The 125230-nt window shown below is 39.6% G+C and overlaps 5 protein-coding genes across 13 annotated transcripts in view; 2 read left to right on the top strand and 3 right to left on the bottom strand.

Moving 5' to 3' along the window:
- EIF2B2 (eukaryotic translation initiation factor 2B subunit beta) overlaps positions 1–1514 on the top strand; it is a 6574-nt gene extending 5060 nt beyond the window's left edge. For both annotated transcript variants that reach the window (XM_036736441.1, XM_036736443.1), the window contains one exon: positions 955–1514. In XM_036736441.1, coding sequence (XP_036592336.1) covers positions 955–1112 — 158 coding nt within the window. In that variant the 3' untranslated portion in view covers positions 1113–1514. The remainder of the gene's footprint in view (positions 1–954) is intronic.
- Positions 1515–17215: 15701 nt separating this feature from the next.
- On the bottom strand, positions 17216–53110 carry MLH3 (mutL homolog 3). The gene is made up of 11 exons (XM_036735972.1): positions 49757–53110; positions 35585–35670; positions 34098–34202; positions 28577–28649; positions 25128–25199; positions 23790–23901; positions 22790–22949; positions 20296–20319; positions 20105–20183; positions 18733–18884; positions 17216–17855 (listed from the first exon to the last, which is right to left on the bottom strand). The coding sequence occupies exons 1-11, from the start codon at positions 53052–53054 to the stop codon at positions 17757–17759; spliced, it is 4260 nt and encodes a 1419-aa protein (XP_036591867.1). The 5' UTR covers positions 53055–53110; the 3' UTR covers positions 17216–17756.
- A 2739-nt stretch (positions 53111–55849) lies between these two features.
- Positions 55850–64743, bottom strand: ACYP1 (acylphosphatase 1). Of its 8 annotated transcripts, none has more exons than XM_036737293.1 (4): positions 64392–64715; positions 59912–60003; positions 59584–59696; positions 56162–56322 (listed from the first exon to the last, which is right to left on the bottom strand). In XM_036737293.1, exons 1-4 carry the CDS (start codon positions 64660–64662, stop codon positions 56295–56297), a joined length of 504 nt encoding a protein of 167 aa, XP_036593188.1. In that variant the 5' UTR covers positions 64663–64715; the 3' UTR covers positions 56162–56294. The 8 variants fall into 8 exon arrangements, with proteins under 8 accessions (XP_036593189.1, XP_036593186.1, XP_036593185.1 ...); XM_036737292.1 differs by having other exon boundaries at positions 59912–60006; XM_036737294.1 differs by lacking the exons at positions 59584–59696; positions 64392–64715 and adding an exon at positions 61653–61820 and having other exon boundaries at positions 55850–56322; positions 59912–60006.
- A 69-nt stretch (positions 64744–64812) lies between these two features.
- ZC2HC1C (zinc finger C2HC-type containing 1C) lies at positions 64813–70312 on the top strand. Its single transcript, XM_036734216.1, has 3 exons — positions 64813–64920; positions 66397–67762; positions 69702–70312. The coding sequence occupies exons 2-3, from the start codon at positions 66416–66418 to the stop codon at positions 69963–69965; spliced, it is 1611 nt and encodes a 536-aa protein (XP_036590111.1). The 5' UTR covers positions 64813–64920; positions 66397–66415; the 3' UTR covers positions 69966–70312.
- Positions 70313–74337: 4025 nt separating this feature from the next.
- NEK9 (NIMA related kinase 9) lies at positions 74338–116225 on the bottom strand. The gene is made up of 22 exons (XM_036735047.1): positions 115812–116225; positions 112178–112355; positions 108536–108591; positions 107909–107979; positions 106604–106709; positions 104209–104340; positions 101650–101760; positions 100921–100985; positions 99028–99078; positions 98423–98615; positions 94125–94269; positions 93070–93270; positions 92680–92726; positions 90399–90554; positions 89361–89469; positions 88521–88682; positions 83027–83197; positions 82031–82090; positions 79341–79537; positions 78554–78718; positions 77511–77720; positions 74338–76926 (listed from the first exon to the last, which is right to left on the bottom strand). Exons 1-22 carry the CDS (start codon positions 116025–116027, stop codon positions 76804–76806), a joined length of 2925 nt encoding a protein of 974 aa, XP_036590942.1. The 5' UTR covers positions 116028–116225; the 3' UTR covers positions 74338–76803.
- Positions 116226–125230: the final 9005 nt, after the last annotated feature.

The raw sequence follows: 125230 nt of genomic DNA on the forward strand, positions 1-125230 counted from the left end.
TGCCCCGTCACTGCCTTCAGTGATAACCAGGAGAAAGGAAACAGAAGAATTCTTTATTCTGGTGGCTGTGACTCTTACCCCATTTATGGCATTTGGGTACTATATTATGGCTTTAAAATAATTCAATTTATTTGAGGCTAATTGAGCTTTTAGCTGACATAATGGAAGGTAAAGATGGCTAGATCTGAGCTTGCAAGTGGACCATGAAACTTTAGTGTTAACAGACCTATGGAAAAGATAACCATGTTAAAAGTTACAGGAAGTGCAGTAAAGAGCTTTATGTCTCTTTAAAGCTCAGTTCTAGTCCTTGTGGGGGTTATTTTGATGATATTATTGACACGGGGAGTAGCTTTGAATCATTCTCCTTATGAAACTCTCTACCTAGTGCTTGTGGGCCCCCTTTCTGTTTTTCTCAGAGCTGAGCCCCTTAATTCATTGAGTAAGGACTTACCAACCTCCCCAGAAACAATTAGTGCTGATTTGAACAGCTCTTGGTGCAGAACACAGGAGTTGGTACTATAGCCCCATCATTTAGGCTTAAACACTGCACGCTCTTCTTTTTGTTGTGTTTAAAAACAATAACTCTTCCTAACTGCTGTTGCTTGAGGCCTAGACAATATTTCTTATTTTTAATAAATTTTGAGTTCCAAATTCTCTCCCTTCCTCCTGCTCCTCCCCCACCCACAGAGAAGGCAAGCAATATGATTAACTGTACATGTGAAATCATTGCAAATAGATTTCCATATTAGCCGTATCGTACCCCCCCAAAAGGAAAGAAAAATAAGGAAAGTGAGAAAACTATACTTCAATTTGCCCTCCAAGTTCATCGGTTCTGTCTCTGGAGGTGGATAGGATTTTTCATCATGAGGCCTTTGACATTTTCTTGGATCATTGTATTGATCAGAGTAGCTAAGCTAGACAATATTTCTTACATTTATTCTTGTTGTCTTTCAGGGGACATTTTGGAGAAGGTCAGTGTTCATTGCCCTGTGTTTGACTATGTCCCACCAGAGCTTATCACCCTCTTTATCTCCAACATTGGTGGGAATGCGCCCTCCTATATTTACCGCCTCATGAGTGAGCTCTACCATCCTGATGATCATATACTCTAAAGTCGGGAGATGATGGCATACAGGTAGATGTTTGTATAACACTGAATGGAGATGTGCCTAAAAAACTAATGAGAGACACCCTACTTCTGACTTGGGAACGGGTGGATTCAAGTTCCCTCCAAAGAAGACTTGAACTCTGGATAGGAACTCCTGTCTCTGCAGCCATACATATACGTGGGCAAAATTCCAGGATCTCTTCTTTGGATCTTAATGGAACAACAGTGCTTGACTTGTTGATTTGGAAGCCTCCTGCTGATCTGGCCGCATCTCTGTGGGTTATGAAAAGTTCTGATTCAGTGATGTGTTATGGGTCACATGGAATTCTTTGCTGAGGTAGACACCTTTGCTCAGAGATTTCTACACCTTCTCCCGGGATATGCTAATAAAAGCTACTTTATGACTGATGTCTACAATTCTGCTGTGATTAAACCGCTTGAACAGCAGCAGCATGGCCCACTTAATATGTTTGCAAAGCAGTGTGCCTGTAGGAGGGTTGTAATTAGAGGTAAACTCTGAACCCTAGCATTACAAAAGAAAGTGTTTAATTTCCTTTAGAGTTCAGCAGAAAATTTTATCAGAAATGTTTTAGTGGCTTAAGGAAACTTAAGAGACAAAAGCAGCCTCCTGGTGCTAATAGCTTTTTTGTGAAAATAGATTATTTCTGCCTTTTACTGATTTGGGGAAAGAAACAACATTGAGGAAGATTCTAAAAGGCTGACCTAGAAATTGTGTGACTCAGAGGTGACTGACTTATCCAGGCCCCAGCTTGTCAGTTTATGAAGTAAAGAAGTCCCAAAATAAAATCTTCACCAGCTTTTTAGATGAAGTGTCTTATAGCTACCAATCTCTGGTAATTTTCTCCCTTCCAAAGGCACCAATTTTAACCACTCCTAGCCTAACATATAACTAATGTGGTTTGGGAATAAAACTTGAGTGAGTCAAGAGACTCAAGGTCTAATTTTAGCTCCATAGTTTTATTGAAGGATATCCCATCTACCTTAGTTTCCTAGAAGAGAAAGACATTCTTAGGGATACTTTTTGTTTTTGTCATATAAAACTTAACAAATCCGAGAAGGGACCCTTAGTTGTGATAGAGATCCCTTGCTTGGAGTATCTGTCCTGAACTCCCCTTTTTTGGTTGGGTAGGTCCATGTTACCTGCTCCAGCAGACTCTATTGAAAACATAAGTTCTATAAAATTGAACTATATTATGTAAAGGGGGATTGAAGGGTTGATGTGCTTGGTTGCCTTCTCCAAGTGGAGGAAAGTTGGAGATTGCATGGAGATGCAGTGATCTGAAGAGCAGAAAACCAGGAGCTCTATACAATATTTATCTGCTTAGGTTACCATTCTTTGGACCATTTTCCCCACTCCCACAACCCTGCCTCCATTTAGTTTTATCCCCATGCCCAGGGGGAATATTTGTAAATAATACTGTAAAAGTACATATTCCCTTTTCCAAGACTTAGTTCTCACCACCTCCTAAGTTTTTTCTTAATTAAATATTATTTTCCAACAAAGATTAGTCTTTTCTCCCACTTCCTTCTGCCTTTTCCCCATTGAGAAAACAAGAAAAACAAAACCTTTCTTTCAAACTTGCATAGTCATGCAAAACATTTTCGCCTTGGCTATGTCCAAAAAAATGTTTCAATCTGTATTCTGAGTTCATCACCTCACTATTTAGAGGTGGGCAGTATTTTTGATCATGACTTCTCAGAATTTGTAGTTGGTCACTGGTTAATCAGACTCCCCAGGTTTTCTTTTTATACATCTACACACACACAAACATATATGACTACATATGCATACGTGTATATATGTATTGCATGTATACACATACCTATGTACTTCTTTTTTGTTTTAATCTTCTCTCCCACTCTAATTCTTTTTCCCTGCCATTAAAAACAAGAAAAACAAAACTAATTGCAAACATGTATGGTCAATCAAGACAAATTTACACACTGATCATCTCCTAAAAAATATGCCATTGTTCTGAGTCCTTCGTTTTTATCAGGAGTGGGTAACATCTTTACACACAGTCCTCTGAAATCCTGATTGGTCATTATATTGATAAGAGTTCAGCACAATAGCATTCCATCACATTTATATACAATAAGTTGTTCATTCCCTAATTTATGAGTACTACCTCAAATTCCCAGTTTTTGCCACCATGAAAAAAGCTATAAGTGTTGTCCACCCTTTTGAGTTTATTTTGCTTAGGACTCCTTTATGGCCTCCCTCTAACTCCTCTCTTCCCTTTCTCCCTTTTTCTTTCTGTTTCCCCATCCCTGTGTGTGTGCATTCTTCCATTTGACCAGTTAAGAGATGAGATTGGGTTTCAAGTTTCAGCCACTTCCCCCCACCCCCTCGTTTGTATTGATGTGTGCTGGTGCGCCCTGATTATATGAGATAGTTTTCTCTAACCTTCCTTCCTCACTTCCCCCCTTCTCAGGCCTTGTCTAACTGTGCTCCCTCTATGAACTCTGATGGTGACAAGATTCAGAGGGACACATCATCTCATACTTGAATGTCCATCCTTTCATATTTTTTTAGTCAATTATTGTAAATTCACATTTATCTTTTTATGTTTCTCTTTTCTCTTATGTTTAAACATCAGAGTTTCTCCACAGCTCTGGTATTTTCACATTCTATTTCTTAAAGGTCCATTTTATTTTCCCCTGTGGTGTTATACTCAGTTTTGCTGGGTAGGTTATTCTTGGCTATAAGTCCATTATTTTTTGCCTTCAGGAATATTTTTCCACCTTCACTCTTTTGTAGGGATGGCTGCGAAATCATGTGTGATCCTGACTGTGACTCCTTAGTAGTCGAATTCTTTCTGGCTGCTTTGTAGTAATTCTGTAACAGGGAAACTGAATTTTGGTTGAGTTTGTGCCTGAGCTGTATTTTTCACTGTGGCATGGCTTGTAGATGCTTTGGAGTCAATCTTTTCTTTGTTTCTTGAGCATCCCTGCCACCATTTTAGCTCATTAAAGTGTTCTTTTTTGCCTGCCTGTTCTTTGTTGGCTCAGCCTCCTTCCTGACTTCAGGCTTGTTGTTAGGACAGGGCTCTATGATGCTTCTGGAGGGAGGTCTGGTCTGGGTCTTTTGCTGCTTTCTCGGGGTACTGAGTATTGTGTTATTCCAGGATCTTGAGGACAGGCTGGGGGCCTGCCAAGCTTTTAGTACTCCCAAAGTGGTCTGATCCAGGGAAAAGTCTGATTGCTACCTCCTTCTCTTCCCCCACCCCCCACAGGTCCACCCTGAATTGGGTCCATGCAGGAGCAGACAGCTATTGGACTCTGCCTCTGTCAGCAGGGCTCAGATCAGCAGAATTGTAGGTTTCCCATGGGTTCTGGGCCACACTGATGCTGCTGTGGCTGCTACAGAACTTCCTCATTTTCCCGTACACAGCGTAGGGCATCTAGGTGTCATAGTGGATAGAGTCACCAAGCCTGGAATTAGGTAGACCTGAGTTCAAATTCAGCCTTGGACATGTAGTAGCTGTGTGACCCTGGACAAGTCACTTAACCTATATTGGTCTCAGTTTCCTCATCTGCAAAATGGGGATAATAATAACTCCTACCTCCTAGGGTTGTTGTGAGGGTCAAATAATCATATTTGTGAAGTACAGTATCCGGCACATAGTAGGTGCTATATAAACGTTAGCTATCATTACACCGCCATCATCATCACCACCTAGGAACGCCACTGCTCTGCCCAGGCTCCCTTCTCAATCTGCCCTGCATCCATAACCTGGAGCTAGTGGGTGACACAGCTCCAGTTTGAACGTGTCCCTGCGCATTGCCCCAGCAGAGGTCTGGGCCTGGGACCTCCTCCAGCCTTGGTGTACAGCTTCTCTCTCAGGGCTGACATGCTCTGTGTGGCTGTGCTCGTGGCCCGCCTGTCCTCAGTGACTGCATCATTATGCAGACCGGGGCTAGAAAAAGGATTCGCTGTGAGTTTTCCTGGCCTTCCCCATCAGGATTTTGGCCTGGTGAGTTTGTGAAAAGGAATTCACCGCATTGCTTCCTATCAAGCCACCATCTGGTTCTACCCCTTCCCCCACTAACTTTGGCAAATGAGGTTTACTGGACTCAATAAAAACAGTAGAGATCTTGATTTAGCTTGATTTGAGCATGATTTAACAGCAAATGGTAACAGCAATCTAAATGTCTATATAGTGGTTTGTATATACCAAGAGCTTGTTAACCATAGCAGACCAACTGGAAGTCTTGTAACTTAATTTTTGCTAAACTTTATAGGCATTCATCTTCCTGTAGTTTGATTCTATAAATTCAGGTGGGGAGAAGATTACTCGTGTAAAATCTACACGGAATAGAAATTCCTAGATATGGAACAGGAAGGAAATCTTTGAAAGATATTCACCAAGCAAAGTTTTAATCAGTACAAAATGATAAAGCAAGGAAAAAGAAGCTAATACCTTGTAACCAGAATGGCCTTTGTTTTCTTTGAGTGACTCAATTTATCTCAGTGAGCTTTACTAGGTCCTAAGCCCCAGGCCCAAACCCCATTAGGTGTTAATGTAATCCATGTGGATGTGAACATCCCAGGGTCCTGAGGGGAGGGGCCAACTCAAGAACCAATCACCAGAGCCTGAGCTCTGGTGATTCAGATGATGTTTGATGTCTGAAGCCCTATAAGAAGGGAGGACAGAGCCATTGGTGTGGGGTTCTGGAGATGGTGTTGATGAGGAGACTCCAGCTGTAGTTAAGGAGCCCTCCAGCTTGTAAACCCGGATGCTGAAACTTTGTTGAACTCTGGTAACTATCTGTTGGGGTTGAATCAGACAAAGTCTGTTGATGTTTGTAATGTGTTTGCATTTTGTTTTGAAGTTCAGGGTTCTGGTTTTTTCCCCCTGAGCTAACTGAATGATATTTGAATTAAAAGTAAGCTTATTGACCCCTTCACCTTGCTTTCCTTAATTAGGCAGATCAAAAGAACCTGTGCTGTTGGCAGCTTTCTGGGTGCTGGCTGTGGGTGAATCTTATACTCCCACAGAAGCTGCCAGCCGGGTTGTTGACACATACCTCTACTTCTTAAGTGTCGGACATAGGCAGTTTAAACATTTCTCAAATGATTTAGCTCATTTATTTACTGCTAAAATCATGTAGTTATTTATATTAATGAATGACTATAGAACTGCCTATGTGTGATACTTTCAAATGCTCAGAGGGATCTGTGACCTGAATTCAGCAGCTCCCCCTAATGATACGTACTGAAATTCATCCATGCCTGCCTATCCCATGTGACCATCTTGTCCATGGTCTCCCAAAAGTTTGCCACAAAGGGTCCACCCAATATGCTAGAAGGCCTTCCTTGCTTTCTTCTCAATGTCACCAGAATATCCGTGAGGTCTTCTGGCTTTCTACCCTTGTTCTTACTATATGACCAGCCTACCATCCTGTCATACAACTCCTTGACCCCCTTACTCCTATTCTTTGGAGTTCTTCATCAGCTACATCTTATAACCCACTGCACACCTCTTCACTTCCCTCTGTGTGACAGTCTTTCAGAAACAGTGGCATTCCATGTCTTTCTGCTATATGGCAACTCCAGCAAAACATTAGGATTGAAAAAATGGGCCCTTGCTTTCATGGGAAGCTTAGGAGTCAGTAAAAGAGCTTTGCAATTTTTTGGAAACAATCCAGTCCGCTTTCCTTTTCAACTCTGGGCCTGGTTCATTGTCCATCTATACTGTCTGTCTCCAATATACATACTAATAGAAAAGCTCTACAGGGTACCCAACCAAATACATGTTGATATCTGGCCAATGGACATCCTTCATCTGACTGGTATTTTTGGTGTGGCTGGACAGGCCAAACTTGTTTGAGGCATTTCATGTTGCTTCCAGGAGGCTCTGTAATGTTTAAGTGCTTAATGTAGTCAGCACAATCTCATCCACAAACAAGCCTTTGGAGGATCCTACTATTCCCAGAGAATCCCTCCTCAACCTGCATTCTGGGCTGGATCTCTTCTATCACACTGTTGAATACCTCTGCTGAATATACATCTCCCCATTTTATGCCTCACCTAATATTGTCCTCTGAGGGTCATTGAACAGGATTGTTTCTGTTATTACATCTTCCGAGGAATCCTAAATGATCTTGCTATGTGGGTGGGGAGAGAATTTGCTGTAAAAGAGCCTGAAAGTGACATTTTGTTCTACTGAGTCAAATCTTTTTTTTTTAATCAACCAACAGTAAGCACAGTGGGATCTTATGTTTTCTATATCTTTTAGTTAATTGTGAGATGGTAAAGATGTGGTCTATTGTTGAATACTGCTTGTGAAAACCTACTTGTTCCGTACTAATGCTTTCAGAATGCCCTCAATTCTTATATAAACGACCCCTATAAAGATTTTGTATAGATGGGAGAGTAGGGATGTAGGTCCATAGTTAATGATGTTCTCTGGATTACCTTTTCTCATTATTAGAACACAAGATTTTGGGGCAGCTAGGTGGCACAGTGATTATAGCACCGGCCCTGGATTCAAGAGGATCTGAGTTCAAATTTGGCCTCGGACACTTGACACACTTACTAGCTGTGTGACTTTGGGCAAGTCCCTTAATGCCAATTGCCCTGCCTGGCCCCCTCCAAAAAAAAAAACCCAAAAACCACAAGATTTTTTTTCTTGCCTATAGTATTTCCCTCTCCTTCAGCCACCTTGTCTATCAGTTCCTCAGTGCCCTCACAATCGTATCACCTCTACCGCTAATCTCCTTTGATCTAATCCTGCTGCTCTCCCCATCTTTGTTCTCTTTAATGCCATTTCTAAGTCCTCTATAAGTCATTCAGGAACTGTGATGTTAGGGACTCCATGTGGTGACCCCGCTGTCACTGATGGAGAAAACTGTTCAAATGTTTTTGTTTTTGCACATCTTCTCCATGTATTTTTTGGTTTGTAGTCCTTCCATTTTCATCTTTGAAATCCCTTGGGACAACTTGAGGTGGAGCAGAGGCAGTGGAAGGTAAAAGCTTAAGAAAACTTGGCAAGACATCCAACCAAGCAAAGTCATTCCAATGGCACCTACGGTCCATTTCTTGAGAAATGCTTAGTAATAAAGACATCGCTAGATTAGGATTTGTTATAGAGGTCTTGTGCTTCCCACCTGTCATCCCCACACATGTTCATGAGTGGTTACAAAGGAACTATTCTGAAATGTTGTCTGGAAGTGCTTTGGCTTTGGCATATATTGTTTTGAATTATCCTTTCATTCACCAAACAGCTGGACCAGGACACTGTGCAACAGATAATTAGTTATTAAATAATAAAGAAGCAGTATCCTAATCTTTAATGTGTCATTTTTCTAGACACTATCTATTAGACTGGTGGATCAGAGGAATTATGTACATAGTATATCTGGACTTCTACAAAGCACTTGGGATATTCCTGTAAATAATATGGAAATATGTACCTGGGTGATAACACTTAGGTATTATTCATACCCAAGCAATTCTGATTAATGGATATAGTCCTGGGAGTGTGTATTTAATGGTATGCCACAGTTCTCTGTCTTCAATCTAGTCAACATTTTTAGCAATGAATGACTTGAAACAGATTCCAGGGACAGCTAAATATTGGATAACACAACTAGTATCAGAAAAGATCTGCAGAGTTTAGAATTATGAGCTGAAAAAAAGAAATATTCAGTTTAATGATAAAAAATTTTCATATGCTTTAAGTTTTAAAAAAATCAACACAAAAGTGCAAGATTAAGGAGAAATCTAACTAAGGAGAGCAAGAAAAAAGGCTTCAGGGTTTTGGCCTCTGCAAAGTCATTATAAACCAGTTATACCTATGTCATCTTCCCTCCTGGACCACTGAAGTCATATGGAAACCTATCAAAGGCATGGATTCTTTCATTTTTTGTATTTGTGCCACCAACACTTAGTATAGTACTTTGTACATAGTAGGTGCTCAATAAATGTTTGAAGACTTTTTCACGAAGTCTCTCTGCTCAAAACCTGTGGTGGTTTCCCACTGCCTACTGCATTGAAGTGTTAACTGATTAAGTGTCATCCAATCAATGCCAGCTCTCATTCAAAGCTGTCCACATTCTGGGTACATGTTGGTTATCTAGGCCTGGTCTCCTCTCTATGCCTTTGTTCATGTTATCTCTTGCGTCTAAAGTGGATTACCTTTCCACTCCAATGTATATAAACTGAAATCTCTCCCTTCAAAACCCACCTCAGGTGCCATCTCTTCCATAAAGCCTTTCCTGAACCCTGCCCCACCCCCCTCAGTTGAAAGTGAGGCCTCAAGTTTATCATAGCAGTTTGGACCTCTTTTTTGAATTCAGCACATTCTCCTTTGTATGATAGTGTCGGGGATACAGTTACAAAAATGAAACAATCCCTGCCTTTTCTAGGTTTCTGTGACATTGTTATATCCTGGTCCTCCTTCTTATCTGACCACTTCTTAATTTCCTTTGATAAATCTTCATCCGGGCGATGCCCAATAACAGTAGCTGACCCCCTCTGTCCTGAGCTCCCTTCTTCCTCTATACTATTTCACTTGGTGATCTCATCAGCTCCCATGTTTTCAATTATCATCTCTATACTGATTCTCAGATATGAGATGGTGGTAAAGTACTTGGCACAGTGCCTGACACAGTACCTGGCTCTTAAATGTTTATTCCCTCCCCACCCCTTGTCCAGTCCTAGCCTCTCTCCTAACTTCCAGACTTGCATCTCCAGCTGTTTATTAGATATTTCAAAACAGATGTCCCATGGACATCTTAAACTCAACATATCCAAAATTGAATTCATTATCTTTCCCCCCAAAAAACTTCCCCTTCTTCCAAACTTCCCTCTTGTTATGGTGGGCACCATCATCCTCATGGTCATCTTACCACCTTCGACTCTTCCCTCTCTCTCGATCAACCTCCCCATATCAAATGTTGCCAGATGTTGGACATCCTTGTGTCTGCCCTCTTTTCTCTCCTTACACCGCCCCCCCCCCCACTCCGCCCCATGCATGGCCTCATCACCTCTTGCTTAGATTACTAGAACAGCCTGCTGGTCCGTAAACCTCAAGTCTGTCTCTATGCTAGGAACTCCACACAGCTGCCAAATCAATCTTCCTAAAGTACAAGTCTGACACCGTCACACCCCTACTCAATGAATTCCAGTGGCTTCCTATCGCCTTTAGGATCAAATATAAAATTTGTCTGGCATTCAAAGTCTTTTGTAATAAGCTGGTCTGCTCCTGCCTTTCCAGTCTTATACCTTCCCCACTCTGTAATCCAGTGACACTGGCCTCTTTGCTTTTTATCCAGTAAGATGCCATCTCCAGATTCTGGGCATTTTCGTTAGCACTTTATATCTTATGTCTATTTATATCATTGTTTGCATGTTAGCTCCCCAAAGCTTAGTACAGTGCTTGGCACACAGTACATGCTTAATATGTGCTTACTGACTGATTCAGGGGAAAGGTTCAGATTGGCTATGTCCTGGGCCCTCTTCTCTTAATGATCAACTTGCATAGATAGAAAACTTCCACTCTACCCATTTTTAGCCTTATTTCGCCTTGAATTCTAGTCTTGCATCACAACTGCCTGTCCAAGATCTCCACTTCGATTACCAGAGGCATATAAAAAATTCTTGTTGTTCAGTTGTGTCTGACTCTCTGCAAGCCCATTTGGGGTTTTCTTGACAAAGAGACTGCAGTGGTTTGCCATTTCCTTTTCCAGGTCATTTTACATATGAGGAAACCGAGGCAAACAGGGTTAAGTGACTTACCCAGTGTCACGCAGATAGTGTCTGAGCCTAGATTTGAACTCAGGAAGAGGAATCTTCCCAACTACAGGCCCAGCACTCGGTCCATTGAGTCACTTAGCTGCCCCCAAGTATGCCATCTAAAGATACTTGTAACTTTAGACACTTGTCACTGTTTAATCCAATGCCTTTTTCCTCAGTTTGACTTGCCCTCTCTTCAGTTCTTGATACCATAGCTCACCTCCTCACTCCATTCCTGCCCCATACTTTTCCCTCCCTTGCCTCTACAGTACTTCCTCTTGGTTCTCCTCTTTCTTGTCTGACGGAACCTTTCCAGGCTGATTTGCAGCCATCATCCGTGCCCTAATCCCTGACCTTGGGTGTCCCCTCCAAACCTTGATCCTGGCCTTCTTCACTCAGTTTCTTTATTAGCTCCCATGGGTCTCATTCTCATTGTTCACACAGGTGACTCCAACCCACATATTTGAGTTGAACAAATTTTTGAAGGTGGACAGAGCGCTTGCAATGCATAAGGCACCATGTTAGGTGCTGGAATACAAGGACAAAAAGGGTTAATAGTCCTTTCTCTCAAGGACCTTCTATGTACACACATGGTGGTGGCAGGGAGAGCATTCATATTTGTGGGGCATTCAGAAAAGGCCTCAGGTTGTAGGCCACACAAACTGGATCTTGAATAGAGCCAAGCATTCCAAGAGGCAAAGGTGAGAAAGATCATCCCATGCACAGGAAATGGCTTCCAGGGGTGAGGAACCTACGGCCTTGAGGTCACAGGTGGCCCTTTAGGTCCTCAAGTGCAGCTCTTTTACTGAATCCAAATTGGATTCAAAGGGCTGCACCTGAGGACCTAGAGGGCCACCTGTGGTCTTGAGGCAGTAGGTTCCCCACCTTTGGCTTAAACAGACAGGAGGAGACATGTAAGGGAAACAGAAAATAGGGGAATAGGGAATATCTGAAAGGAATGAATAGGAAATCATTTGGGAAAGTTGGTGGGAGCCACATTGTGTAGAGCTCTAAAGGGCAAATTGGGAAGTTTGCATTTTGTCCTATTAGAGAACCAGTGAAGTCTTCTGAGTAGGGGGGTGTTCAGGCCTAGCTCTTAGGAATATCAACTAGGCAGCTGTGTAGAAGATGGAGCGGGAAGAGACTGGAAGCAAGACGAATCAGGAAGTGACTGCAATAGTCCAGGTGAGAGATGTTGAGGGTCTGAACTAGAGGAGCGGCCATGTGAATGGAGAAATGAGAAGGACTGTGAGATGTTGTGCAATTGAAATCCGTAAGACCTGGCAATGTTTTGGATATATGTGGTGTGAGGGAGGATGGAGTCAAGCTTGACTCTGAGGTTGTGAACCTGAGTGACCAGAAGGATGGTGGTGTCTTTGAAAGAAACGAAGAAGGTTTTGGGGGGAAACTAATGAGTTCAGTTTTGCACACATGCATTTTGATAGGCTTGAGCAGCTAGGTGATGCAGTGGATAGAGCATCGGGCCTGGGGTCAGGAAAACTCATCTTCCTGATTTCACATCCAGCCCCAGACACTTACTAACTGTGACCCTGGGCAAGTCACTTAACCCTGCTTGCCTCGTCGGTAAAATGATCTCGAGAAGACAATGGCAAAGCACTCCAGGATCTTTGCCAAGAAAACCCCAAGTGGGGTCACGAAGAGTCAGACATGATTGAAAAATGACTCAGCAACAGCTGTGGGGTCTATAACAGAGGCTAATCAAGGAAGAATAAAAGGATCGTCAAGCAGCAGTGACAGGAGATTCAGCGGCACATGAGAACCGGCATTTATTAACAACTGAGGCAGTCTTCAAACTCAGGTCTTGCTAGCTCCACGTCCAGCTCTCTGCCCACTGCACCACCTGACTGCCCACAGGAATAGAGGTAAAAGGAAGGGCAAGGCATGAATAGCAACAGGAAGACGATGTATAATTTAACGGGTCAAACTATGAGAAGAGGGAATTGAGGTCGTATGACCTGGGAGGACTGTGAGGAAGGGAGGTGTGGGATATCACCATGAGGAAGAAAAATAGGTGTAGGAGGAGCTGGGCAGAAAGACAGAGAAAAGGGAAGGGAAGGGAATAAGCATTTATATGGCACCTACTGTATGCCAGGCATCGTGCTAAGCCCTTCACAATCATTGTCTTATTTGGTTCTCACAACAACCCTGTGAAGTAGGTGCTATTATTATCATTCCCATTTTATAGCTGAAGAAACTGAGGCAAAGGTCCAATTACTTGCCCGTGGCCTTGTTGTTCTGGTGATTTAGCAGTATCTGCCTCTCTGTGACCCCATTCGGGGTTTTCTTGGCAGATACTGGAGTAGGTTGTCATTTCTTCCTCCAGCTCATTTTACAGATGAGGAAACTGAGGCAAAAAGGGTTAAGTCACTTGCCTAGGGTCACACAGCTGGTGTCTGAAGTTAGTTTGGAACTCAGGTTCTCTTGACTCCAGGACCCTATCCGCTGCACCACCTAGCTGCCTTTAAATTGTTACTGTTGTTGAGTCTTGTCTGACTCTTCCTGACCCTATTTGGGATTTTCTTGGCAAAGATACTGGAGTGGTTTCCATTTCCTTCTCCAGCTCATTTCACAGATGAAGAAGCAGGCAAACAGGGTTAAGTGACTTGCCCAGGGTCACAGAGCTGGCAAGTGTCTAAGGCCAGATTTGAACTCAGGAACAAAAGTCTTCCTGGTTTCAGACTGAGAGTCACACCGCTAGGAAATATCTGTGGCCTGATTTAAACCCAGGATCTATCCACTGTAGCACCTAGCCTTTAAGGCTAGGCTAGGTTATAATTAGGAGGTTATAATCAGAAAGAAGAATTTCAGAATTCTAGATGATAGAGGTAGCACAGTTATGGGTGATGGGAACAGGAGATGGAGTGTAGAAACTACAAACTGGCTAGTTTGGCTGGAGCATAGCATAACACTGAAAAGGTAAGAAGAGACCCTATTGTGATGAGATTTAAATGCCAAATAGGGGAATATACATATGATCTGAGAAATTATTATTAACAACCAATGATTCAGGGAGACCCAGAGTTCCCCTTTTTCTAAAGTCCAGATTTTAAAAGTTCAATCTCTTGCAGAACATGCTGATAATGAGATTGGACTTTCTTGTTCAGGACCCCAGCCCGGTGGAAGCCAATCAGCTCAGCCTTGGGTGGGGTGTACATTCTTTGAACAGATAACCAAAAGGTGGGGGGCGGGTCTGAGTATATAGTTTCTTTGTCCAATGGTCTAATATACACCTCCAGTTGCGGTTAACCAATAAGAGTTGATTGCCATTCCTCTTCCAAAAGAACATATAAGCTCTGAGTCTGCCACTATGATTGTCTTTGGTCTAAAAGAGAGGCCAAATGACTGTCCATTTATTAATAAAATGCTGGACTTATTAATAAAAATGACTAAATTACCCAGAAACTATGTCTCCCAAACCTTTTTGTCACAGATCCTAGTGGAATTTCTTGTGTGTCCAGACCTCAGTCTTACTTTGACCCTCATGCTACTTAGATGGGCTTCCATGCCAAATGTTTGTCTTCCCTGGCTTTGACCCTGGCCTCCTCCTGTATCTGTCCTCTCTCTTGTGCTCCTAAGCCTTGCCCCCTAGTCCTGGCTCTTGTCTCCCAGTAATCCAAAATACGTTGCCATTTATAATCCTGGAGCTGACCATGGAATTTTTTTTAATTCTCCATCATTTTCTATTAGCTGCTTTGCCATGTGCTCTAAAGCTGGAGGAACCTGCAAGACTGAAGAAACAATAAAAAATATAACCTTTCTTCCTATGGTCAAGCCTGATAAAGCTGCACTGCTGATAAAAATGTGGCTTTTTATTATTTTTCATAACTAAGAGGTTACACATTTCATAAAATTGTCCTCACTTTACCCTCTGGAAAAACCCATTTCTTTCCAGGAGTGGTGAGACGCAGACTTTTATCACGTTGAATATCAGGGACAATTCCTTGGCTGTCAGGGAAGTCCTTGCTGCCACAGGTAATGGGTAGGGTGTAGAATACTGTCACTTCTGCCATAGGAGAGGCAGGTCAGTGAGGTTGACTAAATCACTTATGAAGCTATTTCCAATCCTGGGAGTCTATGAAAATGTTTGTTCAGTACAAAAGCAATGCTTCTCAAATATCTTCACTTGATGGCCCTCATAGGAGATGCTGTGTTATCTCTCTTCCAAATTTAAAGTAAAAATTCTCAAAGCAGCATTTTACTCATATCATCCATACTTATAGCTTGTTCACAGTGAATAATACTGCTTTTTTAATATTTAATTTTTTTACTTTTAGTTTACAACACTCAGTTCCACAGATTTGAGTTCCAAATTTTCTTCCCCTCCCTCCCCTTCCCCAAGGCAGCATAGAATCAGATATATGTTCTATATATACCTTTGCATTAAACATATTTACACAATAGTCAAGTCATAAAGAAGAACCATAATCAATTGAGTGAATCATGAGAAAAAAGAAACAAAACCAAAAAAAAATATAGAAAAAAAAAGAGAGAGGGCAGATAGTTTCCTTCAATCCACATTCATATTCCATAGTTCTTTATCTCAATGTAGATAGCTCTTTCCATCATAAGTCCTTTGGAGTTGTCTTTGAACCTTGTATTGCTGACAAGAGCCAAGTCTATCAAAGTGAGCCATCACAGAATTAATATGTCTGCGGTTGGAATATTACTGCTCCTTCCACAGGTCTAATCCACTAAGCATTATTATTAACCAGAGACACAGAAAATGTTTTTCTGAACGATTCATCTATCGAGGAAGTAGAAATATGTAAAGGAGACTGCTTGGAAGCATTTTGCAAGGAAAAATCTTATGTTCAGATGGAATTATGCCATGATTAGGACTGTAGATTGTAATTAAGCATGGATAATAGTAGCTGCTAACATTTATATGGCGTTTACTATGGGCCTGGCACTGTGCCAAGCACTTCATAATTATTATCTCATTTGGTCTTCACAACGACTTTGGGAGCTAGGTGCTATTATTATCCCCACTTTACAGGTGAGGAAATTGAGGCAAACAGAAGTTGAGTGACTGGCCCAGGATCACACAGCTAGTAAGTGACGGAGGCTGAATTTGAACTCAGGTCTTCCTGATACAAGGCCCATTGCCTCTATCCACTGTGACACCTAGGTGCCTAGATAGAAATTGTGCTGGACCCAAAAGAACCCCTATGCCTTGAGGAAAATACAAGGGAAATCATGAGTGATCGCACCTGCTTAAGCAAAGTCAGGCATTTTACTGAAAGAATAAATATTACATTGAGTTATTAAGCTTTTAAAAATAAACATATACCAAAAATTAATGAGCTGCCATGGCCAAAAAAAATCCATCGCTGAGTAGCCAGCTTCCTGGTGATTAATTTTTCCACACTTAGCTGGCTCAGTCCTCAGAACACAGCCTTGGTCTGTGGCCAGGGCTATACCTGAAGCATTTCCAACATGGTGGAACCTGCAAGAGCTTACACTCCACTGGCATGGCCTTTGAGAACCCAGGGTCATCTTCACATCAGAATCAGATACTGGAGGAGGACTTTGGGGAAGGGAAATTGAGGAAGGCCTGTAGCACTTTGGGTGTATTCCCTAGGGTGGATCCTTATGAGAGGAAATGGCTGAGACTCATACAGGATTGGCAGATGTGGATGGGTCATGATCTGCACTGTTGGAAGAAACTTTGAAATCGGAGAGGTCACGGATCCATTATGAGTATTCCCCTTTCCATTAAAAAAATCCCAACCCCAGCCATCTTTAAAGACCAACTTTCGATATTTCTGCGGTTGTAGACATATACAATATCATTAGCTAGACAGTAGTTTTAAAGACAGCAGAAAAATGAAAATTTGGAATTTTCTCCATCCATTTCTTGACCAACATGACTTAAATTGGTCAGTTCCCTAAAATTATCTGGTTAAAAATGAGGGAAGGGTAAGGACCCTATCTTCAACCAAATGGAAAAAGAATTTGCTGGGGTTGTTTGTAGAGGAGATTCTTGGTCAGGTATGGGTTGGCCTTAATGAGACGTCTCTCAGGCCCTTTTCATCATTCAAATAACCCAGTTATTGTGGCATCAGACTGGGTGGAATAAGACTCTTCAGGTTTGGGCTTTTAAATGTTAAATTCTTTGAACAGATAACCAAAAGGTGGGGGGCGGGTCTGAGTACATAGTTTCTTTGTCCAAGGGTTTAATATACACCTCCAGTTGTGTTATGTTGACTGTGTTATGTTGACAATAAGAGTTGACTGCCACTCCTCTTCCAAAAGAACATATAAGCTCTGAGTCTGCCACTATGATTGTCTTTGGTCTAAGAGGGAGACCAAATGACTGTCCATTTATTAATAAAATGCTGGACTTATTAATAAAAATGACTAAATTACCCAGAAACTATGTCTCCCAAACCTTTTTGTCACAGATCCTAGTGGAAAGGGACAGAGCTCAGGGAAACTATAGGACAGGGAGGTGAATACGGGACTAGCATTGAACATGGATGCGAGGATGTATTGCATATTAAATGAAAACTAAACAGATGACTTTTTAAAAAAATCAATTATCAAATTTTACTCCAAAATAAATTATAAATAGACATGGAAAGATATTTTCAAACTCCTGAGTCATATAAATGCATACATCTATACATTTCCCCTTACGCAGCTTTCAGATTTAAATTATCATATGGCAGGTGCCTACAGAGATGCCCAAGAAAGGGCTACGCTTTTGAAGCCAGTTCTGTGCATTGGGCTTGCTAAGGAAAGTGTCCCAACCACAGTGATTCATCCTGCAGGCAGCTGTATTCAGCTAATGTCCCTTCATCTTCTCACAGGTGTGGGGCTTGTCTGGAGAGTCCTGCCTTCATGGAAGTTCACAAGGTGGTTTCAGCCTTTGTTTTGCTTTTCATCATGAGTTTCTATTTTCTTAAACAAATGCCAGGCCTGGGCCATTTTGCGAAGTTTAGTGAGGTTTGGTTTAGGATACTAGAGAAAAAATGGAAGTATTATAGTTGTTAACACACTAAAGCAAATGTGGATACTCAAATCCCAATTAAATTGTTAATTTTCCAAAGTATAACGAAATCAGGCTTCAGGGAAGACTAAATGAGCAGCATGATAGGTTTCTCCAGGACAAAAAGCTCCTCTAATAGTCGTGGAACCTAGATTCTTTGTGGTTCAGAATGGGGCAAAGAGTCTCCAGCACCAGGGAGTTCAGTTGGGCTGGGTACAAAATTCTAATATCCATGACTCACTGCAAGAGAAGAATTTGCAACTCTTTAGCAGGAAAGGTAAGCACAATTGCTGGCTCTGGCAATGCAATAACATGGACATTCTTAATATGGTCTCATGTTCTGTTTCAGTTAAGATTATAACTGAGAACAGAAAACGTTCTTAATTAAAACCACTCCTTGTAGTATTATCCACACCAAACTTTCTGGGGTGGATCGTGACCACAGCCTTATATTCCCCCCAAGATGCAGAGACTCCATAAACTAGCATTGCCATTTACAATGAGTTACTATCATGGTGAGTGACCAGGTAGCATGACCACGCTTAGACAAAAGCCAATCTGCTGTATTCCTACCAAGTCTCTGCACTCCTAGGAAAAAGAATTGCTGCAGCCTATCCAGAAAGACAAGAACAAGATATCAGGGATCTATAAATCTGTACATATACCGTATGTGTATGTGTATGTGTGTGTGTGTGGTGCGTGGTGTGGGTGTGTGTGTGTGTTAGCATTTCAAAATAGGTGAGGGAAGAAGATCTGGTAGTTTATTCAAAGCAGGACTACTCCCTTCCCTTTAAAAGAAAGAGAGCAACTCAGTTTCCTCTTCTTCTTCACTCTTAATCACTAAGGTACCTGTTTCTCCTGTTCCAAATGGTCTATGTCTGCCAAGGGCAGCATTGAAGGTCTCCCATGAGCACACTGGAAGGGCAGCTGGCACCGAGATAGAGCCTCAATAAGTCGACAACTCTCCTCTAGGCTCAGGCTGTCATTAAACTTAATAGCTCCTAAAAACAAAAAAGGAGTGTGAGAGACGTGTCACATGTACAGTGGGAAGCCAAGCCTGACCATGACCTAAATGTCATCTAAATAAAGGAAAATACATCTTGGTAACTTTTCTGTTGGTCTTAGAATTGCTTGAATCATCACCTAAGACCATGGATGGAACTTAAGGCTTCCTGCTTTACCATGCTCTTCAGCCATTCCTCAGGGAAACTCTCATCTTCATAAGACTGGAGCCATATGATGTATTTTCAGAGTTCCTCCGAGAGTGACAAAAGCAGCCTTACATTCCTCAGAGTAACTAAGCCTTGTATAACTAGGGTTATTTTTCAATATTTTCTTTCCTTTGGCTCCAGGTTCAACCCACCAAGTCATGTTAATCTTTCTTCAAAATGTCCCCTTTGATTTGCCATTTTCTATCTACTTCTGCAGACCCCACCCTAATGTAAACCTTCACTTGCTCATGCTTATGTTATTGTAATAGCCTAAATCTGATCCATCATCACACAAAAGTTGCAGCCAGAACATTTTCCTCAAATGCCGTTTTGTTTTGTTTTGTTTTTTCCTGCTCCAGATCCCATATCAAATGCCCAGACAATGTAGTACGAAGGGAGGAGCACTAGGTGTGCAGTTGGAGCCCTAACGATTCACATCTTGGTTTTGCTACTTTATAAATACATCCGTGGGCCTTCAGAGAAGTTTCCTTCTCTGAAAATGAGGTGGTTGCAATTCCAATCCAAGCTCCGTTCTAGCTCCAAACTCTATGTGCCAAACGAAATGTTCCATTTTGGACTTCAAGGCTTCCATCCCTCCTCCTCGATCTAACTTCTTCATACTTCACTATATGGATCCTTTATTCAAACTAAGCTAATCTACTTGGTGTTCCATACGTGTGGATTTGTTTGTCAGGCCAATGCTCATACCATTCCTTTCATCCACTATGTCTTCTTTTTTTCTCCTCTCTACTAATACATGTTGAGTTTCATTCAAAACTCCCTTCTTCTAGGAAAGCTGATTCTGTTTGCTTTTCCACTTGGCTCTCCTTCTGAACTCCTATATCCAATATTTGTATTAAACTCAAATGATCCCGCTGATATTTTCCTTTGGTTGTTTCATGTGTGTTGTTTTTTTTTTAATACCGACTATATGCTTCTATCTTCTTCCTCTACCCATCAAGAGTGCTTAGCATAGAGCAGATCTTTAATATCTACATTGAGGATCTTACCATGGCAGGCCTGGGATGCTAACACCTTCTGGATGGTAAGTGGCAAAGTCCCTTGAGCTCCTCCTGTAGTCTGAAGCAGCTAAAAACAGTAGTACACAATTAAACACTTCATTCATAGTAGGAATAGAGGGTGATAGATGCCCTCTGTCTGAAACCTCTGCCCATCCTCCCCAAACAAAAAAATTGCTTACCTCTACTTGTTCTCGAATAAACTCCTGGAAAGCAAAACATAAGTGCAAGTAAGCTACCGTTATTCTGTCTTTTCTCTACTAATAAAAAAATAAATATTTGAATTGACCCCTTTAAGGACCAGCAGCCTCAAGGAAAGGAAGCTTGGAACATGAGGCTTTATAAAACATGAAGTGCTTTGAGTTAAGACGTTCTATGAAGACTTAAACACATTTGTGCAAGGGAGACTCAATCCAGACACAGCTCCCAACAGCTTATGAGGACATGTAATTGGTAAGAGTGGCCTTGATCATTTATTAAGGGATAGTCTGTTTCTGTTTAAAACTCTAGCCAGAACAAGTGTAATGTTGGACACATATTATGAATAAAGGCAAATAAATAAGAAAAAAATTAATATAACTGTCCACTCAATGTAACCCACGCTTTATGATTACAAACACCAGGAATTTTCCACTGAAGTTTCCACAGTGGTTCTTGGGAACTCCCTCTTTAGATTAAAAAAAAAATTCTATAGTACTTAAAAAATTGCCTGGCATATTTTTGCCCCTGTTACATCCCTTTCAACAGCCTTATCAAAGCAGATGTTAATTTTTCTTTTTGGCAAGGCAATCTGGGTCAAGTGACTTGCCCAAGGTCACACAGCTAGTAAGTGTCAAGGTGAATTCAGGTCCTCCTGTCTCCAAGGCTGGCGCTCTATCCACTGTGCCACCCAGCTGCTCCCAGCAGATGCTAATATTACAAATGAACTTTAAAGACATTTCTACCAGACCCCCTTTCATGCTAACAATTTGTAAAAGCTCTGAAAGTTAAGCTAGTCCAGTTACAAGGAAAAGCACTGCTTGAAGATGCAGCACCACCAGCTTTTTCTTTACAAGAAATAACAGGATTTCTTTATTAGGGATAGAGTACTTAGCACAGTGCCTGACACACAGTAAGCATTTAATTCTTTTTTTTTTTTTTTTGAGGAAGGCAGGGAAATTGGGGTTAAGTGACTTGCCCAAGGTCACACAGCTAGTGTGTCTGTGGCCGAATCTGAACTCAGGTCCTCCCAACTAAAGGGCCGGTGCTCTACTCACTGCGCCACCTAGCGGCCCCTATAGTAAGCATTTAATAAAGGTTTCCTTGGTTTCCTGTATGTTTCCTCCCTTCCTTCTTTCCTTCCTTCCTACCTCTCTCCCTCCTTCCCTTCTTTCCTTCCTTCCTCCTCCCTCCCTTCCTTCCTTCTTTCCTTCCTCCCTCCCTCTCTCCCTCCTTCCCTTCCTTCCTTCCTACCTCTCTCCCTCCTTCCCTTCCTTCCTTCCTTCCTCCTCCCTCCCTTCTTTCCTTCCTTCCTTCTTTCCTTCCTCCTCCCTCCCTTCCTTCCTTCCTTTTTTCCTTCCTCCCTCCCTCTCTCCCTCCTTCCCTTCCTTCCTTCCTACCTCTCTCCCTCCCTCCCTTCTTTCTTTCCTTCCTTTTCTTCCTTCCTTCCTTTTTTCTTCAGCTTCTCTAGGCTCCTATCACTCTTAATTTTAGATCAGACTTAGAAAATACTGCCTCCTCTTCTTCTCCCACAGCCATGTTCTCACTCCCAAAGTTACTCAAAGCCACGTGGTAGACGTTGCACTGCTTCAAAATCACGGTCATATTTCTCCCAAGAGGAGAAAAAACAAACAAACAGGAAGAAACCAAGCGACCCAGTTATCAAAGGTATTACAACAGAGACAAATACCAGCCCCTCTCACATCCTCTACCATTGGTGTTTCCAGAAAGTAACACACTGAGATTACAAAGCCCAGTGAGCAAGGTCGGATACAATTCCCTCATCAGTTCCTTGCCCATCATCACACTGAAAAGTGGAATGCATGTGTATGGGGGCAGGGGGAGCGGGGGGGGGGGGGGAATATTGTGAGAAAAGAGCTTTGGAAATTATAACGCATCACATAAATATGAGCTATCATTATTACTATTATTAGTAACACCAGGGCTACTATTGCAAGTGTTTGGTTCAACTAATGTTAAATGATTTGTTCTTTTAACTGGGAGCATGTTAGTGATTTGTTCCATTTGCCAGAAGTCGAGGGGCTACTCCCCCTCTGAGATAGAGCAAAGCCATTCCAGTTCCCTTCAGAATTAACAAAAAATTATGTCGATCAGTCTGGCTGAACATGAGTAAGATTTTCTGGCCATCATCAGCTTGATTTCAAACTGAAATAAACTCCTTAACAACAGTCTTTGATGTGTGTGCTGCAAAAGTTTTTGTTTTAGATTTCTAGTTTAATAGAGACTGAATAGCAAAGTCCATTAATGATTAAAAGAAAAAAGGCAGGAGCAGGGAGGGTCAGGGTAGAAGCCCCAAAATAGAAAATGCTGAGAGAATGAGTATAGCAAAGGACCTGTTATCAAATCTATGTAGATGTAGCTAGGTCAACCTCATGGCCTCTACTTTGAAAAGCCCTTGGCCTCTCCAGGCAGAATTCACTGGGACCATCCCAAAGCAACCTTCCCAGCACCTCTCACCTCCAGGATACTTTTGGTCACAGTAGGTCTTCCCCTCCGGACCTCATTGGCTTCTCTTTCTACAAAGCAGAGCGGCACCTCTCCCACAAGGATATGGGAGCTGGGGGCATCTGGAAACATTAATTTCAGGCCCAGATCTTCCAGGCCCTTGTAGTAACACCTAAAGAGATGAATAGTCTCCAATGTACTAACTAGAGTATATCAAAGAGTACTTTTGAAGAAGAGCCTTTCGTTCCCCTTTCAGTTACAAATGCTCCCTAATTTTAAAGAAATTGCCCTAGTTTTTAAAAGCTTCTCTCATAATGTTCTTTTACGATTTTACTATTATTATATCTCCCCTTTTGAGATCACAGTAACCTCCACTTATTCCTCATTTCACTCAGGGAAACAAGGGTCCTCAGAGATTTAAAATACCAGGATTTACTTTTCTCCTTCACTGGAGAGTTACTCATTTCTGATAGTTGATTTTCAACTGGCTCTTAAAGAAGCCTGGCACCAAAACAAAGGGCTCAGAATGTTTTAAATCAGCATGAAAGCAGGGAAGTAATTAATGGCCCCTGGATCTGAGGAGTTCCTGATTAGCTAGATGTAAATAACTGGATCTGCAGCTAATCTAAATTATGCCCCAGGAGAAAAGAAGTATTGGCAGTAGCCCTATTTCCAAATCCTTCCCATTTCCATAAACATCTGTTAGCCCAGGAGTTGAGAGAGGTCTTATCTAGTGAATCACGATATGATTTATCTCTGCCATGCTCCTCTGTGCTAGACATTCCCTTCAACATGATCATGGGACGATATCTAAAGAACAGGAATACATCGATACAAAGCAGAATGGAAGCGATTATAGCAATACCGTGGCTTTCAGAGAAACCGGGAGAATAAACACTCCGTGCTCCAAGAAAGGATCAAAATGGTCCAAGTTCTAGCTGCTGGACCAGATTACTAGGCACGCTCTATCCTATGCTCAGTACCACATCCATCATTCAAGCACGGTACTAACTGTAAGAGCCTCCTCTGTTCCTCTGTCACCATGACCTCCATTGGCGGGTAGATGGTAGAAGACAGCAGTTTCTTGCGGTGAAAGCTTTTTGGCTGTTCCTTCTCATAGGAATCTATTGGCAGAAAGTTTGAGAGGTGGGAACAAGGAGAAATACAGTCTACTAGTCTCAGACCAAGCATGAAACATGATAGAGCATAATAATGTTAATTATTCTACTGCCTAGTTTTAGACGAAGAGTTTTTAACTTCAGAGGTTTGGGTTTCAGTCTTTTGGCAGACTGTCCACACATTTTCATAGTAACTTGGCAATCTAAGAAATCTTCATCTTCTATACAAAAGATGCAATGTCATGTACATGTAGACAAGTAATGACTACTCTTTCACTGAAACAACTGAATGATGTGGGTACTTGGGAAACAGATTTTATCAGTTATTGTCAAGAATTCAGTATAATAGTCTAGACACCACTGCAGTGAAGTTTCTCTCACTGTGATACTGCGATATGTTGTCTCTTTTTTAGGCCTTCCTCTTCTAAAGAAAAGTGGAAAATGGCCTGGAAAATGTTACATTTCTATTCAATAGAATTTGCCGTCTCTACCCTTTCATAATTCAGTCACTAGTGTTTTTCATTAGTTAACCACAGAAGTAGAGTTTTTCCTGTAATTTCATCTGTTGAGGAGCGCACAGTCTGATGATGAGAAAAATGGTCCATGGTGTTTTTAAAATGCATACCAGTCCTTTTGGGATTCTAGAAACCCCTGCCCAATGAACACTGAAGTGGAAGTGCCAGGCTTGGTCATCTAAACTTAATTCAAGTCTTTGCTCTGGACACCGTGGATAAGAGTGGGAAAGCTTAGGTACCAGTGGGCACATTTCATAAGTCTCTGACCATAACCACAATCCTCCTGTCTGGATGAGGGGTCTGTTATGTTCTTAATTTAGAGTAGAGATCACAAAAGGGCCTAGGTACTTCTTGGTGGGCCCCTGCTGCCCTGAGGACTTCCTCACAGAAGTCTGCTGAGAAGTTGGTCATCTCCATTATTGCATGCCTTTTGTTGTTGTTCAGTTGATTCAGTAATGACCAACTCCTCATGACCCCATTTTGAAGTTTTCTTGACAAAGATACTGGAGCGGTGTGCCAATTTCTTCTCCAGTTCATTTTACAGATGAGGAAACTGAGGCAAACAGGGTTAAGTGACTTGCCCAGGGTCACACAGCTAATAAATGTCTGAAGCTGAATTTGAACTCAGGAAGATGAATCTTCCTGACTCCAGGCCCAGGCACTCTCTCTACTGCGCCTCCTAGCTGCCCTATTATTGTTACCACAATTAAGTCTTACCACAAATGAGCTGCTCTAAGCGGATCCTCTCATGGGCAGCATGCTGATCTACCAACACAAGCAGGTTTCCACCTAGGAATATCAGAAGAGATTAGGACCACTTGCTTCCCAAACTCAGTAGAATGAGAATAAAGGAGCCATTTTACATAGAGCAACAAAGGCTAACTGAAATTACTTCACAATCCAAGTGCAAGATGACACAAGGTTAGAAAGCAATAGTAAACTGAAATACTGAAATTGCGATAAAGATGCTCACAAAACATAGCTTCAGAATCAGTATTTCTATGAGTGTGGCGATTCCCTTCAGCTATGCAGATATGCCTTTCTGTGCTCAGGACGGTTTCCCTGAATGTCTTGGGCTAAAAGGCTTCTTCACACAGGAGCCAACATTCTAGTGAAGAGGCTCTCTGAATTTTACTAGGCTGGTCCTCAGACAACTTTGCTGGAGCCATATTGGAAGCCTTTCCAGCTTGGCGAAGGATGTCAAAGGCTGTATTTTATCAGTATCAAGAAGCAATAGTCACATCTATGCCGTGATGCAGTTTAGGAATATTTTAAGGCTTTTTTAAAAAGGCACTGAATTTATTTCTGTTGAGAGAGTTGTCATCAGTACTCACTAAAGATTAAACCCTACACTTACATGCTTTATTAATTTTAATTTGATAAAATGGAGTTTCATTAAATACCACATTAAAATAATCTAAATTGACTGCATACTACTTTGGGATCCATGAAGATCGTGATTTTTATCTCACTTGAAGAGCATCCAAATATCTTGGCAGAGGGCCATAGGATATCATATCTCAGGTTATATTCTTTTTCTGTTATGATAGCAGAATTAGTCTTCCTAAATACCATAGGAACACCTGCAATCATATTCTTCAAGATGTCATCATGGTTTTTTTTCATGAGGCCTTGTCACGAACATCTTGCGGTAAGGAGTAACTTTGGCTGATGTTTAGAACTTTATTGCTCTGGCCAAGGGCCATCGCAAGAGTTTATTAGAAGTGCTTTAAAAGTGAAATTCTGTTCTTGAAATTGGTTGAAGTAGATTATGCCAAATGGCTATTTGCTCTTCCTCCTACTTAAGAGATGAAAGATGCTGCCTCTAGGATACCCTCGAGCACAGGGTATGAGAGGTTAAGTCTAGAAAAAGAAGCAATTCTTTTGTACTGCAGCCCAAAGACAGGGTTGGCCCCCAGTGCTGTAATTTAAACTCCTTTGAGGACAAGAATTGCAGCTGGTTGTGATGAATACTGTACATCCTGTGCTGGGCAAAAGAACTGAATAAATAATAAACTATGAGGCAATAACATCAAATATGAAACTGATGCCAATATTTGTTACTAAGAGTAAGGGATACTATGAAATCGGGACCACACCCACCCTGGGCCTATCTAGAAGGATGTTTATTCTTTGTTCTGTTTATAGTATTTCAATTTTTCATTTCTTAGATATAAAGGGAGATAGGAAAGTGACCCTCTTTATATCAGAAACTATATATATTTTTATAAGCCTTGTCTCCTGGGGCTTCATAACTAGACAATTGTACTTCGCTGTAACTGAAACAAAGAACATAAAATGTCAGGCTAGAGGTACTCTGTTATCTGTAATTTAGAACAATAATTTGTTTGGCCATATAACAAAATACAAATGCAAATGCCAAAAGTAAAGGAAGTAAATTATGAGTTTTGCATGTATTTCTGTATTCATAGAACTAAAAAAAATTAGTAAAAAAAAAATCCTGGACAGTGGAAAAACTTTTGGTATTTTGACTTTAAAAAAAATACCAAAGTTATCTTAGCATATCTTAGAGGCTTCGAATTTAATCCAGTATGTGTCACTAAGATTAAAGAAAAGTTTAACATTGTCCTTTTCTCAATAGGTCTGAAACAAAACTCATTCATTATCTTCCCACCAAATTTTGTCTTCTCCTCCACTTTACCAGCACTGTCAAGGGCACACCATCCTCCCAGCTACTCAGGTTCCCAATTTTGGTGTCATCCTCGACTCCTGATGCACACTCACCGCCATATATCCAATTTGTTTTCAAGTCTTCTCATCTCTACCCTTACAGCATGTCTTACACATCTGCTCTTTTCTCTGCTCACACAGCTGCCGTTCTGTTTCCAGTCCTCATCATGTTATACCTGCAATAGCTTTCTGGTTGGTCCTTTTGCCTTAACTCTCTCCCCACTGCAATCTATCCTTCACTAAGCTTCCAAACTGATTTCTCTAGAGTGTAGGTCTGACCATATAATCCCCCTACTCAACAGACTTCACTAGCTCCCTATGACACCCCCCCCCCGATCAAACAGAAAATGCTCTGTTCACAACCTGAAACTTTACCATCTCAAACCTTTACACTTTATTTCCCTCAATGTACTCTATGATTCAGCTACATTTGCTTACTTACTGTTCCTCATACATGATATTCCATCCCCCAAGATATCACAAGGATTTTATTTTTCTTCCCGCCCCCTGCCCGCGCAATGGTGGTAGTGAGGAGAGAAAACAAATGCTTGTGGAATTGAAAAAAAAAATGAAATGAAAAAAGGAGTTGTGGCCTCTAGTTTAAAAAAAAAAAAGAATCGATAACAATCATAACTTCCCAAATTAATTCATTTTCTTTTTTTTGGTTGTTTTTTGGTTTTTTTTGGCAGGACAATTGGGGTTAAGTGACTTGTCCAAGGTCACACAGCTAGTACCTGTGTCAAGTGTCTGAGGCCAGATTTGAACTCAGGTCCTCCTGACTCCGGGGCCGGTGCTCTACTCATTGCACCACCTAGCTGCCCAATTAATTCATTTTCATTGGCAGTCCACTGACTCCATTTGCCTATATTTTACAGGGAATGGAATTACTTTTCCTTCACTCTATTGATGAACACTGGGATTATTAAGTAAATTAATGCTGTAGACAAGATTGGAGGGTATATGTTTAAGATCCTAAAGAGAATAAAACTTCCAAATCAAAGGCTCTTAACCTGGTGTCTGTGAACTTGCTTTTCATATGTTTTGATAAGTGTATATGAATGTGACTGATTTCCTTTGTAATCTTTTGTTTTATGCATTTAAAAACATCATTCTGATACATAGTCCATAGGCTTCACCAGAATATTTAGGGGGTTTGTAATTCCAAATGGTTAAGAACTCCTGGTTTAAAAGTATCCATTTTACAGACTGGTGTTTGATATATTATTTGTCATTCCTATTTGTTCATTAGAACAGATCCAAAGGAATTATATACTATATATATACTTGCAACAATTATATTTATTTTAAAATATTCTACATTTTAAAAATTTCATAATTTTGATAATTCTTCTCCCTCCCAGTTGGTTTAAATCAGCGATATTTAATTGTATATCCAAAATTTCCTTAAAGTAAGGCCATGCACCTCTTAACTGAAGGTCAGTAGAGTATTAATCGAGGACAAGCTCTATTCTTACCTGCCTCACCATTCTCTTCCTGCTTTGTACTCATTAAACAGGCAATAAACTTATTATCCACTTGTTGGAGAACCTGTCAAATATTCAAATTAATAGCACAACAATGAATATAGGCTTACAAAGGAGTTAGAAACCATAACAGATTTAAAATCAATACATCTTTCTATTTAAAAAAAATCAAGTTAGTGTTATGATACTGGTTGGAATCTAGACCACTCCTCTAAAATGAGATTGATTTCAAAGGAAAATAAAGTGTGTCACACACACACACACACACACACATACACACACCCCACCCCAATCTGGGATGGAAAGATGGCCTATATTTAGAGGACTATTACATCTCACAGATGCTCAATGATGCTAAAGCTCCAGCTTCCTTTCCTAACCTTATCTCTCACTATTCCACTCCATTTACAACGATGCACCAACCAAACTGAACTAGCTCCTGAATACCTTCACCCCTGCACCAAAGCTCATTCTTTTCTCTTTTCTTAGGATGTTTTCTCCCCCAGCTCTACCTGTTGAATCCTACCAACCTTTCAAGATCTAGTTCCATCTAGTTCCTCCATTAAAACTTCCTTCCTTGACTGAAAGGGATTTCTCCTTCTTCTGAAGGCCTCGATTCACTTAGTTTATATCTCTTTTTATGGTATATACAACATATTCTTCCTTGTACTATAGCTAATTTTTTTAAACCTGTAAACTCCTGGAGGCTAAGAGTTGTATCGAAATCATCTTTCTAACATTTGCAGCATGTTAATAGCACCTTGAGCTAGTGCTCAAAAAAATTTACTTGAAATGAATTCCTAGAATTTAGGAAGAGGGAAAACAGTTTTTTAAAAATGTACAGATTTAATCATGATAGTAAGTTTTAAAAAGTTTTAAAATCCAAGTTGACGGGTAAAAATGAAGTGTGGTAAGATACAGAATTAGGGCTGACATGTTGGGGCAGTCATTGGGAAAACAAAAATGTTGGAGTCACAAGCAGTGATAGGTATGTAAAGAGAGAAAATAAGAAGGAGGATATAGAAAAACAGGGTAAAAAGAGGGGCAGTGTATCAGTGAATAGAGTGCTGGACTTGGAATCAAACAAAGACTTGTAATTCAAATTCCTCCCCAGCCCCTATTTATGGGCAAATCATTCAACCTCTTAAACCCACTTAACCTCTTAGTTTCCTCATCAGTGAAATGGGAATAATAATATCTATAGTAACTATCTCATGGGGTTATGGTGTGGCTCAAATGAGATGTCTATAAAGATTAAATAGATTATATGAAAATGAAACGCTTCTGCACAAACAAAATTAATGCATCCATGATAAGAAGGGAAGTAGTTGAATGGGAAAAAAAGTCTTTGTATCAAATTTCTCAGTTAAGAGTTTGGTAAGGGAGTGAGGTGGAATTTGAATTCAGGACTTCCTGATTCCAGACCCAGCACTCTATGTATTTACTGTGCCACCAAGCTACCTCAAATAATAAGAGAAATAATAAGGTAAAGAATACAGGCAGAAATTTAGGTAATGGAAAAACAAAAGATATTAATACAATTTTATTTATTAAAAAATTTTCATCCCTTAACCCATAGCTGTGGTAGGCACGTGATCTGTTTCTCTTTTAACTTTCCTACTATGTGATGTTTAATATTCAGGTCACATATCCACTTTGAATCTGTTGTATAATGGTATAAGATGTGAGTATGAGCCTAATTTCTTCCAGAATGCTTTCTGGTTTCCCCAGCAGTTATTATAATAGAGACTCTCACTTTTTTTTAGCGGTTTCTGCAGCCAGCTTGGGCCCGTAAAATCTGTTCCCTTCTAACTCTAGGGTCCTAGCTTGACTTGCATGTGCAAAATCATGATGTACAACTTTCCCAGCTGTGATGCAGTGTGCTCTGGGCAGCACTCCCTGCTTGTTGGTACCATGTGTGGGATCAGTGACAGTCCAGTCCAGTGCCCTGCTACAACACTCCAAGAAAAGGGCACCCGCAGGGGCCCTAAGTCTTTTGGCTTTGCTGCTTGCTTCTTGGCTTCGGACCATTTCTCGCCATCTTCTCCATGGGCAGTTTAGGGAGTCCAATTCACATATGCTGCTGGCATACTGCCTGGTGGGAATCCCAGGCTCACAGTTTGACTGCCATTGGCTTTTCGTCTAGTTCCCTGCGTATCACAAATCAGATTCAGTGTCATATGACCTTCAAGATAAGGTACCTGCATCTTTCCCTGGATGGTAGTGGATACTGAATTTATATATAGCATGTCGCTGGCAAGAAAAATCTAACTTGACACTGTTTGGAATGTAAACTGGAGGACTGTTGTCAGTCCACACCTGCAACTTTGCTCTATATATATAATCTTTGAATGATTTATTCTGTATGCATTTTGTTGTACATCGGCGTTAGTGTGTTCTCTCCCCTATTAGATGGTGAGCTCTTGGAGGGCAGAGGCTGTTTTTGCCTGTCTTTACATTCCCAGATGCCTGGCCCTTAGGAGGTGTTTAACACAGGCCTGTTGACTTGATTTCTTTGGGACAGCCCACTTCCAGTCTTGCCAGGGTAACAACCTTCTTGTTGCTTAGCCTCTGCAGGCAAATGCAACCTATTTCTGGCATAGGACTGCTCTCAAGTCCTCCAGGCTAGTATCTATTTGTATGCTGGACAAAAAGCTTATTTGTGTTTGCATGGGCAAACACTGGTACGTGTGAAACAGCAGACTTTGTAAACCTAGTACAAGTAAACTTGCAAACTCTTGTTCACATTTGTCTGTCCACAGATCTCCAAAAGGTAACTGCCTCCTTCATCATAGATGGACCCTCAGAGTTCTTTTGATTTGTATTTTTCTAATTATTAGTGATTCAGATACTTTTTTCATAGGCTATTGATAGCTTGGATTTCTTCCCAGAAAACTACCTGTTTGTATCCTTTGACCACTTATCAACTGGGGAATGGCTCTTATTCTTATAAATTTCAATCAATTTCCCAAATATCTTAGAAACAAGGTTTTTATCTAAGAAACTTACTGCAAAGATTTTTTTCTCCATTTACTTGTTTCTCTAATTTTAATTGCATGTTTCTTGTTTGTGCAACAACTTTTTAATTTTATGCAATCAAAATTTTCCAGTTTTCTCTGTTTCTCTGTCTCTTATTAGGTCATGAACTCTTCCCTTATCCATAGATCTGACAGATAATTTCTTCCTTGTTCCTCTAAATTATGATGTCACAATACCATTTTTGGCAAATATTAAGTTCTTGACCTAATAGCTAGGATCTTTGGGTTTGTCAAATACTAGACAACTGGGCCTGTTTGCATCTGTATACGGTATCACTAATCTGTCCTACTGATCAACCTCTCCATTTCATCACCAGTACCAGACTGTTTTGATGATTACTACTCTTCAGTATAGTTTGGGATATGGTACTGATAGCATTACATGTTACATCCTCAGTCTTCACTATCACTTCTATGTAAAATTCACCCATAAGTAATTAATTATAAAGGAATGCTCACTGTTTGGGGGGCCCAGGGCAAACTTTTATTGTTGGCCCCATCTTCCTTTTACTAACGCTGGTGCTACATATAAACACCAAAGCGGCATTTTCTTCACAAGTTGTAATGGAAAGTAGATGTGTCCCTCTGGTTGTTTCCCAATGATGTTTGTTGATCTTGCCTTCAGAGCCTTTATCCCTTAGCGTCATAGTCTCCAGGTAGCATGGTTTTGTCCATGGTTTTACGTTTTGACAGAGTTCTGTGGTTTTCAGGGCATTAAAATGAATTCACAATATGGCTTCCTTGTCTTACTTTCTTGGCCCACACATGAGAAGGATGAGGTGTGGCCTTCCTGGTGACAATTCCTCTTCATAGCTGAATGCTTATGTGCTGTGTTCACCCACTGGTAGGAATATGGTTGACTCCACTGTGCGTCAAACACGGCTGGTGCCATGTGCTCATCCAGGCTGTGTGCCATACCTCTCCCTGCCTCCTGCAGCATCCTCAGGTGCCTCTGTGCCTCTGCATCTCAGTCTCTACAGCCTGACGTCTATTCAAGTCACAGACTCTGTTGTTTTTTGACTAGATGTGACATACGCGTCTTGCGGAGTCCTATAATCGTCTAACTGAATTGACTCTCTGGGTTTTATATGTATTCCTGTCACGTGACGTCAGGCTGTCTGGCTCCTGCCCCTCTACCGATCCCTCTGCTTCTCCATGAAGTTCTTCACCAACATTTCCCTCTTCTCTAAGTCAGAGGCCTGACACTTCTGCGTTGAGTTGATCGTAGGATTGATCTCAGCTTTCCAGCTTGAGAGATCCCTCCACAAGAAGACATCAGACACAATCTCTCGTCTGGGAGGTATTTTCCTGTCCAATTTTGGGAATCTAGATTCAGGCCAGTCTAGAGGTAGGTCTCCCTTTTCTGCTATTGGGGACCTAGCTCTGGCTCTGTTCATAGGCAAGTTCTCCTTTCTGACTTGATTCCCACCCTTAATACCTTTGCCACCAAGCCCTCTTTGCTCATTTAGGGCCTCTACTCCCCTGACCAACTACTCAGTCAGAGTTACAGCAGCAGTATTGGCTCCCAAGTACTACTTTTTACTGTCGGCGTATCTGGCACTTTTGAAATATCTAACAGTTCTGGGTAATTAATTGAGCACTGACTGAATTGTCTCTTCAACTCTAACCTTGAAATTTTTTCCTAATACTCTGACTTTTTAAAACATCTTAATAATGTTCTTATTTTTCATTTATATGTTCACTCTTAAAATCAGGTAACCCCTATGACTTTCTAATTTAAAGGTGCCATTATAACCTCCATTTTACAGTTGAGGAAACTGAGGCAAGCAGCAGTTAAGTGATTTGCCTAGGGTCACACACCTAGTAAGTATCTGAGGCAGGATTTGAACTCAGGTCTTCCTGACTCCAGGCCCAGTGCTCTATCTGCTGCACCCCTTGGCTGCCTCAAACAATTTCCCACTGTTATTGGAACTGTCAATTCCTAAATATCTCACAACAAGCAAGTGCATGATCCTATGCAAAAATCTCTTAGCCCTTGAAAACAAGGGTCAGACCACTTCTTTGTAGAGGTATGGAACATTTCGTGGGAAGACAGAATTTTTTGATATATTGGTTAGTTTGGCTGAACTTTTTTCCTCCTCTTTTTTATTCATTATTAAAAGGGATGGCTCTGTGGAAGAGGTTTGAGGGAGATATGCATTAGGAAATGTAGGTGATGGAAAAATACTAGATATTAAAATACATCTTTTTAAAAAGAGAAAATGTGTGTCAGAACATGTGACTCATCCCTCTGGGATCTTCCACATGCCTAAACAAATTATTTTTTTCACAACATAAACAATTTCTCTTTGATTTCTTTGCCTTCTCCTCTTCTGTGGTAAAAATTATAGGAAGACAATGACAATTTAATAACCTAAGTACTCTGTATCCTTAATAAATGTAATTTGCTTAAAATATGGCAGCTAATTTGGGCACTGTATGTACTTTTTATTAAGCTTCAATCTGTCTTTTACCTGCATCGAATGAACCATCTCTTTGGTAAAACGATACGGATACAAGATGTTGTGAATTTTCACTGTTAGACTCTCAGCCTGTTCACTGCTCACGTCAAGAGCAACCTATAAAGAAAACCACAAACAACACTCCTTAAATCTAAATTTTTTAATGTCTATATTGCCTTTTCCTGAAGGACTGCAACATGCTTTTGAAAGCATTTATTTCCATAGAACCTCTAGGTAATAAGAATGAATATAGAGAATTAACAGAAATGTAAAGAAATCTATAAATTAGAATTTTGTTTAAAAATAAACACCAAACTTCTTGTTTTAAGTAAAATCTTTTTTTAAAAAATTTCTGCTGAAAATGATACTGTTACCAACTTTACCGAAGAAGTACTGAACAGCCAGCAATCAATTACTGGGCTTCTACTTATCATCATCATCATCATCGATGAGAATTTATTAAGTGCTTATTATGTGCCAGGCGCTGTGCTAAGTACTGAGAACACAAAGGAAGGCAATAACAGTTCCTGCTCAGAACAAACTCACAACCTAATGGGGAAGACAACATGCGAACACCTCCCTAAATATATACAAGCTAAGTGCCATGTCAGTGGGAGCTAATCTCAGAGAGAAGATACTAGCAATGAGGAGTGAAAGCTGTCCAGACCCAGTGAATGGCCAGTAGGGAACATGGTGTGAAGAGACAGAGCATCATGTATACGGATAACAAGAAGGCCGGTATCAATGGATTATGGCCTATGTAGTGGAATAAATCATAAAATGACTGGAAAGGTAAGAAGGGATGTGGTTGTGGAGGGCTTTAAAAGCCAAGGAGAAGATTTTACATTTGATCTTAGAAGACTACGGACCCACTGGAGAGCCCTGAAGAGGGGTGGGTGGGTGCCACAGCCAGATTCACCCTTTAGGAAGATCACTTTGGCAGCTCACATAGTATATTCTGCTAATATATACTGCAGAGAAAACATAGTGCTCAGCTGGAATAACAAGCTATTCCATTATTAGAAGATGTACTCATTTTTCTAACGATACCAATTTTTACTACTACTATCCTATAGTGGAAAAAGCACCAAGCCCAGAGTCAGATGACTTCGTCTCTGAAATGGGCCACCTCTACGCCTTCAGTGAGTTGCTTGGCCTCTGTGACCCTCTTTCCTCATCCATAAAATGACAGCTTTCGATGAGATGCTTCTGAGGTCTCTTTCAGCCCATTTATGATCCCATGGAGTTCTGACAACAGTTTTGGTCCACGCACTGGTTACATAAGAGATTTGCCCATAATGTCAAAGTTGCCAAAATGTTATTAATGTAATGCCTTTTCCTTTCACAGATGACATTTCACTTTTCGAATATATCAGGAATGTTGCCAATTTCCATTACCGAGTCATCTGAAAATTAGTTTAGTCATTCATGTCTTGACTCCAAGCCTAAATAAAGTTCAGATTCTAAAATCAGCAAAAGAATAAGTGTCGTAGACTCACCTCTGGATATCGGGCAAACACTGGATTTTCCCACTCTGAGAACAAAGTTTGCAGAGAATCAATACCAACGGTTTCATCTACAGTATCTTAGATAAGAGAAAAAAATGTAAAGTTAGTTTTGAAGGCAAGGAAAATGACAATCTTCTATTTTTGTGGCTCTGAAATGAAAGTCACATATTTAGTTGCCATATTCCCAATTTTTCAGCATAAATGGTACCCCTAAATGATCCCAACATGTTCATATTTAAAAGAGTTTATGAAAGTATCTTATGACTTTATAGTTAGTACTCTAGACCAAACACAAAATGAAAAATGAAAAAACACGGAAAGTATCAGTTTTATTCCCTTAATGTAAAACACTTTTGAAAATGGGGTGGAGGAGGGAAAGATAGGAAATGAAAACTAAAGCAAAAATAAAAACGAAGTCTATAGCTTCTTTCTAATATAAGAATTTTGCTTAAATTAAAACATGTGCTGCATTTCCAATCTCTGACATCAAAAGAGGAATAATTTTCCAAATCATAAGGTACCTCAAACCATGTAACTGACCCTGGAGTCTGAAAAAGTAATTTCTGATCTAAAATGCATAAGCTGAATCACTTAGTTCTGTGGTTAAATGGCACCTTAGGGAATTTCTGGTTCAAGTCAGTCACAGCTGGCTCTGCTTAGGAACATTAACACATTTTTGCTCTTTTGTGAGTTAGGTGTGTGTTCCAACAATCTGACTCTACCTCTGTATTCCTGTCTCATCATGGTCCTTTCTCCTCTAGTTCTACGAAGGAAGGGCAGGACAAGCTTGCTTCTAAATGGATGACACCTGCACTGAACTCCTAAATATTGAAAAAAAAAACCACCACACCAAAAATCAAAATAAATAAAACAAAAAACCCATTGTAGAAATTTCATACAGGGGATTATGATAATTTAAATTATATAAAACTAACAGAAATATCTATCTATATAGAATAAATGATCCAAAACAAAATGTAGTCCAATGGGCATCAAGATGCCCCAGTGAGGAAGAAGTTTGGTGACTCAGCCTAATCCATTTTAGGGCTAAAATCTAATGCCTCACTTTCAACATCTGGACAAGGAAGATACAACACAGAGCTAGGCACTGAACAGGAGTTCATCAAGTACTTTCTGGCACAACTTTTTTTTTTTAAATTTAGGGATGAGATTCTTAACCTGTCAATTCACATATAAAAGAGGCTCAAATCTTTTGTGACCATCAAGGAATAAAGTACACCTTTACCACAGGAAAAATGTCTTGGCTAAATTCAAATTTAGGTTTGAGTATTTTTATATATTCATTAACTAATATGTACATTAAATGTACATGGTTGTTTGCATGTTATTTCTTCCTCTCCCCCTCCCTCCCCTTCAACTCAGCATTAGACTGAGTTCTTTGAGGGCAAGCCTTTCTTTGTAGCCCCAGCACTGATCATAGTGCCTGGCACATGGTAGACACTTAATAAATGCTTATTGACTAATTAGTAAATATTCATAGTCACAGGATTCCAGAGTTGAAAAGGATGTGAGTGACCAGTTCTCCAGGTGATACAAAGAATTAAGACAGGGTTCTGGACTTGAAAGGACTTACAATCTAGTTGAAATATAATATATTTGAATATTTTTATATATTAATTGAATAATATATACATAATTGTACATAGTTCTTTGCATGTTGTCTCCCCTCTCCCCCCTTGACTATAAGCTCTTTGAGGGCATTATATGTAATATATACATATACATACATACATATATGTATATATGGAGAGAGAGAGAGAGAGAGAGAGAGATTGATTTAACTAAAAACGCAAGGTTCTAGATGAGTGATAAAATAAATGCTAAAAGAGTTCAGAGAACACAGAAATTACCATAAGCTTGAGATCAAATTTATCCTACGGGTAATGTAGAGCTGTTGATAGTTTTTCAGGAAGGGAGTGAAGTGGTGAAAGAAATGCCTGAGGAAGATTAATCTAGCAGAGGTTTGAAGAATGGATAGGAGATTGAAGGTAAAGAGACCAATTAGGAGAATACTGCAATAGTTCAGGTGTACTGACTTAACCTAGGGGCATACAACTGGTAAGAAGGAAGACATTTTGAAGTAAGAACTGACAGAATTGGGTGACTTTGTATTCTTCCCTAATATTACTGCCACAATTTCACATGCCTACAGTAAATTTTTCGCCTTTTCACCTCATTTTACTTTCTCTCTTTTATCTTTGGTACAGCAGGGTCTTTCAGTAGTTAAAAAACATACATATTTCTAAAGGGTAATTTTCCCTGTCAGGTGAAATTGTTCAGAATAATTTCTTCCTGAAAATGTGTTTCAGTACTCAACAAACTTTATTTTTCATCAGGAATCCATGAGTTGACACGACCTTTAAAGTTCATTACAAGGTTGACTGGTCTAGAAAGTTATGTTAAGTTGAGGTGCTTTGAACATCAAGATTAATTTCACAGGAGCAGATGTTTACCCTGGTTATAACAGCCAAGATCTTCCCTCTTTATTAACAACTGCTGCATGGGTTTTTTGTTCCAGTTATTTTTTTGGCACCAGACCAGAAGCAAATCCATTTCAATAATATAGGCTGACATAATTTAAGAAGTGCTTTGAGTTTGATCACACAATAAGCATGCTACACAAACAGGACATGTAACTATAAGTACTGAAAAGGTCACAGGTCCCAATAAGCAAACCTATATTCTCAGGAGCATTATTAGTAGAAAAGATTTTCCCCATAAAAGTGATTCCTTGTTTGTAGCAAAATACATATGTATTAGAAAGTAATGATTTTATCCAACATTAAGCATCTTACAATCTCCTGCTGGCAGTACCCATCCTAAAATAAACAATTAAAAATTCATTTGTATTTAGTAGAAGCCTTTTAATATGTATGTTGTTTTAATATTTATCATTCCAGTGCAAATTCGGTGTAACTGCCAGATGGAAATCTGCTTTACCATTTCCTAACATCTGGGTCTCGACATACTGCCAAAATACTGTCACTTTTAATCTTAACTGAAAATTGAGAACTCAGAGTTAGTGTCCTCTATGAGGCACCTTAAAGCCTTTCAGAATAACATCAACCAAATAGTAAAGAAGTTTATGTATAGTTATTATTATAAAATGTTTCTAAGATTGTTACAGAAATACATACTATATTGAAGTTCAAATAGCAAGTTTTTTCAACTTCTAAAACTCAAGTTTTATTTACTAGTATATAGTGAGAGAACTATAGGATATGACTAAAATTTGCATGATATAGTATAGAGCATGATAAAGCACTGACCTTGAAATCAGGACATGAGTTTGAAACCTGCTTCAGACACTTACTAAAAATATTTTTATCTTAGGCAAGTCCCTTAACTACTCCATTCTTTCTCCTCATTTATAAAATAGAAATCATAATACCATCTACCTCACAGAGTGCTTTGCCAACCTTAAAGAACCATATAAATATGAGCTATTTTTATTATAATTTTAATTTACAGTAGTCAATTTTTCTTTGGGGGGTGTGGAGAGAGGGAAGGATTTAAGCTTAATTTTGTATTGATGATTGAGGTATCCTTAGAAAGACCAGTGATAATATTATCCATCACAGAGTCCTTCTGGTTCTTGACTAGAAGCCACAACAGGGTCTATTGTTCATGAAAAATAATGCCACTGGACTTCTGGAGGTGGAGCCAAGATGGTGGAATAGAGAAAGCACTCAGTTGAGCTCTCTCAACATTCCCCTCCAAACTCCTTTAAAATAATGCCTCAAATAGAATTCTGTAGTGGCAAAGCCAACAAAAGGTCAGAGTGAGACATTCTTCCAGCCCAAGACAACATAAGAGGTCGGAAAGAGAGATCTGTGACAAGGGGGTAAAGGCTGGCCTGAAACCCATGTGGATAAAATAACAGTGTTAGGACTAGGTAGTAGTAACAGAAGGAGGAACAGCTTTGGGAGCTCTCAAGCCAGAGACGGTAAGGGGACCTTCCAATTCGTCAGAAAGAGATTACACGGTACCCCTGTGCTAGCACTGGACACAGAAGTAGAAGCTGTTTAGCAATACCACTGCCTATACCTACTTCTGGGTCATAGTTCAAGGGCAGAGAAGAACACTTTTGGTCAAGAGGAAATGGAAGCCCTTAGGGGCAAGAAAAGTATCATTTCTGGTCCTGAGGAAGGAGGGGCCTCTGAGGAGAAGCATCGATTGCCATCCCAAGGGATCAGGGGTCTTTTCTGGTTAAGGACTAAAGTGCAGAGAAAGAGAACAGTGACCACACCTCATCCCAGATCACACCACCTTGTAAGTACTGAACCAGCTATGAAAACAGCAATGCAAAAAAGTCTGAAGCTTAGGACAAACCCCCCTATCCTTCCTTCCCATGCAATGAACAGAGTCGAACATTAACATAAAGTTCTAAATCAAGAAATAGGGTGAAAAAAATAAGCAAACAAACACACAAAAAAAGAACCTGACCACAAGAAGCTACGATGGTGACAGAGAAGACCAAGACACAAACTCAGAAGGCAATGAAGTCAAAACAGCTACAAACAAAGCCTCAACCAAAAAAAATATGAATTGGATACAAGCCCAACAAGAATTCTTGAAAGAGCAAGAGATCAGGAACAGAAAGAAACCACAGTTTAAGGTTTTCCTTCCTGCTTGATTGTGGTTGCCCAGAGAGGTTGGTGGGGAAGGTCCAGCCTACAGTCAATAGCTTGCTAAAAGAGGCAAAAAAAAAAAAAAAGATTCTGAAGAAAATAACACCTTAAAAAACAGAGCTGACCAAATGGAAAAAGAGGCACCAAAATTCATTGAAGAAAAGAACTCTTTAAAAAGCAGAATTGGCCAAATGGAAAAAAGAGGTACCAAAAAATATAATTCCTTAAAAATTAGAATTGGGGATTATTCTTTCACAACATGACTAATGTGGAAATATGTTTAATATGACTGTACATGCATAGCCCATGTCAGATTACATGCTACCTTGGAGAGGAGAGAAGGGAGGGAGGGAGAAAATTTAGAATTCAAAATCTTACAAAATTGAATGCTGCAAACTAAAAATAAATAAATAAATAAATGAATAAAATTTAAAGAAAAATTAGAATCGGGCAAGTGGAAGCTAGTGACTCCATGAGACATCAAGAAACAATGAAAGTCAAAAGAATGAAAAAATAAGACAAAAATATGAAATATCTGATAGGAAAAACAACTGACCTGGAAAAGAGATCGAGGAGAGATCATATAAGGATTATTGGACTACCTGAAAGCCATGATCAAACAAAGAACCTAGACATCATATTTCAAAAAATTATCAAGGAAAAGTGCCTCAATATCCTAGAAGCAGAAGGTAAAACAGAAATGGATATGGATCAATGGATATTGATCACCATCTGAAGGAGATCCCAAAATGAAAACTCCCAGGAATATTATAGCCAAATTCCAGAGCTCCAGGGTCAAAGAAAAAATACTTCAAGCAGCCAGAAAGAAACCATTCAGATATCATACAGCCACAGTCAGGATCACACCAAATTTAGCAGCTACCCCATTAAAGAAATGGAGAGCTCGGAGAAGGCAAAAAAGTTAGGATTGTATCCAAGAACAACCAGCAAAACTGAGTATAATTGTTCAAGGGAGAAAATATCTATTTAATGAAATAGAGGACTTTTAAGGATTCCTGATGAAAAAAATCAGAGCTGAAAAGGAAATGTGACTTTCAAATACAAGACTCAAGAAAAGCATAAAAAGGAAACATGAAAGAGAAATCATAAGGGACTCAATAAGGTTAGACTGTTAACCTCTCTATATGGGAAGGTGATATATATCTTCTAAGAACATTATCATTATTAGGGCAGTAGGAAGGATGCTATACAGAAAGAGGGTTTAGGAGTGAGTTTACTGTATTGGGATGATGTAAAAAAAATGAATAGAAGAGAAAGAGGGATGCCCTAGGAGAAGGGGGAGGAGAGAAGAAGAATGGGAAAAGCTATCTCAATAAAAGTGGCCTAGAAGGAAGTGGAGGGGGAAATAGCAGTGTTGGTGGGGAGGTGGGCAATGCTTGAACATTTGAAGCTTAAATTGGTTCAAAGAAGGGAAAAAATATACACACACATACACACACACTCAAGTCATAATAGAAATGTATCTCAACCAACAAAAAAGCATGAGGGCAAAGGGATGGGTGTGGGTGTGATAAAAGGGAGGGCAGACAAAGCAGTAATCAGAAGCAAAACAGACTTTAGAGGAAGAACAGGATGAAAAAAGAGAGAAGGATAAACAGAACAAAATAGGATGGAGGGAAATGCAGTTAGCAATCGTAACTGTGACTGTGAATGGGATGAATTCACCCATAATGTATAACAGAATGGATTAAAAATCAGAATCCAACAAAACGTTATTTACAAGAAAGACAGCTGAAACAGGAAAACACACATAGAGTTAAAATGAGGGGTTGGAGCAGAATATAATGCTTCAGCTGAAGTAAAAAATGTAGGGGTAGCAATCATGATCTAAGACAAAGCAAAAGCAAAAATAGTCTTAATTAAAAGGGATAAGCAGGGAAACTACATCTTGCTAAAAGGAACCATAGACAATGAAATAATATTAATACTAAACATATATGCACCAAATGGCATGGCATCCAAATTCTTAAAGAAAAAGTTAAATAAATTACAGGAGGAAAAAGACAGTAAAACTATTCTAGTATGGTACCTCAACTTTCCCCTCAGAGCTAGATAAATCTAATCACAAAATAAATAAGAAAGAAGGCACAGAGATGAATAGAATCTTAGAAAATTTAGCTACGATAGACCTCTAAAAAAACTGAATGAGGCTAGAAAGGAGTACATACCTTTTTCTTAGCTGTACATGTTCCTTCACAAATTGACATGTATTAAAGGCATAAAAACCTTACAACCAAATGTAGAAAAGCACAAATATTAAATGTACCCTTTTCAGACCATAACACAATAAAAAATAAATTTAATAAAGGGCTATGGAAGTATAGATTAAAACTTAATTGGAAACTAAATAATCTAATCCTAAAGAATGAGTTGGTCAAAGGACAAATCATAGAAATAATCAGTTATTTCATTAAAGAGAATGACAACAATGAGACAACACCCTAAAATTTGTGGGATGCAGCCAGAGCAGGTACTTAGAGGAAAATTTATATTTAAATTTATTTATATTTAAATTTATGTTTAAATCTCTCAACAAAAGAGAGAAAAAGCCAATCAATGAATTGAAAAAAAAAGCTAAAAACAACAAAAGTCTCCAATTAAACACCAAAATGGAAATCCTGAAAATCAAAGGAGAGATTAATAGAATTCAAAGTAAAAAAAATCTTTGGACTAATAAACAAAACTAGGAGCTGGTTTTATGAAGAACCAATAAAATAGCTAAACCATTAGTTAATTTGATTAAAAAAAGAAAAAAGAAAACCAAATTACCAACATCAAAAATGAAACGGGTGAATTCACCACCAATCAAAACAATTATTAGGAGTTATGTTGCCCAATTATATGACAACAAATCTAACAATATAAGTGAAATGGATGAATATTTACAAAAAATATAAACTGTCCTGATTAACAGAAAAAGAAATAGAATACTTAAATAACACTATCTTAGGAACAGAAATTGAACAGACCATCATGAGCTCCCTAAGAAAAAATCCTCAGTACCAGATGTATTTACAAATGAATTCTATCAAACATTTAAAGAACAATTAATCCCAATACTATATAAACTATTTGAAAATATAGGTAAAGAGGAAGTCCTACCAAACATCTTTTATGACAAAAATGTGGTTTTGAGATCTAAAGCAGGGAGATCAAAAACAAAGAAAAAAAACTATAGAAATACTTCCTTAATGAATATTGATGCAAAAATTTTAAATAGAATACTAGGAAAAAGATTACAGCAATATATCACAAAGATCATATACTATGGCCAGATGGGATTTATACCAGGGATGCAGGGCTAGTTCAATATTAGGAAAATTATCAGCATAACTGACCTTATCAATAATAAAAACAATAAAAATCATAGGATTATATCAATATTCAAAAAAGCCTTTTACAAAATACAACACCCATTCCTATTAAAAACACTAAGAAGAATAGGAATTAATGGAGCTTTTCTTAAAATGCTAAGTAGTATCTATCTAAACCAAGAATATGCATTGTCTAAACGGGGAGAAACTTGAAGCCTTTCAAATAAAATGAGAAGTGAAACAAGGATGTCCATTATCACCACTATTATTCAATATTGTATTAGAAATGCTAGCAATAAGAAAAGAAAAAGAAATTGAAGGAATAAAAATAGGCAATGAGGAAACAAAACTATCACTTTTTGAAGATGATATGATGGTTTACTTAGAAAACCCTAGAGAATCAATTAAAAAACTAAGTGATACAATTAACAACTTCAGCAAAGTTGCAGGATATAAAATAAGCCCACATGAATCATTAGCATTTTTATATATTACCAATGGAACTTAACAGGAAGAGATAGAAAGAGAAATTCTATTTGAAAAACACATAGATAATATAAAATACTTGGGAGTCTACCTGCTGAGACAAACACAGGGATTATAAGAACACAATTACAAAACATTTTTCTTTTTTTTTTTGTTGTTGTTGTTGTTCTTTTTTTTAATTTAATATATTTAGTTTTCAGCGTTGATTTTCACAAGAGTTTGAATTACAAATTTTCTCCCCACTTCTACCCTCCCCCCCACTCCAAGATGGTGTATATTCTGGTTGCCCTCTTCCCCAGTCAGCCCTCCCTTCTGTCACCCCACTCCCCTCCCATCCCCTTTTCCCTTTCTTTCTTGTAGGGCAAGATAAATTTCTACACCCCATTGCCTGTGTATCTTATTTTCTAGTTGCATGCAAAAACTTTTTTTTTTTGGTTTTTGAACATGTTTTTAAAACTTTGAGTTCCAAATCCTCTCCCCTCTTCCCTTCCCACCCACCCTCCCTAATCAAGCAATTCAACATAGTCCACATGCATATCATTATGTATAACCCTTCCACAATACTCATGTTGTGACTCACTATATTTTGCTCCTTTCTAACCTATCCCCCTTTATTGAATTTTCTCCCTTGACCCTGTCCCCTTTTGAAAGTGTTTGTTTTTGATTACCTCCACTCCCATCTTCCCTCCCTTCTATCATCCCTTTTTTTAATCTTCTTCTTCCTCCTTTTTTCCTGTGGGGTAAGTTACCCAATTGAGTATGTATGGTATTCCCTCCTCAGGTCAAATCTGATGAGAGCAAGATTCACTCAATCCCCCTCACCTGACTTCTCTTCTCTTCCTACAGAACTGCTTTTTCTTGCCACTTTTATGTGAGATAATTTAGCCCATTCTATCTCTCCCTATCTCCCTCTCTCAATATATTCCTCTCTCATCCCTTAATTTGATTTTGTTTCTTTTAGATATCTTCCCTTCATCTTCACCTCACCCTGTGCCCTCTCTCTCTCTCTCTCTCTACATATATATATATAAATATATATATGTATATACACATACACATACATATATACATACATACACACTCATATATACATAAACATATATATATATATATATATATGTGTATATATATATATGAATATTCCCTTCAGCTACCCTAATACTGAGGTCTCATGAATCATACACATCATCTTTCCATGTAGGAATGTAAACAAAACAGTTCAACTTTAGTAAGTCCCTTGCAGTTTCTTTTTCTTGATTACCTTTTCATGCCTCTCTTGATTCTTGTGTTTGAAAATCAAATTTTCTATTCAGCTCTGGTCTTTTCACTGAGAAAGCTTGAAAGTCCTCTATTTTATTGAAAATCCATATTTTACCTTGGAGCATGATACTCAGTTTTGCTGGGTAGATGATTCTTGGTTTTAATCCTAGCTCCATTGACCTCCGGAATATCGTATTCCAAGCCCTTCGATCTTTTAATGTAGAAGCTGCTAGATCTTGGGTTATTCTGATTGGGTTTCCACAATACTCAAATTGTTTCTTTCTGGCTGCTTGCAGTATTTTCTCCTTAATCTGGGGGCTCTGGAATTTGGTGACAATATTCCTAGGAGATTTCTTTTTGGGATCTATTTGAGGTGGCAATCGGTGGATTCTTTCAATTTCTATTTTACCCTGTGGCTCTAGAATATCAGGGCAGTTCTCCTTGATAATTTCTTGAAAGATGATATCTAAGCTCTTTTTTTGATCATGGCTTTCAGGTAGTCCAATAATTTTTAAATTATCTCTCCTGGATCTATTTCCAGGTCAGTGGTTTTTCCAATGAGATATTTGACATTGTCTTCCATTTTTTCATTCCTTGGTTCTGTTTTATAATATCTTGATTTCTCATAAAGTCACTAGCTTCCACTTGCTCCAATCTAATTTTTAAGGTAGTATTTTCTTCCATGGTCTTTTGGACCTCCTTTTCCATTTGGCTAATTCTGCCTTTCAAGGCATTCTTCTCCTCATTGGCTTTTTGGAGCTCTTTTGCCATTTGAGTTAGTCTATTTTTTAAGGTGTTGTTTTCTTCAGTGTATTTTTCAGCATTTTTTGGGGTCTTCTTTAGCAAGTCATTGACTTGTTTTTCATGGTTTTCTCGCATCCTTCTTATTTCTCTTCCCAATTTTTCCTCAACTTCTCTAACTTGCTTTTCCAAATCCTTTTTGAGCTCTTCCATGGCCTGAGACCAGTTCATGTATTTCTTGGAGGCTTTTGTTGTAGGCTCTATGACTTTGTTGACTTCTTCTGGCTGTATGTTTTGGTCTTCTTTGTCACCAAAGAAGAATTCCAGGGTCTGAGACTGAATCTGGGTGCGTTTTCGCTGCCTGGCCATATTCCCAACCAATTAACTTGACCCTTGAGTTTTTCAGCGGGGTGTGACTGCTTGTAGACTAAAGAGTTCTGTGTTCCAAGCCTGGGGGGATGCACCAGCTCTGCCACACCAGCACTCCTCCTTCTCCAAGAACCCCCAACCTGGACTGGACTTAGATCTTCAGCAGGCTCTGCACTCCTGCTCTGATCCGCCACTTAATTCCTCCCACCAGGTGGGCCTGGGGCAGGAAGCAACTGTAGCTGTACTTCTGTAGCTGCCCCACCTCCACTGCCCCCGGGCGGTAGCCGAACCATGAACTCCTTCCACTCCAGCAGCTTTTCCCACTAACCTTCTCTGTTGTCTTTGGTGTTTGTGGGTTGAGAAGTCTGGTAACTGCCGCAGCTCACTGATTCAGGGCGCTAGGGCATGTTCCGCCTGGCTCCTGGTCTGGTTTGTCTGCACTGCCCATGCTGGGCTCTGCTCCGCTCCACTCCCAGCTCCATGTGGGATAGACCTCACCCAGAGACCATCCAGGCTGTCCTGGGCTGGAGCCCTGCTTCCCTCTGCTCTTTTGCGGGTTCTGCAGTTCTAGAATTGGTTCAGAGACATTTTTTATAGGTTTCTGGAGGGACTAGGCGGGGAGCTCACACTAGTCCCTCCTTTTCAGCCGCCATCTTCTACAAAACATTTTTCACACAAATAAAGAGATCTAAACAATTGGAGAAATATTAATTGCTCATGGGTAGGCTGAGTGAGCCATTATAATAAAAATGGTAATTCTACCTAAGTTAATTTCCTTAACTACGGCCATACCAATCAAATTCCCAAAGAATTATTTTATAGAACTAAAAAAGAATTGTAACAAAATTCATCTGGAAAAACAAAAGGTAAAGAATATCAGAGGAATCAATAAAAAAAATGTTAAGGATGGCAGCCTAGCAGTTCTAGATTTCAAGCTATATTAGAAAATGGCAATCATCAAACAATCTGCTAAGAAATACAGTAATGGATCAGTGAGACAGATTACATATATAATACACAGTAGTACATGACTATAGTAATCTATTGTTTGATAAGCCCCGAAATCCCAGCTTTTGGGGTAAGAATACCACATTTGACAAAAATTCCCGGGAAAACTGGAAAGAAGGTTGGCAGAAAGTGGGCATAAGCCAACATCTCACACTCATGCCAAGATAAAGTCAAAATGGTTAAATGATTTTAGACATAAAGGGTGAAAGCCTAAGAAAATTAGGGGAGCATGGAAAAATGTACTTGTTAAATCTATGGATAAGGGAAGAGTTTATGATCAAACAAGAGACAGAGAAGATTATAGGAAGTAAAATGGTTAATTTTGATTATATGAAATTTAAAAACTTTTACATAAACAAAATTAAGGCAGCTAAAATTAGAAGGAACAAAGAAAACAGAAAAAAAGGTTTGGTTTTTTTTTTTTTACAGGTTTCTCTGATAAAGGCCTCATTTCTCAAATTTAAGGAAATGAGTCAAATTTGTAAAAATAAGAGCCATTCCCCCATTGATAAAAGGTCAAAGGATATGACCAGGCAGTTTTCAGAAAAATTCAAAGTTCTTGATTTTGTTATTGTTCATTCGTTTAAGTCATATCCAACTCTTTGTGACCCCATTTGGGGTCTTCTTGGCAAAGATACTGGAGTGGTTTGCCACTTCCTTCTCCAGCTCATTTTATGGATAAGCATCTGAAGCAAACAGGGTTAAGTGACTTGCCCAGAGTCACATAGTTAAGCATCTGAGGGCACATTTGAACTCAGGTCTTTCTGACTCTAAGCCCAGTGCTCTCTCCACTCTGCCACCTAGCTTCCCCAAAGCTATCAACAATCACATGAAAAAATGCTCTAGATCACTACTGATTAGAGAAATGCAACTTAAAACAACTCTAAGACACCACCCCACATCTATTAGATTGGATAATATGACACAAAAGGAAAATGATAAGTGCTGGAAGGGATATGGAAAAATTGGGACACTAATTCAGTATTGATGCAGTTGTGAAGTAGTCCGACCATTCTGGAGAACAATTTGGAACTACACCCAAAGTTCTATAAAAGAGTCCATGCCCTTTGACTGAGCAATACCACTACTGAGTCTGTATCCCAAAGAGATCAAAGAAAAGGGAAAAAAGACCTATTTGCACAAAAAAATCAGCAGCTCTTTTTGAGGTGGCAAAGAATTGGAAATTGAGGGGACACCCATCAACTGGAGAATGGCTGAACAAAGAGTGGTCCATGATTGTGATGGAAAATTACTGTGCTATAAGAAATGATGAGCAGGATGGCTTCAGAACTTATGCCAAGTACAGAGCAGAACCAGGACATTGTACACAATAAAAGCAATATTGTAAGGATGATCAACCATGAAAGATTTAGCTACTCTGATCAATACAATGATCCGAGACAATTCCAAAGGACTCATGATGAAAAATGCTACCAATCTCTGGAGAGAGAACTAATGAATTCTGAATGCAGATTGAAGCGTACCTTTTTTAAAATTTATTTTCATTGTTTTATTTTGTTTGCTTTCTTTTGCAACATGGTTAACATGGAAATATGTTTTGTATGATTTCACATGTATAATCATTATCAAATTGCTTGCCTTGTCAAGGAGGTGGGAGGGGAAGGAAAAGGGAGAGAATCTGGAACTAAAAATTCTGAAAAATGATTGTTTAAATATTTTCCATATAATTGAGAAATATTTAACTAAATAAATAAAAATCATTTAAAAAATAATGCTACTATTGGCACTGCAAAGGCACTGGAGATAATTCCTGGGGTGGCAGGGATCATAATGGGTCTTAGGCTTACATCACCGCTTCCACTATAATACAATGATTTATAATGTAAATGTCAATCATGTCCCTGATGTGTGAATTACATCAATCAGAATTTCACAGTATTGCTAATTTAATTGCTTCTGACCAAGGGAATTTTCAGATATCATAGGACACAAAGTCAGAACAGCTATCTGGTCTGTACAGGCACTTACCAGCTGTGTGACCCTGGGTGAGTCACTGAGCCTCAGGTTCCTCATCTGTAAAGTGGGAATAAAGAGAGCGCCAACCTCACAGGGCTGTGAGGACCACATGAAGTAATGCATGGTAAGGACTCTGCAAGCCCTAAAACATTATTTGAATGGGAGCTATTATTATTCGCTACAGTTACACTTTTCTCCGAGGGAATATTTTACAGCTGTGCATTACATCTTCAAGATACTGATTTTACTCATGCAAAGAGCGGTTATTTTATATTTCCTCTTAGGGCAGTTCATATTTATAACACATTTGCTTTGAAAAGAAACTTTCTACCTACCATTTCGGGAGACAACATTGACAGCCATGGTTGTTAGGTCTTTTGTACAACTGACCAAACTTTCCTTCTGGGGGGCACCGAATGTGCTAAGTCCAGTTATTTTGTTGACATAGACCGTTCTACCCAGTGACAAATCAAAATGCTGTTGCCAATCAAAGGAAGGTGCCATTGACTCTTCATCCTTAGAAACTCTTGCTTTGGTATCCTCTTTCTGAAAACAAGCTGCAGTTTGATCATCTGCTGAAATGTCTACATGACTTATTAAGGCTGTGCTGGGAGGGCTGGCTGTTTCCAACTGTTGTTCTGAAGATATGGTGGTGATACTTGGGTCTTCACAGACTTCAAAAGGCTCATTCCTGGATAACACCAAAGGAACATTATGTCTCATTGGATAGTCCTCTGTTGTACTGATTAGTAATGACTGGTTAGTAAAAGGTGAATTTGTATTTTTATCATAGGTATTATCTTGCACAACAGTGTCTGAATCTGGGATGAGGCTACTATCTCCTGTTATTTTGTGCATGTTATGAGGTAACTTATGAGACTCCTGGGCTAACACATTGCATAAGCTACTGTCTTTTATACTGGAGCCCAATTGGCAAGAGTCATTAGAATGTCCTGTACTTTCAGTAATTAAAGCTTCTTCGTTGTGACCTTTCATTCTGGATAGCTTAGATGCTAATGATCCCAATGGCCTATTAACATTCAAAGGTTTTCTGTTAAGCTGAGAATAGTCTGTCAGTGTTATAGGACTTTCTCTCACACAGGCATTCTGTTGCTCCCATATCTCCTTTTTCTTGGAAGTTGGAAACTGTTCTGAGAGGATGTGACTAACTGGTTGGTCACTATCACTGGATTCATTGTTATTTATAGTTGGAATTTTGCAAATATTGGAGTGGTCTATGTGGCTATTCCCTTTCTGGGAAAAGTCAGGTTCAACTTGGGAACCATTATTGGCAGTTATTTCAAAATCATTATTAATAACCTGAACTCTTGTAGGTAAAGGACTCTCAGCCTTCCTATATTGTCTCTTAAACTTCTCTAAAGACACTGGTTGTAAAAACAAGTTTGGTTTCTTATGAGCAAAGGGTTTGGCATAACCAATCAGTTTTTCTGTTTTCTTCCTATTATTTGAAACGTGTACATTCCAAGGAAAAGCTAAGGAAGGATTAGATAACAAGTTACTTGTATGTGATTGCTTACTGCTTTTCTTTTGGGAAAGTGTCTCATTTTTATAGCTTCCTATGGTCTTGCTTTTTGGCCCATCTTTCATATTTGCTAAGCAAAAATTTTGGTTGACTGGTTTAGCAGATTCTTCACTTAAATTAATATTTAAGTCTATGTTTGGAGTCTCAACTGAACTTTGGGTTTTGTTTCCAAATATTTGCCTGGCACTAATAGGCCCAGGTTGGAAATTATTTTTTAATGTAAAGTCCATTTCAGATGCTTTTGATTGTTGGGTTTGCATCACATGAGTTATAAAGCCAGTGGAGCATAGCTGAACTTGTCCGTAACTACTAACTGTCTTTCCTGTATCACAGTTAGATTCTCTCTTTGTTCTTTCATCTTCTTTAAGTGTATCACATGTCTCCAATAGTATTCTCCCAAAAGGTGGGGATTTGCATGCCATTTCGGGCATATATTTAAGTCTCTGTTGTTGTCCCCCAGAAATGCTGGTAACAACTACTCCATTATCATTGGTCTTTTCCTTTTGTAGACATGGATTTTCTTCACTGTCCTTGAGGTAATGTGGAGTATAACAAGAACTCTTTAACTTTTCTAAACTGGTTCCACAGTGATTTTCTGAACACTCAAGTTCTAAACAAATATTTTTAGTATTTTTTTCAGAATCTGTGAATTTGGCTTCCTGTTGTGTTAAGATATGTGGTCCTGAGCAGATACCATCTTGACAAGGTACAGATGACTCTATCATGTCATTCAAGCACATTTCATCTGATCCACTGTTGGTCAGCCCTTGGCTGTCTTTTATTTGTTTGATGTTTTCTTCACTCCTACAAGTCTTTAAAGTAATGTTTTCCACAGCAGCTTTTCTTTTCACAGTTTTAGACTTCATATTACATATTTCATATGAATCCATGATATTTTCACATGCTTCCTGAAAACTGTTCTGGACACATTTTTCATCAGAGGCCACAGGCTGAAGAATAGCACTGAATAAGGTCAAGCCACTGTCTTCATTAAATTCTTTAATGTCATCACCTGACAATTCTATGAATAATTGCTCTTGTTTTAAAAAAGTTTTTATCCCTTCCTGAATACAAGCCAAGATAGTATCCCAGTTCCTAAATTCAATTAGAGTTTTTGCTGGATCTAGACACACATCATACTCACAAAATTGGCATCTGACATTGATTACATAGATCCCATGGAGTTCTGTGTTTGGCCGATGCCGAGGAGGGCTTGAATTCATTTGCTTACTTGCAGGGCCACCCTTTGGCCTACAAATAATACTTTCTTTCCTTAATAAAAAGTCAATGAGTTTATGCAACCTTGTTCTTAAAATCAATCTTTTGTTCACAAACAAAAACTGCAAATTTTTATTGTAATGTGCTTCAGAACTGATATATCCATTTAGTTCAAATTCTTTATATTTAAAATTGATTTCTCTCAACTTTTGTGATTTACCCAATCCATAAATTTGACAAAATCGAGAGCATGTATCTTTGGTTCTGGAGAGCTGAAGAACCATAGAACCAGAAATATCATTTCTCAAGGAGAAGGAGATGGACGGGTGCATGAGGGAGAGTGCTTCAATCCTCTGCCTAACCTTCTCAAACTCCAGTCTGGGATCCATGCATTTCCTCCTCACTGGTAACTGGTAAAATAGGTTACATACAGTAACCGTTGTCCCTGAACTTGGCCTAGTCAACTCAGCTTCACAAGCTTCCAGGGCTTTCCCATTCTGAAACAGTTTCACAAAAGTTTCCACTGTCCTGTTTGTTTTGGATGAAATTTCTACAACACTGGCCATATTTACTATGCTTGATATTGCTTCCCCTCGGAAACCGTAAAACTTTGGGTTCTCCAAGTCTTGTACAGATTTGCACTTGCTGGTGAAATACTGTTTTCCCACACTCTCTATATCATCCCTTTCCATCCCAGATCCGTTGTCTACAACCTGAACCTTGAAAGTTTCCACGTTTACTCTCACAGCCACACATTTTGCTTCAGCATCAATGCTATTGAGGGCAAGTTCTTCAACACACTGGCTAAGGGAGCTGACAGCCACACCAGAACGAAGTTTAGCTTGCACTTCCTCAGACAAACACTTGATCATGGCAGGTAGAAAACTGCTAAGAGATGCGGTATCTTTTTCTGATCAGAAATATTTCCCTAGAGAAAAAAAAGGAAATTAAGGCTCTGATGATTTTTAAAACTTTTTAGTTTGTATCAAATTATCTGGTACATAATTACATCTGTTTTGTCATAATCATTGATTATGCATATTATTTACAACAAATATCATTCTCCCATGTTAACAGACAATTATCTTGGAACTTCTCTTATTTAGTGAAATCTATTTAATAGTATAAGACAATAATCCTCATGACAAGTTTCTCCCCTTTCTAAGTCTAATGTGCTACAAAGCAGTATTCGATCCCAAAAGTGATCTACAATAGAGACAAAGGAAATTCTAGTTATTTCACAATCAACAGCTGAATAAACTCAATCCACTATGGAAAACATAGGAAGAATTATTTTTTTAAAATTCCACTTGTTATCTAGTTTCATGGTATCTATGCAAAAACCATGGCTTTGGAATGATGTGAAACTCCATGAAGGATTATGGTAAACTTTTTCTAGTGTACTTAAGATGATTAGGGAAACCTGAGTAAATTTACTTTAAAAAAAAAAAGTCATATTGCACGATGTGACAGCTAGGTAGTATAGTCCGCCTAAGGCCAGGAAGCCCTGAGTTTTTGCCCTCAGACACTTGATGGCTGTGGGACCTCGAGCAAGTCACTTAACCTATTTGCCTCAGTTTCCTCATCTGTAAAATGGTGGTAATAAAATCTCCCTCCCAGAGTTGTTGTGAGGTTCAAATTAAATAACTTAGCACAGTGCCTGGCAAATACTATTAAGCACTCTATAAATGTTAGATATGATTATGTAGGGGGAAAAGGATAAGAAGCATTATTACCACTTCCATATTTATATATTCTAGGTTGCTACATTTGTAACAACTTAGTAGTATCATCTCAGTTCTGCTACTAAACTGTGACTTTGTTACATCTTAATTCAATTCCTGTCAACTCAGTAGTCGAGGTCTGTTTCCTCATCTTTAAAATTAATTGAAAGATCTTCTTTAAGAGCTATTCTGGCTCTAAATTTTCTGACTTTTACCTTGTATGACCCATTTAAGACAACTGTTGACCTAAGGACAACAGGGACTGAGCTTCCCAGAAAATGTACAGAAAAAAAAATGAGTGACCAAGCAACATCAGCACTGTTGAAGTGGGCGGGTGCTGAGACATCACATCACCTCGAGAACGGGAATCTAATAACGCTCTGATTCCACTCAACTCCACACGACCCCTTATTATGAAGACGCTCCTTTCCACTGGGAAGGTCCAAAGCACCAGAGAACAAAAAGGGAAAACACGTTCTTCCTTAAATTCCTAAGAAACTCCCCCAATCTCTTACCCCTCTTTCTCGGAAAAAGTTGTCGCAACAACGCCGGGCAGGTCACTTCCCTCCCTGGGAGACCACGCCCCCTCGGAGCCCGATCCCGCGGGGCTCATTCCCCTTCACAACCCTCTTCTACTTAACCCCGCCCCTCCCCCTAAACTCCGCCCCAGACCAAACCATCCTCCCCAAACACCCAACCATAGGAAACTAAGGCATGTTTGCAGAAGAGCCTTGCTCGGAGGCTGCCCAAACACCCCCTGGAGGCGCCCGTCAATCGATCGAAATACCCTCGATTCTTCCTCCCTTCCCTCGCTTTCCAGTCACCTCTAATGGTAGCTTCACCGACCGCCACAGTGACGAAAGCGCGCACGGAGACCGGAAGCGCACGCAGGTGAGGGCCCACGTGCACTCTGGGAGTCGTAGTTCTCTCTTGATACCCTGCCCTTTCTGGGCAAAGGGGTATCTTCCGGACAGTGTCTTTTTTTTGGGTGGTGGATTTACAAGAATCAGGGTGGAGGAAATGTGGAGGTAATTTACTTCAAGATTTCAGCGTACAAACGATATTTATCACTTTCCAGGCATATGTAATTGACATCATGGCATAGTGTTACTAATTAGGTGACTAAAAGTTATCAATCTTTTTGGAGGATTCATTTCTTTTAATCAGCCCACTCCGTCCCTCGTTATTGATCATTAATAAATGCAACCCATGTGGATGCAAATAAAACCTGAGGTGGAGCCCAGTGAAGTGACTTGATTTGAGTTTGCTTTCTGTCTCATTTTCATTGGAACCTACTTTATTAAAAAGCTCATAAGGTATTTTTCACATATTGCTAATCATAAGTTCTTAATAAGTACTTGTTGAAGAAATAGCCAAACTGCTGTAATAACCCTTATTGAGTTTATAATGAGTGTCTCCTAGGCTGAATAAATAAGTGACGCACTCATACAGTGAGTCTGAGCTTCTACTATAGAATGAGAGGGCAAGGGGTGGACCAGGTGATCCATAATGCCCTTTCCAGCCTTAATAGTCTATTATTTTGCACAAAGACTTAAGTCAGTCACCTTTTTGTGTGTGGCATTAATGGTTAAAAATTCACAGAATGTTTTTGAGCTTTTCAGTATATTTTCCCAAAAAAACATTCCTCTTTCAAACTTTGTTGAGCGGACCACTACCCTAACAATCACTGATTTACACACTATGAATCAGACAAACTGGGCTTTGTGTTCTTCATACAAGACACTATTTTCTGGTATCTGTACTAATTGCACTGGCTGTCCCTAACTCCTGGAATGCACCTCTTTTCTGTCTGTTTTGCAGCAGCTGAAGTGCCATTAAGAGGCCTTTCTCCCAAAGTCACATTGTATATCTCTTGTTTATATTTTTGTTATCATTATTATATATTTTATCAGAAGAAACTCCCAGTAAAGACAATAAAAATACCAGTTAGGGATCCAATTGCCTTTTTTTCTTTATTATTAAGTTCCTGTTTATAGTTGTAATCCTTTACAGTGGTCTACCTATTACATCCAACAAATATTTGAAATTGCTTTAAATAACATGTTAAATGACCACCTAAATATTAACAATAACAAATATTTCTGCATATTAACAACACAGATGACAAAATAATAAATTTAATACGATCTCAAAGAAGCATATACTCATATTACACTAGGAAAAATACTGTCTTTTGATACTATTTCACAATTAGGAAATCTTTGTGTTCCAACTTCGGGATGACCTTCTCATTGTGGAATTTTGCCTTGTCAATGCGGGATTTAGGGCTTCCTTTTGTCTTAAGCCATTCCTGCATGATTCTCACCTGGGCAGTGGGACCCTGTATCTGTCCTTGTACCGTGCCCTGATCAGTGTTCTGGACCCAGCCTACCAGTCCCAGCTTTTTACCTTCAGCCTAAGGAAAAAAAACAGAGTTGAATTAAGAGAGACTGTTTGAAATAAAGTGAAATCACAATCTGTGGTCAGAAATTTGGCTTAGAATCCTTTAGAACACAAAGGCAACAGGACAAGGATGTCCTTGTGACTCTAACATAAGGGTGTTAGCCATCTGAACCCTATTCCTTTCTTTACCCTATTAACACCAGGGGTCAGAATTTTCCACTAACATAAAAACTGTCAACCATTAGTATTAGAGATGCAAGCACAAAACCTCTATTTTCAAAAACCTCCCAGGAGGTTATCCATTTGTTCTCAGCACACTTTTGATTATGCATGCTAATTTCTCCCTTTCCTAGTCAAGAATCCATTGGGCATAGGGGAAAAAAAATAAGAGAACCTGCAAGCCATACTAAAAGGTCATTTAGTTCCTCTTTCTGCCTTCACGACCTCTACTCCAAATGGGAGAATATTCATCATGTTTTTAAATATTTCCCAACTTTTCCTGGCAACACATTTCACTGCTATCACTGTTAGGGAATTCCTATGTCTAATCCAAATCTTTCATGGTGCCCCTGAAATCCATTTTCTGTTCTTCAAGTTAGAGAAGAGCAACTGGTCACTACCTTTGGTGTAATAACCTTCATGTGCTTGGGAGATCTTGGTGGTATGATAGAAAGAACACTCGATCAGGAATCAGAAGATGTGGATTCTAGTCTCAGCTTTGGCACTAAGGTTTTCATTGACCTTGACAAGTAAACCTGTTTCCTCATCTATGAAGATAAGACTTGATGATCATTAATCTCTTTTAGGGCTAAAGTGTCTGATTCTATTAAATTCTATGAAATTGCCCCTAAAACTTCTTTTCTTTAGGCTAAATAAGACCAATTTCCTGGAAGCTGAAGAAAAAAACATGAATAAAACACACTGTGTGTGTGTGTGTGTGTGTGTGTGTGTGTGTGTGTTTCTCTCTCTCTCTCTCTCTCTCTCTAATCTCTTAGCCATTTATACCTCCGAAACTAGCAAATGCTACAAACCAGGGCTTGATTTATTGTTTTGTTGATTTTCTCAACTACAGAAAGTGGTACAGAAAATGTTGATAATGCAGAGTAAACTTAAAAGTGTGTGTCCTGCTTCAATCCCCGCCACTTCCTGCCCCCAACCGGGGATGTTAAAACATTTGCCAGTATCCCACTGCCCTAAGTTGAAAGACCAATATTTCTTTAGACATTACTTTCACCTGTTATGCTTACTTTTTAAACAACAGAATTACTTTTGCTGACAGATTCAGTTTGTAAATGTAGGCTGAAAAAAAAGTATTGTACTTAGAAGAATCCCAATGAATTATTTTAATTTGCCCACATAAGCCACAATTTCTGTTGCAAATACATACCAGGGAATTTAAACTAGTTGAACAAATTTCACCAACATAACTTGTATCTAAATGTCATTCATATAGTTCCAAGACAGCACTCCACTTCTATGGCAGATAGCACAATAAGACTTAATTATTTTCATGATTAGCAATAATCACGATTAAACTTTAGTACAAATTTTAAAAAAAATGTAGTTTACAATCTGGATGTGACATAGCTATAAAGTGAACTTTTAAAAACTTTATTATATCACATCATTTCCCTCCTTTCTCTTGCTAGCAGCACTTTATTCTAAATCATAGGAGAAATTATGCCACCATCTAAGGCCTTGGTTGTTGCTTGTCTTTGAGAGTCTCACCTCCATTCACTTCTAAAGAACAGTGACCAGCCATAAGTTATGGAACAATCAATGATAAAGCTAATTGGAATGCATATTCCTGGAATGAATGGCTGGGGAAAAAAAAAAGCTTTTATTAAGTACTTACTGTTTGCAATGCACTGGGCTAATTGATGGGGATGCAATTAGGAAAAAAAAGCAAGACAATCTGTGCTTTGAAGGAGCTCACATTCTAATAGAAGAAACAACACAAATAGGAGGTTTCAGCCCCAGTGGAGGCAGTATGGCCCCAAGGAAAGAGCAATGAACTTGGAATCAAGAGGAAACTATTCAAGTCACTTCATGTCTAAGCTTTAGGTTTGCACATCTGTAAAATGAAGATAATAGTACTGGTACTACATTCCTCATGGGTTGTAAGGCTAAAATGAAGTACTGTATTTCATAAAGTACCTTATAAACTTTAAGATATAAATGTCATTTATTACCTCTTCCAATATTTCTCTTTTAGCAATCCTATTCTGATTAAAGAATGCTCTTTGTGTCTGTGAGGGAAAGGGAGGAAAGAAAACGATGTGCAAGTGAAAGATGGTGCTTACATTTAGGGCTTCTTTTCCTTTCAAGATTGACATTTGAGTTTGAAGCACCTCAGTTCCAATAAATCAGGATCACCTAGTTTTACAGCTCCAATTCACTATTCCTATTTCCTCAGTCAGGTTTAAAGTGATGGGGAAGAAGGGAAGATAGTCTGGCCTCTCCAGAATAGAAAGGGTACGCAGAGAAGGAGATGTGTGTACGCAGGGCAGAGATTGTGGAAATTAGCTGGCTATTCCCTTAATTTAACTAAATATTTACCTACTTTGTTATAGACAATGCAGTTTGTAATAAGAGAAGTTTCTGATGGCAACAACAGTTGTTTGAAAGCTAGGAAGTTGCTTCCATTAGAATATAACTTCATTAAGGGCTGGTTAATTTCTTTTTATCTTTGTATTCCTAGCACCCAACACATAGTGGGCCTTACAACAAATACTTGATAAGTTTAATTTCACTCAGCTGATAAGAGGCAAGGAAGAATCATATGGGGGAATAACACTTTGCTTGATTTTCTTCTTTAAAATGGTAACACGAGTATTAAAATGAATAACAAACAGGACAAAATACAGATACTCAAGCTTGCAGATAAATACACAGAAGTAATAGTTCCATACACATATAGTTCATCAAATATTCACTGCGGCTGATGGTAATGAATATAATGTATAATCTAATAGAGATACTTTAAATTGCAGGATTTCCTCAGAACATAATGGAAACTCTATCTTAACATTTAAAACCGGACAGAGAATTAGAAAGTGTAACTCAGGAAATAATCTTTTATTACATTTAGGTAATAAAGGTACTCAGCACACACAGAACTTTTAAAGAAGTTTCTTTTGTGACAAAGCTCTATACTCCATAAAGAAACAGACCAGGAATGTTTCCTTTTAGAAACTTCTCTGAGAAGGTAGGCTTGGAAAAGCAATGTCAAAAAATATCAGTATCTATTAGAGAAAGAGAAATGTGGAATTACCGAATACGAGAAGCAATTCTGATGTCTTTAAGTGTTGAAATTAGTTTAATATTGTAAAAGGAAGAGCTGCGAAGTGTTTCTTTTCCTTCAAGGAAGGAGTATTCCTGCCTTGCCTAGATACACAAGTAATACAAAGGTAATAGATTAAAACAAAAAGAATGAAAAGGATAAAATACAGCTCACGACCAAACCTATGCCTTACTGCTTTAATGACTAGTTCTTTAGAGTCTCATCCCCAAAATGGACAGCTCATGTGTATCAACGAAAACATTTTCTTATTTCCTTGGAACATTATTTGGCATCTTCAAATCCAGTGTGGAACACTTACCTGTGTGTACTTTCGGAAAAATACACCTTGGACTTTCCCGAAGATTTCATAATCCACTGACAACAGGGTGTGTCCTTCAGCCATGGTAAGACCTGCTGGTGACCAAGCAAAGCAAAAGAAGTACAAAAACAAGTCCAACCCTGGACAGTTGTCACACCGTTGAGTCTCAATCCTTATTGTTCATTTGTTTAAAAAACAAAACTTAAAGCAGTTATTGAGCCTTTACTGTACTCTTGTACAGTAAAAAGTCTCAGGAAGACTTTTTAAAAAGAAAGAAAGAGGGGCAGCTGAGTGTCGAAGTGGACAGAGCACCAGTCCTGGAGTCAGGAGGACCTGAGTTCAAATCCCCACCTCAAACACTTGACACTTCCAGATGTGTAACCCTGGGTGAGTCACTTAAACCTGACTGCCTTGCCAAAGACAATGAAAAAAATAAAAAATAAAAAGGAAGGAAGAAAAAGAAAACAAAAAGTGCCCTAAAGGAACCTGACAGTAAACTCTGTATTAGTAGAAATCTTATCTTAGTCTTTGCATTTCCCACTACTAAATCTAGCATAGTGCTCTGAATGCAGGGGACTGACAATAAATGTTTCAATTGGAATCAAGTAAGGGTAAGACACATATACACATATGTAATTATATATGTATGTACATATATCCATGTTTGTGTCCATTGTGCATACACACATATAATACACATTTGCACATTACAAAGCATGTACAAAATGTACATACATGCACACCATGTGTGCATACACACATTTACAATGCATAGATGCATACACACATGCACATGTCTATTTGCACAGTATGTGTATATAAGCACACACATACCACACATCTATATGCACACACGAATGGCATGTGCCTATACATATACATGCATGTGCATGCATAGACATATACTGTACATATTTATGTATATCTACACACTACATGCACACACATGTATATGCAATGCAACAATATGTATATATAAATACACACTGTATATACACACACACACAATGTATAGTGTGTGGGTGTGTACATATGTTGTTGTCCGACTCTATGTGGCCCAAGGTTAGCAAAGATACTGGAGTGGTTTGCCATTTTCTTGTCCAGCTCATTTTACAGATGGAGAAACTGAGGCAAACAGGGTTACATAACTTGCTCCAGGTCACACAGCCAGTAAGTGTCTCAGGCAGAATTTGAATAAAGGAAGATGAGCCTTCCTGACTCCAGGCCCAGAGCTCTAATCCATTGTGTCACCTAACGGCCCCACATATACATACAAGCACAGTATGCACGCACGACGCAATACATAGAAGTACATGCATACACACAGATATACACACACCTGCATGTACGCATGCATGCATGTATATGACGGTATACACAGAGATAAACTATAACCCCTCCCAGCATGATTCTCCCCTCGTCCCCCATAGCCTGTGTATGTGCTTTAGTTGGCAGAAATTGGGTGTCATCAGTGTATACTATGTCACATGCTCTGCGCTGGTAGCTGGGGCCACAGAGTCCGTCATCAACCATTTATCAACCATCTACAAACTCCATGAAATGCAAGGTGCCATCCACGCTACCTCCCCCGCCTAGCAGGAAGGACGCCCCCTACCCCTCTCACAGTCCCTGGAGGACCCACACTGGCCAACAAGCCCGGGAGGGGGTGGGGCATCTCGGTGGGGCGCCTGCTCCCTTGTCCCGTTCCTCCCACCCCACCCCCACCCCCGACGCTGCTCACCTGCCTCTCATCCGCCCCTCAGCCTCGTCCCTTTTCTACCAACATTTCATGCCAGTCATCCCCCCCAGAGGGTGGGGGGTGGGGAGACCTCCCGGGCTCACCCTGCTCGGCTTTCCCCCGGAGGAGCCGCAGGGCGGGCAGCTGAGCACTCCACCCAACCGTCGGCTCGCGGTCACAACCGCTGGTACCTGGAGAGCATCGAGTTCCAGTCCTCCTCCTCCCCCACTCCCGGCTAGAGAGGCCTGTGGCCCAGCTCAGCCAATCAGGGTCAGCCAGTTGGGCCAGGAGCCCTCCCACCTGAGAGGGACGCGAAAGAGCTGGGATGCGCTGCCGAGTCAGGGGAGGTGGGAGACACGCTTGGGCCCTTGGCATCTCCCCCTCGCGGCTCTTCCCTGGTATCTACGACCTGCGCCCCACCTTCTAGGGATTTCAGGGGGTTCTTGAACTTGAGTGGGGATAAGAATCACATCTTGATTTCACTATAATGGGTTTTCTTTGTAATCTTATGCATTTAATTTTATGCATTTAAAAATATCGTGGGAAGGGGCGGGGGGCGGAGATAAGTTTTTTGCCAAAGGGTCCCAAGCCACAAAAACAGTTCAGAACACCTGCACTATCCAGTTCCCTTTCACGATTCCCTTAGACAGGGTAGCAGCTGATGAACCAGCCGGAGTTCAGGGATGTAGTTCGGATTAGTGAATAGAATCTTGGGATTGAATTCAGAAAGCCCTAGCCCTGATACTTCCCTCCCAGTTGTGTGCATGGGTCACTTAGCCTCTCTATGCCTCAGTTTCCTTATCTGTAAAAAGAGGAGGTTAGATGAGATAGCCTCTACCATTCTCTCTACTTCCAGGTCTATGGTCCTATCCTTCTTTATTTCTCTGTCACCACTCTGAAACGACACGTGAACTTCTGGTTGGATTGGATGGCTGGAGAAGATGCTTCTATAGCCTCAATGCACCCCTGGAAGCTGCCAACTAGGGTGCTACCAACTACTAGCGAGAATGAAGGGCAGGAGAAGTGGTTATACTTAGGCACTATAACCTTGCTTACAGAATGAAACTAAGTAAAAATATGCAGTATCAGTATTAGTTCTTATAGGATCAATGGTCTTTTAAGTATCAGTCAAAAACATTCTTTAAGTTGCTATTTAAAGGGAGTTTATAGCTTTGTATGCTAAGCTTTATGTTCATTGACTAATATTCTGAAGTATTTTTATCACAACCTGGTGGGGTGGTTATCCCCATTTGATAAATGAGGCACCTGACACTAAGTTTAAACGATTGGTTCAAGGCCCAACAACTAATAAGTGGCAAGGTCAGAGATGGCAGTGTGTTGCCCTCAAAAGAACACTGGATTTGGAATGAGAGTATCTGGATTAGAATTCTGCCTCTGCCATCTTATACCACCACAAGTGGAACAAGTCACTTAACCTCTCTGGCATTCAGATTCCTCATCTGTAAAATATGGGGATTGGGTTAGATCAGTAGCATCAAACTCATATAGAAACCGGGGCCATGAAATATAAAGGTCCGTGTAAGCCTCACATTGTCTTAGTTTTAAAATGTAATATTATCACTTTTATCATTTTATCTTTATTTATTTTGTTAAATATTTCCCAATTACATTTTTAATCTGGTGCAAGCTGTACTTGTAGTGGTGTGGACACATGGAGGACCGTTTGTTAGCTCTAGGCTAGATAACCTTTAAGGTTCCTTCTAGCTTTAAATATCCTACAAAAATATAGGCTCCTTGATGACCAGGAAAGGGGGAAAGGTGATGAATATTTATATAGTGCCAGGTACTTCATAAATATTATCAATTCCTCACAACAAACCTGTGAGGCAAGCGTTGCTATTCCCATTTTACTATTAAAGAAACCGAGGCAAACAAGTCAAAAATGATTTGTCCACAGTCACACAGCTAGTAACACCAGCTAGGTGGCATGGTGGATGGAGTTCTGCACCTGGAATCAGGAAGACCTGAGTTCAAAATCGATTAGTAGATATGTGACCCTGGGCAAGTCACTTAACCCTATTGCCTCAGTTTCCTCATCTGTAAAATGAAATGGAGAAGAAAATGGCAAATCATTCCAGTATCTTTGCCAAGAAAACCCCAAATGGGGTCACAGAAGAGTCAGGCACTACTGAAAACGACCAAAACAACCTCCTAATTCCAGGTCTAGCACTATCCACTGCACGTACCTGGGTCCGTTTTCCTTTCCACTGTCATATGTACCTTATACGGCTGCTATCTTCACCATTTACTTGTTCCTTTTTTAGTTTGCAGCAGAACTTAATAACCAGGCTCAACTTGAAACTGGTGAATGATATTACAGTAAATATAACATTTTGGGATTTTAAGTTTAACATGTACAGATTTTTGTGTAAATACTCTAAAACAGGAAGACTCTTCCAAATCGTTTGCAAAAGTGAACCAAAGCATGAAGAAAACGCCTTCTGTTCTCAATTTACTGAGGCCTTCTTAATGCTGGTGCAAGTCTGTTTAACGGATTATTTTGATTTTGCCAGTAGACATCCTCATGACTGTTACATTTAGCTGAGTAGGCCTTAAGGGATGGGCAAGCTAGTTTGGGAGTCAGCGCAATAAAAATGGCACTGGCCATAAGATATGAGAAAAAAAGATAATTTTTAAAAATCATAGCCAGTAAAACCAGCAACGCAGCTTACTCATTGGCGAGGTAAAGCACCTGGAGAAAGCAGATTAATATAGGCATACCTGTTAAAGGAATAACACTGCTGAGTGAACTAAGAGAAGACACCAGCATGCCTAGGCCTGCTAGGTAGTAGGCACACACAGGAACTCTTCTCCACAAGGATATTGCTGGGGACCTTGGTTTATCCCCCTCTGACGCAATGAAAACCCCGGCTGCAGGTTCTAGGTGCATTTTCATTCTCGGTTTCCGGTCTGCTCTGGAGCCCTCTCTTGTTTCAAAAGGTCCTTGGGAAAGGCCCTTCGGAGGCCTGTTAACCGGGGCTAGCGGACCCATGCACGCTCCTCTACCAGAGTCAAGGAGGCTGGTGCACGTGGAGAATGCGTGGCCTCCTGGGGCTCAGGTCTAGGGCAAAAGGCCGGACCTCCCCCCCACCCCGCCCCCTCCTTGGTTCTCGCTCCCAGTTTCCAGGCAACGGGAATAACAGAGAAGTCAAGAGCGCTTGCGCCAGGACTGCAGTTGGGGGTTGGATTCGGGAAGCTGGAGCCCAATGTAGGGTTTTCCGGAGCTGGAGCGGACGCAGCGGAGCCTCAGGTACCTGTAAAGGGGCAGAGTCTTCCCGAGAGGAGAATTTCATTCCCATCCCCACTCCCCAATTTCCCCCGTGCACACCCCACCCGCTCCTCCCAAGCGTAAAGAGCCCTTCCCCTCTGCAGGAGAGCCCCGGGACAGGGCGGAGGGCTCGGTTGTCATGGCTCCCAGGGGTGCTGCTGCCGCGGCGGCGGCGCGGAAGGTGCCCAGTTTGTTGGGAGCGCCGCTCGGCGCACACACCTATGCGGGGACCCTCCTTCCAGTGATCGAGCCAGAAAGCCGGCAGGGGGCCATCATACCTGCCTACTATTCAGACTTCTCTATTTACTCTCCCCTTGGCAAGCGCCTCGGGAGCGGTGCTCTGGTGGAAATCAGCGTAGACGGAGCTTTTAGTTTATTCTCAGGGTTCATTTTCCAGACCCCGAATATTGTCTTTTCCAGCCCCCCCCCCCCACTACACACACACCCCAGTCCCAGCTCTCACTACGTGCCTCCATTTTTCACCTGCTGAACTGCTACTATCCTCGGGGTTCCGGCCCAAATGACATTTCCTTCTTGAAGCCTGTAAAGGTACTCCAGGCAGAAGGGGACCGATCACTCCCTCCTGGGATCGTTTGTCACATCTTTTAGGCTCTTGCATTCATGGAATCGTGGAAGGACCTCCGATTTTAGGGAGAAAGCCCTGGTTTGAACCTGGATACCACAGTTTGTTTGCACTTGGGCGGATCACCTCTCTACCACGGTTTCTTCATTTGTAAAATCAGTGGGATGAAACTAGATGTTGAACATTTTCATTTCCCTTGAGAGTCTGCAAACTGCTTAACATATAGCATATTATTTGGTCTCCATAACAGCCCCTAAGTTGTGGGATTATTTCCATTTTCAAGATGGTTAAAAAATGAGGCTTGGTTAAGTGACTTGCCCATGGTCAGGCAACTAATAAATGGCAGAGGAAGATTAAAAATTAGGTCTTCCTGACACTAAGACCTCTTTCCACTACACTACTTAACAGGAGTGTCTGAAAGTTCGGGTGCATTAAGTGTATTACGGCCTGTGAACCTGCCCCCAAACAGCCTACTTTCCTTAATCTTAAAATTAAAAATTTAAAAATTTAAGTAATTATCTTAAAACTCTTTTCCTTTCACGTGCAAGTGTTCCTTAGCCAAATGGTAATGCATGAGATTCTGGAGCAGCAACTTTGTCCTTTAGGAGACATAAAGTACCTTACTAATGTAACTAAATAGCAGGGACAATTTTGTTGAATAGATAACCTTTCCACTATGGGCTTTGGAGAGAGAGACAATTATTTTAAAGGAAAACTCATCATATCTCCATCCTTTCTTTGTATCAGGCCTGGCACCATTAGTAATGTGGTAGGGAGAATAAGGGAGACTGTAGAGAAAGCAACTTAGAATCTGCTTCTGCATCCCAGCCTCAGCATCAAACTCTTAACAAAATCTGATTTTGGTCCTCTTTCAGGCTTCGGTTCAGGCACTGAATGGCTCACCTCCAGTTGGCTCCATGTCCACATGTGGACATCATGTTTCCTTTTAACAAAATGGAAGCTTCAGAACTCCATTCAAGTAGGCAAACCCCTTACGAGCAAAGCAGCTCTACCCATCAGTCTCGGCTGGAGCACCTGAAAAACAACTTCCAGCAAAAGCTTCTAAGAGACAAAGAAGAGAAGCTGGAGAGTATCTTTACTCATAACAGGCAGAACACTTTTACTAAAGCCCATAGCTATCCCTCTTCTCATTCTACAGAAAGCAGTCAACAAGATTCAGGAAGTAATCTGCAGGGTCCAGGAAGTGGGGATTTTTATTCAGTTGGTGTCCATATAAGACACACCAAAACAGAGAACCAAGAAAACACAACGCCCTTCACAAAGAAGAGAGCTGGTGTGGATCGTGCTTATCCTCTCAAACCAGTTTTTCACCGAAAATCACTGAGTGCTACTCACATCAGGATCGGCTCCCGAAACTTCTCCCAGAAACCCCCTGAATCAAAAAAGGTCTCACCCAGCCACTTCAGCTCACGCAATAGGGGGAATTCATCTTCAGCTAAGATGCTGCTTGCTCCCCTAGCAGTGGCTCAGCCCAAAAAATTCTTGTCAAATCCAGACAGAACTGAGCTAATGCAGATTCAAAAACTGGAGGCAGCAGGTGAGAGCTTAGAGGAAGAGATTTGGAGAAAAGAGACTCTCCTAAGGGAAAAGTTGAAGAAGACTGAGGAAGAACTTAGAAGGATCCAAAGAGAAAAGGAGCAAGTAGAGGAAGAAGAAAAAAAAGAGCTACAGAGAAAGACATTCCCAAGGAGAAGAGGCACAGGGAACGGCAGCAGCATTTCCAGACTCATCTTTTCACCAGAATTCAGGTCTGAAGAGGTCTTCAATAGTTATAGCAGAGGTGAAGAAACATGGGAACAGTCCCAAGAGAATTCTAGTTCATCCTCAGTAAGTTCCCAGTTCTTCAATCATGGAGTACAAAGACTCAAAAAGGAAAGATTAGTGGCAAGTAACAATAAAATCCGAGACCAAATTTCAGTATCATCCCCTGAGCCATTTTTGCAACACCAACAAGATCCTGGCAATTCTTTGCCCAAATCCCCCAGTTATAGTTCATTTCAGGTGTCAGTCTCCTCAGGTTCCAGCTCAACTGAAGAACCAGAGCTTGGGGAGTGCAGCTACTGTGGACGAAAGTTTCTCTTGCTCAGGCTAGAGAAACACACAAATGTCTGTAGCAAGACCCAGGGTTCCAAGAGGAAAGTGTTTGACTCATCCAAGGCCCGGGCTAAGGGCACTGAACTAGAACAATACCTGACCTGGAAAGGCCCAAGTTTAGCGAAGGTAAGTAACGTTAGCTCCTCTAAGCATTTTTTTTTGGGTGGAGGAGGGGTAGGGAGTGGGAAGGGTAATTAAAGAGATAGGGACTATTTCCTCACTTTTAAAAAGCATTTTCAGTGGGAGCAAGGGAGAAAGAATTTAAAATAGAGCTTGACCACCACCATCTTATATTCCTGAAAAGCATCCTAACCTTTGTAGAACTTTGTGCATTTCTCGCACATTCCCCGCTTTTGAACTGCTAGAATCTTGTAAAAATCATGGTTTTATGAATGATTGTGAAGCACTGTCTTTCCCCACTCTATCAGAAATTTTTAAAATTTGTATTTAAAGCAGATACCAAATTGCCAGGACACTGAGCTTAGCAGTGCAGATTATAAGGTTTAATAGAAGTAGGCCTTGTAAGATAATAGAACATGAAGGTTTCAAAGTCAGTAGATGAGTCCAAGTTTTAATTAGGGTTCTTGCCTATAGGTTGCATTGATATTATGGGAGAGCTGCTTTAACTTTTTGACAGATATTTCTAATCAGTTAGTTAACATTCCTTACAATTTTTCTGCAGTTTCATATGCAAACATGTTCTGAACATATCAAAGGCAGGTTTTTTGGTTTTTTCTTGTTGACAGCTTCAGAAAAACGACATTGTAAAAAATGTGAATTGCAAACTTTCTATGGCACACTTATGAGAATTCTATAACCATTTGTTATCTGGGATGATTACATGTAAGGAGACTTGTAAACGAAGTTTCTTGTCTTGGGGAGCACATTAATGAATATTTATTGAACTGGAACTGAATTAGAATGGCGGAATCAGTCAGGAGACCAGGGTTCTAGTTTTCCACCTAACCCTGTTCCTCGTCATTTTAACCTAGCTTGGCCTTTTTCCTTATTTGTCAAATAAGGAAGTTAGACTAGATGATCTCCAAGATATCATCCAACTCTAAAATTCTATGAAAATGTCAGCTTGCTCTCCTTTTCCTGCCTCTACTATTCATGCCCCCAAGCACAAGTTTTTCTCCTAGAATTCTGAAGTTTATGTTATAGCGTAGGTAGGTGCTAGGAGGGACTTTTAAAAATTCCTATTAATAGGGTGCATATCTAGAGAGGTACATCCCGACCTGATTTCATTTATTCAGTACACTTAGAGAGAAAACAACTGTCTCCCAGATATGGCTTCCATCATAATAACTTCTATTGCCAAGTTTCAGCCCCTCTAGGCACTTCTGCCATTAATAGGGCCGATTCCTGATATATTTGTATTCTTGCCGATCATATTCTTTAATGTTCTATCACAAGTGTTTTCTGTTACACTGCAATTGGTTTATTTTGGGTAGAACCTTAAAGAAATTTGCTATTTCTAAATTTCTTAATAGAATAATAGCAAGCAAAAAACAATTCTCCTCATTCCCCCATCCCCGCCAAAAAAACCAACCAAAATACCACAAATACAAACCTCAGGTGTTTGTAACATTGTACTTCCTAGGCTTAAGCAAGTCATTTTGGAAGAATAAGTTCCACTGAGGACCCATACCCTCATTTTTATATAATGGGGAAGATAAATCTGTCGTCATCTGAGTACTCCAGTCAATCTCCAGACATTTTCCCATTAGCCCTTTGTCCTAACTACCAGACTATCAAGGCTACTTTGTCATCCCCCTAATCTCACTCCCCTTATCCCCCTCCCCCAAAACATACAGAAGTCAGATCATAAACATTTTTTCTAACTTAGCTTTTTCAATAAGTTCCTATAATTCATCTTAGCAAGTTTCTCCTCCTTTTCTTTCTCAATAAGGGACGCTCTACTGTGGGGCCTCTGAAAGCCTTGCCTCTGCCCCAAGTCTTAGGTTTTTTGTTTTTTTTTTTAAAAATCAGGGATTATATCACATCACTAAGTACCTATTTGTGCTGGGGTTGGGGAGAACTAACCTTCCCCTCTACTTTATAGCCAGAGCCACCAAAGAAGAGTAATTGGAGACAAAAACATGAATCTTTCATCCGAACTCTCCGCCAGGCCCGTGAAGTACAGCAGGTAATCGCTCGGGGTGGAAATCCCTCAGACTTGCCTCCCATGTTACCTGCAGAAAATCCTGACTACATCCAGTGCCCCCACTGCAGCCGCCACTTTGCCCCTAAGGTGGCTGACAGGCACATTCCTAAATGTAAGACCATCAAGAACCGCCCTCCTCCCCCACGGAAGCGCTGCTGTTGAGAAGGAATCACCCAAGAACCTCCTGGTGGCCCTGTGAGCAGCACCGTCTCTTCAGCTGCCCAAAGGATTAGAACTGGATGAAACTAGAAAGGAAAGGACTTGTCCATCTCCCCAAACTGGCTGCAACGCCAGAACTGGAGAGGAACCCCATTTCTAAGCAGGGAGAAGAAAGCTTCAGGTTGTCACTGAACTATAAATTTAGGCAAAACTGAAGTGCCTTACATTATTTCTATGGGAATTGAGACATAAGAGCAATGAAAAGACTAAATTAAAGCCCTCTCTTCTTGAAAGTCTGATTTGTGATTTGTGATCAATAAAGAGCCCTCATCTGGGTGTCTTTTCACATATTTGTGGTTCTTGTTAATTCCTCCTGCAGTTATCTAACTACGTGGTTGTCTTAACCAATCTATTAAGATGGTATGCTGCCAGAAGAGAACAACCATTGCCAATATATCTTTTAAATTATAACAATACTCTTCTCTGAGTCATTAATTTGATAATAGGAATCCAAGAACTTGCAATGAACGTAATACTGTTTCTGACCTCATTGGAACATACTCTGTAATCTCTGGAAATAGGATGTCTGAAAATTTAAGTTTTATGGTTATCAGTTTCAGATAAGACTTTATTATGATTTCTTCCATTTGAATATTTTAAAGTATAAAAAACCCCAGAATCAGACCATATAGCTCTTCTCTCCCACCACAGTAACAATCTGTAATCTTGGAGGTTGAAACACCCACTAGCTTAAAATGTCACATAAATAAAAAAAAAAGTCACATAAATACTTTCAGGACAACTGTTTTAATCATTTCTTCTTATTTGTCTCTTGTTTTATGCTTTAGCACGTAAGCTCTAATGGGGCAGGATTGACCGGATCTTTGTAATTTTCAATTAAACAGTGCCTAGGCACAACAAAGTGCAGAATCAGGCACTTAAATAAATACTTTAAAAACTGTAACGCTGACAAAGACACTAAACGTAGGTCCCAAAAGAGAGTGTGTGCGTCTCATTTCTAGAAAGGTTGTAGGATGGAAGAATTATTTAATTTCTGGAAACTTTTTAAGTAGGCTACAATATTCAAGGCTGCATTAATGTGTGTGTACATAGTAAATTAAAATTAGGCAGCAGTAAAGGTAGGATATAGAAATACTGTTAGGATTATTGCCTTGTGTGCTAAAAGAATCATCACAATGGGTTTCCATCCAAGTTATGAAAAGTTACTATGACCTAACATCAGCTGAGTGAGAGGGATCTAAAAGATAATGGAACATTCTGCCAGTAGCAGATGTATAATTACTGTTTAATCCATAGCTTTCTGAAGACTGTGAAACAGCATCTTGGCTAACAAATCAGCTCAGCTAGAGAGGTGAGCTTAAACGGTAAAAATTATATTAAAAATCTGCCTTCTAAGAAACATACTGAACTGGGAGCTTTTTGATTTTTTTCTTAGGCTCTTTTAGTTGGCATTTTAAAATCAAGGCCCCTTCTAGATTCTACCTGAATGCCTCATTATGCAGTAAAAGGAGACATTACCCCAAGGTGTTGGCTGTCTACGAAAGTACATTGTTAATATTAAACATTTTAACACATATGTGAAAATAACTGTTAGTAAGATTAGACTCTGTTATTTAGGTCAGAGATAATTTTTTTTTTAATCCAAACCTGTGATTTTTTTTCCCACTGGTGCAGACTGGCAGTTTAACTATAACTCAATCTTAGAGACTTCCTGGGGCACTGAGAAGTTAAATGGCTTGTCCATGGCCACACAGCTAGCATCAGAGGTAGAACATGAACCAAGGTATTTGTTTCCAAGGCTGACTCTCTCCAGACTAACCACACTGCTGCTCAGGTGAAAAAACATACTAAGAAAAAAATATTATTTATAAACAAAGCAGCATAGCTATTCTTTCAGAGTTAACTTGGTTTATGACTACTTAGTAGGTTTGCCTCATCAAAAATTGACAAACATTTATTAAACACCTACCATGTGCCAAGTATAGGAGACATGACGATAGTTATACTTTGGTTCCAGTAGTGATGATCTTTCCTTGATTAAAATTTGAAGGGCCATTAGCTACATCTAGTCTCTGGACAGGCATTTATCATTCAGATTCCCAGAATGTAGCTTAAAGACAGAGATCAGGGTATGAGGGGGGAGGGTCATTCACAAAGGAAATGAGGTGATCGTCTCCATAACAGAACAGGGAATGAAGATAACACTCTTATTTTATACCTTTTTTTTTTTTTGTCCAAGAAGCCTTAGTGTTGATTCATTTTATAAAGGATAATGGAAAAAAAAAAACTAAGGAAAAAACTACATAAATTTAAATAAGACAAAATCTGCTCATGGTAAAATTCCTTTGGTAGCCCCATCTTTAGGGAGATTTAAAACAGGATCTTGAGGAAATGCTATAATTATATATAATTATCACATTATCATATTATTACAATTGCACATTAACTTGCTGAGTTAATGATATTTCGTTGTACTTGCAAAGTACTCTTTACACAACTTTGCCTTGACTCATTACACACAGCCCTAGAGGAAACTGACAGGTAATGATGTGATTCAAAAAAAAAAATTCCCTTTTCAATTCTATGACCTTTAGTGATCAGCATGCTTCTTTCTATAGTTAATCATAGTTCAATAATAAAAGGTGTTTTTTTTTAAGCTCTAACACAGGATGGGGCATGATCCTAAAGATCTTGCCTATAGCTGTCAAACTAGTGGGAAACCATTCCTGTCACAAACACCATTTCTGAGGAAAGTTCAGGAATGAGTTCTTAAAAGAATTTTTGTTTAAACAGTCAAGGATTTATTAAGTGCCTACTATGTGTCAGGCATCATACAAACTGCTAAGGACACAAAGAAAGGCAAATAAATTCTTTTTGCCCTCAAGAAGCTCACATACTAATGAGGGGGAGGTCCATGTAAATAACCATGTACACATACAAGATATAAACAAAGTATATAGAAGATAATTTCAGAGGGACAGCAAAGGGGGATAGGTGTTGGGGACTAGGTAAGGCCTCCTGAAGAAGGAGGATTTGAGATGGGTCTTGAAGGAAGCCAGGTAAACTGAGGAGCAGAAGTTAGGAAAAAAGAGGTAGGAGCCTGGAAACAGAAGCCAGGAGTATTATGTTTTAAGAAGAGCAAGCCCAGTATAGCTAGATCAAGTGTAAAGCAAAAGACAAGAAGGCTAGGAAGGGCTTTAAATGCCAGAGACCTCGACATTTGATTCTGAAGGTAACAGCAAACCAGGGGGGTTTACTGAGAGGGGGTGTGTGTGTGAAATGGTTAGATGTGATTTCAGAAAAGTAGTTGGATTTAAGTGGAAGACAAAGTAGGGAAAGGATTTGAGGCAGACACACCAGAAGGCTATAGCAGTAGTCTGAGTGATGTGGTGACAGCCTGCAGCAAGGTGACAGCTGTGTGAGTGGAGAGAAGAGCACATGTACAAGAGATGTCACGAAGGTAGACATCAAGGATGCCACCACGGTTGGAAGTCTAGTAATTTATGGTTGGATGATAGGAAAAGGGAGGATAGTGTAGAGCTCACCAAGGGGCTAAGAAAGGGAAGGAGAGTATGGCCAATGTAGGAAAGAACTGAGGGGTGGAGGGAATGAAGGTCACAGAGAGGAAAAAGAGCAATTAGAGATCCCAAGACACAGGAAAAGATGGAATAATAAAAGATTAAGAGTTCAGATAGAGATATTTTGGAGTTCATGAACATGGAAGTGGTACATTTATGAGTAGGAGTAAAATCAAGGGCATGACCATTTCTGAATAGACTGAGGAACTAGAAAGTTAGGGTATTTGAGGGCCCATCAGTATGTGTGTTGAAAGTCCCTAATATGAAGGCAGAAACTGAGGTGGAGAGAAAGACTGTTAGCTAAGCAAAACAAAACATCCCATGACAACTCTTTCACTTGGCTCCACAGTTTTTCTGATACTCAGTTGGTCCTATGCAGGGAGAAAAAATATGGTTTCAATTCTTGCAGGGAAATGGTTCTAAATAAAGCAGAATTATCACTTGGAAGCTACTACTAAGACTAAATAAATAATGTAAAATAAAAAAGATGTCCTGTTTGGTGTTTCCTCTTTTCCCGCTGCAAATGCACACTATTTCCAGCACTATATTATGAACTGCAACTGTATTAATGATTCTGACATTAAAACATACAGGATTGAGAAACAAAGGTTTCTGCCTAAATACATTCCTTACAATGTTTCCATAACTAAAATATTTCAACTAGGATGTGTTTTTTCCACAAAGAATAAAATGACAAGTATAGACCCAACATTTAAAAAAAAAGTTTTATCACTAGTGACCCCAATGCACACACAGGCTTACTGAACAATGCACCATTTAAGAGTTTATATATTTATTTAAACAAATGCCAAATCAGTCCACCCTTAACGTTTCAAACATGAGGCTAACAACAAGCTAGTTCTTTTAAAGTGTCGGAGCAGAGGTTTTAATCAGGTTATATTATAACTCAAAAGCAATACTACTGGGAAGCTTAATGAATACAAAACTAGTCCTGAAAGAAGAAAAATAAAACAGGACAAAATAAAAGGGGGTTGAAAACAAGAACCATTCAAAGGCACTTCTGCCTATGTGCCCTCTGCGTGTCATCCAATGCATGGCTGCCAGCTCTGAACTGGTTTCTGTTTGCATAGCTGCTTGGCATGAAAATCATCAGGTTCTCCCAGGCCTATCTTGGCTAAGTGTAAATTGTCTTTAAAGGCACAGAACTTGAATTCTCAGCCAGGTGAACAGGAAATTAAGGCTTCTCAAAGGCAACATAATACAGAAAATGACCAGTGTTGTGCTGTTAGCAAATCACTTGCTGTCAGAGTTAAGAGTAGGCCTCTTTCCCCTTTGATGCTCACTTCCATCTCACAGTCTTAGCAACGTGACAAATTCCTTCATGTCCCCCTCAGGAGCAATGCTCATGGTTTATACCCAAACGAACCTCACCTCCCAGTCCTGCTGAGACAGTGAACGTGAAGGTTACAGGAGCAAGGTCCATCAGCCCTCAGAAGTCAAAGCTGCATTTATATGATAAAACAAAACACACTAAGTTGTTGTTGTTATTATTAGCAAAACCCCAAGTTCCTAGAATTTATATTCTTAATCTGGGACTGGCTTCTTCCTTATTCAAAGGCTACATTGATTACATTAGTACTACTATAATTGGTTTCCCCTAACCGTGAAGACAACGGGAACACAATACAGAAAGACAGCTGCTCCCTCCCTCCAAACTCCCAACCCCAGCCATGGGGTTTTCCAAGCTCTAGTCTTAATATCCGTTCCAAAAGATTAGGATAATATGCCTAGGAAGGTAGCAAATCCATCTCACAACCCCAAACAAAACTAAAATCCCATCTTTTTGTTTAGGGAAAATGAACAACAAAACAACTCGGCTGTTTGCAGGGAGGTAGATATGAAACCCAAAGCAAGCACTTGTGAAATCAAGACACTTCATTTTTCATAAACTGAAACATAAAGTTCATACCTTTAAAGGAAAGCAGGTACTCATAGTATACAACCTATGGGGTTTAAGATCTGGGGTTCAGGAATAAAGAAGACAATTAACTCTTTCTGAGAAAGGTGGTCTGCTCCCCCTTACAATGGCACGATAGACAAAAGGGTCATCTCTTCCATTTCCTAAATTCTATACAGTCTGTTATATATTCAAGGAACCTTGGTGCTGGCTAAGAGCCATAATAAGGAAAAGATACAGATTCACTGGCTACTACATGGCTTCATTAGAAGCAAAGGGAAAAAAAATATTGACTAGACACAGAACAACAGTGGCTAGTACTACTAGTGCTAAGATTAGAACAAAAACAAGCGGTGAAGGCAGAAGCAGAGAAAGGCCTTCTCATAAAAGAAGGGGCCATGGCAGTCATCGGCAGCCTCTAAGAAGCCAAGCACAGCTGCTGAGGACAGTATCATTAGAAGACCTCTTTCCCTTGTGACTTAGTCTTGAGGAGACTCTCACTTCTCCAATGTTTTCAATATTCAAAGAAGTTAACATCACTTCAGGAGGTCCCTTTTCAAGGCTATGAAATCTCTCCCTGCCTCATCAATAGTGCAGAAGCTCCAGCATCATGCACCAAGAGTACGGCTATGTAATAAGGAGAGGCCTGCCCTTCTTTCTCTAATTCTCACTGGAGAAATCCCAGTCACCTTCTAGAACAATATCCATCTAGACCCTCTTTTCCTCCAATATTTAGCTGCATATGAGTTTCAATTCTATGAAAATAGGCCAAAAACTAGTCTGCAAAATGTCTTTTCCTCAGACTCTGTCTCTGAGACGGCATAGAACACGTTGCCATCTTTTAAGCTGGCAGAACTAGGGCTCTGTTACAGCCAGCCAGCTCCTAACAAGCTCTCTCAAGCTTTTCACTTTCCCCTCCTCCACCCAGAAGTACAGTGACTGGTGTCGAGTTCCCAAGGCAGCAGTGGTGAAAATTATAAATGGGTATAAGCTGCTACCAGTGCAAATAGCATGGCAGGGCTATTTCTCTTCTTTAAAGGTGGGATCAACGGGTGAGGTACAGAGCTGCTGTTGCTGCGGCAAAGCCAGGGCCACAGGGCCCTTCCCCCTCAAAAAATAAAACAAAACAAACGATAAACACTCCTAGTTCCTATCTAAAAGGAGATGCTTCCCTCCATCTGTACTCTAGAGGCACTTCAGAGCCTCCTGCTTTGCTCCTTGTCAGCAGCTGAAACGAAGCCGGAAAAGCCGTTCTCTGCATTCAGTAAGTGTGCTGTGAAGTTGCAGGGATCCCATCTTACTGGGGATGTATGGGATCAGGAAACTAAAGGCTGGACCGACAGGAATCTGTTCCCAAAAGGCACCAAGAATCTGAATCCAAGTCTGGCTTTGAATCTGTTTCCATCTCTTCCTTTGCTGTCTGAGTTCCTTTGGAATGAGTCTCCAACTATTCAGATAAAAGTGTTGTGTTAGCAACATGTTTGTCAGTTTAGGAGTACATTCTTCTAATGCTAATTCCTAATAACCTTGTCTCAGTTTTGCAAGATGCTCTAGAGCTACAATGGCTCTAAATCTATTCTTCTAGGCTTCTATCACCTTTCTTCTGTCCCAGTCATGTCTGTCAGTCACCTCATGCTCACTAATTCTTGTACAACGCTCCTCAAAAACAATGTCAAATAAAGGTGATGAACTCAACTAAATCCAACTGCCTCTGCTGGCTTCAGTGGTCAACTACACAAGTTCCATCATTTAGAAGTTACAGAAGTTCTATGGAAATAGCATGGAAGTTACGGAAAAGTGCCTCAAAAGAAAACTGTTTATTGAAATGCCTGGTGTTTTGAAAGATTAGTGAGTGTCAATAATGGTACTACCTTTGGCAATCTGAAAGTCATTCAGAAAAGATGAAAAACCCAGCCACATATATCATCACTTCCTTACAACCGGAGCACACAGGAGGATCATCTGATGCTGTGACTCAAAAGGCCTCAAAGTAGGCACAGAAATTACCTATACCTCCTCAAATATTCTCACCTTTTGCACTCTTCCTGTCTCCTTGTTGAGCCTTTGGAGCTGTGTCCAAATTTTGAGATTCTCCTGCTGGAGTCTCTGCTGTTCAGCCAAACATTTTAACACCAGACCTTCCAGCCGCTCCACCTCCACCTGCAGGCTGCTACAAACACAGGCAGCAGCCAATGGTGTTCCCTTCCCAGCACATCCTAGTGTTGGATTAAGCCGGGGGAGCTAGAGAAGCAAAGAATGAAACAGGAATCTAATATTACCTTCTTGTGCTTAGCTCACACAATTCCCTTTTAAAAAATAAATAAGTGTGAAACTATCTAATCTTCCTCTAAATAAGCTTAACAGATTATGCCATAAGTTACAAGATTAAAGCTTCGATGTAAGAAGAACTTCGGGAAGCAATGGGAGACTAACTGATAGAGATGAACAGAGAACCTGGTCTGCCTCATCATCTTCTGACTTTGCTGCTTTTACTTTCAGCATCTCAGATCTCCAAGCAAAAAAGAGAAGTAACAATGACTGGCCTTCCAGAAAAGTTATGGAGTTTCAAACAAGCATTCAGATGGTATCTGAAGTGCTAAAGGTAATATATCTTTATATAATCAATCTTTCTGGCTGCATCATAAGCACAGAGGCTGCAGAACCTCCAAATACGGTATCTTTGAGACAATTCTTCATGGTAATATTTTAAGATGTTAGCAAATAGTATCGCTAAAGAGCTCAATTACTGAAATCTTGGAATTTTAGGATATGTCATGCATCTCATGATTGATAAACAAATATTAAATGATGATGACAAAGATGGGTTTTATATCGGTATTTCTGAATCTGCTAAGATAACCTAAAAGCCATTAGCATTAGCTCTAAATAATGGTTTTACGAGTTACTGAATGAGAAATACAGAATGTGCTTAAACTGCTATGGGACAGTGAGGTAATTGAAGCTTATTAGACAACGAGGGCATACAGTCAGAATTTAAGGGAAGAGTGAGAATTTAAGGGAAGAGTGTAGTGATGGTTTATTGAGTTGCAACTCAAATAAAAAAGCTCCATTACCCAGGCTTCTCTTGTAGACTTGTTGCATTCTGCAGGTGCTTCAGAGGCTGCTTTGAGTCCTTGCAGCTCCTCATAGGGCAGAGTATCTTTCTCAGGCTCTGAAAAAGCTGCACTCAGGGGTGAGGGGCTGTCAGGCATGGGGATGAATTCTGCATTTTCTAACTCCTAGGCATCAAGAAAAGCTTCTTAGTTGGTCTGCTGTCAACAGCCCATTTCTTCCAACATTCTCTTTTCCTGTAGCTATTTACTATCTGCCCCTTCTAGTGGTGCGGGATAGTTGTGGTTACTGGATGTACTTCATCCGTCAAACCCTTCTACTGTTCTATTGAGATAGGACAAGCTGTGATGGATAGTAAAATGTGCTCCTGAGAACAAGGTGGTGCAGTGTTAGGAATCTGGTATATTTCACCTTTCTCATCACTATGTCACTATATCACTGAGGTCTGGAAACTCATTTACTCTGGCAACAGTAGAGACAAAGTGTCTGACAGAAGATAAGGCTATATGTGTTCTACGTTACTCTTACTTCGAACTTTCAGACCCCTTTCAAAGAGCAGACTAGATTAATAAAAACAAGTCACACATCTTCATATTTAGATATCCTCTAGGCAAGGAGAAATGCCAGAGAGATTTACTATTTAGTAAGAAATCAGAAACAGCAACTTGCTATGAAACAGCTGAATGATACAAGAGTAGTCCTGGAAGGCCATAACAGTTTCTTTCTCAGGTCTTTGTAGGAGGTCCAAACTTTAATACAAGGAACATATTCTTCCACTAAAGCAGTTACCTTGCGCAGCCAGCCAGGGCAGGAACTGTTGCCCACACTACTGATTCCCATGGCCTCAGTTGGACTGATTAAATCCCCTATTCCTCGGTCTGCCTCCATTGTTCCTCGGAAGCCTCCACTTGGATCAGGGGTCTCAGATGCCTGCTGGCTCTCTACCTCTTCTCCACCCCCTCTTTCTTGGGTGGAGTTCTGAGCCACTGACAACAGGAGACACAGAAAGAGGAGGTTTTGCTTTACCATTTGAAATGGAGAATTGTCATCCATTTAACACTGGAAAAGAATTGTTAAGAAACAAGCCATATACCCCTGATGAAAATGCAATTAGTAAACGGTCAGCAGGTAGATGAGATACTTTTACTGAATGTTTCTTTAAAAAAGTTACTGTTCATCCAATGTCTACATGAAGATTCATTTGTCCTCTATTTTAAAAACCTGTTTAATAGTCTGGAGCTCAAAAGTAATCTAAATGTTATTTCTAAAGTATCAGCCTACAAATAAATCCCCCTTTTCTATCATTAATAGCTACTCCATGGCCCCTTCTCCATCTCAACAAATCTGTTAAAACAATGTCCTATTCTAATAACATCTGCATTTCTACCTTTTTCTGAATCCTGTAATTGTTCTTGTGGTCTAAAGAGCTGAACTGAATACCTCCTAAAGATTCCAAAGGTAGTTAATGCAAGCTGCTGCCCCAGTAAAGGCCCTTCTGGGGTTATGCAGACTCACTTCTTTGTAGATTATCCATTATCAATTGTTGAAGTCTGGCTCTTTCCTCTCCTGAAACAGCACATGCTTCGGGGCTACTTCAAAATGAAGCCTAGAGCCATTCTGTGCTCCGTTATGTAACCAGGCCTGTCTTAGGATCAGCTCCTATGGAGTCAATTATCATCTCTTTGAAGAGGACTACAACTCTGCACATCCAGTCCTCTTCTCTTTCCCAAGGGCCAGTCTCATTTCACTTGTTGCCTTATAGCCATTTTCATTTGGATATACCATAGGCATCTCAAACTCAACATGTCCAAAAGAGAACTCATCTTTTCCTCTAATTTCTCCATTTCTGTTGAGGGCCCTTCATACATTTCATGCTCCAATCTAACAAGCCTACTTTCTCTCCCCTATATATGATATTCTGTCTTCTACTTTTATGACCATAGGCTGTCCCCAAATGCCTATAATCAACTTAATTCCAGCTCTTGGAATCCTGAGCTTCCTTTAAGGCAACTTCCTACAAGGCAACTTCAATGCAACTTCCTACAAGGGATCTTTCCTGATTCTTCTCAGTTGTTAATGTTTTCTTATTACTCAGCATATATTTTTATCTACATATTTTTTCCCCTAAGTAGAACATAAGTTCCCTGAGCCCAGGGACTATTTCATTTTGATCTTCGTATACCCAGCCCCTAGCACAGTGCTTGGCATTTAATGACTGCTTATTGAATTATAAAATGAAAACTAATTTTTTTCACTGATAAAAAAATAATTAGGAAGGAAAAATTAACAAATAATTACATAGTATATTTCAAAGTAAAATACAAAAGAACATTTGGTTAATTGATATTTGGGATTACCCATGTCATGATCTTCTTCCATTAATAAGATCAGGGCTGGCAAACGATGGCTGACATCTCTAGCAAATAAAACTTTATTTAAAAATGCAGTTTGCAGGCTATACAAAAACAAGGGGCTGCTAGAATTGTGTCCATATGGGCTGTAGTTTGTGGACCCCTGGTATAGATGGTTAGAACAGTCTCTGCCATTACGCTACACCATTCATTTAAGTAAGTCTCACCAAACCCAGTTTTGCCTCCAAAGTTTGTTCACGGGCCTACTTTTTAATCTTTTTATTTCTTTCTCTGAATATGAGACCAGCAAAACAAGGTAGCGACAGAGCAAATGTTCTTGGCAGAGAGATATTTAACCAATTATAAAAGATATTGGGAGTTCAGATGAAATTAAGAGTCACAATCCTTGAACAAACTAATAGAAAGTATTGTAATATAAACTGTAGTTCAACAGATTTAAACCAAGTTTCAAGTATTTCCTCTTTAGGGATATTAGCAGGAAAGTGAATTTTTTTCCTTTTGTTCTTTACCTGTTAAGACACCACGTGATATTAGAATCCAAGATCTAAAGCATAACAGTCCTCTGGGAGACCAAAAGGAACAAAAACTGTTTCTTGGCATAGTATCAGATAAAAAAGAAATAAGGAAAAAGCAGGCCAAAAGAAGCTATTTAATAGCTCTGACCTGAATTTCCCAGGCATATTTTGAGTTTAGCTGGGTTTTTCATTAAAAGAACTGATTTTGAAGGATGTTTGCATAAACTAAAAATTCTTCCAGGGTCTATCAAAGTGAGAACATAGAACACTTAGGACAGGAAGGGAAGGGACAGAATATACTTCATTCATTCATTCATCACATAACAATGCTGAATGGGTTACTGAAGCTACTTGATACGCCACAGAAGTAGAGTAGAATTTTTCTACGAAGTTGGGAATGTTAAACATTCCACAGCAAGTACAATGTGGCTGTAAAATCAATCATTCTGTGATTTTTCTAAGCTACCACACTCCCCACCTCCCAATGAATCCAATTCCCCATTTTCTTATGAATGACAGAGAAGACCTGGAAGATCCTTTCAAAAAGATGTAGCCCTCAGGAAACAATTACTGCCTAAAGTTTGTTACTCACCAGTTCCTATTGACAAGCCACTGCTATTAGAACGGATGGTCTTAGAATTCAGTACTTTCTCTGCGAAAAAGAACATTTCTTTGGTAAGAAACATGCATATATTTTATGTGTGTGTGTGTATGTATATGTGTGTCTGTATACACACACACACACACACACGTGTATGCACATATACATGTGTACACATATCTGTATCTGAAGATAATAAGAGTGACAGAAAAGGCTAAAAATTGATGTTGTGTAGAGCCTTCAAGTCTAGGTCTCTGACTCCAGGATGCTTTATATAATTTGTTTGTTTGTTTGTTTGTTTCGGGGTGCTCGTTAGGAGTAGCTTCTAATACTTTCTCTAAAGAGGCTTAAAATAACAAACCAGCAGATCCTGACACAGGACTTTGAAGCTACTATCAAATGTTTTTATGCAGAAAGCAGCTTACTACCATCTCAAGTTTCTTTTTAAAAGTACTTTTAATTTAATTTGTTAAATTAAAGAATATAAACAGATCACATATTGAGTAATGAACCACTTCTGAAAACAGGAGAAATGCATCAGAGAAGGTCTGGGACCAAAGGTGTCATGTGGGAGAAAGGTCAAGTGGAGACAGGTTACCAAGTCAAGAAATGGAAATGTCCCACTGACGGCCATGGGAGTTTCAAAACTTACATTATATGCTTTTTTTAAGCTTCAGGGAATATGCTATTAAACATTTTTAAAAATGGTATTTTTAAAATACAATAGACACTTCCCACATATGCCTCCTCATCCTGAAAAATGGCCTGAGCAAACCTGCCTAAAAGAGTGATTATGACTAAAAGTACATTGAGCATACCATGTTAAAAGAGGTAACTACTAACAGCCCTATTTTCCTTAGAACAACCTTCTTATTCGGAAAGTGTACATGCAGCAATGACCCCTTAAAAGATGGTTGGCCTTGCCAGATGCATCCCTATGTCCCTATTCCATTTATGTCTCATTTCCCACATGCATCAAACCCTTACCGACAATGAGAATGGTGTGCCAGCCACGGCAAGAGAGATCTGGGATGTGATGCAGAGATCCAAAAATAGGCCGAGGCCATGAGGTACATATATCAGAGCCATGAGGTCTCTCTGTGGGAGTCATTGCTAAGCGGCCGTTCCCACCATTCCCCCAAGCAAAAATGTGATTATCTGGAAGAAGAAAATGTGTAAGAGAAGAGAAATTAAACATGCTACCAACCTCTACCCGCTGGGTTCCTCATTTTTTATTCTTTTTTTTTTGGAGGGGGGAAGGCAGGGCAATTGAGGTTAAGCGACTTGCCCAAGGTCGCACAGCTAGTGTGTCAAGTGTCTGAGGCTGCATTTGAACTCAGATCCTCCTGACTCCAGGGCTGATGCTCTACTCACTGTGCCACCTAGCTGCCCCTACCCCCTTTTAAAAATCTTTACAGTTATCCTTTCCACATCTCAGGGGTTAGTAGGAACAGGGGGTCCCCTACCCGCCCCACCATTCAGCAATCTGGAAAATCTGAGTAAAGTTTTTTGGCCCTCCCTTCATACCAGAAAAGTATGAAGTATTATGGTATTAAAATACAGAATATGTTGATACTATACAATACTATACCTATGTTTTATACATTTCTGTGTTTCTAAACTTTTTCTGTGTTGTCTGCTGGCCTCCACATGTCATCTGTGTCTTCCACAAAACTCCCCCAAAATTCTCATTTAATTTCTTATACCAACCCGAGACAGATCAAAACTGCAATGGGGAAAATCACAATGTGGAAGGGATAACTGTATTTGTGTCTCTTCACTTCCTTCAGAAATACTTTTCTTTAGGTTTGCTTTTCTTCTTACTCTCCGTAACTCTTGTTTTGTGACATTTTCCATTTACACAATTGGGTTCCTTATTTTTCATCTTTCCTGCTGAAGAAGCTCTCTCAGAACTGAACAAGAGAAAGTTTCTTTCTTTTCTTAATGAATTTTTTTCAATTAGGAAACATTTATTTTTTTCTCTTGCTCACTTCCCCTAAGTCAGTCAATAGGTATTTATTAAGCATCTACTATGTGCCAGGCACCATTGTCAAGCACTGTTGATACAAAAAAGGGAAAAAGACAACCAAAACAAAGCCCCAAATTCTAATAACATATAAGCGTAGTTAACAAAACAAATTCCCATATTGGCCATGTCCAAAAATGTCTCAATTGCGCTTACTGAGTCCATCACTTCTCTCTCAGGAGGTAGTTAGCATGCTTCATTGATCCTCTGGAATCATGACTGACCATTGCACCAGGGAAAAAATCATGATCAATGTTTTTTTTTTAAATTTTTTTATTTATTTAATGTATTTAGTTTTCAGCATTAATTTTCACAAGAGTTTGAATTACAAATTTTCTCCCCATTTCTACCCTCCCCCCTACTCCAAGATGATATATATTCTGGTTGCCCTGTTCCCCAGTCAGCCTTCCCTTCTGTCACCCCCCTCCCCCCCATCCCCTTTTCCCTTACTTTCCTGTAGGGCAAGATAAATTTCTATGCCTGTGTATCTTATTTCCTAGTTGCATGCAAAAACTTTTTTTTTTGAACTTCTGTTTTGAAAATTTTGAGTTCCAAATTCTCTCCCCTCTTCCCTCCCCACCCACCCTCCCTAAGAAGGCAAGCAATTCAACATAGGCCACATGTGTATCATTATGCAAAACCCTTCCACAATACTCATGTTGTGAAAGACTAACTATATTTTGCTCCTTCCTAACCTATCTCCCTTTATTCAATTTTCTCCCTTGACCCTGTCCCTTTTCAGAAGTGTTTGCTTTTGATTACCTCCTCCCCCATCAGCCCTCCCTTCTATTGCTCCCCCTTTTTAAACTTCTTTTCCTGTGGGGTAAGATACCCAATTGAGTGTGTATGTTATTTCCTCCTCAGGCCAAATCCAATGAGAGCAAGATTCACTCATTCCCCCTCACCTGCCCCCTCTTCCCTTCCTACAGAACTGCTTTTTTTTTGCCACTTTTATGAGAGATAATTTACCCCATTCTCTCTCTCCCTTTCTCCCTCTCTCATCCCTTAATTTGATTTTTTTTTTTAGATATCATCCCTTCATTCAGCTCCATTCAACTCACCCTGTGCTCTCTGTCTATACACACACACACACACACATACATATCATATATATATATTCCCTTCAGCCACCCTAATACTGAGGTCTCATGAATCATACACATCATCTTTCCATGTAGGAATCTAAGCAAAACAGTTCAACTTTAGTAAATCCCTTGTGATTTCTTGTTTACCTTTTCATGCTTCTCTTGATTCTTGTGTTTGAAACTCAAATTTTCTATTCAGGTCTGGTCTTTTCACTGAGAAAGCTTGAAATTCTTCTATTTTATTGAAAGTCCATATTTTGCCTTGGAGCATGATACTCAGTTTTGCTTGGCAGGTGATTCTTGGTTTTAATCCTAGCTCCATTGACCTCCAGAATATCGTATTCCAAGCCCTTTGATCCCTTAATGTAGAAGCTGCTAGATCTTGGGTTATTCTGATTGTGTTTCCACAATACTCAAATTGTTTCTTTCTGGCTGCTTGCAGTATTTTCTCCTTGATCTGGGAGCTCTGGAATTTGGCGACAATATTCCTAGGAGTTTTCTTTTTGGGATCTTTTTCAGGAGGTGATCGGTGGATTCTTTCAATTTCTATTTTACCCTGTGGCTCTAGAATATCAGGGCAGTTTTCCTTGATAATTTCTTGAAAGATGATATCTAAGCTCTTTTTTTGATCACGGCTTTCAGGCAATTCAATAATTTTTAAATTCTCTCTCCTGGATCTATTTTCCAGGTAAGTGGTTTTTCCAATGAGATAGTTCACATTGTCTTCCACTTCTTCATTCCTTTGGCTCTGCTTTATAATATCTTGATTTCTCATAAAGTCACTAGCTTCCACTTGCTCCAATCTAATTTTTAAGGTATTTTCTTCAGTGGTCTTTTGGACCTCCTTTTCCATTTGGCTAATTCTCCCTTTCAAGTCATTCTTCTCCTCATTGGCTTTTTGGAGCTCTTTTGCCATTTGAGTTAGTCTATTTTTTAAGGTGTTGTTTTCTTCAGTATTTTTTTGGGTCTCCTTTAGCAAGTCATTGACTTGTTTTTCAAGGTTTTCTTGCAACATTCTCATTTCTCGTCCCAATTTTTCCTCTACTTCTCTAACTTGCTTTTCCAAATCCTTTTCGAGCTCTTCCATGGCCTGAGACCAGTTCATGCTTTTCTTGGAGGCTTCTGGTGTAGGCTCTATGACTTTGTTGACTTCTTCTGGCTGTATGTTTTGGTCTTCTTTGTCACCAAAGAAAGATTCCAAAGTCTGAGTGTGAATCTGAGTCCGTTTTTGCTGCCTGGCCATGTTCCCAGCCAACTTACTTGACCCATGAGTTTTTTGTCAGGGTATGACTACTTGTAGAGTAGAGAGTACTTTGTTCCAAGCTTGAGGGGATGCGCTGTTGATTTCAGAGCTATTTCTATACAGCCAGCTCTGCCACACCAGTGCTCCTCCTCCCTGAAGAACCACCAACCCAGACTAGACTCAGATTTTAAGCAGGCTCTGCACTCCTGCTCTGATCCATCACTTAATTCTTCCCACCAGGTGGGCCTGGGGCTGGAAGCAACTGCAGCTGTAGTTCTGTAGCTGCACCACTCCTGCCGCCGCCCCCGGGGTGGTGGCTGAACCGCTAACTCTTTTCACTCTGTCCCCTGCAGCTTTTCCCCCTAACCTTCTCTGTTGTCTTTGGTGTTTGTGGGTTGAGAAGTCTGGTAACTGCCACAGCTCACTGATTCAGGGCACTAGGGCCAGTTCCGCCTGGCTCCCAGTCTGTTTGGTCCTGCCACTGCCCAAGCTGGGCTCTGCTCCGCTCTGCTCCCAGGTCCGTGTGATAGACCTTACCCAACGACCATCCAGGCTGTCCTGGGCTGGAGCCCTGCTTCCCTCTGCTATTTTGTGGGTTCTGCAGTTCTAGAAATTTGTTCAGAGCCATTTTTTATAGGTTTTTGGAGGGACCTGGGGGGGGGAGCTTACGCAAGTCCCTCCTTTCCAACCGCCATCTTTGATCAATGTTTTTAAGTTGGAAATTTTCCCCCCCTAAAAACACTATCTAGCATATGACAAAAAACTTCTAGAAATAGTCACAAAGACAGAGAGAGAGAGAGAGATGCCAAGTTGGAAAATGCTGCTCTACATTCTCCATTCTGGGAGTATGTATCAGTTTAGAGGCAAAATTGAGTGTCAAAATCCTGTCCCAAAACATCAGTGGATCAAAGAAAAAATCTTAATCAAAACTTTCTGCCCTAGTTTTGCGTTTTACTATTGCTCACTTCTCTTGCTCCCCAACTGTGCCCTCTGGATAATTTCAGTTTCTCCAAGGCACCCTCAAAAAGTCCTCTAGGGTGCTTCTTAAATATTCCCAAATCTAACCTTCTGAATCAGTATGAAATATTTTCATTCAGAAGTCTGTTCATTCATTAAAGCATAGTAATAGCCCTACTTATTTGGAATGTTGCCATTGAAAAGGCTCAACTGAACAGAATGGCCACAAGTCTAAAAGCAATTAAAAATCATGAATTACAACAAACATAGCAGAGAAATATGAAGACTAGACAACTAAAAAGCCTGCATCGTGATCTGCTTGGCAATTGGAAGTGGCTAGGCAGTCAGAAGGACAAAAGAAGCAAGAAAAGTAAAGAGAAGAAGTTAAAGGGAAAAAGTAAAGTAGAAGAAAAAGAAGAAAGAGAAGACAAGACAACACAAGGGTCAATGAAGATTAGAAGCATTAACAATGGAAACAAGTGCCTGCAGAAAATATCCATAGAGAGGAGAGGGAAGAAAAAACAACTAGAATCAAAGCGTATTCTGAGGGAATCTAGGATAGAGACAAGCAGTTCTCCACACTCAACAGGGAATAAGGGTACCTAATACATTACATGCAGGTGACCAGAGTCATTCAAGGTTAAATTGTGTTCAGTATGCTAAAGGCCCAACTCAATGCCTCAGCAAGGGATGAAAATGACACTGGATTCTCGCAGGAAAGCCAGTGAAATGAAAGCCTGAGTAAGTCCTGCTAAGTTGGAAAGGCTACATAGATAAATGATAACTTTAAGAAGCAGCCTCGGTAAGCCTGAAGAGGCTCACCATTAGATCGGTCACCAGGTGATGAAGTTTTCAGCCATAGCAACTCACGAAGACCAGCACCTAAGGCATATAGGTTCCAACATATATTTGATGGAGGAAGTTCCCACACTAATGAAATTACAAATTCTTTAACTATACTTTGTTGATTAGGTCAAGGAAGTATATTATAATAAGTTTAGATAGACAGCCAACAAAAATAGAAGTGGCAATAATGTACCCATTTCATTTTACAAAGAAAATAGGAGTAAAAACCCCCAAAACATTCACTGTTCAAACAACTCAAGGAGCAAGACAAAGATCTCCAAAAATCTCTTGAAATTAAGTATATACCACAATACTTATACTTACCATCAGTAGCAGCGATAGTAAATTCATCACCACAAGAGACTCTGATCACCTGCTTCCCACCAAGGGGTCCCCCCAACAGATTAATTCCTAGGCGCTTCTTATAATTTCCCACTCCAAGTTGGCCACACTTGTTGCAGCCAAAGGTCAACAGGCGACCCCGTTCTAAGAAGAAAGCAATACAACATGGTCAGTGTCCAAAAGATAAAATGAAGGTTGTGCAAAGTTCAGTGGTCTATTTTCTGGTTTTTCAATATGAGAAATACAAAAGCAGCTACATTATCCTGAACCTTAAACCTTGGACAGTTAAGTTATAGAAGTACTGAAACAATTTTGAGGGTGATAAAATGAGCCTCCCAAATGTTGTATTTTTAAGGGACGGAACTTTCTAGAGCAGGAATTCTTAACCTGGGGTCCATTAACTTGTTTTTTTTAAATATCTTGATAATTGTATTTCAATTAATTAGCTTCCTTTATAATCCTGTGTATTTTTATTTTACAAATTTAAAAACATTATTTTGAGAAAGGGTCCATAGAGTTCCCCAGAGAACCAAAGGATGACACCAAAAGGATTAAAAACCCATTTTAGAGAAATTGCAGGAAATGCAAAACCACTACCACAACCAAGGAAAAGATGGTTTCTGGGAGAATAAATACGGATCCTTCATTAAGAGACGTATATAAAGTGGATCATCATCATCAAAAAACACCTAAGTATATATGACACTATAACGAATCTAGTGATATGGATATAAAAGTAGGCAAGTTTACACAGTATTGAGAAGTACTTCTGCTGAAGGTGAGGAATCCTTGCAAGTGGTACAGATTGGAAAGTCATCTCACCATCAATAGCTGCAGTGTGAGTCTTTCCTGGGGCAATGGTTCGGATCTTGTAAAATGACAATTGCTTGGCCAGAGTAAATGAGGTTGTGTAGGGAACTTCATGGTAAGCCTGAAATAAGAGTTTTATAAAACATAAGCCAAAACACAGGGAGAAAGAAGGGGTAGTACACACACTAGAAGACAGAAGGCTAAATAGTACTTATTAACAGCCTTAAAGCAGATGAAGTTATTATAAGAAAGACAATAGCTAGCTATCATCTATCTCTGATGGAGACAAAAAGAGAAATGGTCTTAAACTTAATTTAACAGGGCTATGGAATAAGAGCAGCTGGCATTGATACAGGGCTTTAAGGTTTATAAAATGTTTCACAACTACTATTTCATTTGACTTTAATTGGCCCTTTGGGATAGCTATAAAGTAGAAGGGATAAAATCCTCCTCACAGGAGATATTTAAGAAGAGAACCACCAGTCTGTACCTTGGATGTGTATCTAGTACAGCCATAAAAGAACTCCTGAGTTTCCTGTCCAACCTACAATCTAAAAGCTACTATTTCAATATTTTAGTAACTCAAGACCCATTCTTAACCAAACACAACAGTGGGCCATAGAGCTTCTGAAGACTAACCCAACTCTTAAGAAAATGTCATTAACCCTGAAAAGATCCACGTACAAGGATAAGCAGAACAAAACACTGCAGGCCAGCAATTCTTAGCAGACAAGCTTGAGCTGGAGATCTAATTTAACTTCCGGCCTAGTTTTTTGGTTATCTGACCTAGTAAAAAGTAGGAGCAACATTTTCTGGGCAATAAATCTTATAGGCGCAACATCGTAGTATTTTTTTTTTTATAATTCTGATATATCTGTCCCAGGTTCAGAAAAAAGGAAGAACTTTAATTTTGTCACTTGATAACAGGGTAGGTTTTGTCTCATCCTTTGTAACTCTAATTGTCTAGTTATAAATTACAGAAATTCTAAAGAAATTCCGACCTAGAGAAGTTGTGACACTGTAGATAAGATGGTGATGAGCAGCACTCACGTCGTGGTTGATGATGCCAGACATGCACTGGTTCAGGCCCAGTTTGTTGAATTCGTTGAGTCCACATGCCAGCACTTTGCCTGACTGTGTTAGAAGAAACGTTCCATCACAGCTGCATTGAACTGAGACAATAATCAAGGCCTTAGGTACATCTACCTACATGAACAAATCAGAAAAATCCCAAGTACACGTGAATTAGTTTAACTATGTAGCGTAACATCAAACTGCCTCAAACTTTATCAGGTACAGCTACCAGAAAGAATGGTGGTCCACTTTCTCCTCAGATTTGTTTTGTAGTTTATTAGCTACTATTTTTTTAACAAAGAGCCCAAACTCTAAACTATAAATCAAAGAGATTGACAGTTTAATTGAATTAGACTACTACTAAGCCTACTGCTGTTAAGTTTCTTTTGTAGGTATTGTAACAGCTCTGAGATGGCATGGGATGATCCCATGTTTTCTTGTCTTGACCTGAAATAAGAACTGAGAAACAACATAATAGGTCTACAGAGAATTTATGTTACCTTACAGAGTCCAAATTTAGTCATTTTACAAGCAAGATGACAACTATAGAGAAAGGGACACAGCCCCTATTTCCCTGTAGTCAAATCACTCCACATGGAATAGTATCCTTTAGCAGCTCTGGAGTGGTAGAAGCATATGGGACAATACAACTCATATGGGACATGAAAACCCCAGAACTCAATTCAACAAAAGCTACGAATCACAGTACTACTCTTGAATGTATAAAAATGGGGAAGAAATGATCTAAGAATATTGATGTAACCAGTTGTACAGAACACTGGAGTAGCGTGTTCCCTCTAGGGTACAAAATCCTATAGTTGGCTCCTTTAAAGTCAAAGACCATAGTGATGACTTCCCATTTCAGGAGGATTTTGCTTTTTAAGACAATGATAACTCTAAGTAGAACAGAATAAAAAGGTGAGTTACATTTATAGCTTTGTCACTAACTACTTTATGATTTTTACTTTCTTTATACTAACCCTCATCCCTCTCTGGAATTTATGCCTGCCCGCAAGAATGATAATGTACTCCCATGGGGCAGGAGTACAGGGGAAGGATCAATCAAACATCAAGTATTATTAAGCTCCTACTATGTGCCAAGTTGTGTGCTTGACACTGGAGACAGAAATATGAAGAATGAAATGATTCCTACTAGCAATGAGCTTAAAGTAGCTTCTCTAATAAAGAAGACAAGTACATCTAAGATATATATATATATATATATATATATATATATATATATATATGTGTGTGTGTGTGTATATATATATATACAAGTACATCTAAGATATATAGATATATAGATATGTAGATATGTGTACATATATATATATGTATATATACATACACACACACACACACACATATGTATGTATGTGATGGTCAGTGTGTGGATGGGAGATGGAGTGTTGTGAGAGAAGGCCAGTCTGGATGGATCACAGAGTGTGGGAGGGAGAGTAATGTGCAATGAGGCTGGAAAGACAGGTTGGGACTAGGTTGGATAGGGATTTAAAAGCTAAAAAGAAGAGTTTATGTTTTATTCCAGAATTAACAGGAAGCCACTGGAGTTGGTTGAGAAGGAATGTCCCATTGCCAGATTTGTGCTTAAGGAAAATCACTTTGGCAGTAGGGTGCAGAAGATACTGGAGTGGTGAGAGAGACTAAAAGGAAAACAGATTAGAAAGCTGTTATAACAACAATCTGAGTGAGAAATTATAAGGGTCTGAATTAGGGTGACAGCAGAGTATGTGGAGAAAGGGGGTGATATGTGAGAGATGTTGTAAAATGTAGAAACAGTAAGGTTTGGCAACTTATTAAACAGGTAGAATAATGGAGGGTGAGGAGTTGAGGCGAGTGTTGAGATTACACTCAGACACTGGAATGATGACCACAGAAACAAAGAAGTATGGATGAGGAGGGGGTTTAAGGGAAAAGATAAAAGTTGAGCCTTAGGTATAACAAGTTGAAAACTGTCTCTGGGACATCTAGTAAGACTGAAACTGAGGGGAGAAATGGGACTGATACATAGATTTGGGAGTCATCTCTATAGAAACACCAGTTAAACCCATGGGACCTAATGAAGTTACCAACACAGAGAATATACTGGGAGAGGAGAGAAAGAACCAGGATGGCACTGTGCAGAAGAGCATGTTACAGGGCATAATATGACAAGCCAGCAAAGGAGTTAGGGAGAGAAGTCAGGTTATGGGAATCTGTGATCTAGATAGGTTTTCAGAAAAAGCTGGTATAATTTTACCTTCTGTGGTGTGTAATAATCTTCTTCTGAATCCAAACCTAGTCGTCCTTTAACAAAGAATAAGAAAAAAGACATACATAGAAGAAAAAAAATTAGTCAAAACATAGGCCCAATAAAAGTTTTCTATGTAAGTTTCTTCTATTGAATGAACTGATTTCTCAAAGAGGCTGGATGGAACAGTTTATTTGTTAGGCTCTGAGGTTTTACAGAGTCTAAGGAGCTGATAGGGATTCCAGGCACCATGAAATGAATAAAATTTCCAAAGACCATCAATGGATGACCTACATCCCACACAGTTCTAATACAACTAGTCCAAAAGAGGCCACCAAGCAAGCTTAGAGACAGGTTACATACGCACGCACAAATGGCTGGAGCCAAGGCTCTACCTACCATATTCTCCACAGCCCCATGAATAGACTTCCTTATTTCGTGTCAGAACTGCCACATGATTATCTCCACAGGAGACTTGTTCCACTGGATTGTTAAGGAAGAAGTCCACCTGCATGGGTTCTAGTACCTCAGGCCCAGCAACCTTGTCTACACCCATGCAACCATAATAATCTGATCCAAAGGCATAAAGCTGACCTTCATCTGCCAAATAAAAAAAAGACATCAGTGTTCTGAATCCCTCTGCCTAACCAGGAAGTGAAGCAGGGCTCAAATGAGAAGAGCTGGTCAACTATCGAAATCTAAGAATATGAGTGCTGAAGGAGGCCTTAGTCTGACCTCCTCACTTGACAGATGAAGACTGTGCAACTCAAAGAAGGGAAAAGATGCCCAGTGTGATTAAAGGCTACTATCTGTTTAAAGGATGACAAGAGATGATAAATAGAGTAAGATATTTAAAAAATTATAAAGAAATAATAGTCCCTTATAAGACAATTGTACTAGGGCCTCACACTACAGACAGGAAAATAGAGTCACTAAGGGTTAGTATAAAGAAAGCAAAAATCATAAAGTAGTTAGTGACAAAGCTATAAATGTAACTCAGCTTTTTTATTCTGTTCTACTTAGGGTTATCATTATCTTAAAAAGCAAATTGGATTATACTCCTGAGCAGAACGTTTCTACCTGGAAAGTTCTGTAAAAGGGGACTTTTTAGTCCTTCACCAGATGTCAGAAAGTGTACAAAATACCTTGATCCTATCTGTTCTTACCAGTAATCTCCATAGGTTTCCCTCACCATAGAATGCACACATTTCTATTTAAGCCATCCACATCAACAAAGCTTGTGTACTCATTTAATGCTTTTTGGTTGTCTACATGTGTCCTCTGTGACAATTCACATGGCTGCTAACCAGAGGGTAGTTAACTCCTAGAGGGTACTCTAACAAAACGCATGCAGAATTGAGCATGGCCCTACAAAGGTACAAGGAGGAATGCTTGACTACAGGAGGATAACAATGATGATGACAAAGAAAAAGAATACTGTGGCTGTGTCTTACCTGTGACACATACGGTAAAGTCATCTCCACAAGACACCTGATGGATAGCTTTGCCTTGCAACTTTTCCACATGCTTTGGCTGTCGATAGGAAGCTTTGTCTCCGTGGCCCAGCTGCCCATGAAGTTTAGTGCCCCCTTGCATGTTCTGTAACACACACACACACACACGTGTACAAATCTTGTGAGGCTTAAGTTTGGTATCTTTAACCCTGATCTAAGGGAATTTCAGATAAAATGGGAAAAACAAGATACTTATAAACTTACAAGAGAGTAAGCGGTAAAAACCCTTTTATGTCAGTGTAAAAACTCCTACCAGATGGTCGAGACAGAGTTTTTAAAACAAAAACAAGACCCCCGAGCTACCTGCTATTAACAGGCCTGAAGAAGCCAATGTCTCAGTCAATCAATAAGCATTTATTAAGCACCTACTATGTGCTAGGCACTGTGCTAAGCTTTGGGGATATGAAAAGAGGCAAAAGAAAGTCCCTCCCTTCATGGAGCTTACAATGTAATGGGGGAGACAATATGCAAACAAATATATGCAAAGTATATACAGGATAAATAGGAAATAATTAACAGAAGGAAGCACTAGAATTAAGAAGGATCAGAGAAAGTTTCCTAAAGAAAGTGGGCTTTTAATTAGGGCTTGAAGGAAGCAAGGGAAGCCAGGGGCCAGAGATAAGAGAGAGCATTCCAGGCATGGGGGCCAGGCAGAGAAAATGTCAGAATTGAAAGATGGAGTGTGTTGTGAGTGGAACAGTCAGGAGGCCAACGTTGCTGGATCAAAGAGTACAAGGACGGGAATAAGATGTAAGAAGACTGGAAAGGTAGGAGGGGACTAGGTTATGAAGCATTTGCTATTTGTTCCTGGAGGTGATAGGGAGCCACAAAAATTTATTAAGTAGGAAATGACACAGTCAGACCTGTGCTTAGGAAAATCACTCCGGTCGCTGAATGGAGAATGGACTGGAGTGAGGAGAGAATGGAGGTAGGCAGACCCATTAGCAGGCAACTGCAATAATACAGGCATAAGATGATGAGATTCTGCACTAGAACAGTGGCAGTGTCGGAGGAGAGAAAGGGGCCTATATGAGAGATGTTGCAGAGGTGAAATCAACAGGTCTTGGCAAGATTGAATATGGGGGGTGAGAAATCAGGATGACTCCTAAGTTGCCAGCCTGTGGGACTGGGAGGATGGTGGTGCCTTCCACAGTAATAAGGGCAGGGGTGGGTGTGCTGTGGGAAGGAGAATAGAGAAGGAGAGGTCTTAGTGGGACCAAAAATGAATTCCATTTTGGATATGCTGAATGTGAGATGTCTGGATATCCAATTTGAGCTATCTGGAGGTTAGCAGAGAGGCAGGGGAAGGATAAGTACAGCTATCCCTTCCACATCACAGGGGTTAAGGGTGCAGCACCCCTGTGATCTGGAAAACCTGAGTAAAATTTTTTGGCCCTCCTTTCACGCCATAGAAGTCTGAATTTTTTCTTTTATGGGATGCTTACAGTATTAAGAAATAAAATGTTGATATTATATAATACTATACATCTATTTTATGCATTTCTGAGGTTCTAAACTTTTTCTGTGTCATCTGCTGGGCTTTGTGTGTTGTCTGTGGCTTCCACAAGATTCCCCAAAAATTCCCATTTAATTTCTTATGCCAACCTGCAATGTGTTGAAACTGCAATGGGGAGAACTTCGATGTGTAAAGCCTTGACATGGAAGGGATAACTGTATATTTAATAATCTACCTATCAGCATAGAGGTGATAAATGCATTGGCGCTGATGGCATTACCAAGTCTTCAGCCCCACATTATCATTTCCAAGCTAAGAAGCTATAAAATTCACTATAGATGAGAGAAAAACACTCGTTTTAGAAATCATAAAGTCTCTGAGTTGGAAGACACCTCTTGAGGCTATCTAGACAAACTCATACTTGAAAAAGAATCCCCCCTACGACAGAGCCCTAAGTAGTCAGCCAGCCTTTTTCTGACTGTCTCTAGTAAGAAGAAACCCACTATCCTCAAAGTCATGCATTAGACTTTGGAGAGCTTTCATTGTAGAAAACATTTCCTTATATACAGCCTAAATTGCCTCTTCTACTCCTACTCATTGTTCCTAGTCCTATACCCTGGGGCTAAACAGAGCAAGTAGATTCTCCACTAATTTCTAGTTCTTGGTCTTGGGTTTCCTAGCTATCTAAGAAGAGATATTTAAAAATACCAACTGCCAGTGCTCATTCCCTTAATTTCTTTTTTATGCTCTGTTGCTAAGGTTTCTAAAACTACACCACACGGTACACTGAATACACTGCCTACTTTTAATAGGAAGACTGCTCTTCCTCCACTGTTAGCTTGTGGTTTCAAATACATGCTTTAAAATCATTATGTTGAGCAAGAACTTTCTATACCTATAATTTTAATGATTTTAGCTTGAGTAGTATTAAGTTTAATCAGAAAGCTTTCTCTGTATCTAATGATATGATCCTGTAGTCTTTATCTTTCTCATTGATTAGATCGTGTTGGCAATTTAATAGCAGGAAAACAATCCTTTAACTGCATTTCCATATTCTAGCTGGTCATGACAGATGATTTTTTGAGCTATAGTCTCTTTTTGTGTATTCATTTAGTACTTTTCTCTTTATACTCAAGTCGGTAGTGATATTAATCTGTGGTTTTCTTTCTTGGCTTTCTCTTCATTAGGTCAAGGGGACAACACTATCAAATAGAATAAGTTTAAAGACCTACCATTTTTCTTCAAACTCTGAAATTGTACATTAGAATTATTTGGTCATTAAATTAAAAGTCCTTAGCACTGTCAAATGGCTCAACATCAGAAATGGAAATGAGCTTATCAATGGAAATGACATTAAAGAAGAGGCATTACCATTTCTGACTTGCGGAAGAAATCTTCCATGTGGGCTGTCTCCTCCATTAGAAAGAGAGCCCTCTGAGAAAAGGGACTGCCTTATTTTGCTATTTATATCCCTCACCCTTAGCACAGTGCTTTGCACAGAATAGGTGCTCCATCAGTGCTTTTTTCAATCACTCATTCACTGAGGCTTGTTTGGCACAAATCCACTTGTGAATCTGTTTGGGGCTGGAATCTTGTGGCCGGGCAGTTCTTTAATGGTCCGTCTGATGTTTTCTGAGATTGGGCTCCTTAGACTGCCCACTTCTTGTTTTGTTAATTTGGAATTTTAGATTTTTAAATATAATCATTCTTTTTTTTTTTTAAAGATTCTCAAATTTATTAGCACAGACTTTAGCATCAGATAATTTTTTTATTTTTCCTCTCTGGGCTCTTTTTTTTTCATGATTTGGGTTTGTGCTTTAAAAAAATTAGTCTTAATTGTTTAGCAGGTTTTTTGTGTCTACTCATAAACCAACTCCTGGATTTATTTTTTTTAAATGTTTTTTTTCCTTTCAATTGTATTGATATATACTTTGATCTACTCTTTTTTTGTTTTGTTTTTGTTTATGCTTTGTTCCCTAAGTACTTTAGGTACAGACTATTAATTTTTTTCTTTTTCTAATAATAAAGGTATTCAGTGTTTCATGACTATGCCTCTAAGATTATTATTTAGTATTACTACTGTCACTATCTTAGGTGTAATCTACTATTGTTTTTATAATTTCCTTTTACTCAGTTAACTAATAACACTTATTAGGAAAAAAAAAATTTTCACAAGAGCCTTTTCCATTCCTACCCCCTTTCTCTCTTCTCCCAAACACTATTTCTCCAATATCCTTCTGAAATCTTTAGTGATTTATCCAACATAATCTTCTGAGGGTTCTCACATTTTTAAAGTAACCGTTACATTTTGGTTGTTTTAATTACTTGTTTTTATTAAGGGAGACCATTTATCAGTCTTAGAAACTCTTAATACATGCTTTACAATTTCATCCACAGCTTCAATGAAACATGGGTTCTATCTTTTGCTAGTAAATACTTGCAGGGAACCAACTGTGTAAGATTAATGTTCACTCCCTTGCAGGTTAATTTTCTTGAGCTCTTTCTTCAGCGATAATCAGTTGGTTCAAAAAAACCTATCACTAGTCTCAGGTCAGGGGGCTACCTCTCTAAGGAATATCTGTAACTTCTCAGTCCATGATAATAGAACTTCCCCCCAATTTCTGTCTAGTCTTCTTCAATCACTCAAATTTTCAGAATTTTTTATTTCTATTTCTAGGATACTGAAGCATAGGTCCTTCCCACAAGATACCAGGGCACTTTTTGTCTAGGAGACATCTCTGCATAGCATGCTGAACTACATAAGAGTTTCTCTCTCACTTACCACCCAGGTGTATAACTCCTTCTCCACTGTCACCACAGCAAAGTGAGTATTGCCTGCACACACCTGCCGGGCACTACATCCACTCTTGATGACATCTAGCTTCTGGGGAGTAGATTTTCCACCTCCCCAAACATAAACCTCACTGGTCCGTGATGTTACCACCGCAATGGGAGTCTCGTTCACAGTACTTGACCTGCACAAAAACCCCACAAAACATGGACTCACTTAACAGATACCAAATCAAAATGGAATGTTTCTAGTTTCTTCCCTGAAAAGAACAAATCACAATGAGTATTTAAGGATGTGGCAGTTTTCTTCCTATCCATACATTACAATCTTAATCCTTGGTTACAGCATACTTGATAATTTTAGCACTGCAGCTTTGTAACAGTTTGGCCAAGGTAACTCACTTTAGTACTACCCACTCTCACACCACTTTCCTTCTTAGAAATGAACGTCAGAACATTAAGCTATTGAGAACTCCTGGCAAGATGCAAAAAATAAATGACATCAGACTAAGCACAGACCAGAGAGAGGTGGTGAAGGCAAATTAGGATAAAGTCTACTTCATAAGATTCTCTACTAAATGCGGTGCAGTTAGTTACCTTGGTCTCCTTGTTGGCCCATTAAGCAGTATGACTTTTTCCTCCATCTCCCTGCCAGAAGAAAGGTGAAAACTCATCAAACAATAAGATGACAAAATTTACTTTGTGACAACACCCTTTATAGACATTGCTGGATTCCTACTTTGCCAGAAGATTATAGCTTTAGAGATGGAAAAAATCTTGGAGGTCATTTACTCCAACTCCTTCATTACACAGATAAGGTAATGGAGTCCTAGAGGGATCAGATGATTTGCTTAAAGTCACACAGGTAATACAGGTCTCTCTGACTTTAAAGACAGCACTCTTTCCACGGAACCAACTTGCCTCTTTGATTAATCTGAATCTTTTCACAAATCATATAGTCTAGATGTAAGTATAGTCTGTTGAACATGGTTAATTAGTTCCACAAAAACAAAATGTAGGCAAAATTACATTACTGGAGTCAATTAATTCCACGGGAATAATGCAATAAATTACATTATTGGATGATCAATTGAAACAATATCATTGTGTGTTTCACAACTTTATGGTAGGATTGGATTAAAAATGTATTAATGATGTTATTGTGAAATGATGTTGGTCAGAGCAGCATTACCTTTCCCCATTCACAATGTTTGACTGATTTTGCTACTGGAGTGTGTTGGTAAGCAAAGTGGGCTCCTCAGCACTTAGTTCAACAAATGCCCTTGAAGAGTTTGGCTTTTGTTTGCTTTGAGTAATTCAGTGTATTTCACTGAGTCTTACAAGTCCTAAGCCCCAGGCCCAAACCCCTATTAGGTGTAAAACCTATGTGGGTGTGGATTGGCAACTAAGGTGGGGCCCGAGGTACGCTAACACCAGGGAAGGCCTAGTTTACACGTCTGGGAGAGCAGATGCTTTTAGACCACGTGGGTTTAAGTTGCCTCTTTGTGCTGATTCTAGGTCACGTGGGTGAGTCGCATGTGTGACTCACCCCTGACCCTGAAAAAGATATAAAACCAGGGGTTGGCCTCCTCTTCCCTGGAGCTCCTACCCACAGCAGTGGTGGCTCGACGGACTCTGGGCCAGCCCTTGTTCTGAGCTCCCGGGCTGAGCCTAGATGTTGGCAACTATGAATTGTATTGGGTCTGTCTGTTGATGTTTGTAACTTGTTTGTATTTTGCTCTGAAGTTCAGTGTGCTGGCTTTTTCCCCTGAACTAAGTGAATGATATTTGTGTGCTGAATTAAAGTAAGCTTGTCAACTCCTTCACCTTGCTTTCCTTAGTTAAGCAGATCAAAAGAACCTGTGCTGTTGGCAGCTTTCTGGGTGCTGGCTGTGGGTGGATCTTACACCTCCACAGAAGCTGGATTGTTGAAACATGGAGAAGCAGCATGGTATTGCAGATGGGGTACTAGACCTGTAGTCATGAAGAACTGGGTTCAAATCCCACCTCAGATATGTATTAGCTGTGCGGCAAATCACTTAATCTCTCTGTACCTCAATTTCTCTATCTGTAAAATGAAGAGGTTTGCTCTAAATCTATGACCCTATGAACTTTCCACAGGATATGCCTCTACACTAGGAGATAATGACCCTGACATAACTTGCAGGAGTAGACTGAATTCTAATCCTTCTGATTCAAAAGTATGAAGTGCAGAACTCTTCCGGATAAAATATTATAGATTCATCTACACACTTTTGGAAAGCATGAGCCAGAAAGGTGAAAAATTTAGATTTCCCCCAACCAATCAAAGCAGAAATTTTGGTGGGAAACTAAAACTCTCGACCTAAGGGATATCAGCCATAAATCAAAGGATACATACACACACAAATCTTAAAATGAGTCTGCGCATTGGTTAGGCTGCTCTGAGTACGGCTCTTACCAAACAACATTCTACAGAAAGGAGGCAGGATGACCCGCTTGCATATTTACCTCCGGCGCTTACTGAGAAGTGGACAATCCAGAAGTTCATCAGCAGTGGGCCTCTTCTCAGGGTCCTAAGGGAAAAAAAATGAAGACAGGGTCTGTTTTCAAGGAAATGCCAGGTTCGGCACTTTACCTGCACTTAAGAAGGGCTCAACAAAGGTCATTTGTTAAACACTGGCATGTCGGTCTGAAGAGATTCAACACACCAGGCTCAACTTTTTAGCAGCTACATTTGTAGGTCAATTTTATGCTTACCTGCCCGTGTTAATAATACTCACACCAAATAAATTGACAGCAACAGGAGATAGTTTGATTTATGTATATTTTATAAGTAAAATATTTTGTACTTCTGCTGAGCCACAGCAGATATATATTTAAATGATTCCCTCGATTCAAAATTTGAAGGAAAAAAGTTAAAATTGTTGTATGTAATTGGGAAAAAATAAAAAAATATAAAAAATTATTTTAAAAAATTATAAATTGATCGCTTCAGGGAAACATTCACTAAATTTTTTTTGGGTGGAAGCAGACAGTACATAAACTGTGATTTATATATGGCTCAGTGGAAAGTGGTTTTTTTGTGTATTATACACACACACACACACACACACACACACACACACACACGTACCCTCCACCCCCACGCCCGCAACTATATCCCCCTCTTAGTTGCTCTTAGCCTCAGTTTGTGGGGATGAGACAGAAGATGACAAACTGAAATCAAGTCATGCTCACCTGATCAAGGCATGAATGAACCATCTGGATCAACTCTAAAGAATATTGGCTGGAATCTACTTCCATGGCACGGATCCCTTGCACAATCTTCACGCACAGATTAAGAGGATTCTAGGAGTCAATGGTGAATGTGTCATCTTCTGTACAAAAGAATGATGCTATATAGACTGAGTTTTTTGATTTTGTCATCTTTTTAAAGAAGTGGTGATAATTTTATGCCAGTCTATCTTTTCTTACCCAATACCCCTCCTGAGCTACTAGCATGCATTTCTAAGATCCCTGGTCAGAGTCAGAGGTATGGTTTAACTATGATACTGAATGTTGCTAGCTGACCAACATGAGGAACAAAAACCTTACCTAAGGACCTCAAAATCACAATTCTGCAACTGACCTAACCAGACACATAAATGAGAAGAAAATCATCACAAGGCAAGGAAGAGGAGTCAAACCAAAACTTCTGGATGTGAGGGATGGAAAGCATAACTCAGTATATAACATAATCAGAACCAAATAAAAAGAAAATGCAGAACAACCATGTTTCTTTGCCTCCAGTAGCTCCTTTGCCCTGGAAGTGACTGTACTTTGTTTGTAGTATGTAGGGCAATGATTGTGGGTAGATAAGTATCAAGACTCAAGATACAAGAAAGATGTTGAATAAGGGAGGAAATGACTCAAAGTAAAATGTTAATTCACAAAATAAGACAACCATTGGTATGATGAGCTGGTTTTGTCCAAGAGAAAGTAAAAACAACACAATGGGAATTGGATTTCAGAGCATTATGGCTATTAGGAGACTATCAAGCATGACAACATATTGTCTTGAATACTAGTAGGCAGAAATTTTTTTCTCCTTTCCATAAACACTCACGAAAATGATTTCAATTTTTCAGTCTCGATGTAGTTGTTAAAATTTTCATTTAAAATAGGTAGTGAAACATTAAACGATTTGCTCAGTATCAGGCTAGATCTAAAGCCCAGGTCTATAAACTCCAAATTCCTTATATTAATTATTTTGGCAAACTGCTTTCCATGGGGAACTCAAGTCACAGAAAAAGAATTATAATGATAAATAATTCACTGACTATACTAGTAACACCGTTCAAGTTCGTATCTGATATAGACTTTTATACTGGAAATGTCAGTGTTTTTGAGATGCAGTATTTCTGAATTTAGAATATATCTGATTCAATGTATGTGGTTAAAGGATATAAACAAACAATTCTCAAAAAAAAGAACTGCAAACCACTAAAAACTCTCTTTCAAAACACTGCTAATAAGAGAAATGCCCATTAAAACAACTCTAAGGTTTCATCTCACACTAGACTGGCAATAAGTCAATGCTGGAGGGCCAGTAGGAAGAGAGCACACATATCACACTGTTGGTAAAGCTTGGGTCCAACGAATCCATTAAACAATGTAGAATTATGCATAAAAAAAGAGGGAAGAAGAGAGAGGGGAAGGGGAGGAAGACTAAAATGTTCATACCCTTTGATCCAGAGATCCTATTGCCAGGCATATGCCCCAAGGAGGTCCATGACAGAAAGGACTTACATGTACTAAAATATTACTAGCGACATTTTTTTTTGTGGTAGGTAGTAGGTACCCACCAGCTAGGGAATGGCTAAACAAGTTGTGGTACAGGAATATTATGAATTATTGACCTGTAAGAAATAATGAATATGAAGAATATAGAGAAATTTTGGAGAACTTAAATGAACTGATACACAGTGAAATAAGCAGAACAAGGAAAACAACATACACAATGACTACAACAACGTAAACGGAAAGCAAAATAAAAACTGAATGCTGAAATGACCAAGCTTAGTCAGAGAAACGATGAGAAAACATACCTTTCTCGCTTTACTAGGAAGATGGGATATAGAGAGTAAGGGGAGACTATGAACATGGAATGATTCATATGCTGTCAGAAGTGACTGATACCTTGTTTGGTTTTACTGAACTGTTTTTTCTTTTTAAGTCTTTGTCACCAGGGAGAGCTCACTGGATAGGAAAGGTTGGTGTTACTGTTTGGTAGTTTCAGTCATGTTTAATTCTCTGTGACCCCATTTGGGGTTTTCTTGGCAAAGATACTGGAGTAGTTTGCCATTTCTGTCTCCAGATCATTTTACAGATGAGGAAATCGAAGCAAACGGGTTAAGTTACTTGTCCAGGGTCACACAGCTACTAAGTGACCAGGTCTTCCTGACTTCGGACCTGGTACTCTATCCACTAAGCCACCTAACTGCCCCCAGGAGGGAAGGAAGAATAGGTATATTTAGAAATGAATATGATTTTAAAACAAAACAACTGACCTAATTCCCCAAACTAGAACATCCTACCATCATCTTCAATTAATTTTTATAGTTTGTACTCGTTTGTAGATGTGACAACGTGTAAAATGATGGTATACTACCTACCTCACAGGGCTGTTATGAGGAAAATCTTTTGTAAACTATAAAGCACCACATAAAAGTGAGCTATCGTACACACTAAAATGAACAAATTTTCCCTATAAACCAACTTTTGCCACCTTTATTTAGCAAAAACACACCAACTTACTGTTGCATCAAAGGTCCTCTTCAGAGTGAGCAGCTCAAAAATAACACAGCCGACTGCCCAGATATCAGACTTGAAGTTGTACTTCACCCCCTGGCAGAGTTCTGGAGACATGTAGTATGGGGTTCCCACAAGCTGAACAAAAACAAACAAACAAAAAAACAGAATTAAAATAATCACTTTCTAATTAGTCCAGTTTCCTAAGGCTCCTATTGCTAACAGCTCAATGTTAAACTTGATTTTCCAGGAGATGATTTTAGAGGTTTCAAACAAAATATCAGAAATAGAATTCAGTTATATGATTTATGTATGGCTTATCTGAGAAAATATCATCAGTCTCTTTAGTTCAAACCTACTGAATGTCTATTATACAAGAAATACCTGCATAGAAAAAGTACTGAAACCATTTGAGAGGCCCAAGTGCTCTAGGATTTCATTTCCATCATGCAGGGCCCCTTAAACATTTAAAAGCTTCACAGACACAAATATACTCACTAAAAGTTCACAACAGGAAAAAATACTTAAAGGGGGATGAATAAAATGATTTGGTGGAGTCAGTAGCTGTTCCAGCTAAAATGCACTGTTCTCAAAGCAACTTCCATCATAACCCAATTTTATATCTACTCCAATGCTCCAGTTTGCTATATTTGCTCCTATTTGACAAGTATTTCCAACTACTAGAATGGCTCTGGAAAAATGTTCCAGGTCCATCAAGACGTAGTCTTTCATATTCTAAAAGAAAGGCCTACAAATACTCCAACAATGTACTTATTTTCACTAACTTTGAGTCACTATTTTTGTTCGGTTATTCAGTTTAACTCAACAAACAAGTACCTACTATCAGCATAACACTGTCTGATGCTGGAAAAAATACAAACACATAGGGGCAGCTAGGTGGTGCAGTGAATAGAGCACCGGCCCCGGAGTCAGGAGGACCTGAGTTCAAATGCAGCCTCAGACAATTGACACACTAGCTGTGTAACCTTGGGCAAGTCACTTAACCCCAATTGCCTTGCCCCCCCCCCCAAAAAAAAAACAAACAAAAAAAAGGATACAAAGATATGGTTCCTGATCTTGTGGAACATACAACACAGTAGAGGTGATATGGAACACAAGTAAACATAACACAAAATAGAATGTGCTAAGTGCAGATGAGTGACATACAAAGTTCTAGGTAAAGGCAAAGGAAAGAGAACTTCCAATTTTCTGGGACTAGAAAAATCAGGGAAGGTAGGTCTTAAAAGACAGTTAGAATTTTAATGGGTAGAGATGAAGGAAGGGTATGAGTAAAAGATAGCAAGGCAGATGAAATTTTTTTAGAAGAGAAAGGTTATGATTAGTTTTCATTTCTATGTAATTTTTTTCTCAAATTTTAACTGACCAAACAAAAGCAACTGTGAATTCAAGCCTCCATAATAGTCTTTCTCTCCCTGCAAGCTCACTGGCTGTCACCATCCAAAACAGTCTGAGTCCCTAAAGTAGTGATTTGCAAACCCAGTTCACACTTAGAAGGTTTTCAATTGTTTCTGGGGATGTCTAGAGATTGCTTAATATTTTAATTTACTAAAGTTTAAAAAAAAAATTTTTAAAAGGAAGCCCTGTAAAATGACCATGCAGCGAGGTTGCACAGTGGAGCACCAAGCCTGGAGTCAGAAAGACCCGAGTTCAAACCTGGCCTCAGATACGTACTAGCCATGTGACCCTGTGTGCCTCAGTTTCCTCATCTGTAAAATGAGCCAGAGAAGGAAATGGCAAACCACTCCAAGAAAACCCCAAATGGGGTCACAAAGAGCTGGACAGGCCTGAAACAACTGAGCAACTGTAAAATGAAATGACAGAGTTCATGACTCCTATAACGATGGACATTCCAAACAATTCCCCCAAGTGGGTCACAAAGAGCCAAACACGATTGAGATGACTGAACAACAAAGATAACTAGAAGTGTTTCTGGGAATGTAAAAATAGGGCTGTGCATGGACAAAGACTCCTGTAAGCAGAAATATAAAGAAGACACTGCAAGTACAAAAGACTCCTGAAAACTTGCCTCTGGATGAATTATTACTAAATACTTGCTTGAGGACTGTGAAACACGTGTAGTGCTGTGGAAAGATCACTGCACTGGCTCCATAGGAAGAGGATCTGAGTTCCAAGCTCACCTCTGACACTAATTTATGACTTTGGGCAAGTCACTTAACCTTTGTAGGCTTTAGTTTTCACACTGTAAAATGAGGGGCTGCCTCAACGGCCTTTAAGGTCCTTTCCAATTCTAGGTCTAAGATCGTATGAACTAGATGGCATAGAGTCTACGCCACAGACAGAGGATGCAAAATTTCTACATCCTACAGTAGAAAGAAAAGGTAAAAACTACTAACCTAAGACAATGGCAATATATACTTACGGTTTCAGCCATGGAGTACTCAGAATTAAGTTTCTTTGCCAGCCCATAATCTCCAAGTTTTATTAAGTTTGCCTTAGTTAGGAAAATATTTAAAGTTTTTATATCTCTGGAAAAAACAAACAAACAATACATATTAAATTCCTGTATTGGTTTCTTTTTTGTCTTCTTTCTTTAGAGTTCAAAATAATCATTCCAGTGATGCTATTAATGCAGTACCAAGCACTATCACATAACTACACAGTTCCTCTTATGAGACCCTAGTCAAAGTCTCAGTGCACTATCAACTTTTAACACACTGTATTTTAATATCCAAAAGAGGAACAAACAACTTGAATCCTTAAACTCTCCAAAGAATAGGAATGTCTCCCACACTCTAGAAGGGTAGGAGAGAAAGATGATAAAACCCATGTTCTAGGTCACTTTAGTTCCTGCAGGCTAAGCTGCCTTTGTCAAGCACAGCTTTGTGGCAAATAACTGCTTCAGATCAAGAGAAATGAAAGTCATTTTACTATCTTACCTTTGATTAGTTTCAGAGTCTTTACCACACCAAGTCCCAGCAAGCAATGTGGCCAAGCACATTACCATCACTGCCTATATAGGCTACATTTCTAAATATGTTTTCTATATGATCAGCCTAAAGTAAGCTCTACCCGGTTCATTCTTTGGCTTCCCTTGCTGAAGGATGGTACAATTTATAGTAATAAAGCTAATGGCTTTCAGAAAAAAGTAGCATGCAACAACCACCACTGAACAACTATCAAAAAGAAGCTTACAATTAATCTTCATTAGTTAATGATTTACTCAATAAAAGCCTGCAGATTGGACATGGTCTTAAAATGATCTTATTCCCTGATTAGGAAATAATGACAATACAGCCTGTTATAACTGGAAAAATAAGGTTTTATTTAAATTAAACAAAAATAATATAAGCATAAAAGAATAATGCTTTCTAATTGTCTGAGTGGCTCAGAGAACATAACCTGCTTTGCATTTTAATTAACCTAACCTAACTTCCTGTGCAAGTGTGGGGCATGTTCATAAATTTATTGAATTCTAAATTTTACAGCTTTCGCTAGCAAATGAACACTAATAGTCTTAATTAGTGCTTAGCTTATTAGGAAGATGTGTCTACGGCACAAACATGGTTTAGTCTCAGTAACTAAGGATGACACCCACCATTAGTCATTTTTTCATTTCTGAATTTTATTCTACGGAAAAAGATGTTACTATTCTACCAAGAAAGCAACAAAATGCTTCTGAAAGCACTGGGCTCCTATTTTCCTTGAACTTCTCTTCATTCATTACCTATGCAGTATCCCAGCTCTGTGGATGCAACTCACTGCTGATACAATCTGAAACAGGTACCAGATCACCATCTACAAAGACAGAAGAAATCACATTTTGTACTGAAACAAAGAAATTCACTAAAAAGAAAACACAAAAGAAACTGCAGCCAAAGGTGGATTTCAAGTCAAAGTAAATGTCCTTCTTGTTGGCTGAGTAGTACATGATAGAACAGCAGACATGGAAGACAAAAGCGGATCACCGTCATAAAACAGCTTTAATGCAGTTACAAAGTACACCAGTGACACAGACTTTTGTGAACTTTTGGAATGATGCATGCTGGCAAGAAACCTAAGCAGATTTCTAAGGAGAGCTATAGATAACAAAGCAATCAGTAAGCAGAAATGCAACCTGGGAGAGCTCATAAAGCATCATTTTGTGGGTGGAAAAACTTAAAAGCAGCTACAGACAGCCCTCATCTTCATGAGAGACTGTATTCTTTTAGTCTCTTGAATATTGCAAACCTAGGAAGGTTTTGACGACAGACTTAGAGGAGCAGGTGAAAGAAGAGCAAACATAAGCAAAGAAACCCAGAAGTTAGAATTATTAAAGAACAATTCTTGCCGCTTCCATATTAATCTGAAATACCTCTTCCTCAAACAATTTGTCCTTCTGACGCAGGATTTTATCATATAGGTTTCCTCCTAAAATTAAACAACGGAAAAAAGAACATTTAGAGAAAAGCTCTGCTTAGTTAACAGATTGATGTTTAGCTCCTCTATCTTCTGGTGCTTTATCCACCCATGTAGGAAAGGCAGAGCTCTGGAAGCTTCTTCATAGGAAAGAACATCCCCTGGCTTTTCACTTCTTAAATACCTTATCAAAATTTTCTCTCAGGCAACATTTCCCAAACTATAGAAAGAATTGGGTCTGAAAACATAAGAGAGGGAACCCATAAACACTGCTTAAGGGAAACTTAGGGGAAACACTGGGTTAGTCAAGGAAATTTTAGTTCAAGATAGAGGGAATTAAGTCTATTGTCACATTTGCCATGCTATTTGCCATACATACATATGTGTATATAATTTCATACTTAATATTTTAGGAGGAAAACATAAAATTCTCATGAAATCCCAATGCACCTTACATAAAGTACTAAGGTTCCACAGAACACAGTTGCCCTAAAGGAGGGTTCCTTACCCCAACAAATAGATTAACTGCCCAAAAAGCAAAAGTGTTCTTAGAAAAGATGACAGAGTACAGAAGATCCTTAATTGAAAATACTGGATACAGAAAATAAAATTCAGGTCATACTGATCCTAGGATTTAAAGGGGGAAAGGATCTTAAGAGCTCCCCTAGATCAGGCCTTGAAATGATCAATACCACCTATTACGCTTCCTCTGATGTTCCTTGTAACATCCTTCTGATGTAATTCAGAAAATTACAATACAACTTTCCAAATTTAGGTGTGATTGGGATCAAGAATAATCCACATATAATAGAAGTGAAACTGTCTGAAAAGACATCTTAAAACCTTTCTCCAACGAGGGAAAAGAAACAAGACAAACATTTATTAAGTACCTACTTTGTATATAGCATTCTATTACGCACTGGGGAGATACAAAGTTCAGGTTAAGAGATCCCTGTATTCAAAGAACTTATAGACTAAGAGAAAATAATTTAACCCCTGAATCTCCCCAGCAAAACAAGGGATTCCAAACTGAGGATTTCCTTATAGGCTGATCACTACATATTGAATTATGTGGCCATGATGACAAATGAAACAACTTAAAAAGGAAAATGGATTAATGAACTAAATATACAAAGTCATACCATTATAGAAGTTAGAGGAGAATAAAAGGCTAGTGCTCTTATACCTATGGCTAGGGGATGAATTTATGACCAGCTGACAGATATTATAAAGACAAAATAGACTAATTTGATTACATATAAATAAAAAGCTCTTGTACAAATAAAAATAATCACAGCTGTTAAGTTTTGGACTAGGGAATAAAAGAGATGGAGATCTACTTGCACAAAACATCTTTAATAAGTGTTATATTTAAAATTTAGAGGTAATTGACAAAAATCTATGAGATTAAGAACTGAGCCTAACTACAGAAAATATAAACTAACTACAGAAAAGTATAATATCAAAACTACATACAAAAGTGCTTAAAATCAGTAATCAGAAAACTACAACTCTGAGCTATCGCCTCACGGTTACTAAACTGGAAAAAAACGGAAAAATTCAGTGCTAAAGGGGCAATGGGAACACGGCAACATAATTCATTGCTGGTGAAAACTGGTTCAACCATTTTGAAAGACAATTTGGAATTACGCAAGAAAAGTTACAAAACTGTTCATACTCTTTGACCCAGCAATTATACTCTTGGTTTTATACTCCAATTCATTAAAAATGTATTGAGTAACTACTATATGCAAGGCACTAGGAATAACAAAGACACAAAGAAAGCAGTCCCTGCCACTGAAAAGTTTCCATTCTTTTCCAGGAATAATGATACGTACATATACATACTATATAAATAAATATAGTACAAGAAAATATGAAAGAGGGCACTAGTAACTGGGCAGATCAGAGAAGGCTTCAACAAAAGGGGCAGCACATGAGCTGAGTATTAAAGGAAGCCAATAATTCTTAAAGGTGGAGGTGAGGAGTGAATTCTGGGCCTGGGAAATGGTCTGTGTGAATGTACGGAGGCAAGGGACAGTGTCAAGTTCAGGGAACAGCTGGTAGCACAGTTTGGTTGGAAAGCAAAGCTCATGAAAGGGAACAGTAAAAAATAAGGTAGGAAAAATAGGTGGGAGGGCCTTTTGGATTATGGACAGCCCTAAATTTCAAGCTAAGCAGTTTGTAATTTATAAACAATGAGGAGCTACTAAAAGTTTTTGAGCAGGAAGTAACATGGCTGGATCCCTGACTTAGGGACCTATGACTCTATTTTAGCAGTTACAGGGATGAAAGACTAATCAGAAGACTTTCACAGTGAGAGGAGATGAGGGTATGAATTTACAATAATCACTAGCAATTAAACAGCACTATGTGTCCCCCATAGTGCTTTACAAATATTATTTCATTTGAATAACATAACCCTGGGACAGTGTTGTTATTGTCTCTATTTTATAGATGATGAAACTGAGGCATACAGAGGTTAAGGGACTTCCTCAAGGTCACACAGCTAGTGTCACAGGCTGAATTGGAACTCAGTTTTCCTGAGTTTCCTCTAGGCCCATCACTTTATACACTGTGTCACCCAGCTACCTCATTTAAAATCATGGCTGTATGAGTAGAAGCAAAGGGATAGATGAGAGAAATGTTGTGGAGGTACAAGAGACAAAGCTTGTCAATTAAGAATGAGCAAGAGGGAAGAGGAAGGATCACTCTGAGGCTGGGAAGCTAGGAGGCTGGAAGTACTCTTTAGAGAAACATTTTGGGGGAGGAATTCTAGAGGAAAAGTAGATTGGGGTGGGTTGTGGTAGAAGGTTGAACATGCTGCGTTTGAGATGCTTATAGGATATCCAGAAGGAGATATCTGGCAGGAGTTGATCTATCTGCACAAAAATATTCACAGCTGCACTTTTTGTTAACAGCAAAAAAAAAGTGACCAAGGTTGCGAAACTGCTCAACAAATTGTGATCTATAAATGCGGTGGGCCATATGGAATGGCAAAATGGAAGAATTCAAATATGAGAAGACTCATATGAAGTGATGTGGAGAGAACACAAAGGAGAATCTAAATAACAATAAACACAATTACTACAACTTTCTCCAAGAGTGTAAATGAAGCCATCTCTAAATGGCAAGAAAACTCACATTAAAAACACAAGACAAGATTGTTATTAAGTTATAAAGCATATTTCATCTTTTCTATTAAATGATGGGAAAGAACTTCATTGTGAAGTTACAGGCACTGTTGGTTATAAGTACTCTCTTCATGTTATTTCACTTAACTGTTTGGGGGTTTGTACATCATAGGGGATTAAAATGGGATCATGGTGGAGACCTACTGTATAATGTGCTGAAACAAAAACTGCTAAAAAAAATGTCTAAGAACTACTCTTTGGAGACAAAGCTACGACACTGTGGCAGAAGTTCATAATCAGAGGAACATTAATAATCCCATTTCTTTTGATGCATCATTTCAAATCATTCCGGGGCCCAGGTGACTTCTCTCAAAAACATTTTAACTCCATTATTACAGATGACAGTTCTTTTGTGCAATTAATAAAAGTGTCTTAGAGGAAGCGTCATTAAGATCTGTGCTTACCGTTACAATACTCTAGTTCAATCAGCAAGGTGTTGTTGTCCATGAAGTGATTGTAGTAGGCAATAATGTTGTCATGTTGTAGCAGAGCCAGAATAACAATTTCGTTCAAGGCATCACGACGTTCTTTCTCAGACAATCGGGTCAAATCAACTTCCTTCCACACAACCAATGAGTCATCCTACAACATAGTAACATAAGTACGGAGCTTTCTTCTTTCCTGGAAGTCAATGAATCCACATCTGCGTCCACCAGCCTAGAAAGGCCAGATGGACACCTGCTTATTTAATATTTTTCCTTTAAAAGAAACAAAACAGACTAGGCAGACTAGATATAATTAATTGTATTAGTAATCTTTGGTTAGGGAAAGGAAAATATTAAACAAAAAACTGTTTGGTATGCCGGCTGATTTATGAAACACAAGATCTAGGTCTGGAACTAGGTAGAAAACATGGACGAGGATAGAAAACAAAGATCTGACACAGCGATACTATGAGAATAGTGGTGGTATAAGAGGTAAGAGGGAGGCAGGATAGCATTTCTATACCCTTTAAAGTCTGCAAAGTGCTTTACACATACTATATTTGTTAAGAGAACAATAACTATTCTAATTCCAACTTCTTAACATCAAAATATCAGATTAAGTTCAAGTGTTGTAAAATTTAAGCTAGTAGCTCAGGAATCTTCTTCAGCTTGTAGCTTAAGTACAAACTCACTTTACCTTTTCATTCTTCACACATCCTCTAATCTAGCTATGTAAACCCACCTGCCACTCCCTAGGTCTGGAATCAGCGATCTGCTACTCCCTTTACAACTCCCAATGCCCTAAAATTACTCCAGCCCCTGAAGTAAGCTCAAAAATTCATCCGTTCTAGAAGCTTTTAGAGTTGAGAAAGGACTCTACTCAAGTAGAGTACTTCATTTTACAGATGAGGAAATTGATGAACAAAAGGGATGAAGAGCCTCAGTTTCTACATCTATAAGATGGGAATAACTGTACTAATGTTACCTGCCTTATGGGACTGTTCTGAAGAAAAGGCCTTTCAAACTTTAAAGCAGAGGTGTCAAACTCATAGGCTGCAAACAGCAGCAGGCCTGAAACATTAAAATATCAATGCGAAAATTTTAACAAAATATAAATACAACATAGATGTTAACCTGTGGGTTTCTAAGTCAATATATGGCTGACAGGGATTTATTTATACTTGAATTTGACACCACTGCCTCAAAGTGCTATACAAATGTGAGTTACAGACCAGAACTGAACCTATAATTTCACTCACATGGGGAACTATTCCATGAGGAACCTACCAATGCAGAGTGGCACCTTCTCTGTCACTTAAGAGTCTAAGAAAGTTACTTAGAGCAATGGTGTCAAACTCAAAAAGATATGGATTACTGCAGTGGCACATTGTCTTAGAAAACCACAAATTAACATATTGCATTTCCTGATTATATTTTAATCTGGTTCTGGTAGTTCTGCCAGCACAGAATTTGACACCTCTGGCTTAACAGCACCAAGAGTTTTAAGTAACTTGCCTAGGGTCACATAGCCAGTATGTGTCAGACATAGAACTGGAACCCAAGTCTTACTGGTATTGTAAGCCAGCTCTCTGACCTCAGTCAGATAATACCTTTCATCTCCCAACAAGCTTAGAGTGAGGACAAATTAAAAAAAATAGAGAAATAACTACCTTATAAATGCAAAATACATATATATTTTTTAACTTTTTCAAAGCATCTCTGGAATCCTCTCACAAAAGATGCTTCATGAATATAGAATATTTATGGGCCTCTTCCAAAAGTTCCAATATAAGGGGGGAAAGACCTATCTAAACAATTATCTAACACATTTCTTCTGCCCCACTCCTCCTTTTACTAATACTTTGAAGGTCTATTTCCTCATCCTCACATGAAGAAATTGGACTAAACTATTTAAGGCTCCAACTGGCTCTAAATTTTACAAATACACAACAGGGCTTAAGTTCAAGTCAGAGAAGTATGGATGAACAAAATACATACTGTTTCCAAGTTTAAGTGTTCAAAATTTGGACTTCTTTGGATCTGTAACATTTGGCTTTAGGGGTACAATCAAAAGTCCTAAGCTTACTTTAGGACTCTGAGTCATCAATGCAGGGTACAGGCTTCTTACAATAAACACTGCAGGAGAAACCAACCAGAATCCTAAAGTAGCTGGAATTTCCCAATGGCCTTCAAGAACAGTCCTAGGTGTGTGGGTATGTTAGAATTTAAAAACAATAATTGCAAGGACTTTTTGGGGGGGGAGGTGGAACAGTATCAGGGAGGGACTACTGCAAAAGAAAGGCATGAGACTGGGAAGAATACTGAGAGATCTGGCCATTTGGGAAATATACTACCAAAAAGTTGTTTAGAGACTTGGAATACTATGAAAGGAAGGAAAAATCAATTAGTGGGATGGGAAGACAGCAGGCATTCATGGCAATGATGGCAGGTAACTAATGATACTAGTCTCCCAGTGAAGGTGATGTGAAAGCCAGATAGGGAGGATAACACCAGGGACCATGCCCAGTGGGAATCTGATAAATATTAAACTGCTGTTGAGCTCCAGTCAGGATATGATGATGCTAGCAAGGATGGGGAACCTGCAGCCTCGAGGCCACATGTGGTCCTCTTCCACGAATCCAAATCCTTTTATTGGGATTTGTTCTGTGAAGTTTGGATTCAGTCAAAGGGCTGCACCTGAGGACCTAGAGGGGCACATGTGGCCTTGAGACTGCAGGTTCCCCACCCCTAATGGGACTAGGATACTAGATAGGTAAAAACGTTTTACATAAGGGAAGAAGAAAGGGGAACAGAAAAGAGAAAAGAAAGGGAAGAGAAGAAAGGTAGGGAAAAAGAGAAAGGGGGAAAGGAGGAGCTAGGAAAAAGGGGGAAAGGGAATGATCATGGAAAGTTCTTTTTTTTTTTCTTTTAAGAGCTGAGAAAGGACTGGAGATAATCTAGCAGAGCTCCTTCATTTCACAGATGCAGAAACTGAGGAACAGGGAGATTAGGAACCCCCTTTCTATATCTATAGGATGGGAAAGGGAGAAGGACGAGGAAGAGGGGACCTAACACGGGGGAAAAGGAGAAGACTGGGGGAAAGAAAGAGTTAGGGAGAAGGGAAAGGGAAGGATTAGGGGAAATTCTTCCTTTCTTTTTAGAGCTGAAAAGGACTCTTGCGACAATCCAGAAGAGTTCCTTCATTTTACATTTGAGGAAACTGAGGAACAGAGCGATGAAGAGCCTCAGCTTCTACATCCCTAAAATGGAGATGATAAATGGGAGAGGGAAAAAAGGAAGAAGAAAAGGGAACGGGAAAGGGAAAATAGAGGGGAGAGGGGGAAAGGAAGAGTTAGGAGAAATGGAAGGATTGGGCGAATTTTTTTTTTTTTTGAGTCGAGAAAGGGCTCTAGGGATGCTGTAGTGGAGCTTCCATTTTACAGATGAACAAACTGAGGAAGGGGGATGAAGCGCCTCCGTTTCTGCATCTAGAAGATGGGCTATTAGAAGGGGAAGGGGAAAGGGAACGGGGGAGGGAAAGGAACGGGGCAAAGGGAGAGGAGGAAGGGCAGGGCCGCGGGCCAGGGGGCCGGGGGCTCCGGCTGCGCTCTACCTCGGTGCGACGGTACAGCGTGGCCTCCCCGAAGGCGCCCCGGCCCAGGACGCGGATGGGGATGTAATGCAACTCCTCCTGCTCCATCGGGAAGCCGCCGCTGGGACGGGCGGCCGAGCCGGGGCCGGGGCTGGATACTGAGCCGCCGCCGGACTCGCTCCCGAAGTCGGAGTTGATGGAGTCGCAGTGTCGCTCGTACTCGCCCAGCACTGACATGGCGGAGGCGACTTCGCCGGGACCGGCCGGGCCGGAGAGGGGAGGAAGGCGGATCTGGAAGGGGGAGGTGGCGGCGAGGGGAGGCCCCGGCAAAGGCCAGACCGGGATGTGCGGCGGAGGCGGATGCCCGCGTCTCAGCGACCGCCCCGTAGCTCCGCTAGCCTCGAAGATGCGCGAGGTTCCATGGTGGCCCTCTCGGCGGCTGACCCGGAAGCGCTTGTGTTCTCTTCCGGTCCCGGGCCTGCCCGGGCCGCCTCTGCTCCTATCTGCGTAGTCGTAGTCTTTCCTAACTAGGGGAGGAAAGCGTTGTTCTCCGCCTGCATCAGAGGCGGCAGTGGAGGGGATGCAGGCCCATTAGGGTATCTCAGGGGTTAGGGGAATGCGAAGATCGGGAGGACGAAGCACCCGGGACTTTGGGGCAGGGGAGACTGGGGGCGGGGGCAAGGGAGTGCAGCTGTTGTTGGGATACGAGGGACCTTTGGAGGTCACCTCAGCCACCTGCAACGCCCGCCCCGCGGGGACCCCAGGCAGAGGATGGGGGAACTTAGCCTCACCGAGAAACCTGCAGCCTTGTTATCGGACACATCTTACTGTTAGCAGCAATAATATTGTTATCGTTAGCAGCTTCTTTGGACCGGACCAACATTGGCCTGTGTGGGTTCACAATTCAGTCCCCGTCCCCCCCCCCCGTCTTAAGCAGAAGAATCATCTGCATCCCCCCGCAGCGCGTCCCGTGTTTGGTAAATCAAGTCACGTCAACATGCATTTATTAAAGAGTCTATTCTGGGCCGGACACTGGGCTGGACTGGTTGGTTGTTTTTCCTTACATTGGGCTGAAATCATTTATCATAGGTGGTATTTACATGGCATGTATATAACTTAGCTCATTCAATCCTTAACAGCAACCCTACGATTTGGGAACTATTATTCCTCCCCTATGCTACAGGTGAGGAAACAGTCTGAGCGGCTCGGTGACTTTTGTCCTCCGAGAATCATACAGTTACAAAGTGTCCGAGACAGCATTCAAACTTGGAATCCCAAATCCAGTGCTCTATGCCCTGCACTACCTAGCTAGCTAGCTGTCTTAACATCATAATATGATTATATATGTAATCATATATAATATATCGTAATATAATAATAACGGCCCCAACTATGGAGCTTTTACATGAAGGGACAAGAATAGGAAAATTCTATTTTGTATTTGAGGAGGGTTTGCTAGAATGGAAGTGATAGGAATGGGTGAAGAAATGACCACTCCACTTGTGAAAGAAAAGTGGAAGATGAAAATATGACGTGTATCCTAGATCTTAGGAAAATAGATTTAAAGTAGATTTAAAAGGATTTAGAGAAGATAGGTAGGAGCCCACAGAATAAAATTCTACATGGGAAGTCAGCCCCAGAAGATGGGAGGCTGTCAAGAATGAAATTCTTTATAGATAGAAATAGCTGTTTCCTAAAGGAAACTGAGGTAGATGCACAGGGAATTGATCTATCACCATAGAATGTTTAAAAAAAAAAAAGGCAAACACTTTTAGGGAAGGTGGAAATAAATGCAAGTAGTGAAAGACAAATAAAAGAATATATCAAGGTCCTGTAAGAACAGGGTTAGGTTGAGCCAAAGCTGCCAGGCAAAGCTAATGCAAAAGACAAAAGGGCATGCGGTGGAGCATGGGCTTTTTTTTCCCCTTTAAGTCATATTGAGAAAGAAGGAGGGTCAAACAAGGGATTGCACCACCCCTTTCTGGGTAGGATGATATACGTGAGATCGTACAGTTATCCAACTCATTTTATGCCCATTCTCTCTACTTGGAGAATGATCTTTGCTGTAGTAATTTTTCTGTTTTTTTATCCAATACCAAATACTTTTGATGGTTACTATTTTGTAGTATAATTTGAGATCTAACAGTCCTGCCATCCTTCTTTTTTCATAATTTCCCTTAATGTTCTTGACCTTCTATTTTTCCAGATGAAATCAGTGAATTCACGTATTAAATGGATAGTTAGTGAACATCTAGAAGAAACAGTTATTTGAGAGAGTCAACCAACATGGCTTCCTCAAGAACATACCATGCAAACAACTTTGAAAGACCTAAGAATATTGATCAGTGTAATGATCAGCCACAATTCTAGAAGCCTGTTGATGAAACATGCTACTTACCTCCTGACAGATAAGTGGTACACTCCAATTGCAGAAAGAGACCTACATTTTCTCGGATATAGCTAACGTGAGAATTTTATTTTGCCTGATTATAAGCATTTGTTACAATTGGTTTTGTTTTTCTTTTTCTCAGTTTGAGGATGTGGGTTAGGAGGTAGAGGAAAGGTGGAGGTAGGGCCTTTAGAAAAAAAGCTTTTCAAATATGTTTTGGAAACATACCAAAAGAAGAGAAGCAAGGCCAGAAGGAACCAGCTTTGAAAGTAACATGTTGAATTTATCATATATTTAAAAAGAAAAGCAAGCTGTACACAATAGATATTTGTACTTTCGTGTACAATCCAATTTATGTTCTGTGTATATGCAAGTACTCATTTTATTTGATGTCTGTTAAAGATTTTTTTTCATAAGTGGGAAAAAGAACACCATCCTGAATAAATGTATTTCCTTTGTGGGCAGGATCACTAAATTGGTAGAGGAGGCAAATGCTGTAAATATGATTTACCTATGTTTTAGCAAAGCAATAAGTTTCTAATGCTATTCTTGTGGGAAAGATGGAGATATAGGAGTTAGATGGATGAAGGAATTAAAAAGCATTTATTAAATGTTTACTATGTGCAAATCACTAGGGATATGAATAGGAAAACTACAGTCTTTGCTTATAAGGAGCTCACATCCTAGCAGGGAGAGACGACACAAAGGAAGTTTCAGCGGCAGGTCAGATGGAAAGGAGCCATGATTCTTAGCTGATGGTAATACATTTTTGAATGTTATTTCCATTGCTAAAACCGTTTTCATTTCTGATGTTGAATCATTTGACAGGATTTTTGCAGCCAAAGATAGAGCATTAATCCAAATTACAGATCTAACTAGTTAGTAAGTAAACAAATACCATTTCCACCAGGACAAAGCAAGCCGAGAGCCAGATGTGCAGAACTGGCAGGAAGGGTGACAATCACTGAATAGAAAAGGCAAAAATGTAAATTATTTGCATATGATGCAGAAGAGCAGAATAATGCATCCATATGCACACGACAAGACAGGTTCTATATTTCAAGGTCCAGTGCTCTAATACTTTTTCCAAGTAACACTTTTCACTTCAATACCATTATTCATTTAACTTCTTAGTAAAAAAAATATACACACATATGTGTGTATATATAAATTTTGCCTAAGATATGAACGATTTGGTCACAGCTTGCAAACATTATTTTAAAGCAAACTCAATTCAAATAACTCGCATACACAAAAGTTGATCACCAAATATTTATTAGGCGTCTACGACAAAAAAAGTACTAGATGGCTTAAGTGCTGTAAGTACTACCTTCATAAGTAGTTTAAAATTTGGATGCATTTGTAGCTAAAGTCTTTAACTGAGTAATCTTACACATATACTTGGATACCCTGGCCATTGTGTAGAGGGAAAAGTACTGGATAAATTGGGTTATTCCCAGTGCCTGAAAACACTTCCTTCTTACATTTGCATCATGGTAGCCTTCTCTTCCTTACAGATACAGTTCAGACACCATCTTCTGCATGAAGCCTTTCCTGATCCCCTAAATGCTACTGCCCTATTTCCTATAGTACCTAGTATTTAACTACTTTGTTTGCATATATGTGCACATATGTATACATATGTACTTGTTAACTTTATATTGTATCTATAGTTACATGTATGTTGTCTCCCTCACGTCAATTCACTGTGAATAGAGGTCTTTGTAATCATATCCCCAGTGCTTATTAGCACAGTGCCTGACACAGAGTAGATGCTTAAGAAATACTTGATTGTTAAAGTTATTATATTTATATTATTTGCAAATTTGGGTTGCAAATTATAAAGTCATTAAAAGTTATTGATAACTTATTTTCACTAGACATTTCCCTCTATATTCCTTCCTTTTCTTCCTCTGCTGCAGTGATGCTTCTCTTGTAACAAAGAAAAAAAAAAGCTAAGCAAAACCAACTGTCATATCAAGTGTCTGACTGTATACACAACATTCTGTATCAAGAGACCACCATCTCTTTAACAAAAGGTATGAGCTGTATTGCTTCATTTCTTCCCTAGGGCCAACATCGGTTGACATAACTGTCATTTTAGTTTCATTTTACTCATATGTTACTTCATTTATACTGTTGTAGGCACCGTGTATATTGTTTTCCTGGTTCTGCTCACTTCACTATGCATCAGGTCATATAATTCTTACCATGTTTCTATGAATACTTCATATTCACAATTTCATATGGCACATATTACATCCATACACTATAATTTGTTTAGCTATGCCCCCATTAACAGGCACTCAACTTTCTTCCTATGTTCTTTGCTAAAATACAGGTATAATCTGTGTAATGAACTAAACAATAGACAGCAGGCGGTTTCCTACAACGACTCCTCCTTGGACCAGATACCTGATCTTTGTCCTTTGTCTCTAAACCTTGATTGATCAATGAACCCGAATTCAAAGTACTAAGCCCTCTGGTATTCTAGGTCCTCAGCCAGCTTAACTCCTTAGATTCAGAAGTCTGGTACCCCTAATTACCTGTCCTCTTTCTTCTAATGGATTCCTTATGCCTGATTCTAGGATCTTCCTTCCCATTATCCTCCTTATTTGATGATACATATTCTAGACCACAATGTTATTCAGAAATAATATACCAAAGTAAGGTAATTAAAGAAACCATATGAGGTCCTAGACTGGATGGCACTCAACTTCTAAACTATAAATTCTAAATCCAGTTAAAATTCTCCACCTCTTTTGGCCTACCCTCATTTAAATTATGGTACAATTGGGTAGATTCAGAAATGGCTGGATGGCCAGATCCAAAGAATGTCATTAAAGGTTATGGTGTCAACTCAGAGGGAGGGCTCCAGTAGATAGCTGTTCTTGCTCCTAATCTGAATATGGTCCATATGAATATGGAACGTATATTGAATTTGCATATGACACGATGCTAGGAGGCACAGTTAAGGTACTGGATGAGGGTCAGGATTCAAAAAGATCTTGACAGGCTAGAACCCGACTTGGGTTGCAAAAAATCAACTTCACATGTATAAGATGTGGGAGGTATGGCTAGAAAATAGTTCATCTGAAAAGGATCAAAGAACTTTAGGGACCTTTAAACTCAATATAAGTCATTGAGTGCAATAAAGCAGTCAAGAAAGCCAACATGATCCTAGGCTACATAAGGAGAGGCATAGCTTCTGGGAATAAGAAAGTGATCCTTCTTTATCCTTTGCCCTAGTCAGATCACATTTGGGTATCATGTTTGGTTCAGTGTGGGGGAGGGAGGTGGAGAGAACAAGGTGAAGGATCCAGAGTTCTGTTGAAGGAACTAGATAAAATTTAAGAAAAAACTGGAAAGGTAGAAATAACCTAGAATGGGAAGGGGGATGGGGGGAGGAATTAGTCTTATTTAGCTTGACCTAATAGGGCAGAATTAGGAGGAATGAGGGGAAGTTGCAAGAGGCAAATTTAGATTTGATGTAAAGCAAGTTTCTGAACAATTAAAGCTATCCAAAAAAGCTGTCTCTAAGTGTCATTTCCCCCTGATCACAGGTATTCAAGAAAAGGTTAGATGACTTCTTGTTGAGATTCTTTTTCATGTATTTGCTGGACTAGATAGTCACTAAGGTACATCCCAACTCTGAAAGTCAGGGTCACACAGCTAGTAAGTGTCTGAGGTGAGAAATGTTTCATTACCAGTTCTCTAGAATCAAGATTTCCCCCTGAATCTGAAGATCTAGGAGAAATCTTAGGAATCATCTAGTCATGATAGCCCTTCAAGTATTAGTATTTGATCTCAAAAGTCCTCTCTAGGTTAGCCATCCCTAGTTCCTTCAACTCTTCCATTATCTCATCATATGTTACTGATGTTTTTTTTAAAGTGTGGCCACCAGAACTAAACATAGTTCTTCAGATGTAGTCTGACCCAAGTACAGAATACAGTGGGAGTGTCCCTGTTCCAATTTGGACACTTACTTGGTGTGGAAAACTAAATTTCAAGCCGGAAATCTTAGGTTGCAGTCTCAGCTCTGACACTAGCAGTGTGACTAGGGAAAGGTTACCCCCTCTCTTATTTATCTAGCTCAAATCTCTCTCCTGACCTCTGGTCTCATATTCAACACCTACAGGACATGTCAATCTGAATGCCCATAGACATCTTAAATTTGACATGTCCAAAACAACTTCCCCCCCCAAACCTTCCCTTCTTCCAAACTTCCTGTCAATTCTACCATTCCAAGATTTCTCATATACTTCCTTTTCTGATACAGCTGCCCTACTGGCTCAGATTCTAATCATCTTATACCTGGATTACTGCAATAGCCTTTTGGTTGGTCTCTCTGCTTCAAGTTTCTCCCTACTCTAGATCATTGTCCACTTAGCTGTCAAAGTACGCTTCCTAAAGTGCAAGTCTGACATTGTCGTGTCCATATTCAAAACTCCACTGGCTCCCTATTGCCTACAGGATTAAATATAAAATCCTGTTGGCTCTTAAAGTCCTTTACAACCAGGCCCTTTCTACCTTTCCAATCTTACTACATTTTATTCCCTTCCCTTCCAAGTCCACTACAAGCTAGGGACATTGGCATCCCTGCTGCTCCTTGAAAGGAAATTCAGTATCCATCTCCTAGCTTTCCTCATATACCTGCTAAAATCCCACCTTATGCAAGAACCCTTTCTTGATCTTACTTAATGCTAGTGCCTTCCCTCAAAGACTATCTCCAACTTATACCAACTGTATGTATTCTTTTTTGTACATACTTTGCATGTTGTCTTCCTCATTAAACTGTGAGCTTGAGCAGCAATTTTTTGTGGGGTGCCTTTCTCTGTATCCTCAGCACATAGCACAGTGCCTAGCATACAGGGGCTTAATAAATGCTTGTTGACATGACCCCTAGGGATCATGAGGTTGTATGGTATAGTGGAAAAACTATCACTGGTTTTAAATACCAATAAATCTAATTTGAATCCGATTTTGCTTTTTAAAAAAGTGAGAAAAAACGATTCTCTCTTCGTCACCTCTCTCAGTCACTTTATACTCTTGCCTTGGGAGGAATAATTGCTAAGTTTTAAATGATTTTGAGTCATGATTCTGCCATATATTCACCATCTTTCCATCTCAACAAATTCACTAAGCATAGATTCAAAGTCTTTAAGTCACTAAAAAAAGTATTAGTATATAGAACAGGGCCAAGGATAGAGCACTGTGAAAAGTTCCCCCCAAGTTGGTACTTGTTTTGGGGTATGAGTATTTGGCTAGCTATGTATCTACCTGCCTATTCTATCATTCAGTCCATGCTTCTCTAGCTATGACTATACTAGAGATAGGCAGCTAGGTGACACAGTAGAAAGAGCACTGGGCCTGGAGTTAGGAGGACCTAAGTTCAAATCCAACCTCAGACACTTACTAGCTGTGTGACCCTGGGCAAGTCACTTAACCCTGTTTGCCTCAGTTTCCCCACTGTTTCAACAATCCTAAGCAAATAGCTGTCTTCCTTTTTTATGCACTCTTTAGCCATCGTCAAACATCATCTGAGGGACCAGAATTTAAGCTCTTACTATTGGCTCTGGAGTTAGCACCTCCCCCTAGGACCTTGAGGGCTCCACGCCCACATCGACTTAGCACCTAATAACTAGGGGTTTTGGGTCTACTTGGGAGCAAAGACATAATCAGACCTCCCTTCATTGGCCCCATCTTAGTTACCAATTCACATCCACTTAGGCTTAGCACCTGATAGGGGTTTGGGCCTGGGGCTTAGCACCTAGTAAGACTCAATCAAAGACACTTAATTAATCATTTTAAAACAGTAAAAAAGTCCCAACTTAATTGATATTACACCCATCTGTAAAATGAGCTGGAGAAGGAAATGGCAAACCACTCTAGTATGTTTGCTTAGAGAACCCTACATAGAGGTCACCAAGAGTCAGACACAACCGAAATGACTGACCAACAACAGTGCTAAAGTGAAAACTAAAAGTCTAAGTTTAAGTAGAAGTCTAAAAGTCTGAGTCTAAGTAAGAGTAAATGATGGACATGGCGGATGGTATAATTTAGCCTAATAGTTTGGTGTGGGATTAGAACGACTTTTGGTGATTTAACTTTAAGAGGTCTAGGGAGGAAAATTTACATTTCAGACATTTCTAAGGGCCAAGTTCTAGTTTGTACTATGTTCAGACTCATCAAGGGTCAAGGGGATATGGATTTCAGTCACGCAAGGAGAGTGAAATAACTGCATTTACCCATAGTCAAAAGCTTATAAAGATACATAATCCAGAGATAGGCTTAGCGCTCAAAGCCTGAAAACTACCTTCCATTAGTTTTGCAAATTCACATGGAAAGGGTTGGGGGAAGAACCTTTACTTATTATTTAGTCTTCTATTTGAACAGCCCATCAAATTTGTTAAGTGAAAATTGTGAAACATTAGCTGTGATCAATAGACTATAAATGTAAATGATATTCACCACCATGAAAAGTATCTTTGCCTATACTAGAACAAACTAAGTAGGAATAAATATACTGAGTTTATTCATTCTGTAGGAACAATAATCAGATATGGAACTATTTACCTGTCAGCAAACTTTTCTCAGTTTGTTAAAGGTTACATATGACTTATCTGATCTTAAGGAGAGATTAAGTGAATATACATATTCCCAAGATTATTGTTGAGGTTAGGACTTTAAAAAATGCTTTATTGGGCAGCTAGGTGGCACAGTGAATAGAGCACTGGCCCTGGAGTCAGGAGGACCTGAGTTCAAATTCAGCCTCAGACACTTGACACATGTACTAGCTGTGTGACCTTGGGCAAGTCACTTAACCCCAACTGCCCTGCTAAAAAGCAAAAAAAAAAAAAAAAAAAAAAAGCTTTATTACAGTAAATGAGGGAAGAGGGTAAACTTATCTCTTGCTTGCTAGGGAATTTAATATTAGCTGCCACAGACTACTCATTCCAGAGGTGAAATCCAAGTATAGTTATAATTTGGGAGCACCTTTTTAGGGCTGTTTCCTGGGCAGAAGAGAGAAGAAAGCCGGTTAGCAACAATT

The sequence above is a fragment of the Trichosurus vulpecula genome, chromosome 8 (genome assembly GCF_011100635.1).
Source record: "Trichosurus vulpecula isolate mTriVul1 chromosome 8, mTriVul1.pri, whole genome shotgun sequence".
NCBI classification, from domain to species: Eukaryota; Metazoa; Chordata; class Mammalia; order Diprotodontia; family Phalangeridae; genus Trichosurus; species Trichosurus vulpecula.

Bases quoted from the DNA above. Each gene is read 5' to 3' on its own strand.
- MLH3 (XM_036735972.1), bottom strand. From the start codon at position 53,054: ATGATCAAGTGTTTGTCTGAGGAAGTGCAAGCTAAACTTCGTTCTGGT. The intron at 28,650-34,097 runs GTAAAAGACAGA...AATATTTGACAG, and splicing joins AGATGGTTCATTCGATGCAG to GTTCTCCAACAAGTGGATAA. The intron at 20,184-20,295 runs GTAAGCAATTTT...TACTGTTTTTAG, and splicing joins TTATTCGAGAACAAGTAGAG to CTGCTTCAGACTACAGGAGG.
- ACYP1 (XM_036737290.1), bottom strand. From the start codon at position 64,662: ATGGGTCCGCTAGCCCCGGTTAACAGGCCTCCGAAGGGCCTTTCCCAA. The intron at 60,007-64,391 runs GTATGCCTATAT...CTTGGTCACCAG, and splicing joins CAGTGTTATTCCTTTAACAG to CAGGTCTTACCATGGCTGAA. The intron at 56,323-59,911 runs GTAAGTGTTCCA...TTTTTTCCTTAG, and splicing joins TTTTCCGAAAGTACACACAG to GCTGAAGGTAAAAAGCTGGG.
- ZC2HC1C (XM_036734216.1), top strand. From the start codon at position 66,416: ATGGCTCACCTCCAGTTGGCTCCATGTCCACATGTGGACATCATGTTT. The intron at 67,763-69,701 runs GTAAGTAACGTT...TCTACTTTATAG, and splicing joins AAGGCCCAAGTTTAGCGAAG to CCAGAGCCACCAAAGAAGAG.
- NEK9 (XM_036735047.1), bottom strand. From the start codon at position 116,027: ATGTCAGTGCTGGGCGAGTACGAGCGACACTGCGACTCCATCAACTCC. The intron at 112,356-115,811 runs GTAGAGCGCAGC...ACTATGTTGTAG, and splicing joins CGCTGTACCGTCGCACCGAG to GATGACTCATTGGTTGTGTG. The intron at 108,592-112,177 runs GTAAGCACAGAT...GTTTAATTTTAG, and splicing joins TGAACTAGAGTATTGTAACG to GAGGAAACCTATATGATAAA.